Genomic DNA, 129635 nt, shown 5'->3' with positions numbered 1-129635 from the left:
AGAGAGGGAGAGAGAGAGAGCGAGAGAGAGAGAGAGAGAGAGAGAGAGAGAGAGAGAGGGAGAGAGAGAGAGAGAGAGAGAGAGAGAGAGAGAGAGAGGGGAGGGGGGGGGGAGAAAACGTGTGTTGCGTAATGTGCACCTGTGTGTTTTTGTGCGTCCACGGCACTCTCTCCCCCACATGCTAACAACTGGTGTGTGTTTCCTGCATGATAACGAGGAGTTGCAGCGTCTTACATGTAGGGATGTTGTTTTGTCCTGACCAGCGAGCGAGCTAATGAGAGGTGACAGAGCGCACTGCTTGTAAAGTTCTTGGAGTGGCGCTGTGCTTTGATGAGTCCATTAGCGGCGTATTAGTCGAGTGCTGACCGGGCCGAGGCCGCGCTCTCCCTACGAGCCGGGAGCAGCGATGTCGCCGCGAGCGTGCAGCCAGGGCTCAGTGTGGATCTCCTCTGTTTCCTGCTTGATGCACACTCAGCCCCAAATGACCTCTTATGGGTACGTGCTATCACAGTAGGGGCCCTGCTTGATGCACACTCAGCCCCAAATGACCTCTTATGGGTACGTGCTATCACAGTAGGGGCATGTAATTGGGGGGGAAAAGCAACATATACTTTGACACTTTCAACATTTCAAATCCAAACCACAGACGCCGGACGAGGACGCCGCCGTGTTTTCTCAGTTTCTCTCCGGACGGTGTTTGTCGGTTGTTTTCAAACCCAGAAGTTCGTTTAATTTCCAAGTGTTTTTCAGTGGATGTTGTTTGTTTTTTTTGCCGCCATCTCTGTCTACAGAAATGATTCAGTGTTCAGCACAGCACCGTCTGACTGCTGCATGCTGCACGAAGCACCCTACAAAGAAGTGTCTCTATGGCAACATACCCGCCATCTCAAACGCTATCCGAGAACGAAGGGTTCGATTTGCGGGTCGTCGCCGGAGGAGCAAGGAAGAACTTGCAAGCGACACGCTGCTTTGGTCGCCCAAACGTGGAAAGACACGTGTGGGGAAGGCCCGCAAGAAATTACGTCTATCAGCTTGTCGACGACACAGGATGTCCGTCTGAGGGTCTTCCAGCTGCTCTGCAGGATAGAGACGGGTGGCGTGAGAGGGTCAGATCCATCCGAGGATGCTCGACCTGATGATGATGATGATGATGATGATGATCAGTATGGCGTCCGTCCTGTACACAGAAACATCTCGTTGATCAACTGCGTTGTGAAGTTTTGGCAGAATTGAGATTCCACCTAAGCCCCGAAGGTTTTGCTGCCCCCCGTCACCTTGAGGCGTTTGATGTACTGGCAACCACAACTAGGACCGTGTTCGGTCTCAGAGTAGGCCTGATGCTCACTCTCTGTGCCTAATTCCTCGCCGGCTCTGACGTTGAAAATGTTCCAAAATTTTTTTACAATAAACCATGTAAATAAACTAAAAACTGTTGAGTTTCATGTAGGAGGTTCATTGAAGGTTATTTTCATCAGCCCCATGTTATCATACACACCGATAAGCCAAAACATTAAGACCACCTGAGGTCACTGCCATCGGGGAACACCGTTACCATGAAGGGCTGTACCTGGTCAGCATGTTTAGGTAGGTGGTACGTGTCAGACTAACATCCACATGAATGCCAGGACCCAAGGTTTCCCAGCAGAACATCGCCCGGAGCACCACACTGCCTCCACCGGCTTGCCGTCTTCCCATAGTGCACCCTGGTGCCACCTCTTCCCCAGGTAAACGAGGCACACCCAGCCGGTCGTCCACATGATGTAAAAGAAAACATGATTCATCAGACCAGGCCACCTTCTTCCACTGCTCCATGGTCCAGTTCTGATGCTCATTGTGGGCCCTTTCGGCGGTGGACTATGGGGTCATCATGGGCACTCTGACCGGTCTGCAGCTATGCGGCCCCATACACAGCAAGCTGAGATGCGCTGTGTTCCTACACCTGTCTATCATAGCCAGCATTCACCTTTTCAGCAAATTGAGCTACAGTAGCTCTTCTGTGGGATCGGACCAGACGGGCTAGCCTTCGCTCCCCACGCGCATCAGTGAGTTTTGGGCGTCCATGACCTTGTCTCCGGTTCACCGGTTGTCCTTCCTTGGACCAGGTATTGAGCACTGCGTACCGGGAACACCCCACAAGACCTGCCAGTTTGGAGATGATCTGACCCAGTCGTCCAGCCATCACAATTTGGCCCTTGTCAGTTGCTCAGATCCTTACTCTTGCCCATTTTTCCTGCTTCAAAACACATCAACTTGAAGAACTGACTGTTCACTTGCTGCCTAATACATCCCACCCCTTGACAGGTGCCATTGTAATGAGATAATCAATGTTATTCACTTACCTGTCAGTAGTTTTAAGGTTTTGGCTGATTGGCGGACATGCCCTCAGTAGATCTCACGTGAGAGATTACCCTATAAAACCAGCAAGCACTGGTCAGCATTTAAACAGACATGACGATGCTCTGGAAAATTAGAGGTAATCATACGACTGTGAGTTAGCCCATGTTCAAACCGCCGCACATCACAAGTTCATATATTTTTAGCACTGGTGAACACAGAGCGTCAAAACTTGAACCAGGCCGAGCTGTACCGTGTAAAGCTTTGTAAATGTCACAGGGACTCCCCCCCCCCCCCGCATGAAACCAGTCTCGCTTTCTCTCAGGAGACAACGGAGGAAAGTCGTTTTTCCTTGCAGCTTTTCGTATCCGCTCTCGTCTCTGACACGCGAAGGCAGCGCTCAAGTGGCGATACGATCCTCTGCTTGTACACAGCTGGGAAACAGCAGCATGCAGACACCGTCTAAGATGATCCGTCCTCGTGGGGGACATGCTTCTCTATCTGGTTTGTCTCCTCTAGTAGTGCGTATGCACACAGGCAACAGCTCAAGTTCAACTTTATCATCATGTGTATTTGAATACAATGACATTCTTGTGCTCTTGCTGTCTGTGCCTTAACACAATGGACACAAGGAAACACACCCCCCCCCAAAAAAAACAACACTACAGACCTACATAGACTATGTACACATGAGTTTGTACTGTAGTACACGATAACACAACAATGTAAGGTGCATATGGGTGTGTCAGCTGCAGCAACCTGACTGCCTGTGGAAAGGAAGTATTACTGGGAGGGGTGGTGTGTGATTTGATGCTCCAGTAACGTGTGTTTTTCAGATGGGAAGAGAGAGAACAGAACATGAGTGGTGTGGCTGGTGTCCTTAGTGATGTTCTGGGCTTTCCTTTTGCAGCGAGTGGTGTAAATATTATGACGTTGTGGTAGTTTCATGCCAGCGATTTTTGCTGCTGTCTTTACAGTCTTTTGAAGCAGTCTGTAGTCCTGAGCGGTCAGGTTGCCAAACCACGCCGTGATACAGCCTGTCAAGACACTCGCCATGGTACTGCCCATAAAAGTTCAGAAGAGTTTTGGTACTCACAGCAAAACTCTTGAGACGCCTCGGAAAATACAGTCTCTGCCGTAGCTTGTTGAGGATGCAGTTGGTGTCGAGAGACCACGTGAGGGTGTCTGCGATGTGTAAACCGAGACATCCGCAACTTCATCAGATGGAAATAGGAATGTGATTGGTTCATCTGACAGACACCCTCACGTGGTCTCTCGACACCAACTGCATCCTCAAGAAGGCACGGCAGAGGCCGTATTTTCCGAGGCGTCTCAAGACATGAACTTTTATGGCAGTACCATGGAGAGGGTCTTGACAGGCTGTATCACAGCGTGGTTTGGCAACCTGACCGCTCAGGACCGCAGACTGCTGCTAAGGACTGTAAAGGACAGCTCGACCCAGGTGAGCGGGGTCCATCCACCGACTCACCAGAAACAGGCTGACAGACAGCCCGTCGGCCTGTTGACTGAAGAGCAACCCATCCCAGCTTCTGTTTGTGTGGCGCGACGGAAAGCAGTCAGGGGGCAGTCCAGTAAGACATAGTATTTGCACCGCACCTCGATGACTTCAGGAGAACTGAAGAACCAGAAGTCACACGGCATCCGGTTAAACCGAGACAGCAATTCTTGTCGGAGCACCAAACGCTTCCTCTCCACCTCGAGATGCTTCCCAGAGACGACTAGAAAGCACTGCCACATTACGCAAACATTCAAACAGGGCCGGAGACGAGACAATGGATAAAGGGCAATGGACATGCTGCGATAACGTTTCACGTCTACTTAATGCACCGCCTGACCCGACGATTTTGCATAATTGTGCCTTACATAATCTGCAAAGTGCAGATAAACACCCATTTAAAAAAAAGAGAGAAAAAAAGAAGAGCTGCAACAAACACATTAGGTAGGGCTCATTCTCCACTGCAATTTTCTCCTCTATTTCTCCAACTCTACAACTCTAAAGATCGCTGGCTCATATACGGACGAGATACCCCCCCCCCCGCCATCTATCCACCCCCCCCACCACCCCCCTCTGCGTGAAGACCCGGGCTTTTCCAGGCAGCTCAGAGCGGATGGACTCTCTTAAGTAGATGCGACAAGAGAACATCTCCAAATGAATTAGTCCCTTTATAATACCCCCCCCCACTCACCCACCCACCCACCCAGCCACCCTCCTCCTCCTCCTCCTCCTCTCTTCCCACCCCCCCTCTCCCTCCCTCCCCCCTCTCATTCGCTCCCCTCTGACTACACGGTACACACTCTACCCCCGCCGCTAACCTCACGCACGGACGCTCGGACGCTGCAGCGTTTTTTTTGTTTTTTTTTGTTTTGCTTCTTTTTTTCCTCCCCCCCTTCCTCTTCTTCTTCTTCTTCTTCTTCTCCTTCTTCCTCTTCTTCTTCTTCTCCGAGACCGTCCCCGGCAAAGCGCGAGGCGGGAGAAGATAATGTCCGTGTCCCGACGAGCATCGCGTGGGTCGGCCATCTCTGCTGGCTGCTGATACGCTCCGGAGTGTCGTTGCAGACGCGGGTACTATGGCACCTCTCGCTCAGCTCCTTGGGGAGTGTTTTCCCTGTCAGTCCTTCAGCGCTGGAAATGGCGTTGTGATGCCGAGCAAGGAAGACGCAGCGGAGGCGGATGCCAGGGAGTAAAAGAAATATATGATCACCTGTGCTTTTCTTTGGGTTGGATTTGTAGTAGCGGTGGACAATACCATGGTGAATTACCAGAAATACATTACTGGTTATGCAGCTGGCTCTGGGGGTGACCGCCTCCAACAAAGAACACTGTCTTCCTCCCAGGAAACGTATGTGGTGAGTATTGAATCTTAGTGCGGATGGTGATGGTGGTGGTGATGGGGATGATGATGATGATGATGATGTGATGCAGGTTGAGGGAGAGAGGGAGAGGGAGTGCAAGCCAAGCTGTCTGCCTCCCACATTTTCACAAAATGTAAAAGAGAAAGGGTCATAGAGACAGATAGCAAACTACAGTGATGTGCATTGTTCCTGTGTGCTGTCAAATCGGCTCCCGCTGCAGCCCGCCTGCACCATATCGCAACCACAACACCTTACTGTACAGTCCATATTGTCGGCTGGAGGCAACTCCGCATGCGTGTGCGTGTGTTGTGCAAATATGCACACGCGAGTGTGGGACCACACGCGCCGGGGGTGTCACAAGGTCCGCTGCATTATTTTCTTGTATGACTTTTGTAAAGTTCAAAGGTGTGGGGTGATGTCATACATTATCATGGCTTTTTTTTCCCCTTTTTTTTCTTTCTTTTGGGGCCTCCAACTTCACATGCTTTGGTGTAGGATAAAGTCAACTGCTAATTTCCACCGTAAATTTCACAATGAGATCGATGTCATGAATCATGTATTGAAACCATTGCATCCTTTGCTGTCATGAAAGCAATGAATAAAAGTGTATAGCATGAAATATGGTCCTCTCCTGTTTTCATTTCTCACCCAACTGGAAAGCGCTTCGGCCTCTCCATGTCTATTAAACAATTATTTTACTTCTACTTTACTCTCGCCATGTGTGTTTGTGTCCGTGTCCACCTGGTCTTTGCGGTGTGCTTGTTGATCTGTGTGTACGTTAACGCAGTGGCCACGTCACTCACCCCTCTCCTCCTGTGGCCTTTCCATTTGTTTACCTTGAAAGGACCCATCTTTCATTCGAAGACTGCCCCCGGAGCTGCAGTGTGTGTGTGTGTGACATTCTGGCCCTAATTAGCGCTGGATTACCATCTTGTTTGATAGTGGGAAACGGCTAATGAACAGTCAGCTGCCTCCGTGGCTTTCAAGTGTCTCTCACAAAGCCGAGGTGAGCTGCCCAGCGTGGATCCCTTTTCACCCCCGCCACGCCGTGGCTCCAGCGTGCGAGGGGCTTTACGATCACAAAGCAAAACCTGAATCGGAGCTTGATCCGAGCAAAGACAAAACACTGTTGAGGTCCTCTGCTAAAAATCTCTGATTTTTGCATTGTTCTGAGATAGATTATAGATTATTATTATTATTATTACTATAGGTACTCAGACACAGCCTGAGCTGAAGATGAGGCATGATAATCCACAAATAAATATGTATATATGACACAAGTATGCTGATGCACAACAGGAGGCCCCATCATTAGAATCATACCCATGCACTATAAGTTATGTCCTTCAATGCCATCCGCCGCATCCCATCTATTCTTCCATCATTGTTGTGCGGTGATCCGAATAATTAAAGGCGTGTGACCCTCATCCACCATTATCACACAACGGTTGATTAAGATGTATGATGTCACCCACCAATGCCAAGCTGCCGCTGTAAGCTGAGCAGGGGTCAGAGGCTCCACTGATCATATGCAGCTCTTTGTCTGTCCACCCCGTCGGCTAATCATACTCCTTAGTCATGCCCTTATTAGCCTAATTGTCCCCCGGGGAAAGGAGCAGGGATTTCAGTGAGACAGAATAGTCTTGCTGGGTTTCATTAATCTGCATTTTCAGGAACGAGATAAAGATCAAGGTAGCTGTTTGAGCGAGTGCTAGCCTTGCTTGCTGAATTGTATTTTCCCATGCCTCGGTGGGTAGCATCAGCTCCGGCTATTGTGCAAACTGAAATGGACACGTTCCCCCGATCAGCCATGAGGGAAAATAGACTTTTTGTTTTTTCTTTTAACTTGGGTTTACGTGAAAGAGTCTTGTTTCGTTTCATAGTACTTGTTTTATGAATCCATCTTATCGTCATCTCGTCTTACATTCACCTTAATGTCTTTTATATGAATGAGACATGGATGAAACCAGGCTGCTTGTTTCTACAGTGTCCTCAGAGCCAACGTTGATCACATGAGCAATAGCGCTGGATTCACACCGTAAGCTAAAACGAGAGAAATAGCTGCTTGCTACCCAATACACGGCTAACCTAGCCTTAACTGGTGCGCAAAGCAGCCGAAAAATCTTGATGCACACGGATGTGATGCCTTTGGTGCATGCACTCCATATTTACAGACACACACAAGATGATCTGATAATCCTCGCGCTGCAGAGTTAACGCTCATTTAACGCCACACACCGCGTCTTGAGGTAATATGCTACTATGTCACGCGGCGGCCATAGAGGACGTTAGGCTTATAATATTACGAGTCTGTCGCTCCACGTCACCAGCAGCAGCATCCATTACCCTTCCTGAACTAGCTGTCACAGGGTTGAGGATGCGAGATTAGAAATGTGGAGGATTTTAGTTTGGGGACGTCTGTCTTCGGCAACGCTTCGTTGGGTTAGGCAGGCCTGCAACACCTGGGGGATATTCAGCAGTTTGCTGAGCCGCCCCCTCTGAGTGCATATTGGTTTGATACAGCTTGATCTGAAACACTGACAAGAGAAATATTACCTTTTGTCATTACTGCAAATGGGACTTGGGACAACGGGAAACTTTCCACTTGCTCTCTGAACGGTAACCTGTATAAAAATGTGATGACCTGCAAACGTTCCCACTTTTTCTAAAGGAAAAAATAGTTATTTAGATACTTTGCTATCACAAAATATTGTTAAAAATATCTGTGCAATAGAAGAGTTATAGTGTCGGTTCACTCATATGAAAGCCGGTGCTCGTCTGAAACAGACCAGTTCAGGTGCGGCGGTAAGTTTTAATGCTTCATATGTTGGAAACCACTGAATATCATGCATCCTGTTTTCATGAATACATTAATATCATGCATCCTGTTTTCATAAATACATTAATATCATGCATCCTGTTTTCATAGATACATTAATATCATGCATCCTGTTTTCATAAATACATTAATATCATGCATCCTGTTTTCATAAATACATTAAGCACCAACGATGGTTTCAGATAAGGGCGTCGGCCAAGGAGGGAGGGAGTGAAGTTATATTTTGTACACGGCATGAACGTTATATAACATAAATACTGTACTAATGGAAACCACAATTCTTTACATTTTATGAAACACAATTTACATTCATACATACAAGTTGTATTTATGAAAAACCTGACCTATCCCTCTGCCAAAAGACGCTGAGATCCCTGTGAAAGTGTCTTATCATGCGGCCATTTTATACAAGTGGGTTTGATTTGGCTCACTTAATTGCAGTAATCATCCAGATCAATACTGCCCATTAGTAATGTAGTCTGTACTCAGTACTGTAACTGCAATATGCATCACTCTATACGCCCACCACATAACCTAGTGGTTTGATGCTTTCGCAAAACACATAAATGCAACCAAGTGGTCCAATCAACATGAAATGAAATGAGAAAAGGCTTTATTACAGCTGACCTTCCAGATCAACCTTTGTAAAATGAAGCTACGTGAAGATATTAAAGTACGCCATGGTGTCCTCTTTAGATAACTGGCCACTGGTTTTTTTAACATTCATTTCCAGACCTTCTCCGGTCCACAGATTCAGTTCCACCAAGGTTTACTTTCCGCTCCATTGAGCTCTACTCTCCAGTCGGATTACGTGGCCCGGACCCCCGTGTATACCACGCTTCTTGGCCCCGGCCCCACCAGTGAACCTCTAAGCAGGATCTTCGTTAAGTCCTGTCTATTTTTCTGAAATTCTACGAGACATATACACCGAGCAGAGCTACTTCTCTAATTTAGGATTAAATCTTGAGAACAGATGTTGCTTTTTGCCTGCAGTCTTAAAAACGCATCCCCCCCTTGCACACAGCCAAAGATTAGCATTAACCTTGCTTAATGAACTTTACACTCTGTTGCAGGCCTTGAGGGGGTAATGAGACATGTTTGTGCGTTTCTAAAATGTTCCTCCTCATTTTGAAGCCTCTACCTCATCTCGGACCAAAAAAAACAAACAAACAAACCAACCAACTAAAGAAAAGCAAACAGATACTGTGGTTACAGGGTTAGGTAACAATTAGACATTAAGGCTCGGCGGAGGTAGACTCGAACGGGCGCTTCTGAACAGCTGTTGAGGTGCGCTACAGCCAGACATGCAGGGGGATATAGTCAGGCTTTGCATCACTGCACACACATGCATTGGACTTCAGCACCAGCCAGACTGCACTGGACTGTTTCGGTGCAAGAATGATGTTTGTAGGGGTTAATCATATCACTCATCTGTGTGTGTGTGTGTGTGTGTGTGTGTGTGTTAACATGTGTACATATGTGTGATTGTGTGTGTGTTAAGTCTGTTTATGCCTGCATCTGTAGGGTCTTTAATTGTGTTGTGCGTCCGGGTGTGTGCACAGAGCAGGACGGCAGCCAGGGATGAAGCATAACATTGCATACCGGCCTGCCGATTAAGCAGCGGCCATTGTTGCTTGAGCTAATAGTTTAGCTGATAGCTAATATAACATTGACTATAGATTATTGCAACCGTTCTTTTCACTCTTGCACGTCTCTCTCTCTCTCTCTCTCTCTCTCTCTCTGAATGATGTCTTTATCCTTCTCTTGCTCCTGTGTGAATGATGTCTTTCCCTGTCTCCTCTCTGTCACCGAAATGCCCGGTGGTGGATGAGCCTGTCAGAAAACTTGGTGGCTCAGTGGTTTTTGTGTTCCTCTGAGGTCTTTGTGAGGTCACAGAAAGTTGAATCGGTTCATCGGTACACAGCATTCTCCCACTAAACGGTGTGTCCAGATGAACTGATTCAACTTCCTGTGATTTTTTCCTTGCCTGGATTATTGAGCATGCGTCAAGACTCTGTGAGGTTGTCGGTTCCATTCCAGCCTCACACGTTCTCAACTTTTCTATATTCTATATTCCATAGGGGGGCACGGTGGCGCAGTGGTTATTGCGGTCGCCTCACAGCAAGAAGGTTCTGGGTTCGAGCCCCGGGGTAGTCCAACCTTGGGGGGTTGTCCCGGGTCGTTCTGTGTGTGGAGTTTGCATGTTCTCCCCGTGTCTGTGTGGGTTTCCTCCGGGTGCTCCGGTTTCCTCCCACAGTCCAAAGACATGTAGGTCAGGTGAATCGGCCGTGCTAAATTGCCCCTAGGTATGAATGAGTGTGTGTGTCGGCCCTGTGATGGCCTGGCAGCCTGTCCAGGGTGTCTCCCTGCCTGCCGTCCAATGACTGCTGGGATAGGCTCCAGCATCCCCGCGACCCTGAGAGCAGGATAAGCGGTTCGGATAATGGATGGATAGATAGATGGATGGGTGGATGGATTTAATCCATATTCTATACCCGATGACTCCACTAAGTATGTTGAGAGAAAGGCAATCGGGAATTCCATAAAGGACTGTAATTGATTTGTGTGTGTCTCTTGTTATCTCTTTGTAAATGTATTAGGTGTTTGCGTGACCTTTTCTGCGTACTAGATTACCCAGCATTCAATGTCCCAGGCCATCATCGGGCTTGGCATTAATAATCTACCTTATTGTCTTGAGGTGGATTTACCTTAATTCATGGAGGCCGCTGTGTGTCCGAGACTTCAGTGCAATCATCACATGTGGGTCAAGAGGCAGCTGAAAATAATTTGCATCATTCATTTCAGCCGGCAGGAGTGCCTGGCAGCAGGTCTCACAGCAAGACAACAATCCAGATATTCTGGCGAGCCGGCTGTAATTCACAGAAAGGACGTTGTTTTTTAGATGCTCCCCTCTGATCGTCTGAATTTTCTGACCCTCCTGTTGTGCTCACTGGGGATTTCGTACCTCTATACCACCAAGTTATGCTAAACCAAACCAATTATAATTTTTGAAAAAATCATTTAAAATGACTATTTCACCCATCAGTGGTAGATCTTAGTCTTTACACAGTCTCTACACTTTGTTCTGACACAGGTTACGATGCTGTCCGCTAACATCCATAAAGAAGGAAATACAAGGTCACACATATGGGCTTGTACAGTGGCATAAGGAATCCATCCATCCGTCCATCCATCCATTATCCCAACCGCTTATCCTGCTCTCAGGGTCGCAGCAGTCATTGGTCGGCAGGCAGGGAGACACCCTGGACAGGCCACCAGGCCATTACAGGGCACCAGACCATAACGGGGCACCGCCAGACCATAACGGGGCACCACCAGGCCATCACAAGGCACCGCCACGCCATCACAGGGCACCACCAGGCTATGACGGGGCACCGCCAGGCCATAACGGGGCACCGCCAGACAATAACGGGGCACCACCAGGCCATCACAAGGCACCGCCACGCCATCACAGGGCACCACCAGGCCATGATGGGGCACTGCCAGGCCATGACGGGGCACCGCCAGGCCATGACGGGGCACCGCCAGACCATGATGGGGCACCGCCAGGCAATCACAGGGCACCAGAAGACAGGAAGATTTAGCTTAGAGGTCGTTTGCATTCATAGTTTACTCTCCGTTTTACAAATGAGTCACTTAACTGCGGAGTTGAGTGGACCTTTGACTTTCACATGTTCCACAATATACTGTGAGGCTCCATGTGAAGATGCTGTATACATATGAATTAAACTCCACCCATGTGGAGATGCTGTATACATATGAATTAAACTCCACCCATGTGGAGATGCTGTATATGAATTAAACTCCACCCATGTGGAGATGCTGCATATGAATTAAACTCCACCCATGTGGAGATGCTGCATATGAATTAAACTCCACCCATGTGGAGATGCTGTATATGAATTAAACTCCACCCATGTGGAGATGCTGCATATGAATTAAACTCCACCCATGTGGAGATGCTGTATATGAATTAAAATCCACCCATGTGGAGATGCTGCATATGAATTAAACTCCACCCATGTGGAGATGCTGTATATGAATTAAAATCCACCCATGTGCAAGAAGGCAAAGAGTGTAAAGAGAGTTTCTATCATCTGACAAACCTCAAGGAAGGGAAATAACCCTACGTCGGATCGTGCTATCTATCTCACGTCATCTGTCAGGGCCTCAAGAGGCTGGCGGTACATTGTTCTCTTTGTGGACTTGTGCGTTTCGGGTAAAATGCATTTCAGAATCAAGACATCACCACGCACACACCCCCAGCGACGGTTCACACCGTTGTTTACCAGAACACTCTGGAGATGATGGGATGTGCCTCTTACCGAACTCTTTCCCGTGCGTTTTCAACCAGTACACACTTTACTCATGGCGGCCCGTAGTGTCTGTGGCGTGAATGCAGAGACAACGTGGAAAGCGATGGTGTTTTTCCTCCATCACGGCCAACGTGATCTCACAGAAATACGCGAAATGACCGCGACCCTTAACACTCGCATTACGTGGTGGCGGCACGTAATTTTAACACAAATTACATGCCAGCGCCACGCAAACGGTGCCAATGGAAAGTCCATTAGGGTCCTTTGTCGTGCTGGACACACATATTGCCTGATTCAACAACATCATGTTGCATTTATTATAGTGCCTTACTTACGATTTTTTGTTCTCTAAAAACACTGAATTGTGTGTGATGTAACTCATTTTGATGTAATGAGGTTAGGGTTAGGGTTTTACAATAAATTCAGTCAAATGACAATAAAAATAACAATAAAATAAAATTTTGTCAACTAGACGATATTAAACACCGCTCATTGCATGATGTTGTTGAATCAGGGAATTTGTGTGTCCAGCACGACGAAGGATCCTGACTGACTTTCCATCGGCATCGTTTCCGCGGTGCCGGCACCTCAGTTTAACACATTATGTGCCGTGGTCATGCCATGTATTTCCATGTGAGATCAGGTTGTCGTGGCTTATCTGGTTTTTGCACAGAATTTCCCACACAGAACCTCTGGAGCCCAGCACAGCCTGCCGCTTGTTTACTGTCCCGTGTCCCTCTGCAAGGGCTAGGACGGGGACAGAGTTGTCCTCATTGACTACTGTGTAAAGCCTCAGTAGGTGTAAAAGTACTGAGGATAAACAGTATTGTTTATCCTCGAGAAATGTTATGATAGCTTCACCAGGGGGACGTAGTGCGTGGGAGGATCACGCTATTTCCCCCAGTTCCCCCTCCTCTCCGAACAGGCGCCCCGACAGACCAGAGGAGGCGCTAGTGCAGCGACCAGGACACATACCCACATCCGGCTTCCCACCCGCAGACACGGTCAATTATGTCTGTAGGAACGCCCAACCAAGCCGGAGGTAACACGGGGATTCGAACCAGCGATCCCCGTGTTGGTAGGCAACGGAATAGACCGCTAGGCAACACAGATGCCCCAAGATGCAGTACAACCTTAACTCTGCAGTAAAGATATATGTCCCTCCAGTTAGTGTATGAAGGATTATTGCTGATGCATGAAGCTGCATTAGTTCAGCTCAGTTCAGTACAGTACAGTACAGCTCGGTTCAGGTCAAACAGTCCCACTCAGATTTAACAATCCCAATGCAAACAGCGCACACCAAACACAATTATGTAGCCTCAGGAAATACAAAGAGGATCAGCGGGTGGTGGAAATATGAGAAGACGGCGTGTTTGTGGTCAACAGGACTACGACGGGGCTGCTAAGTGTGTTATTGGGGATGGGGCAGAGCATTTCCAGATGGCATGGGTGATGGGTCAGCCAAGTGCGGCCTCTTCCCTACATGTCCCGTTAACCAAACTACAGTATGAGTGGTGTGGCCTGGAGAAATCGCTCATCCAAACTGCACGGGCCCTCTGCGTTTTAGCACCAACGCCTCCCGAGACAGAAACAGGCTCCATTCCAGGGCGTCTGTGACATTAAATCCAATTATACATAGTTTCTTGAAATGCCATTTTATCCAGCAGAAAGTTTTAGTGTAGGAGTGTGTGACCACATTGTTGTTTTACATTCATCGAGGGCTTCTTCTTTCTTTTGGTATCCTTGTCGTTTTACTCACCTGTGGCACTTAGTTCCTACGGCACTGTGCCGCTGCTCTTTGCAGCCACACCGGTACCAGCTCATCCTGATGTGATGTCTCTTTTGTCTTGCTCTCCTCACGCTGACCCCAGGATACACCCCAGCCCGACCGCCGGCTCCATCACAGCAGCCTCCTCAGTGAGCACCATTCAGGGCAAACCATCACTCCGCCGCATCAAGGGCCGCATCCACAGGAGCAAGAGTCTGGACAGCATCGATCTCCTCGACTCCAATGTAAGTAAAAGGATGAATGTTTCCGCACGGCGTTCGCTGTATTGCAACTGCCTAACCGGTGCCATCGCCGCAATAGAAAGAATGTGTAGGACTTGGCAAACCAACAATGCAGATGCGGCATTCATACTGAATCTGAGATGAATTTAGAAAAAAAACTGCAGGAAACTGCACCTGATAAAGTCTGTTCTGAGGATACAATAATATCTATGTTCTGTTTTCAATGAAAATTTATCAAAGAAAAAATGGCATGGCTGATCAAGCTCTGTATCCACCAGTATGAGCACAGTATGGGCAAAAAAAAAAAAAGGAAATAATTTGTTGACGTCATGCAACTTTTACACTGCTGTGTATTTCATTTGTAAAAAAAAATCAAAATGAAATCATCATTGTAAAGGGTAAAAAGACAGATATCTTGAAGACCCTGCTTTCTGCCAGTTCTCCGTAAATGTGGGGAAATTGAATCGCCAACATGTAAAAATGAGCCAGGCGAAGCCGTCCCTACAATCTGTCTTATTCATGTTTTTAGATGAATGCTGTGAGTGGTACGCCGAGGACGCCGCTAGAATAGCTTTTAAACCTGCTGTGCTGTTTGAGATGCCGAGCGCCCATGTTCATCGTTGCAAACACGGTGGAAATGCACATAGGCTGTCCCCCCCAGACACACTTTGAGTTACTTTGAAATGCAAAACGACTAAGACAAGTTGCATACTGATGGCCAAACTATGATCTGACTATGAGCTGAGCACTTCCCATCTCAGCAAAGCTACTTCGACCGCAAAATCACTGACACCCATCCATCCATCCATCCATCTGTTATTCGAACTGCTTAACCTGCTCTCGGGGTCGCGGGGATGCTGGAGCCTATCCCAGCAGTCACTGGGTGGCGGGCGGGGAGACGCCCTGGACAGGCCGCCAGGCCATCACAAAGGGCCGATTCTTGAATTTTTTGATTTAAGCGTTCGCAAAAGTGCATCCGTCAGCGGGGCTAAGAATTTCAAATGGTTTTTAGGTGCATCTACAAATTATAAACAACCACCCGAATAACACCTAAAACAAGCCTTTTGGGGTATTTTGGGTGACTTGAACATTATTTGAAACTACCCCGTGGGATTTATTTCCAATTGCCATGCAAAAGAAGGCTCGCTACGCTGCTGGAGTAGTGCCGTATCTGTGGTCTCCCCCCAGCCTGTCTAAACAGGGTGACTTACCACAACCATCTCATGTGGCTTCATGGCCTGCCGCTCACATGAGGGACCAAACTACAGTTTCACTGAGGACCGAGGGCGCGGCTAAGGGGGCCCAGCGGCCTTTCCCCATCGCATATTTCTTTCGAACAGACCGTGTGTGCACAAGAGGGAAAGTTGCTGACTTGCTCAAAACCCAAATGCAGCTGATGGGAGTAACGGCCCGCCTTACAGTGAGTGATGAGACTGCAGGATGTTGAGCCGAGGAGCCGCTTGCAATGCATCCCGCTGAACCCTCACAAAACCCGAGGCACAACACTGCTGCAGAGCCGTTTCCGCGCCCGTGCTCTCATAACAAGCCTCCCCTAATGCGATAGTTTGTCACGCCGTGTTTCAGATGGGCGAGCTTACTCATCATCTGAGCTTCACAACAATCATAGCCCATCGCTGTCAGGATTGATAATCAATAGCAGTTAAGAGTTTGCTTGTATTGATCCCCCCTTTTGATTGCTATTCTCTCTCGATAGCCGGGGGAGGACTTTGGCTCGGGGCCCACACCTACTGTCAGTTGCGTTGGCAGCCGCCATACTTTAACACGGAAAACTTGAATCTGATTTTAGTGCCGAGGCTGCAGAAAGCACGACGGAAATGAATAGAACGACGACGGCGCTAAACGCGTTATTCCCCCGGGCGCTCAACGCCGCTTCCCCTCTCGGGAGCCCTTGTTGCTTTCTGGTCTTCCATCAGCGGCAGCGCCTCCGCCCGTCGTTGACAACTTCTCATTTCTCGCCGCTCTATAAGGTTGCATTAGACCGCCATCTATCTTACTCTCCATCTCATTCTCTTCGGTGTTTACACCGCGGCTAGCTTGCACCGCCTCTCTGCAACCTTTCTGGCTTGTTGCAGAAAAGATGGTAAACGGAGTTCTGCCCGGGCCCGGGGTGATGGTCCTGTGTGTGGCAGGTCTGCGTGTGGTTGTCTTGAGAGATCCCCGTTACGATGATGCAGATTACATGAAGTATAAGCTCACTATAAAGTGGTGAAACGGCACCCGTGCCTCCGTGGCGTGCTGAGCGGTACGGGGTAGCCGGCGCGGGTGTCTAGCAGGGGTCGGCTTGTTCCGAAACGGTTTCGTGTCGCCCAGATTGGGAGAGAGGTGTGTCTTCTTAATGCAGCATATTTCCTGCTCTCTCAGCTGTTACCGGGGGACGCTTAAGGAATGTTTGCTGCAAAGGTTATTACCAGATGAGCTGTGGAGGAGTCAGGCCCGTGTCGGGAGGAACTGAGTCAACTGGGCCAAGCGGAGACGCACAATTGAATTAATTACCCCTTAACAAAGTGGGCTCAGTCAGTTAAAGTCTTAATCTGTTATTAGATCTGCTTGCCTCAATCCGCTCCTAAAATCACCCCCCCCCCCGATCCGGCTGCAGTCTGCTTATGTACAGAGACACCCCCTTCACCCCACCCCAATAAAATAGAAAAAAGAAAAAAAACCCGGTGTAAGCATTTTATTCTCTGCTCAGTCTTCCGAAAGTGCTGCAGCTGCATTAAGGGAGCGCGCGACTGCAGCTGAATTAACCAATCTGCATATTCGGGGCCGGTTGAAGGGAAATTGCTCCTATTCTGTGACGGCACGGGGAAGAAGGGAAGCGACAGTCGAGGACTACTGGGCCTAATTAAGTGAGACATACCAGAAAGGCCGAGGGAGGGAGGAGTGGAGCACAGGCACTAGAACGGGGAACCAGAGATACATCATGGCCGATACTGTAGGAGGTCTTTTCGGACGGGGAGGAGGGCGCGGCGATCAGAGAGGCGGTGGAATTTCTCAGGGTTGAAAAGGTGTATGAGAGCCGAGCGAGGAGGAGGAGGAGTGGGGGGGGGGGTCTTTCTGCCCTCGGCGGTGACCGCTGGAGCACGGCTCCTGCGCTAGAGGAGGGGGGCGTCGAGGATGAGCTCCCCGGCATGTGACTGTGAAGGAGGGCTGGCTCGGCATGACGCTCGGCTCCGCGCGATGCCGTGCGAGGCACAGAGCATGCTGGGAGGCTGCATATGCGACCCCACGGGCCGTGCGGGAAGAGATAGCAGATGTTGGGTCTGTTACTGAAGGCTGGGACTGAGGCGTGAGGCCTGTGTGTGTCGCTCCGGATGAGGCATGGCACACCACCGTGTGCATGTCAGCTCTGCTCGCACAGTCGATGCTATTTTGCACAATGTGTGCACACACTCACTATACTACATCCCTAACACTTGCGATTCAAAACTATCGTGCGATTGATTTAGCGGTTATGTGCCGTCTACAACGGTAAGCGTGTCGTCTTACATGTCATATAAAAGCGAGTGTTCAATTTCTGCTTAACTTTAAAGGTTTTCTAGAGACAGCGGGCAGTACAAGATGGGGAGAAGGTGATCCGGGACCCTTAACTGTTTATTTGTCCACAGTGTGTGTGTTGCTATTTCCTTCTCAAATGATCTGAAGGGAGGAAGCCCTCAGCCGCATCAAGCCCAAGGACTTCACTGACTTTCCCACAGGATGTACTGTAGCAGGGGACCTGCACAGGACAGCGAGCGCCGTCCCGGGCTACGGAGGGGAGGAAATGGCGCTCCAGACCACCAACGCACGTTCTCCATTACCGGCGACGGCCTTCGCCCGTCTAATACACACACGGCACCGCCCCCCCCCCCATCACGACCCCATCTTATCATTCTTTAAAGGAGGGCCGATGCTATTTTCCCCGTTTGGACGCTTGGGGTCAAGTGAAGGACGCCCACGGCCATGACGTAATGTTTGTGTGAGTCAAGACGGTGGGCCGCGTTGAGCGAGTCGAGCATGAGGAACGAGACGCTCGGGATGGTTAGCCGCAGATGACGCTGGCCGTCGCCGTGCTGAGTCCTCGGAGCTGCGGACGCTCCACTGGAGCACGTAAGCCCCTTTAATGATGCGAACGGGTTTAAAAAAAGATGACCTTTCCCTGAAGAACACACGCGGTTGTTGTCAGTCCGTTGCATTAAAAAGCGAGAGCCGGCCGAGAGCACGGTGAATTAGTGAATCAGCAGACGTGAAGTTGCCTCTCCTCTCGCCGCCGCCGCCGTGGCGTGACGCGGCGGCGGCGGTGACGTGTAAATCCTGGTCATCACTCCCGGATTCATCCATGACCCGTGTCGTTCAACAGAGGCGATGTGCATTAATCTCTCAGTTGTAGCGGGTTCATAGAAATTCAAGCACAGGTGATGCTTTGTCGAGTCACCAGTCTAAATCAAGCGGCGTGACCCCGCAGTCAAACTAAATTTGTGCTAAATCACATCCCGTTGCACACGTTGTGTCATTAGATATGCCACAACACAATATAGCCTACTGCCGCTCGTTGTCCGACAAGAGGGCTAACGTCGTATTTCATCGTCAGACAAAATCCACATCATCATAAGGCTGCAGTGAAGGAATGAGCAGAGACAAATGTTGCATAAAGGCCTCGTTTTCCACACGGCATCGACACTTCCAGGTTGTGCGACTGGATCTGAGAATGAACGAGGGAGTGAGAAAAAGACAGAGAGATAAAGGGACAGAAATGTGTGTGTGTGTGTGTGTGTGTGTGTGTGTGTGTGTGTGTGTGTGTGTGTGTGTGTGTGTGTGTGTGTGTGTGTGTCGGACAGCCTGCTGTGTTGCTGGACATGTAGGGTTTGTGCTGATGCCGAGAGAGGCACCATATGCCGTTCAGACTCGGGAGCATCCCATCACGGCAGACCCATGAGTGAACAGCCCCCCCCCCTCTCTCTCCTGCTCTTGGGTCCCCCCCCCCGCTCTTGGGTCCCCCCCCCCGTCTCCATCCCAAGTGTGCATCATCGGCCAACACAAATAACGTGACGTGGAGCCGCTTCCCTGCGCTTGTTGTGGACGGACGCCGGCGTGATCAGCGTTACATGACGATGGGCTCGTGCAGTGCAGGATGCAGTCGTGGTCAGTGTGCTGGATAATGTTCAGCGGAAATCCTGCAGAGGGCAGAGTTTTACTACCAACATGTGCACGATGCACACAAAAACATCCATGGTGGTCCAGCTGATGCAATAGGGGAAGGTGGAGGTGGAGGTTGCTGCTGGGATATCATACTTGGCTGCATGTTTTCCTGGCACACGCACATATGTAAGTGTTCAATATGGCGCGAAACATGTTTCATCAGCGGTTTTCTACCCATACTGAACGGTGGGGGTCACCGGGGGGGGGGGGGGTACCGAAGATCAACGAGATGTTGACACAAAACGGTCGGACCACAATTACCCACGGCAAGTTAACCATCCCGTTCTGAACGACCATGGCAACTGGACCGTTCTTCTTCGGGAGATTTATCGATGAGCGAGCCGCCGCGGTCGGGGGATAAGCAAAAAATTCATTTCCAGTTGAATTGCGAAGCCGTGTGGATTTATAGTTTTGTCCTGCATCTCTCCGCAGTGCGGTAAATTACCCTTGGGTGATTTCTCTCCATTTTTCTTTCTCTTTCCGTTATCAAAGCTCCCCCCACCCGCTCCCAACCCCACATCTACACATAAATACATATACCTAAACACACACACACACACAGAAGGAAGGGAGCCCCCTAACCCCTTGCCATCGGGCCCCGTTTTGCTCTCCTCTCCTCCCCCAGTTGGGCGTTTCTCATCCATCCATCCATCCATCCATCCATCCATCCATCCATCCATCCATCCATTATCCAAACCGCTTCTCCTGCTCTCAGGGTCGCGGGGATGCTGGAGCCTATCCCAGCAGTCATTGGGCGGCAGGCGGGAGACACCCTGGATAGGCCGCCAGCCCATCACAGGGCCGTTACATATGTGTGTGTGCGTGTGTGTGTGTGTGTGTGTGTGTGTGTGTAAACAACCCTACTGCTTACATACCCAGACTTGCCATGAAATTTCCAAACAAGGCGTCTCTCAGCCCTTCTCACATTCAAACACGTGCCGTACAAACCCAATCAAAGGCTTATTTGAGGGGAAACGGGAAAGTAAAAGCACCTTGAGAGAGTCTTCTTGTGCAGCCTCGTAGTGATTCCCCATGGATTCCTACACAAGAAGGGCCTTTAAGTCTTAATGGGCTAATTAACACGGTGAACCCGTCCTCCGTCAGTGCACTTCACGCCGTCAGTGAAATTACAGACACGACCATCGCGTTTCTGCACATGTTAATGTTTTCATCCCCCCGGGAGGGTGAAAGCACCATCTTGGTTGTCAGCGCTTCGGTCTATGATCTGGGTACGTGTTCAAAAGCAAAATAAATCGGCGCACCGTTCTGCTGCTGGACATTTTTCTCCAACCCCCCCCGGCTCGGCCACGTCTACGTATCCTGTGGGAACTGCTGATGCCGGTGGTCTCTACACTTTGTCTGTCATCACGTGGTGTGGCGGCTGGAGATGGTGCGACAGTCATTTCGTGTTTACCCGACACGTCCGAGCTGTCAGTAGGAAAAAAACCCCCAAAAATAAAAGAGGTAGGAATTACTACGTACTCTCCGAGCATGAGCTAGTTAGTTCAGAGACATCGATTTCATAAAGCTGATTCATATCTGAAGCCTCCTCTTGGAAGATACATTACATTTGCCCAGATAGCAAAACTGCTGTGGCCCGGAGCCGTCCCACACCCGGCTTTCATCTCCCTTTCGTCCGGCCCACATACCGCGTGGAGTGATGGCACTTGGGCGGCCCGCTCCTGTTTGCCAGATCTGGGCCAGAACCAAGCCATAGCAATGCCGCATGTGCCACATATTTGCCAAAGGTGGCCCATATTTGTTTTGTGATATTTGGGCCATAGTCACCATTTACCACACGGGCCCCTTCAGGGTCACATCCAGATCACATGTTGCCCAGAGCACCGCATCTTTGCCAAAAAAGGCCCACATGTGATTTGGCATATTTGGGCCATATTTGCTGTTATACATGTGGGCCACTTCAGGCTCACATCCATTTTGTCAGGGCCAGAAGGCCGTCAGTGCCGCATCATTGCCTGAAGTGGCCCACATCCAGATGCTGTCTGGGTGTGATCAGTGGTTCAAATCCCCACATTACGTCCGGCTTGGTCGGGCGTCCCTACGGACACAACTGGCCGTGTCTGCGGGTGGGAAGCCGGATGTGGGGGTGTGTCCTAGTTGCTGCGCTAGCGCCTCCTCTGGTCGGTCGGGGCGCCTGTTTGGGGGTGGAGGGGGAACTGGGGGGGAATAGCGTGATCCTCCCACGCGCTATGTCCCCCCTGGCGAAGCTCCTCACTGTCCGGTGGAAAAAAGAGGCTGGCAACTCCACGTGTATGGGAGGAGGCACGTGGTAGTGTGCAGCCCTCCCCGGATCGGCAGAGGGGGTGGCGCAGCGACCGGGACAGCTTGGAAGAGTGGGGTAATTGGGAAAGTATAATTGGGGAGGAGAAAAAAAGAAAAGAGTGTGTGGGCATGTTGTTCACAAGTGACATTCACAACAACCGCAAATCATGTGCGCCCTGATGTAAAACGACACCATAAACAAGCTGGTAGAAACGCAAAACCACATCCCTCGCAACAAATATGGAACGAGTGAAAAACTGTGACGTCTGTATTATTCCATCTGGGCTACAAGCACATCAGCAGGCACAAAATAAATCCTCCTCAAAATCAATAGCTTAATTGCTTTATAGTTGGCCGCCATATACGCGAGCTGACAACACAAAAGCCCGAGGAGCAAAACCTGCCGTATTGATAAAGGCGAAAACTGTTCTCTCACATCAAATACACAAACTGCACATTTTGCATCTGAACTAGAAGCTCGAGACTTACCAGAGCCGTACAGGGTATTAAATACACGATCATCAGCGAAAACCCACCTCCTCCACATACTGGCATCCTACTGGATAAACCACTAAGGCCGTAGCCTAAATGTGTCGCCTCCATACATTGCATTTTACTATATCTGCAACCTATTTCACCGTACCAGGTGTGTCATGCTCGCCGGCTCACACAACCCCTTCTTCTCTTGCAGCTCTTAATGCACTAAAGCTGCACGATGTAATCATGCAGCGATAGGTGAGACGCTCCCGGGGATCAACATGATGTTTTCCCACTGGTAGCATTTGTGCTACGAACTCTCTCAGTTAGTAGCACAAGGAGATGAGGTCAGAGAACGACCTTTGTTTCTCTGATGCAAACCCAGATAGCAAAATTGCTGTGGCCCGGAGCCGTCCCACACCCGGCTTTCATCTTCCTGCGTGGAGTGATAGCACTTGGGCGGCCCGCTCCTGTTTGCCAGATCTGGGCCAGAACCAAGCCATAGCAATGCCGCATGTGCCACATATTTGCCAAAGGTGGCCCATATTTGTTTTGTGATATTTGGGCCATATTCACCATTTACCACACGGGCCCCTTCAGGGTCACATCCAGATTACATGTTGCCGAGAGCACCGCATCTTTGCCAAAAAAGGCCCACATTTGATTTGGCATATTTGGGCCATATTTGCTATTATACATGTGGGCCACTTCAGGTTCACATCCATTTTGTCAGGGCCAGAAGAGGCCCATCAGTGCCTGAAGTGGCCCACATCCGTTTGCTATCTGGGAATGCTTATGAGCTGCCACATAAACGTTCATTTACCACTGTAACACAATGGTTGAGAATTTTCGTGAATTTATATTTATTTTCTTCTTCTGAACTATACCCTGGTCAGTGGAAGATGCTTACAAGTTGTACTAGGGGGGTGGTGCGGCCGTGTATGGTGGATGGTGATAGAAACCGTCCGCTAAGCGTATTATCAAAATTAGGATTTTCTTACACTGACTTTGGTCACGATATCTTTAAGAAGTCGGATGAAACGTTTCCCTTCTGATCTAGTTTAGCATTGTGATGGGACTAAGGGATGTGCTTTTTTAACGTTATACACATTTTATTTTGAATTATATATTAATGTCTTTTATGAGCCTATACACAAAAGAAAAACATGTTTCAATGACGTGCATGCTCTTTTGATTAAACACTTGTTATTTTATTTCTTATTATCAATTTTGCCACGTCAGGTTAGTCACACGGTGTGTCAATGTGCTGATTTGTCACTTCTCCCTGCAAATCAGCAGTAACCATGTCGCCATTAAGGCGTTTCGATTAAAGTCGTGGATCAGAAAAACTGAAGGGAAACGCCCCGATTTTCAAAACAAACCCTAAATATTGCAAAAAAAGGTTTTACGCTTACCTAAAGTTGACAATTTGATTTTAAAGTAGTTGCACACAGGCTACCGTATGGTTGAGGACATAGTGAGCCAATCTGGTGCATTAGCAAAACCCACTTGGGATGCCCCCCCCCCCCCCGCTTTTTCTCCCCAATTGTACCTGTCCAATCACCCCACTCTTCCGAGCCGTCCCGGTCGCTGCTGCACCCCCTTCGCCGATCCGGGGAGGGCTGCAGACTACCACACGCCTCCTCTGATACATGTGGAGTCGCCAGCTGCTTCTTTTCATCTGACAGTGAGGAGTTTCGCCAGGGGGACGTAGCACGTGGGAGGCTCACGCTACCCCCACCCCCCACAGGCACCCTGACCGACCAGAGGAGGCGCTAGTGCAGCGAGGACACATACCCACATACACAGTCAATTGTGTCTGTAGGGACGTGCCGGAGATAACATGGGGATTCAAACCGGTGATCCTCATGGTGGTAGGCAACGGAATAGACCGCCACGCCACCCGGGTGCCTGGATGTCTTCCTTTTTGACATAGTGTAAAGGCCAGGTCGACATGTCTCTGTGTAAGTGCGTGTAAACGTCTCTGCGCAGCATGGCTGAGACGGGCTTTCTGCGAGACGGTGGCTCCAGAGGCCTGTAGCACCACAGCCGCGCCCGTCCCCAAAACCTCAGCAGCCCAACCACCACGTAGGGTGGGCTACATGTACAACCGGCGCTGACTGGTCAAAGCAGGGGAGGCTACGTGCTAGCGTAGCGTCACACAAAACCAGAGTAGCAGGGACAAGATGACATAATATACACACAGACACAACACAGAACATGACAAAACAAGAAGTGAACTTCCTGCTGGGGTTTTCATGAGAGTTTTTGTGTTCTCATTTTTTGCCGTTTCGTTTGTTTTCCTCGTTTCGGTTTTTAGATTTCTTCAGCTACCCCTGCGTAATTCCCTTCCGTGAATGTGATACTGTACCTTTAGGGCTCATGGGGGCATTTCGCCCAGGTATAGGCAAACAAGTATGCACGCATCATTTCCACCTATCCCACAGGCTTGCAAATGCACTTACAGTTAAGCATAAATCCAGTTTTAGTGTCGCCGTGCCCTGCGCACACAAAGTATTTATTCACGTAAGGCCAAGTAATATAAACACTCGCTGATTCGCATTTTATTTTCTTGACTTTTCAAGGTCTAATCCAGTTAAATGGCCCATACCACTTTGCAGTTCTCACAAAACACCGCTCCCTCTCCATGGCCGTGCCAGAGGAACCGACACTGCAGTCGGGCTGCAAATGCAAGGTGTACTTTTTGTTTGCAGCAGGAGCTGTCGCTGTCTCCTCTCTCTCCCACATCCTCTATCTTCCTCTCGAGCAACCCTTTGTAGTGGCCTCCTCCTCCCTCTCTCCTCCTGTCTGCTCATTTTTCTTTTCTAAGAACTGCATTATGGGCCGCTTCATTACAATCACAAGGTTGCCGTGTTTGTTCAATAGCCAAGATATTATTCGAGAGACTTGTCAAGGACGGTGACCATGCTGTGCCGCTCAGGGGAGGGGGCGAGTGGGATGAGCAAAGGTGTTCATCATAGGCTGCAGGGGTTACTTTGGTAGAAGGACAAGCAAACCAAAATGCAACGAGAAAATGCATTACCTTGCATTTAGAAGAGTCATCACCCCACTTGCACTGTGCGACCAGGTTTATTTTGAACTCGCCTTCCCTACAAAAATCATCGCATATGTGACCATTTCGGTTGCAATGTGGAGCTCTGTGTAGGTGGGAATAGCAGGTTCATTCTACTGGGCTTTCACACCTGTGCTCGGGGCACCCGTCAGGGGACGTCACAGAGATCATAGGAGCTCAGGCGACTGCACAGTGACTGCTCCATTGTGGATTTATCCTGATTTAATTCAGTTGGCCAAAGTAATGTCTATAGGTGGCAAAATAAAAAGCAGTAGGTGCTTGAAAATTTGTGCTCTAGCGGTCTCATCACATGCTATTTTATTCTAATATTGCAGCCGGACGGATGCTTTTATCTTCATCTGCTGCAGTGCTGCATTTAATGTCTGTCATGTAATATGATATCTATGGTCATAAAAGCTCGAAGATAGCCACAACTACCTCTGCTTAGTAGGCTGTCTTTCATGCCTTTACAGTTCGAAGGTGACTCACCCGCTGTCAAGGGGCATTGCACTGCAAAAGACATCCTGCTGTGAATTTCTAATTTGGTTTTGCATTCAGCTACAGTGTTCATGCTACTGGGTTGGGATCCTGACTCTCGGTGTGAATATGCTGAAGGTGGGTGGCATCATTTTGCTGCACGGCATGTGAAACTGTGCTGTCGTAATATTAACAGAAGGTGTTTCAAGGACTTCCACAGAGAACATCAACACAGCACAAGCTCGCATCAAAATGAATCAGATTGCATACTGATTTTAAAACGTGCACGTTCATATATTTCCTGGGAAAGGCTTCTGATGATTATAGCTCATCTTATCTGCATCCCCTGGCCCTTTTTAATGCCACACTGCATGATGGTAACATTGTTTCACTAACACCCATCACAAACACTCAATGACATAACGTCCTCTGTTCATTGCCTAGGCTCTGAATATCATAATTTCCACTGGAGACTGTTAAGCAAGACAGAAATGTGACAGAGGTGCCAGTTTAAGGCCAACGCTCCACAGTGGGTGCATACTGTATCTTGCCCAATGGTTTGCCACATCTGGGATTTGCGGCGTTTTCTGTGATTTATGTCTGCTACATAACCTAGTGTTCATACCGTGTTGTTCCCCAGCAAGCTGTCTATGACTACACTTGTTTATCGCATTCTTGTGACCTTGGCCAACTCACCCTCTTCCATTCTAGATGCCCCCACCCCCCTTTCTTTTGATCCTCCAATGGAATCTGCAGTGGGTCTCCTTACGTCAGCAACATTGCAGGACCTCTGTGCTCCTCCAGCATTATATTCAGCCCCCATCTCCTTCGGCGCTCATTAGCGCACAAGCTAGAGGTATAAACGGACACAAGAATCACAAAGTGACAAAAGGCATAACAGAAGGTGCTGCATGGAATTAAGAACTTCTACAATCTTGCACACAAAAAAAACAAAACAGAGTGCTTAGAAAAGTGAATCTTATGAGTCAAGTTTGGTGCAGTGCACAATTTCCATTCTACTGTGTATTGATTCCATCTGTACACCCCATGGGAGGGTGTATTGAACACCGTGACTGTAGGGTGGATTTTAGTTTTATCCTTTGCATGTTAAATGGCTTTGTATCTGCGAAATGTCATTACTCTAAATGTGGACTACGCAAGTCTTCCCTTGATCAGATTAATGTATGATTTTTGGTGATATAGGAAGAGCTTTCTTCTATCCTTTTTTTTTTGCATCGCCGACACAACTTATGAACTGAACATCTTACAAAAATGTATCAGACAATCTTCCAAATGAAAGCAATCACCACATTGCCCCCCCCCCACCAAAAGAAAGGTTATGTGGAAAATAAGATGCTTAAATAAATAACTTTTTGCTTATTTTTTCACCACTTCTTACAGTGACATTTAAGTGATAAATATCTGGGGCATACAACACAGGATAACACATACACACATGAACACATACACAATGATTCACAAGGGACAAACCAACTTTGTCTGATGTTCATTACATTTGGTCCAATGAATGTCTGGTAGCTTGACTCTTGTTTTTGCATTTTGGTTCAGCTACATATGCAATTTAAATTTGCTTTTTTTTTAAGAGTTCTGAGCTCTGAGTACCACCTTACCCTACTATTTAATTTTCAAATCCTATAATGACAGGTAGGCATACTTTGAGAAGTACTCTTTTCAGATATTTTTTTTTTTTTTTGGGGAGTTTTCATCAGAGTATATTGCCACAAAAAAAAACAAAACAACAACAATTGGACCTGATCGTAGCTGTTAGATGGACATGCTTGTTAAAAGTACCAAGAGTTTAAAATGTGTCTGGTAAGGTCACATGCAGCAAAGCCAACATTGCTTTCTCTGCACAAAAGCCTGTTACTGCAGTCAATATGCAAGTAGCCTGTAGTATGGATTTATGCTAAAGGGAGATGATGGCAATTTAGGGAGGGGGGGCTGTGTATTTCTTTTTTTAGGTCAGCCCAAGATCAGCTTTAAACCCAAAGAAAATAAAATGTGAACTTTATTTTGTAATTAGTCTCTGGTGCTTTTCCCCAGTTTAAATTTTTTCTATCCCTTTATCAGCTATCTCCACCAATCTGGGCTTCAGATATCTCTATCAGTTTGGGCTTTATGCTATTTATCACGACAACATGAGCTTTTAACTTGACTTAAATAACAAATTTTAAGCCCACACCAATTTTTTTTAGGTCTGTATGATTCTCATACAAGTCTTTTTTTGACGTTTTGTGGATTCCAATCTTTCCTTTCTGATCAACCAATTAGGTAGATCAACCAGACACCAGAAAGCTGTGAGGTGATTTGTTCACATGGCATAAAACAACACTCAACAGCAACCTCTGCGCCTCTGGCGTCGCGTCGTTAGCCCATTAAAAAGCAGTCTACACGTAACCGTCGTGAATAACATTTGCATACGCAAGTCGGTGCTTCAAAATGCGGATTCACCTGTATTGCTTACATCTGCAATGCAATTTGGAATAAGTGATGGTAATTGACTTGAAGTCGTCGATTTTATATATATGTATATATATATATATACATATATACACACACACACACATATATATATATATACACACACACACACACACACACACATATATATATATATACACATATATATGTCTACTATGACTGTCGGTGTTTTTTCCATCCTCGAGTCGATGCTCGCTTGCTTTTTACAGTGATGCACTTGCTGCAGCTGCGGCTGCAGCGGCGGCAGCGGCGGCAGCGGCAGCGGCGGCGGCGCGGCTGTGGACGGCGTCTTAAGTCTACCCACGGACTAAACGCAATGGTCTATTCCAAGCGGACCTGTCACTGTCACCGCGGCTGGGAAGGGGAGCGGAGTCAGCGAGCAGAGGGAGGGAGGGAGGACGGCATCCAGTGCCCTGCCATCGCAGTGCAACTGCTTTGGAGCAGCGAGGGCGACCCTATTCACTCCTCTTCGCGTAACAGCTTTCGGACACACGCTGCGTGGACCATCGCGTTGTGAAGGTGAATGGGTTTCTTGATTCTTACGCGAGTGTTTGAGATAAACCCTCGTTTCCAGCCAAACGAGTCCGACTTGTCGTCGCCCGCGCCTCTGCGGGCACGGGCGCGCATATCGCCGAGCACTCGGGCGGCGTAGCTACGCTTCGGCTCAGCTCGCCCACTGCGCCGTATGCTAAGGGGGCTAGCGGTCTAGCCGAGATGCGCTCACTTCAAGCCGACGTTTCTCTCGCTCTGTATTGATTGATCCCACGTTTCCGCCACTCTACTTTGTTCACACGACTGCGTGCATGGTGGCCTTGATTGCGAGCCCACGTAATCCATAAAGCGCGCTGCAGCAAAGCTGTCGCCGAGCGTACAGGTTGTTTCGAGTCGAGCGGGCGCCGTGAGATAGCGTTAGCTTAGAGAGCAGCTAGCCTTAGCCTTAGCCGCTGGTACAAAATGTCGGCCGGTCCGGGTTTTATTTGACCAAGGAGGTCTCGCTTGTTGGGTAGCAGACGTGCGGTTTTAAAGTGTTGAGACAACACGGGCGAAGGAGTTCGTGGCGACAACAAGGTCAGTTGCCAGAGTCACGATATCGTTAATCAGTCGGCAGGAAGGTCATCGTTTGTCTTCAACTGCTTTGGTAGATTTTCCAGGGGAAGCTATTCAGCTAGGTGTCCGCCAGCTAATATTAGCTGGTCAGCTAACGTCGGTCTTGTGGCGGTGAACTAGTTACCTTCCTATCCGCCGCCTGTCTTGTTAGTCGCCCGACTGTCTCTGCGCACCGCCTCGCCAGCTAGCTGGGCGTTGGGGTTGCCCGTCACCTACGGCGGGTTTCTTTTGCTAATTTGTGACAGCTTGATTGGTTGTTCCTCTGCAGTGCCGGTAATTGAACGGTAAATGTTAGACTGAGCGCAAACGGTGACCTGTTGAATGTAGGTATACATGCAACGTCACTTGCCTGTCTGTCCCTAAAGTTTGATTCGTCAGGAACAGTTCTGCCCAGCGAACATTTTGGCAGTCTAGCAGAGGTGACATGTTTTAAAAGAAACAACGGTACCTCGGGAGCGGTTGAATGGATCGGTAGCTGTTCTTGACGGCTTGTCTAGGAGACCATGCATATGACCAGATACGTTCTACTTGTTTTCTTGAGCTGCATTCCGAAAGGTATGAGCTAATTTGGTTTTCTTGTTGGTTCATCTACATGACACATACCGTTGCCTGCTTCGTTTAAATGAGTGTTGTTCAGAATTGTTAACTAGCTCAGACTTGTTTAATGATGAAATAAAATGAAATTCTCTGGCACTGAGTATTGTGCTTAACTACTGCCAATTTCATTATTGTTGCACAGTACTCCAAAGGCCACAGCCGTGGTTCTAGGCCAAACAGTGTGATGTAATTCATTTTAAGTTTTACTGCTATAATTGTGGTCGAGTAATTAAATCAAATAAATTTTATTTGTATAGCCCAATATCACAAATTACAAATTTGCCTCAGTGGGCTTAACAGCAACGCAACATCCTGTCTAAGGACAGGATGTTGCGTTGCTTGCCATTGCCTTTACCTGAAGTTGCTTTAAGCAGCAGATTGAGTCTAAATTAGGGCTGCATGATATTGAAAAAAAAAACACATTGCGATATTTTTTCCCCTGCAATATATATTACGTCCTGGCCGTGGAATAACAGACCAACTCTTTACCCTTGTGGAAGTGCTGAGGGGGACCTGGGAGTTTGACCAGCCAGTCTACATGTATTTTGTGGACTTGGAGAAGGCTTACGACCGTGTACCCCGGGGCACTCTGTGGGGGGTACTGCGGGAGTATAGGGTACCAGGGCAGTTGCTACAAGCCATCCGGTCCTTGTATAACAAAAGTGAGAGCTGTGTCCGCATTCTCGGCACAAAGTCAAACACGTTTTCGGTGGGTATCGGACTCCGCCAAGGTTGTCCCATGTATCCGATTCTGTTTGTGATATTCATGGACAGGATCTCAAGATGCAGCCAAGGTGAGGAGTGTGTCTGTTTTGGGAAGCTCAGAATTGCATCTCTGTTCTTCGCAGATGATGTGGTTTTGTTGGCTTCATCAGAACGCGACCTCCAGCGTGCACTGGGGCGGTTTGCCGCTGAGTGTGAAATGGCCGGGATGAGAGTCAGCACCTCTAAGTCTGAGGCCATGGTTCTGTACAGGAAAATGGTGGATTGCTCACTCCGGGTTGGGGATGAGTTGTTGCCTCAAGTGAAGGAGTTCCAAGTATCTCGGGGTCTTGACGATGATGATAGGATGAAGCGGGAGATTGACAGGCAGATTGGTGCAGCATCAGCAGTAGTGTGGACGTTGTACCGGACCATGTTGGTGAAGAGGGAGCTGAGCCAGAAGGCAAAGCTCTCAATTTACCAGTCAATCTTCATTCCAACCCTCATCTATGGTCATGAGCTTTGGGTAGTGACCGAAAGGGTGAGATTGCAGATACAAGTGGCTGAATGAGTTTCCTCCGTAGGGTGTCTGGGCTCGGCCTTAGAGATGGGGTGAGGAGCTCGGCCATCCGGAGGGAGCTCAGAGTAGAGCCGCTGCTCCTTCGCGTCGAAAGGAGCCAGTTGAGGTGGTTCGGGCATCTGATTAGAATGCGTCCTGGGCGCCGTCCTTTGGAGGTTTTCCGGGCACGGCTAACTGGGAGGAGACCCCAGCATAGACCCAGAACTCGGCTGGAGGGACTACATGTCCAATCTGGCCTGGGAACGCCTTGGGATCCCCCAGGAGGAGCTGGAGGGTGTTGCTGGGGAGAGGACTATCAGGAGTGCCCTACTTAACTTGCTGCCACCGTGACCCTACCCCGAAGAAGCGGCTGAAGATGAATGAATGAATGAAAAAACACACGCTCTATTTGGATGGGCAACATGATCCAGAAAGGGTCGCTGCGGGTGCAGGTCTTTGTTCCAACCAAGCAGTTACACACCTGAGTCTACAAATCAAGGTCCTTATCAAAAACGTCTTCTTCTTTCGACTTGTTCCCTGTTTCCCAGGGGTTGGGATAGTGGATTTGGTGGTTTCCATCAGTACCCTGTGAAGGCACTGCACAGCACCGATGGCGGTCTTGTCAGTCCGCATAATGATTTGACAAAATTTTATGTCGGATGCCCTTCCTGACACAACCACTAACCCTATGGATGGGGGGCACAGGTAAAGCGCTGGATGCCATCCCAGTATTCATGGAGTCCTTAGCAAAGACTATTGGTTGACTAATAGAATCAGGTGTGTAACTGCTTGATTGGAACAAAGACCTGCACCCACACCAGCCCCTTCTGGATCATGTTGCCCATCCCTGTTAGAAAGTAAAAAAAAAAAAAGCTGAATTGTAGAGATTTTGGTTTTTGTTGAAGAGTACTGTGTAAATATGTGGCCATGCTATCTGAAAACTCTGGTGAGCACACAGCAGGCAGACACAACACTACAACAGCACTACTGCACTCTAAAACCCATTAGCCAGTTCTTTGCGCTGTGCCGGCTTTTCAATACGTCGGCGAGCTTGTACCCATGCTGCAACGAATACCTGCGTGGCCAATAGAAACAAGGCAGCCAGCCAGGCACGGAAGGCAAAATGAAGGAAAAGATAATATTGTGTGTGTCAGAATTCCCTGAATTGTACAACCCAAGTTTACGCTTGTAATGAGACAAAATGGCGAACTCCGCCTATTTTGCGCTGTCCTCCTGTGAGTTCGCCGAACACCAAGTCAGATGCGTACTGAACCCAGTGGTGAGCGCAGCTCATCGTGTTGTCTGAAAGGGCTAATAGAAGGATCAACAGCAGACAAACACGCATGGTACAGGTTGGAAATGAATGCTCCAAAATACGCACGGTCTAAAATTCACAATATGTAGTCTGCACTTCACCAAAATAATGAATGAAAGAAGAAAAAAAACCCACATCTGGTCTTTAAAGATAATGGGAAATGTAAAAAATCCATACAACAGATGCTGCTTTTCTTTTTACAACCAAATCTTCCGGTGTTTTTCTCCTATTCCTCGCTCATTTTGAGTTTGTGGTTGATGACTAGTGGGGCCCGCTTTGGTTGTTTGATAAACTGATCAGAAATGATTGTGATTGGTGGTTCGCTGTACATGCAGTCTGCATGTCACTCACTAGCAACAAATTTCGTGTATCCAAAGACCCTTAAATCAAAGTAAATTGTGTTATATCAGACAGATTTCTCTTGTAGGTTATTCATGGACAATGAGAACCGTGCGAGTTTCCCTTTTCTGTCAAGCAGCAAAAAGTTGTAGCATGAGGTGTTTGAGTAAATGTGCCTTACTTCACATCGCATATCCTGCAATGTGAATATTGTGCATGCGCACATCACAATGACGATGCTGAAACGATATATCGTGCAGCCCTACCTACAATAGATTCAATGGATAATTGCAAATCAAAGGGTTTTTTTGTATATTCTAAGCAATTAATTCAATGTATGTACATGTTGTATATACAAGGTGAATGTACATGCCAGTTTTTGGAGGATTGAAGTGGTAGTAAAAAGCTGTTCAAGGGTAGCTGTACCTGTTGACCTGTATATCAGTTCAGTCATTTGAACAAGAGACATGGAAATCATGGTGATTTGTAATGCCTGGTGCACAACTAGAGGATTTTCAAATCTTACACCGAACGACTTTTCAAGTGATTTCACTGTTGCAGACAAATTTACAATGTCGGAACAAAATCATGATTTTTGCTAAGTTGTGGTGCGTGCCTGTCATCTCGATCGTTTGGTGTAAGGTGGTCATAGCTCATAGAACTCAGTCCAAGTTGTTTTATGTCAGTCTTTTTCTCGCCTTGAAGTTACGATAAAATCAAACATGTTTAATATCATTGTAAGTCTATAGTCTTGTCTCACGCAAATAGTGAAGTTCAGTGATGCAGACATTGTCAGCCTCCAAATGGTGTGCTCTTTCTAGCACCAAACAAAAAGCAGCAAACTGGGTAGATAGTAAACACAACATGGTGGGGACTTGGGGAAGGCGACACCAGTCTCGGTTCTCTTGGACTATAGAAAAGGGTCAGAAACTGGTAGAGTTGTGTCATGAACAAGAGTGCTTCATACAGCGGAGAAGGAAAAACCTTCTGTTACTGCTCCATTGTTCAACAGTTTTTTTCCCTGTAAATTTCCACCAGGAGCAGGATGGGAAATATTCTCAAAAGAAATCTAGTTATAGTCTTGCAAATAGTTACCCTTCAAGAGTCCCAGTGTTTGCAAAATCTTAGTTTGTTGTCTAAAAACTCAGTGACTTATGACACATTTTCTTTAGATATGAGTGTCAGACTTTAATCTTTTCAAAGTCTTTTCAAAGTCTTCTAGTGTAAGGTAGGCATAACTGATTTTAAATATGTGGAAGACCATAGACATGACAGATTTAACCAATTTTTTTATTTAATCGTAAGAACATACAAACCAGACAATTCAGTCAAGACACAGGACCTCACACTTGGCGTTTATACTAAACGATTTCAGAGTGGTGCGGCACGGTGGCATAGTGGTTAGCGTGGTCGCCTCACAGCAAGAAGGTCCTGGGTTCGAACCCCGGGGTTGTCCAACTTTGGGGGTCATCCTAGGTCGTCCTGTGTGGAGTTTGCATGTTCTGCCCATGTCTGCTTGTGTTTCCTCTGGGGCCTCCAGTTTCCTCCCACAGTCCAAACACATATGGGTCAGGTGAATCCGCCATACTAAAATTGTCCCTAGATGTGAATGTGTCGGCCCTGTGATGGACTGGCGGCCTGTCCAGGGTGTCTCCCCGCTTGCCGCCCAGTGACTGCTGGGATAGGCTCCAGCATCCTGCGACCCTGTGTAGGATAAACAGTTTAGATAATAGATGGATTCCAGGGACTTAGGCCCTCACAGAAACTCGCGTGATCAAACATGACTTCAGAGAAAAACAAACATGGACCCAGACTGCCGTTGTCACCTGGTTGCACTTGTATGTGTGTGTGTGTTTGTGTGTGTGTGTGCGCGCATTCGTGCTGTTGGAAGCCATGTTTCTGCTCTACACAAAGTACACAACATCGGGTCGGTGACTCCTCCCAATCAGCTCGCTCTCATTGGCTATCGCAGATTTCTGCTCAGTATTCCATAGCTGTTCCTTTCACACTGCAGGATTTCAAATCGGAGAGACTCCGATCCAGTCAGTAAAATTAAGATTGTGTTTGTAAACTCCTCACACTATAGGATCATTTGGGCAGATAATCAATTCAGATCAGCCTCGAATCGGGAATGCCCCCGGAATTCTTGGGCAGGCCATATCGGACTCAAAAAATCGACCCAATTATCCTCTAGTGTGGGGCCAGCATAAGGAGGAATAGTGCTGATATTTAGTATAGCCAAGCCAATGTTCTACTGTACCTATGTGGTTCTGTTTATCAGGAGTGGGATGGCGTTGTATCCAGCAAAATTCCTCAAGATATTCCAGGTTTGGTCAGTTGAAGTCAACACTGTGCCACCTACAAGCAGATGGATAGGTAAACTTCCAACCAAATGGGCAATGGAAGTGATATGTCAGTGCCAAGGGCTGTGCCTAGAAGTACCCCACTGTTGAAAGGACAGGCATTAGGGAATTCAGTGCTTTAGTCTGCATTTCATATTCTTCTAAACGATTCTGAGAAATGGTTGGAAAACGGATTTGCTTTAAGGGACACAATGACATTTCTGACATCTTTGGGTTCTGTCTCACGTTAGCATATTACATATGCACTTGGTATTACTGTGTCCTATCGCACTGGTAAATGTATTTGTGTTGTCCTTCAGCATCCTGCGTATCCTCCTTCACACAATGCACCATGCATCTTTATAATGTGGTTAAGGAATGACTCCCTGATGGCTTAACGTTGGCTAAAATACCTGCACCATCGAAATTTCTGTTGAGGACAAAAAAGTAGCCGTTTGCAAAACAGGGCAATTGAAATATCAAGAGGGGCTACATGACACATTGCTAAAGAACTTTTTCAGTGTATGACACACAATATAAACTATAGCAACTGTCTCCCAAAGAAAGCCAATCTTTCCTTATGTGAAACTTGCATATGAATAGTTTTTAGATATACATTGCTTGTTTATGAATATGGATAGGCTTTTTAATGGCACAAAATAAGTCAGCCCTTCATTTCCCTGCAGCAAGTAAAGTCTTGAAACAACTTTAAAACTATGAAATTTAAGTTCATGTTGTTAGGGTATCAGGACTCTGTTAAACGCCATCTTTGCATTGTAGTTATGATTTCAAGTGCTACAATAGTCCTCTCAGCCTTGTATAAATCAAGTTTCTCATAAATCCCTATATATGAGCAAGGAATGGAATAGTCAGGATGAAAAGGACCGCCACGCCTCTAATGGATCACAATTTAACGTAAACCTCCTCTTCTGGTATCCCTTGGCCACTGCTTCGTGTTACCTCTTTTGTCTTGTCTTTAATCGGTGAGAGAAAGCAGGGTGCAGGGATACGGCGCAGCTTATCAGCACATTCCTGCTCTCCATGTGTGCTCTGTGTGGGGCACGCTGATAACTTTCACTACGCTGATTGAGTTCAGGAGCTGATTTCCTGGCACATGTGCTTTGGGACAGACTATCAGGCTCTGGTTATCATCGTTGACCCCAGCTGTGGGGACCCGAAAATAGATCCTACTCGCACTTGGCATGATTCATTGGTCAGTGTATTAGAATTGGTCTGTGTAATCCCACAGTTTGAGAAGCTTTTATGAGAGGCAAGTTGTATTTATTTTTAAAACCAAGTTGAAAATAAAAACGATATATAGATATCTCGCTGATTGAACATAAGGGAAGATCTCTGCCTAGAGGATTTATGACTTAATTCTAGTGGTTATAAAGGTTTATTAACCATATATGCATTTTCCTTTCATTGCTTTCTTCATCCTCATGTGTTTGCTTTCGTCATCTTTCATGTTCAGTAGTTAACAGAATCAATTAGATGGGTGTCCGGGTGGCGTGGCAGTCTATTCCGTTGCTTACCAATACGGGACTCGCTGGTTCAAATCCCCGTGTTACCCCCGGCTTGGTCGGGTGTCCCTACAGACACAATTGGCCGTGTCTGCAGGTGGGAAGCCGGCTGTGGGTGTGTGTCCTGGTCGCTGCGCTAGCGCCTCCTCTGGTTGGTCGGGGTGCCTGTTCTGGGGGGAATGGCGTGATCCTCCCACGCGCTGCGTCCCCCTAGCGAAACTCCTCACTGTCAGGTGAAAAGTAGCAGCTGGCGACTCCATATGTATCGGAGGAGGCATGTGGTAGTCTGCAGCCCTCCCTGGATTGGCAGAGGGGGTGGAGCAATGACCGGGACTCTGAAAAATAGCCATTGAAGGATATCTGTTCAAATATTGCAGCTGGTTCATCCATAACAGTGATTTAATCAGTCTGCCTCACCCTAGAACTTTAATGGCAATCATTATACAGGCGCTATTAAACATTGGTGCTATCCTGTGATCTTTATTTTCTCCTTTAAGAAATGATAAACACTAACTGCTTTTCAGATGTATTGACAGACCTAAGAATCATCTGTTCTCTTGCCTTACATTCTAAAGGATCTAATTTCCCTTCAGAATTTTAGGTATTTTGTAAAGATAAAAGAATGGATTTTCCATCTTTTTGTAATAGAATAATCCTATTTTCCCTTTTTTTTTTTTACCTTTTCTCGCTATTCTTGTTTTCCCTATACATTTTTGATATTCTGTGTAATCAGTCATTGCTCCTGTCTAGAGTGACTAACAGTGTGTGAAACAGTAGAATAACCTTCAGTTCCTAAATGGCTAACATTGCAAGCAATCAATAAAACCTGCTAAGTTCAGGGCCTTGTGATCCTGACAATGTTCCACTGAACATAAAATGTTTGCAATAATGTAGTAGAGGGTAAAAATACATGCTCATGGGGTTAACTCTGTGTTTGAAAATGAAAAAATTGTTAATGGTTCATATTTCCAGAACTGTATTTTCTTGTATCGAATTGAGTATTGCGGAGGCGGTCCAAGCGGCGGTTCCGCATGCCTCTTCTAAATGATGTGTAAATGATTAATTTTGAGGCTGGAGAGCGGAAGGTATGTGTGGTATCTGTCAGCACTAATAGGTTATACCATCAGGGATGTAAATTTAACTCTTCCCCTCACCAGTGGTCTGTAGATCTCTGAAGGCTTGTCGAACTTAATCGTCAGGCTGAAGAGCTTTGGGATGTGACGAACTTTGGCATTTGGTGTTCATTTACATCCATAATCTACAATAGGGAGTTGTTCCTTGTCCGATGTGAGGGTCTGAGGACAGGATGCTGTGTTGCTGTAAAGCCCCTTGAGGCAAATTTGTAATTTGTGATATTGGGCTATACAAATAAAATTGACTTGACTTGACAATGACTGTAAATGGATGCAAGTTACCTATATAAATGAACTATATTTTGAAATGGGATAGTTTTTAGGCTGGAGCACATATCTTTGCAAGTTCTGGCATTTCACAATACTAAGATATTGGAGTGTTTCTTTTTGTCTGATTGAGCTCAGGATATCCTCATTTCTTTATGTTGTGGGGGTTTTGTTACATAAATTGGTTATTGTTCTTTACAAAACATGTTCCTCATTCTGTAGTTATGGGAAGACCAATGATCAGACTTTTTTTTCCCACCCCTGACCAAAGTAAGTCTTCAGTTTATTTTGAAATTAAATTAAGGGTATCATTGCTCCCTGAACATACATTCAAAACACTCACTGTACACCTGTCGTGAGATGGCCTCTGCAGCGAAAATGCTTAAATGAATCGAGAACGGGTGCAGCAGTAGGGGGAAGCAGTTTGGTTGTGCTTTTTTTTTTTTTTGGCCCTGTATAAAAGGCTCCCATGAAAGTACTGAACAAGATGCATATGGGTGGAAGGCCCAGCATTGCATCTTGTAGGGGGCCCAAAAGTTCCAGCAGCACCTCTAGCAATAAGAGAGCCAGCCTTTATTCACCACCGAACTTGTATAATAATGTTCGTCAAAAAAATAATTCACCGGAAGTTTTTTTGCCATGCCCTCTTTAACATTATGACCCCAAAAATTTGTATTTGCCGTTTTTGAGAATTTGCTGCGCACTACACAGAGTGTTGGTAAACACAGATCACTTTGTTTTTTGGACAGTGGTTTAGTATTTGGAGACTGTACCCACATTGTCTTGGAGGTTTCAGACAGACGGACATAAAGCGAAAGCTGAAGTCATCAATAGGCTACAACCTAGTCAAAATTGTATGTGACTCTGCGGTCCATTATAAATGTAGGCCTACCATCTTTTGTAAACCAAAGAATGCCCTGAACAGTTAGGAGGTAAATATGTGAACCATTACACCCTACAATACTATGAAAGATAGTATTGCCATACTCGGATGTATTGGTATTTTCTTACACTCATAGTGTCTATGTTTCAAGCATTCCCTGTTGGCGATAAGGAGAGCTTTCAGTATGTGATGCAACACCGGAGTGTTATTTAGGCGCCCTCAGGTTAAACTCACATATTTGTATGACTTTAAGGGATTGTTCCTGCTGATGCAACATAAATAGCTGGTGGGGGAGAAATTATTATTATTATTGATCAGGAAAAAAACAAATGTAAATGCATGTAATTTTCTGGCTTGTCATCTCATCTGGATGCTGCTTAATTGATTATGAGATGAGTACATGTTTGGTATCAGTCTTAACAATGGTATGGACTTGAGTTGTCATTTGATTAATCTTCTATTTGTTATTAGGGGTGGGACGATTTCATAAATCTCACGGTTCGATATGTCTCACAATTCAGGGCTCACGATTTCGATTCCATGCGATACAGTGGATACCTTGGTAAGCAAGAGACAAAACACCATTGCGGTTCTCCATTTTCCATTTATTTTAAGAATTAGGCCCAACGTTTTGGCATTATTCACTGCACTCGTTCAGAATTCTGTGCTGTGTTTCGTCATACATTTTTTTTCATGTGACGTGGCGCCTTGACGGTAAAGTGTAGCGGGGCTCCAATATTTACATGTCATGTAAATACATTATCATGTACTACATGACATGTAAATACATTATTTACAACACATGATAATTTAGGCAACATGATAATTTAGGCGAAATTTGAAATATCAGTAGTAATATTAAAGCTGCCGCCTAAATGATCTATCCATTCATTATCCGAACCGCTTATCCTGCTCTCAGGATCGCGGGGATGCTGGAGCCTATCCCAGTAGTCATTGGGAGGCAGGCGGGGAGGCACCCTGGACAGGCCACCAGGCCATCAAAAGGAGCATTCTCATTATTTTCCTAAAACAAATTGATAGATTTATATCAATTAAAGATTTGATATCAATTATAGATTGATAGATTTGACACTTCCAAATCCTAAGTGCATACTTATATGCAAATAGAAACTGTGGGCCACAGACTCACAAGAAAAAACACACACAAACAATAAAAGGTGTAATTACCTGGTAATACCCGCTGTTGCTAATGGAATATTCCAGCTACTAGCCTGTTTGGCTAGCGCTCAAACATTTGTTTGCTATACAATATGAAGCTTTCTGACTCGAAGGTAAATTGTAGCATTGACCACACTATGCCGTCCTACCATCAGTTTGTTTTATTTCTTGATTAAGCTGCCTGCCTAGTTTCATTGAGATGAAATGTTGAATACAGTGAGCTGTTTAAAATACAATTCAAACATGATTGCGTGCTTTTAGTTGCAGTCCTTCGCATTGGAGGTTCCTATTGATGCCCTGCACAACGCTCAGAGATTGGACTCGTGAATATTGTTTTTGTAGCTCGTACATTTTTAAACTTTAGGTCAATTTTGTGTCAGGTTGGGTTCATTGTTAGGCAAGTTTATGATAAAAAATTCTCAACTCTGTTTCCAATATGAAAAAAAAAAAGTTTAATGCCTGCATAATGTCGTTGTGGTTAGTTGTCAGTGTTTGTAGTCAGTGATGCTTTACACCGTGTTGGGATGTGGGATCCTAATGTATGCATGTAATGCAGCACACCTGGAGAGGAGGGGCTGTAATTGTAGTGTCCCACGTGCGGTGCAACTTAATGGATTCTGCTCTTGCTCTCCACGGAGCTGCGAGGGTTAAGTCCAGTACAGCAGTTTACACTGCGGATAGATGTTCACTAGCACAGAGGAGTTCCTGTGCTGTAGCGGAACTGCAGATCCCACACAGATTGCTGCCAAGCTAGAGGGAATTTGCTTCGATCTCGTGAGCTTGTAGGTTGAGAGAGAGGGCGAGAGAGACGAGAGAGTAGGGTGAAATGGTGAGAAAGATGTCGGGAGAAAGCACAGAGCCATGTAGGGCACAGGGACTTTCACAGTGTAGCTGTGCACTAGCTTTTCTCTGACTGGGGTGTGTGTGTTTTTTTTATAACCTTACACCTGAGCTTCTAGTTTGAGAGGAAAGGAAGGCGGGGCAGCTCCCACCCATCTAATTGGTGCCGTCATGTGCCGATGCTGCTGATGTGCATTTGCAGGACCTTGCAGGATATCTTTAGAAGTGCCTGGCAGTGGAACAGAGGATTTTTTAAAAAAATTTGTCTCCTCTGTGACTACCAGAATGAACTGCTGTAAGTATATATGAATCCCCTATTTAAAACTATCTTGCATCTTTACCCAGCCCTCAGAAATCCTTCTGCTACATAGCAGGCAAATGAAAGGAATGTGGTAGAAGTTTATTCTGCTCTAGCCTTTTAAGGAGCTTGTGTGTTTGGTGTCTTCCTCAGCTTAATATAGTTTATGATTAGGGTAATTTATGTTAAAATCTCTTTTCTTTTTTTGTACCCCCCTCCCTATTAGAGCGCTGCAGTGCTGTGGTTATAACACTGTTTTATGTGCAGAATGTCACTGACTCTCTGGGGACCTCCTCCTACTCCCTAATGCTACAGCATTGGCTCTCATCAGCGTTTGAACACCTTTCTGAGGGGGAGTTTTAGCACTTGTCAGCATGCTGGTGCATCGTTTTCCATTTCTGAAGTGATCAATCATCTTATTCTGCTTGTTTTCCGCTTGGCTCCCTGTAGCCAAGGTGGAGTGGGATGCTGTAGTTCTCTGCCTCTGGTTGCAGCACAACTCACACAGTCCTGAGTGAGCATTTGGTTGAACCAAACAATGTTTTTAGCAGCGAAGTGTGACAGCCTTGATCCCATGTCATCTATGCTTCGTGACAATCTAAAGATTTGGGTTGCCTAGATTGCTTAATGTCCAGAACCCAGGAGAGAGATTTAATTTCTTGCCCTGTCTGAGACACGGAAAGGACCCATTTACGATTTACTGCTGCTCTTGCAATGTTGTTACTCACCTGTAGCGGACCTGTACACCCTCATTTTGGGTACAGGATATAATGTTGGTTACCAATATAAAGGCATACTAGAGTGTAATAGAGCAACAGAGAACATTTATAACCACAAAATCCAGTACTACAGCTATGCAAAACAAATATCTTTTTATCAGATGAACAATTCTAGTTCTCCCTAAAGGAGAGAATGCAGCAAAGGAGAGCATGTTTTTCCCCCTAATGATACCAAATTAAAGCAGTTATAAATAAATACAGTTAAACCTGCAGTGCGAAAGTTTTGTCTCCCCCTTCTGGCAGAGTGATTTCTTCTCTTCTTTCAGCGCTCTGCGAGGAAAAGCTACACCAAAGGAAATCAGTGTTGGTCCTCGCTGTCGATCGCTTTCTTTTTTTACTTTAATCCTTCCTCTAAATGCCGAGTTTCTTTTTTCTCTGGAGCACCAGGAACTTTTCTTGGACGCTTCTTAGGTTTTTCCGCCTTTGTAAACCCAGGAGCTTTCTGGCAGGAATTAATGCTTCCGTCACGCGGAAGTTCAGCTCTGATGATTGCTTTTCTCTCCCCCCCCCCCCCCCCGCCCCCCAATTTCCCCCCAGTTGTATCTGGCCAATTACCCCGCTCTTTTTGAGCCGTCCTGCTCGCTGCTCCACCCTCTCTCTGCCGATCGGGGGGGGCGCCCCGACCGACCAGAGGAGGCGCTAGTGCAGCGACCAGGACAAAATACCCACATCCGACCCGCAGACACAGCCAATTGTGTCTGTAGGGACGCCCAACCAAGCTGGAGGTAACACGGGGATTCAACCCGGCGATCCTGTGTCTGGCAAAGCAATCATTGCTGGTTGACGTAAAACACATCACTATACATCACCTCTGGTGCGCCACCGCGAGAATGTCGTCACAGACACCAGATTTAAAACTGGTTCACTGCGAAATACAGATTTAGCTGGTGGTGATGGGCTTCATCATCATCGCGTGAACTCATTTGGTGAGGTCTTGAATGTCACGGACATTCATTTATATGTAAAAGTCCTTCACTCTGTTGTTAAAATAAAGGATCAGACTGCTACCATGAATGGGTGTCTATTTCAAGTTTAGAGCTCAGAATGGATGTCGGAAGTGTACAACTAATATCAGTACAAAGTATTCAAGTGTGTATCCCTTCTTAAATTCCTTTGGAAAAACCCCAAGTCAGGATGTCTTCCTCTGGCATCTGCAAAAACACAGTTATGAATGTGTTGGAGATTAGTGTTAAAAAAGAATAATCAAAATATTTGTTGTCCCAATAAAGGATTTGCAACTCAATCCTCCGTCACCTTTCGCTGAGAGCATATTGAACCATACAACTGAAAGCTGCTAAAAAGGGAATTCATTTTCCCTTTTTTTATTACATCATATGTAACAATGGATTAATGGCGTATGTTAGAACATGAGGTTATTTTGGTGTGCTCAAGTGTTGATGCTGCAAATTTTCCTTAGCTCTCTCTGTTGCGGTATCACAACAGCAGAATTATTGAAAGCTATTTTTAGCTTCTCTGTCCCGTGGCAGTCGAAATTGAATAGGCATCGGCCTCATCTCTTCAGCATGTTCCAGCATACAATCTACCCTGATAATCACAGAAGTAAATATTAAGCACCCTTTCCATATTGCCTCAGTGCTTCATTAAGAAGAAACTGTTTATTTTTTCCGGCTGAACAGCAGGTTGGGCAGAGCCTTGTTAAGATATTTCAAAAAAATGAGTCTTTGCGGGTGTTGTGATGGTTCAGTTTATATTAAGATTTTATCTTTTGGGCGAGCTCAAGACACCCCCACCATTGAACATTATTTCAGCAGATGTATGAACGTGAATTGAATCTGCACCTCTCTGGCTAGGGCTGTTCACCTTCCTTTTGTTGGTTGCTTTCTGTTTTTATGAGCCAGTGAAGAGACAGGAGAGTGCAGAAGGAGAGACCGATGTCAGAGAATAGCATGACTCATGAGTCGACCCATGTTTATTGTTAATGCCGTTTCATCCAGCCAAGTTTGATTTTGGGAATTGAAAAGAACCTTCAGAAACTTTCCCGTGGACATACATGCCGGAGGTGGACAGCAATTCCCACTATTTGTCCAATGTTTTGATTATTTCTCTGTTTTTCTTCAATTTTTGATGTTTCACTGACTTAGTACAAAAGATGCAAGGAGTAGAGGTGACGAAGGTGTATGAGTTTAAATACTTGGGGTCGACTGTCCAAAGTAACGGTGGATGTAGAAGAGAGGTGAAGAAGAGAGTGCAGGCAGGGTGGAGTGGGTGGAGAGTGTCAGGAGTGATTTATGACAGAAGGTACCAGAAAGAGTTAAAGGGAAGGTTTACAAGATGGTTGTGAGACCAGCCTATGGTGTATGGTTTGGAGACAGTGGCACTGATGAAAAGACAGGAAGTGGAGCTGGAGGTGGCAGAGTTGAAGATGCTAAGATTTTCATTGGGGGTGACAAAGAAGGACAGAATTAGGGACGAGAATATTAGAGGGACAGCTCAGGTTGGACAGTTTGGAGACAAAGCAAGAGAGGCAAGATTGAGATGGTTTGGACATCTGTGGAGGGGAGATGCTGGGTATATCGGGAGAAGGATGCTGAATATGGAGCTGCCAGGGAAGAGGAAAAGAGGAAGGACAAAGAGGAGGTTTATGGATGTGGTGAGAGAGGACATGCAGGTGGCTGGTGTGACAGAGGGAGATGCAGAGGACAGAAAGAGATGGAAACGGATGATCCGCTGTGGTGACCCCTAACGGGATCAGCCAAACGTTGTAGTAGTAGTACAAAATGTAGAATTTCCATCTCTGAATTCCTGATAACCTTAAGTCTTGGTTGAATTTGAGTTTGAAACCCCAAAACATGCGTTGTCGGGTGGAAATAAACAGCTTGAAAAACTGTTGATAGAATAATCTCTCACCAACATAGCTTGGTAAACTACTATAAAGAACAGCTTAGCTGCAATAGACCCATAGCTTTTCCAAACACTATTTTGTTCTGTGGTTGTGCATCTTCCCCTCATTGCGTTGGATTTTGACCACCGCTTTCCTTTCATATTCCAGCACTCAGCTGGGCGTTCCATCTGTGTGGTAGAACAAGACCCAAAGTTGCTTGGTTGTAATCCCCGAGCGTGACCGACCCCTCCCCCCCCCCCCGCATGGTGTGCCTCAGTGGTGTAGCGGCTGCCAGCCCTGGCTCTGGCCCTGCGTAGTGGAGCTTCCTTTGGCAAAGGTTGTTTTGTCGCCTTATAGAGTATAAACAGTACCTCATCAACTGCGAAATCCCAACACCTCTAGCTGTAAACAGTGTAAAGGAGCATTACAGAGCCAGCAGGGTACAATTTTGATGACAAAATATTTGTTTTGCTTCTCTTACATCTAGATAATTGTGGGATTGTGCCTCTGGATGAGTCAATCCCCGTCCAGATTAGCTTCGTTTTAGAAAAGCCATCGGCAGTTTAGTGAATACATTTTGTTATCCTCCTTAGTATTGCTTATGCATATATGCTGTTGCTCTAAAGGGGTGATGATTGGCGTTTTTTTTTTTTTTTTTTTTTTTACTAAACTGTATATATACTGACTACATTTAGACCTAGAATCAATCATAAACATCTAAATTGTAAAAAGGTTTGGAGTAACTTGATTTAGCTGATCAGCTGGTTTAACTAATCACCTTACACAGTTGAGAGGAACTTCAGACACGGCACGGAAATGTCAGGCCCCTTGGAAACACGCTAAATTGCTCTCCCGCCGTTACCAGAGAAGGAAGCTTTGTAGGAGGAAAAAAAGGAGAATTACATTCCTTCGAGATAGAATCTGTGGGGTTTTTTTTTTTTTACTTTAAGAATATCTGAGACCTATAGCTTCAGCTGCAATGAAGGCCCTTTTGTTAACGGCCTCTCAGGTCTGCAGTAAACCCTCTATAAATTCTAGCCAAATGTAGGTGAGTTTTTTTTTTTCATGTGCATTTCTAGCTGGTGATCAGCAATGACACACAAGCAGAAACCCTTCCACCCTTAGAGCAAATTCAAATTTGTGCCTTGTTATCAGCAACCTAGTTGGTATTCTGTAATCAGTCTTTTTCAGCTCGACTGCACTGTATTCATTAAGAGGCCAGAAGGAGTTTGCTTGATTAAACTTCTGTTCACCTTTCCTTTTTGTTCTGCCACCATAAGCTTCTTGAGGGGGTTTCTTACCATTGCTGCCCAGGGCCAAGAACCCCTTGGGGCCACTTGTGGAAGGTTTTTCAGGCAACCATATTCCCAGACGCTCGCTATCATTTGGTACCTGCCTGACAGGCCTCCACAGACACACTGTAGGGAGGCTGTGTTGTAGGAAGCCTGGGTGATAAAATGGTAAACACGATGGCTGTGAAACTAAAGATGAGACAATTACATGATGACTTGCTTGGGTGCTTGTAGAGCCTGGGCTATGGCTGATATAAAATGTAGACTATGTTGTCATTATGGGATACTTAACATAGGTACATAATTTGCCATACATCATCTCTGTAAAGGTGGGACAGTGGTTAGGAAAACCGCGTACTATTACAGGCTCTGTGGTGCTGGGGGCTGATCAGGATTTGTGGCATGCTAAGTACCATGTTCATCTTAATGCTGCTTCAGTGTGCTAAGCAATGGTCTTAGCACTGGAACTGATGCCAATAATGAAGGATTCATCCCCATCTCATATTTCATCATACAGTAATGTGTTGCAACATGAGCTCGTTTGGCCTACTGTGGTGCGGTCCCTTCTGCTTTAGGTGTGTGCAAATGCCGGAATTGTCAAAAGAAATTACTGGGAAAAGCATTGTCATGTAGCTCAGAAGGAGAACGCGTGATGGCTTGTGTTGGTGTATAGTGCGAGTCATCTCACTGGTTAAGGTCACCTTTCCTAGACCCCCACATCAATTCCGATGACAAATGGGGCTTCATTGTATTGGGTGCCACAGTGAGTTTTAATAAACACCACAGACTGGACCTGCAAGTGTTTTGTACAGTTGACATATGACTACCGCACCTTGAAACTGCAAGTAGAGGTGAATCTGACTAACCAGAGCTCTGTAGGGCAGAGAAGACTGTGTAGACCTACCAGCTGAAGGAGAGGATTTATGCCCTGTTTTCTGTGGTTCCCGTTTTGTTTAATTGGAAGTCACAGTCCCTCAGCCAGGCCTCACTGTATTTAATCTAGCTGGGTTTGTGTTAATGCACCTATTATATAGTGTACAGCAATGTTGGGACCGCTTTATAAGAGGATGATCCAAGCACCTCCTTTCTCGAACAAATGTGTTGGAAGTTTAAGTTTCATTCAGATTCCTCATACTCCGTGTGTGTGTGTGGGGTGGGGGGTTAATTGACGCTTTAGTGCCATGTGTATTACATGGCTCTGTAGTAGCTTCTACAGTGTACTGGTGCTAAAACCCAGCAGCAGATCATACAATCGTTATTTCTGTAAAAATAAAGCTGAGTATACACTGTCATTTAAAATCTTCACCTATTTTGAGAATGTAGAAATATTACACAAATAATGACAATTTTTTTATGACCATTTTGTCACTCCATTAGTGCATTCACCTTAGAGGATTGGGCAAATGCTGAATGATTAAAACTGAGGTCACCCTGGAGATTCCTGACACGTCACTGACATCAGGACATCTGGTGTTGGTGTTGGTTTACAAAATTTGTTGTTGCCACTTTAAGAATGGGAAGCTTACTCCATACGGAAGCCGTAATCTTATATAGCCTGAACTGCCTTTACTATAACTTAAGCACAGTTCTTTTTGTTATAGAGTCATGCTATAGTTTTTAACAGTTGGGCGTACCTTTGAGATATGTTTTGCTTACCCACTCATCCAGAATGACCTGCTGATTTTGCACGACTTGCTGTAACATCTTGCTCAAGGACACTTGGACAGGTTAAATGGCTTTTATGCATGGAACCTCGGACTCTTCAGCCACAGGGCGGTCACTCCAGCCACTAGACCATCTTGGTTGCTGTGGTTAACTAGAAGCCCCTTGTAAAATGAAAGCTCCCTCACACTGTGCTCTTCAGCTGCAAAAAAGGGTTTCTATTAAACCACGTTTCGACCTCAGTAGTGCTCATCTTAGTGCCATTTTCGTTAGGTGTGTAAGAAGACCATGGATCAGTCAAAATCAGTCGGGTTACTAAGGTGTAAAAAACCTCTACTGTTTAGCTAGAAACTGTTAACACTGTGCATCTAACATTTTCCTCTCTCTTTTTGTCTTTCAGAGCGCAGCAATGGAGGAGACTGTCATATGGGAACAGCACACAGTAACACTACACAGGGTGGGAGTCTTTGTTCTTTACCTCCATCTGTTTTGAAACCGCCCTCTATGCAAATATCACTCTGCACTTCAAATCATCCAACCCACAGACACACGCTTATACATATTGCCTCCCTCCTGCTTAGCAAAGAATTGTTCACGACCACAACTGTAGGTATTGTGTTTATAAAGTGTTGGACAGAAGTGTGATTATGTCTTCCAGGTTTGAGGTTGTAGACGACCAACACAATACACTGTCATGGAATAGAGATGCTGAATACTATCTGGTTTTTAATCCAAGGATACAAGCAAAGTCCAGATAACCTGCTGTAGCTGCCATCATTCTACATTTATGAAGTTTGGGGTTTAAAAGTTATCATCTCTAACCATTTTGCTATCTGTTGACATAGTACAGAGTTATTAGGTCAACAAAAACTAAAAAATTGTTTTTTAGATTTTGTGCAATGGTGAGCTGAAAAATCTTTAGAAATGTATACAAATGAGAAGTGGGCATATACGCTTGACAGCATGTTTTTCCTCGCTAACCTCACCTGATGTGTTTATTTATACCTTTTCACTCTATCGCGCCACATAAAACTCAGCAAATATAAAGCATTTCATTTTCAGTAACATGCAGTCGAACCCACTTAAAGAGGTAATTGACCCATTTAAACGTAACAAACCCTAGACCATTTAGTTAGTTTGCTGATATCTACAAGTTAAAAACCATTTAAAGGTTGAAAACATGACAGGCTGGTCTTGATACTCTGTGATGTAAACATAGCAGGATAAACACATCTGCAGCTGATAACATAAAACATTGATCTGTGTGATTTTAGGTGTGCCAGCCAAGCAACAACCTCCAGGGCTGAAAAATGAAGCCACTGTGGGAAGTGCCAAAAACTGCAGTTCCTCAAATGACCACTAGAGGCTGGCTTTAAAAGCGAGTCAATCCCCATAGACCCCTATGTTAAAATGCCCAACTTTACAGCAGAAATAAACATGTTTACAGCCTGGTACATCAAACGCTTTGGTCTCTATAGCCTATTATCTCATTCATGACAACTGTATGAAGGGTACATTTTATATAATCCACCTGTTTAAATTATAGTAAGGTTAAAGTTATGCATAATTAAGGGTGTGGCTGCTTTGAGTGACAGGTGGGTCAGGACCTGGGCACGATGCGTATCCATGGCACTGTGTACATTTAAATAGCCGTGAACTTGTTTTTTGGTGTTGTCTGGTTGATAATCTATCCATCTATTCCATTCCATTATCCAAACCACTTATCCTGCTCTCAGGGTCGCGGGAATGCTGGAGCCTATTCCAGCAGTCATTGGGCGGCAGGCAGCGAGACACCCTGGACAGGCTGCCAGGCCATCGCAGGGCTAAAACAGAAAATGTTTGAAAAAAAAATAAAGTGCATGATGTTCAAGGCACTAGATAACAATCTGAGTGGAATTCTTTTTTAATCAAAAATAAATAACGTCAAGGTGTCCGGATAGCGTAGCAGTCTATTTCGTTGCCTACCAACACGGAGATCGCCAGATCGAATCCCTGTGTTACCTTCAGCTTGGTTGGGCGTCCCTACAGATACAGTTGACTGTGTCTGCGGGTGGGAAACTGGACGTGGGTATGTGTCCTGGTGGCTGCACGTTTGCCTCCTCTGGTCGGTCGGGGTGCCTGCTCTGGGGGGAGGGGGAACTGAGGGGAATAGCGTGATCCTCCCACGCGCTACGTCCCCCTGGTGAAACTCCTCACTGTCAGGTGAAAAGAAGCGGCTGGTGACTCAACATGTATCAGAGGAGGCATGTGGTAGTCTGCAGCAACAACTGGGACAGCTTGGAAGAGAGGGGTAATTGGCCGGGTACAACTGGGGAGAAAAAAGGGGGGGTTGCGGTGAGGACAGTAAGGAGCTCAACCCCGTGGTAGGCATCACATGACCGTGTTATTGTGTTCATGCCGTTATCTCACAGCCCTACTGTCAATGCTGATTCTTAGGCACACCTACATCCAACAGACCCATTATTAATGTTATTAGCTGCAGCTATGTTTATCCTGCTATGCTAACATCAGAGTACCAAGACCAGCCTTTTAACCTTTAGATGGTTTTTAACCTGTAAATGTCAGCAAACTCATTAAAATGTTAGTAGGTTTCATTACTTTTAAGTTAATCTCTGATAAATGGAATAACCCCACAGCTTGAAGTTTTTTTTAAAGTCCCGATAATAACCTGTATATTTTTAAACCAGTTCGACCATAGATAAGTCGAGGTTGGATTCGTTGAGAACCCTCTCAACTAGATCACTCCCGTCAGTTCAATGCTGTGTTTGAAGCGGCTTACGTGGAAAAAGTGGCTCATTGAGGAGAAATCGGCATTGACGCACAACATCACGCATCTTTTTTTTTTTAGTTTAAAAAAAATAACTACAGTGTTTCCCACAGGTCTGAAATATACTTGTGGTGGTAGGCGGCGGAAAGGGCTGGCATCACCTGCCAGCACAAAAATGTTCTACTACATGTGACAAACAACAAATATGTGTGACTTTTAACACAATATTTTGATTGATAGAATATTTCTATTGATTTCACACAAGGTATTTCACAGATCCAAGACCCCCAACCCTCCCGTCCATCTATCTACATGAGAAGAGTAAGACAGTTAGAAAAAGAAAAAAAACACGAATCGAAAACTCTTTAGTGTGTACAAAGATGGCACTGTTTGTCAGAGCACTTCATCTTTCTAGGTTTTTCGGAGCGTTCTCAATGCCTGTGCATATGGGAACACCTCTGGTGCTGGTCCATTTATCAATATTCACAGACATGCAGCCAGGTGCTCCCCTTTCAGTCTGTTTCTCAGGTCAGTTTTGCCCTGAAAAAACAATAAAAAACAGACACCGCTTTAAATTAACTGTACAGAAATTAGATGTAAATATATTTAGTGCTGAAAGAGATAAAATTCACTTACCGTGCTGCGTAAATGCATGAAAAATTAGTAGACTAACCTTAACTAAAGCTAGTCTGTCTCTAAATGCCATAGCCCAAAGAGAAAACAAATTATAATCTTATATTTAGCAAGGGCATGGGGGCGTTTAGGAGGGATGGCAGTGGAGTTTTTAACTAGATTGTTTAACACAATCTTGGAAAGTGAGAGGATACCTGGGGAGTAGAGAAGACGCATACTGGTACTGATTTTCAAGAATATGGGTGATGTGCAGAGATGTAGCAACTACAGAGGTATAAAGTTGATCAGCCACAGCATGAAGATATGGGAAAGAGTAATAGAAGCTAGGCTAAGAGGAGAGGTGATGATTAGCGAGCAGCAGTATGGTTTCATGCCACGAAAGAGCAGCACAGATGTGATGTTTGCCTTGAGGATGTTAATGGAGAAGTATCGAGAAGGCCAGAAGGAGTTACTTGTGTGTTTGGAGAAAGCATATGACGGTGCTGAGAAAAGAGGTGTGGTATTGTATGATGAAGTCTGGAGTGGCAGAGAAGTATGTAAGAGTGGTGCAGGATATGTATGAGGGAAATGTGACAGTGGTGAGCTGTGCAGTAGGAATGATGGACGAGTTCAAGGTGGAGGTGGGATTACATCAAGGATCAGCTCTGAGCCCTTTCTTGTTTCGAATGGTGATGGACAGATTGACAGACGAGATCAGGCAGGAGTCTGCGTGGACTATGATGTTGAAGAATGACATTGTGATCTGTAGCGAGAGTAGGGTGCAGGTTGAGGAGAGGCTGGAGAGGTGGAGGTATGCACTGGAGAGAAGAGGAATGAAAGTCAGTAGGAGCAAGACAGAATACATATGTATGAACGAGAGGGAAGACAGCGGAATGGTGAGGATGCAAGCAAAAGAGGTGGTAGAGATGGATGAGTTTGAATACTTGGGGCCAACTGTTCAAAGTAACTTTGAGTTCAGAAGAGAGGTGAAGAAGAGAGTGCAGGCAGGGTGGAGTGGGTGGAGAAGAGTGTCAGGAGTGATTTGCAACAGAAGGGTACCAGCAAAAGTTAAAGGGAAGGTTTACAAGATGGTTGTGAGACCAGTTATGTTGTATGGTTTGGAGATGGTGGCACTGATGAAAAGACAGGAGGTGGAGCTGGAGGTGGTAGAGTTGAAGATGCTAAGCTTTTCATTGGGACTGACGAAGAAGGACAGGATTAGGAATGAGTATATTGGAGGGACAGCACAGGTTGGACTGTTTGGAGACAAAGCAAGAGAGGCAAGATTGAGATGGTTTGGACATATACAGAGGAGAGATACTAGGTATATTGGGAGAAGGATGCTGAATATGGAGCTGCCAAGCAAGAGGAAGGCCAAAAAGGAGGTTTACGGATGTGGTGAGGGAGGACATGCAGGTGGCTGGCATGACAGAGGAAGATGCAGAGGACAGTAACTGATGGAAACGGATGATCCGCTGAGGTGACCTCTAATGGGAGCAGCTGAAAGTAGTAGTAGTAGTAGATTTAGCAAGGACAACTTTGCTACATGTTGCTCAATGGTCAAGTTACGTGTGCTAAATACACTCTTGAGTCTTGTAGCTACGAACGCAGCATAGTTGCTGCTTTCTTTCATCGAATTCGAAGCTACTACCAAAGTCAAAGTGCAATTACACAACAAGGAGAAAAGGAGTTGATTTGACTGGTCCATGCTTGTAAAATATCCACCATGTCCACGTCTTCTTACGTAATACCAGAGAACGTCTCTCTATGTCTCTGCAGAGCATGTGCGAACAGGTGTGGGAGGGGTAGAGCGAGGGGAGATTGTCCATTAGTTAATCGATCACCGATGGCGTCATTCTATCGGATGGATAAAAAAAATGAAAAATGCTAAAATGGGTCGGCCAATATACTTTGGCGGCTGTAAATATACCTGGGCGGCCCGCCCAAGTAAAGTCTGTGGAGAAACACTGCAGTACATTTAAGTAAACCATAATAAAATAACGTTTAATCAAAAAAAATTTTTTTTTTAATTATTGTAAAAAAAAAAACACTTGACATTTTTTACTTTCAAACAGCTTTCAGCAGCTTCTGTTAAGTCGAGGCACTGTTAGGTTGGCTATTTTTTTTTTCTTCCCTGGTGGGATCAACTTAAGCGAGTTCGACTGTATATATAAAGAAGCATGTTCAGTGGTGAGAAAGAATGCACCGTGTACTTATTTCTGTTTCCTTGTGCACAGGCACCAGGATTTGGCTTCGGCATAGCCATCTCAGGAGGTCGGGATAACCCCCATTTTCAGAGTGGCGAGACCTCTATTGTCATCTCAGATGTTCTAAAGGGAGGCCCTGCTGAAGGCTTACTGCAGTGAGATTTTGTTCCGTAACCATGAGCCGTTTCACATTTGCTTATAACCAGTATTACATTTCCATGCACACTCCAAACAGGCACCAACTTGTCACATCTGTACTCTGTGTCACCTCTCCAGGGAAAATGACAGAGTGGTGATGGTCAACGCTGTCTCCATGGACAATGTGGAGCACGCATACGCAGTCCAGCAGCTTCGCAAAAGTGGGAAAAATGCAAAAATTGTGAGTCTCATGAAAAGTGCCAACTGCTACACCTTTCAGTCAGTTTAGAAAACGTCATACTGTTTGGTTACTTTAATGACCCTTTTGGAGCTACTGTGCATGGACAGCGGGGCTGTTTTGAAGGGTGGGGTAAGGTGGGGTAGGCATGCAGGCGTGGTAGAACATGCATGTAGTTGCCAGGATCATATTAACTTCTGACTTCTATCATTTGACTTGTTTGACAAAGATGAAACCAGTGGCAAGTGCCATTGATTCACCTAAACTGATACAACACCCTGTCAGACTGATCTCACGTCTCATTTTCCCCCCTATTAGACAATCAGACGGAAGCGGAAGGTGCACGTCCCCATGGGCCGTCATGGGGAAAGGGAAACCATGTCGGAGCATGACGAGGAGGAAGACAGCTACGACGAGGAGATCTATGAGACACGGAGTGCGCGCAGCGGCACTTACAGTGGCGTGGGTGGGGCTATGGGCAGGCGCAGTGGCCGGAGCAGCGGACGAAGGGACCGGGAGCGAGAGCGCAGTGTCTCAAGGGAGAGGAGCCTTTCCCCACGCTCGGACCGCCGCTCACACAACCTGCCTCCACGCCCTGCCAAAGTCACCCTTGTCAAGTCCCGGAAAAATGAAGGTGAGCCTCACAAAGTCGGGGAAAAGTGGAGCATTTCGGGAAACAATAGTTGTTATCCTTTTTTACCAGCCACAATGGCTTGCAAAACTCCTGAAGCTCAGTAGCCATTTTCATTATTATTCAAAACCCCTCGCTTTTAGAAGAGCATGTAGAACCTTTGTTGGTTACCTGCCAGTGTGCCTGGTTAAATAAAAAAATACTAACAAGCCAAAGCCACATCCTAAGTAAATTCAAGTAAATCCAAGCAAAAGAGCAATTAATCTTCTTAAATCACTGATCACTACTCTGATCTCACTCCTGTGACAGCAGCAGCCAGGCGACTGCGAGTGTCACACTGAGCTCTGTGCTAACATTCGTTCTGTTGCTGTCATCCACTATGCAAGCAGAATATGGCCTGCGCCTGGCCAGCCACATCTTTGTGAAGGACATTTCCCCTGAGAGCCTGGCCGCCAGGGATGGCAACATCCAGGAAGGAGATGTAGTGCTAAAGGTGAGCAAGATGAAAAGTAGGCGAGGAAAAGAGGGGGAGATGTTTGAAGAGAGACAGAATATTTGAATCCAACCACAAATCACATTTAGCCTATTGCCTTTGACGGGACACCCTCTTAATGTTAAAATCACTAGAATAAGAAAATCAGAATCAGAAATGGAACTTGAGTGATGTTTAAATGGTTCTTTTAAGTTTCCTTGCCTTTCATTTTCTTTTTATTGTTAACATAGTTGAGAAAGACCACGAGAAAACAAAATTAGAGGGCTCTGTAATGGGAGGCACATCCATGACAGGAAAAAAGAGCTGCACTGGACTAGTATTTATTCTACACCAGCCCTTCTGTTCCTTAGTGGTTAGGATGTCCCTGAACCAAAGGGCCACGGTTCCCTATATAGCTTCACTGGTCAATGTATCTTTAACACTGGAATGACCAAGGCGGTCATTTTGACCCTTTTGGATTTTCAAAGTTTAATAACTTTGTGGGGGGGAAGGATACAGACCTGCCACTCACTGAATGCTCCTAAAATTGTCTATATTTGCATTAAAATGAGTTTTAGATCAATTGCACACAAAAAAGTTGTAAGATCTACCTAAAACGACCGTGACCGGTCAAAATGACCACGTGTAATTTATGCATCATGATGCGCGTCATGTCACTATGTATGACGTGTGTTGGTCACATCATTTCCTTCGCGAAGTTCACTGCTTTGTCCTAGAAACACACTAGCGTTCTCCGGTGCAGAGTAATAGTCTAAACTTGATTTTTGATTATTTCCAACATGTCTGGGTGCAGCCGCCGTTTCAGTCGCACCATGACTACCACCGAGGCATGGCAGTATTTATAGGCATTGGACAGCGCCGATTTTAAATTGTTTGAAAAATAGTATTAATGTTGTTAAAATGTTGATTTTGGTGTCAGTCGTTTCTTAACAGACATACTAACATGTGTAATGCATTAATATCTATATTGGGTATTTATCTTGACAGAATATAGCGTTTAAAAGCCAGCGGTCATTTTGACCACCCATGGTCGTTCTAGGTAGGTGTGAAATCCCGGTCGTTCTGGAGTTAAGCAAGGCATTGAACTCCTCCTTCCTCCACACAGAGTATTACACTAGGCTTTCCAAATAAGAGTAATGATAGCTTTTCTTAAACAGATGGCAAAAAGAGAATTTCCCCCTTAGCTAATAAAGTACATCAAATCAGATTCAGGGCGGCATGGTGGTGCAGTGGTTAGCGTGGTCGCCTCACAGCAAGAAGGTCCTGGGTTCGAGCCCTGGGGTAGCTCAACCTTGGGGGTCGTCCCGGTTCGTCCTCTGTGTGGAGTTTGCATGTTCTCCCTGTGTCTGTGTGGGTTTCCTCCGGGTGCTCTGGTTTCCTCCCACAGTCCAAAGACATACAAGGACATGTAGGTCAGGTGAATTGGCCATACTAAATTGCCCCCAGGTATGAATGAGAGCGAGTGTGTTGGCCCTGTGATGGCCTGGCGGCCTGTCCAGGGTGTCTCCCTGCCTGCCACCCAATGACTGCTGGAATAGGCTCCAGCATCCCCACGACCCTGAGAGCAGGATAAGTGGTTTGGATAATGGATGGATGGAAATTAAATTCAATTAATCTATTTAGTGTTGTGCTCTTCTCAACGGTGTGCCTTGGTGTGTAGGAACTCCTACTACGGGATCTAGCTGGTTTGGTTTGGATGTAGCTCACTATCAGGTAGCTTGGTTATAGCGATGTTTAATGACTTAGTTCCTTTCTATTGTTATGTCGGCCCAAGTGGCCAACAAGTCTAGGCTATTTTTTTTATTCTTGGACTATTTCAAAATCAAAAGCATTCTAATTCATTCCAGTTAGCATTGTTTTAATCTCTCCTGTTGCCTTTGCTCTCACGTCTTATCTTTTCAGCAAATGTGCATGGCAGAAATAACCCATTCTTTATTATCTGTGTGAGGTTCTGGAAGTTTAAATGGGTTGAATGAATGAAATGTTAGCAGTTTGGAACTTTTTCTTTCCGCTATAATTTCTGCTTTAAGTCAGCAAATTTCAGTCCCGTAAAATTTCCTCGACATGGTTTAATGACGCACAAGTTATAATTATTTAAACGCCTTGCAGGTTATCCTAGACCTAGTGTATATACTGTGTGTGTACTAGGGATGCACTGATACCACTTTTGCTCTATGAATTCAGTTACAAATCTTAAAGTATCAGCCGATACAAAGTACTGATCCATTACTTTTGATAAACAGTACAGACTTAGATCATTAGTTTTGGGTCAATGGGCAAAATTATTGAGATGGAGTCAGTTTTGTTTCCCCACCATCAAAGAAAAGCATGCTTCCATGTGCTAAAAATACAGTAAATCAAGCCATTTTGCTTTTATTTCTGATATATTGTTCATGGCTTTTGTATCGGATTTTAGTCCTGGGTGAAGTCTCCGGTACGGATACTCCATTTTATCCCGGTTATCAGCCCAATGTCTGATACCAGTATCGGTATCAGATATTTGGCTTCATACAACGCTCTCAAAAGCCCTCTAAATTGAGTTCAAATATAAAGGCATAGGTATTATCATGTTACAGTTTGGAGCTTGAAAATCTTAAGCCTGTGCACAGACAATTTCTATTCTTTCAGATTTTCGCTTTACTGTAGCACTTATCAGTAACATATAGGTGAACATTTCTTGGCTGTAGGCAATAATTGAGCGTGAGCACTATTTTTTTATTTTCTGCTAGTTATTTCATTCAGTTTTATGACACAAATTCCATCATTTTACAGAAATATCCTTTTATCATCTAACAAATAGCTAATAGGTTCTTTCTCTGACTGTTTCAGATCAACGGCACAGTGACGGAGAACCTTTCCCTGATAGATGCCAAGAAGCTGATAGAGAGGTCAAAGGGCAAGCTAAAAATGGTGGTCCAGAGGGATGACAGGGCAACCCTGCTGAACATACCCGACCTCGATGACAGCATTCCCTCAGCCAACGCTTCTGACAGAGACGGTGAGGGGGGGGGGGCACTGAGGTTTTGACTTGAGCTGAAATGTTGGACAAGGAACCCTTTTCTCTGAGGCTTCAGTGCCCAAGCTTTCATGTCAGTCTTCAGTAGCTGACGTCTCCTATTCTATCAGACATTTCAGATATCCATTCTCTGGCGTCTGACCATTCCAATCGATCACACGACAGACATCGAAGCAGCCGTTCCCGTTCACCGGACAGACGGTCAGAACCCTCGGACCACTCCAGGCACTCCCCCCCACAGATCAGCAATGGCAGGTAAGGACCAAAAACGTTTTATACAGTAACTTGCAGTGAGAATGAATTTAAATAACCTAAACTGCAAGCAACTACTTGCAGGAAGTGCAAAGGTCAGAGATTATTGATGTCGAGCACATTATAACACTCAACAGAAGTGTCGGTAGTTGGAAACCCCAGTATCAAATCTTTCAAAAGATGTATGAGATGTCCCAAGCAGACAAAATAACTGTGCCATTTAGTCATTATATACATTATATAGTCATTATACACATCATATACACGCACACCAAAATTCTGAATTTTTGCCTCATTAAGATGCTATTTGGAAGGAGACATGACCACGTGAATGTTTTTTTTTTGGGGGGGGATTTACCATGGTCTATTATGACAGCTAAATACTTTAATCACATTATTGATCTCATTGTTTGTGTGACACTTTCCATCACTAGCCACCATCAAGCAACTGACAATTGGACAGACAGCACTGACCTCATGTTGGAAGTTGTAATTTACACAGAAAAACCGTGAAACAAAAATAGTTCTCTGCCTTTTTATAGGTGAGCCTGAAACTGATATTTACCCCATGGTTAATGTGCTGTCAAAAATGTTTATGGTGGCAACAGAAATTCTGGCCGTGGCTTTAAAAACAAGTGGGGCACTTACACATAAATGGGTACATTAAGCGCTTGCTGGGGAAGAGACGTTTGATGTTAAACATCCTTACTTGGATTATGCGCTGTTGAATTTAAGGTGGGATTTTAAAGTAAAAGGTTTGTTTTTGTGTTATTTAAAATAAGGAACTCAGTCAGGGTGTTAGATGCAAGCAGTGGATGTTTTGGTGTGTAGACCTTTGTCGTGATAAGTTTGGACCTTGTGCATTGCATTTTATACTGCCCTTGTGGTAAGACCAGATACCATACACACCTTTCTGAAGAGGTTTTGGCCCATCTGCTTGTGGTAGTATCTTCAAGTGCTTCACTGATTCTTCCTTCACAGAACACAGTTTCCTGTGGCATTATGTCCAGTGCTCAATACTGCCCCTTTTTGTTCCTTTTATACACCTGGCAGTTGGAGAAAACCGTAAGTTTGGCACCATTGTTAGAAGTTATATATGTATTAATAGTAGGTAGTAATTGTAATTGTAGTAGTATATTTCAGTAGATGTAAGTAGTTGTGTAGATGGATAGATATCCTCTCACATACTGTTAAGACATGATGTAAAATCTCAATATTGTTAAGTTCTTGGATAATGGCTGCAAACCTGTATCCATTATTTCAGTTAAGAAATAAGCTCTTGGCTACTTAGAGTTGGGTGGTTGGGTCATCATCATCATCAGTTCCGTAACCTTTTTTGAGGTTGTAGGAGCAAAGCTGATGCCTCAACAGTTTGAGCCATCATTGTGTTCCAGTAGGGGGAGTACCTGGTGGTCCCTATCGCCTCTCCAGGTATGGACGGCCGTTGGTTCATGGAGGAACTCATCCGCCCTTTGACAGGTTTTGTTTTTAGTCCTGCTGGGTGTCCACACACCCTCCTCACAACAACCCAAGGGTTGAAGTGGGAGTGCCGGTTTAGTCGCCGACGACCCGACGGTTGCAGTTTAACGTCGTACCCAGGACTAACCAGGGTGGTTGGGTAGGGGTTGTAATAATCCAAGGACTTTTTGATTAATGGACTTTTCTGTTGATTTTTTTGTGATCTCTTTGCGTTTGACATGTGAGATTGAGAATTCATGTCAGAGAAAGCTGTCGTTTATCTAACAGCTGACGACTATAACAAAATATTGTCATTGTGACTCGGTTTGGCATTAATTATTAAGAGACGGGGCTTGTTTTGACTCGGGGATCACAGAGTGGCTGTCACACAAAACACAGCTAGTGCAAGTGTCAGATGATCTGTGTGTGTGTGTGTGTGTGTGTGTGTGTGTGTGTGTGTGTGTGTGTGTGTGTGTGTGTGTGTGTAACATTGTTTTGGGTGTGCAAACCACATATTTGGGACAAGGACAGTGTGCCTCAGAAAATAGGCAAACAAAAGTTCCCATCATCTACTGATATCACCGCTCGCCCCTTATGTGTTGTGCAGCGATTACAGCGATTGTTTTATATCCACATGTAGTTCTGTCTGTCTGCCCTCTAGTGCCTGTTTTGGGAGAATTGTCTATTTTGGGTTGAATTGTGAAATTCTAGAATGGTCAAGTTAAGATTCAGAGTGAAAAATCTTTTTCTGACTTAGCAACGGCGTGTTGAACATGTTGAAGGGTTCAGATCTCTGATGGATGGAGTCCCCAGAGTCTGGAGTTACTGACTGCATTTACATGCACCGTTAAGATTAGGCCATGTAATTGGACTGCTGTTGTTGTCCCAGTATACAAAAACCGGGGTAGAATGGATTTATCGACGGAAGTATGTCCGACCCCAGTACGGTAGGCGGCGATATGCCCCCTTTCAGCTGGTTGCGACTGCGGGAACTAAGGCTCATGCGCAGAACGCCTAGGCTGGTTCGGGGCCAATTGAAGCATATACGTGCCAGAGTAAATCAATCCCCAACCGCATTATCTAGGTGTGTTAGTCTGACTTCGAGAAATTCGTTTTGGTACAATTTCAGTCGGACTAACACGTTTAGATGTATTTTAAAAGTTCAGTTTTAGTCAGACTAACACAATAAATCGACTGTTTTTCAACATGATGTAAACGTACTGACTGACAGGAAGGAGAGGTTGACACAAGTTATGGTGTGTCTTGGGCCTGATCGAACTCTCTTTGACTTTTTTCTGGTTTCATTAAGCAGTTATTGGTACTACCCAGGCATTACCTTGATAGTACCTTGGTAGTATCTCGGAGAAGGCACTACCAACTTCTATAAGGTCTAGTGCCCTCCCCTGGATGGGTTTAATAAGATGTTATTGACAGGCCTAAGTGCCAGTTCCCCACTATAGCTTCATTGAATCACAACAGGCTTCAGCTCTATCAGAATGCCGTAATTTTTTTTCTCCATATTTGTAATTATTTCACTCATAATTGCCTCGGGAGACCTTTTGTTACTGTGTATAAGTCTGCTTGACCTCAGCATGCAGAATTGGCAATGGAGTCAAACCTTTCCTGGTCTTTATCCAGGGCCCCGTGTTAAAATTTACCTGGGGGACAGAATCCACGCTGCCGCTGTAGATAAGCTACTCTAAAAATAGACTACAAAAGAAAGGAGAGGCAGGGCAGTGACCTTCAAGACCATGGGACCGCCTCAGACTCAAGCTGTTCTCTTCTTCCCTTGTTTGTTTTTTTTCCCTGGCTAAAGCATGTCTGTCCACCGCAATCAGGAAAGGTTCGACAAGTTGACATCAAGGTTACGCGCTGAGCTGCATACGGCCCTGTACAGAATCTGTGGCATACATCTGCAGAACATGTTTATAATATCACCAGTCACTTTTTTAAAGATAAACTTAAATGAGTCATATTTTGTCTAGTCACAGAAGTCGGGATGATGAAAGGATCTCCAAGACGGCTTCGACGCCATCGAAGATAGCAGAGGACATTCCTCTGCCCAAGCCCATTGACTCCGCTGTCGCCAGAGAGGAGAAACAGCTTCCACCACTCCCAGGTCAGGGCTGCGGCTGTTAAACTCAACGTGTCCACATGAGAGACGATGAAAGTGAGAGAGGGAGGGAGAGGTCGTCATTATTGTCAATGTGCATTTGTCCTGTATTCATACTTACGAGTCCTCTTGCTGTGACGCACCCAGGAATCCAGCATGTCCTGTTTACCTGTCTGTCTAGATAATTGGGTAGGAAATAGTTTTGTAATGATGAAATGAAAACTTGTATGAACCAGTCATTTGTTCCTTTTCTAAAAACATAGTTTCCAAAAAAGAAAAAAGCCACATTGTGGAGCTTGCCCAGAGCCAAGAGGAAATAAAGGGTATGAGCTGATCGAGTCTGACGTTCCTCCCCAGCCTGCAGCACCACGCTGCCTGTCTGTTTGACCTCTCAGCTCAGAACTCTGTGTGCGCGTGCACGCATGCCAGCTCAGAAATTCCTATGCAGGGTATTTTTTATTTATTTAGAGCGCAGTATTCACATCGGCGTATGTGTCTTTTGTGTGTCTGCGGTGATATAACTCGCTGTGTTTGGGGCTGTGTTTGCATTCTTGTAACATGTAAGCGTGCAATTTCGTACGTCCGTAGCGACGAGACTTTGTGTACGTTTGTGTCGTTTAGAGCCCAAGCCAGTGTACGCCCAGCCTGGGCAGCCAGACGTCGACCTGCCAGTCAGCCCTGCGGATGCCCCCGTGCCCAGTGCCGCTCACGACGACAGCATCCTACGGTAAATCCCTCTCGAAAGGCTCATGAGAATCAATTATATTATCTGAGTAAGTTTGCACATGCAGGGGTATTAACCTGGTAGGTTACATAGCTCAGAATGAACAAAATAAGCAGACAACTGCAACAAAAATCAAGAGTGGGTCACTTCTGAATATTATTATGCACGTAGTACCTGCATGAGCCTGATGGGCTGCACCAACACGAGGCTATGAAAGGAAATTTGAACTGATATAGTATATTCAAAATATGTGAACAGAAACTGAAATACGGATGCTTTTAAAGTGCACAGAGGTCCCTCCATGACCTGCAGGAGTGCTCCTCTGATCAGCTCTCGTTGTACTTGATCCAATGGGAAGGTAACTACGAGGGGAAAATTCAACCTGCAGTTCATTGTGACAGCACAGATCCCAACAGCAGCTGACAGTTTTTGCAACGGTCCCTTGCACGTACTGCCTTCGGTTCTCTGTATTCAAGCAAAAGGCAGCTGGGTAGTTTCGATTCACTGTCTTCATATACATTTGTAACAAACGCCAATTCGCCAGTTAACTGAATAGTGAAAGGTGAATATAACCGATGAGTGTGCTGATGAAGCCTTTTACACAGATGAGCGTTTTAGTGTTATTGTGTTGTAGTGTTACTATTTTCCACATTTGATGCTAGGGCTGGGCAGTATATCTTGTTATGCCCATTTGGATCGATTCAGATGTATGTATATTTTAAACAAGTTTACTGTTTCTACAGATTTTCTTTTTTTATTGTACTTTGTTTACGCTGTACTGCATTTAAAAAAAAACGTCAATGAACACAAAACCTGGCTTGTATTAGCTGGAAGTTTTCATAACCAGTTTTTGGAAAAACCTCGTACCTTAAAATAATGTCATACCACCAAGAAGGAGACAAATGTGATGTGATATTTTGGGCATTTCGCCAAATGCACTCAGACCGAGCATGAAATTGGTGAAGTTCAAGAAGGGAGAAAGCGTGGGGCTCCGGCTGGCCGGGGGGAACGACGTGGGCATCTTTGTCGCTGGAGTCCTGGAAGACAGTCCTGCTGCTAAGGAGGGTCTGGAGGAGGGTGACCAAATTCTCAGGGTGAGACGTTCATCAAAACTGCAAAACATATGGTTAGCTGCAAACTCACCCAAACTCTCTTTTGTGTAGTTATCCTGGCATTCACATGCAAGTCCAAATTTGCAGAGAGGAAACTTAACGTATGACGGTGTCCTCCAAGGGAATTTTGCTTTTTTATATATATATATATATATATATATATTAGTACGGTTTCTGACAGTGTCTGAAATCAGTATGGGATACGCCCCCCCCCCCCCAAGCTTTCCCGCTCTGTTTTATTTGTGGTCTGAAACTCCCGTTATTCAAAGATTCCCGTGCGTCTAGGTTGGTCTCTTAGCAATGGGCCCCCCAAGAATGCCCACTAAAACAGTTTTCTCAACTGTGTTTGTCCCATTTCCTCCCAGCCACATATTTCCTGCATGTACCTCCTCCTTTTTGTCCAGTATAATGTGGAATAGCTCCAACCTTCACAACTCAAGGCATATCATCACCGATACAAATGTAGAGCACAGGAGCAGCTGTTTAAAATTTATCCGAGTTGAGATTCAAACTTTGTATTTGTTTAGTGTCTAATAGTCTGTTTCAGATCATTTGAACACACACAGGCTTAAAATGGCATTAAAGGGTGTTTTTTTTTTTTTTTTTTTTACAAAAACATCACAACGCTAAAGCGACCAACCACCATTGCAATATTAGTGACCTCTTTTATTACAAATTTCAGGTAAATAATGTAGATTTTGCAAACATAATTCGAGAAGAGGCGGTGCTGTTTCTCTTAGACCTTCCCAAAGGTGAAGAGGTCACTATTCTGGCCCAGAAGAAGAAGGATGGTGAGTGGAATTGAGTGTATGAGACATTTTGTTCTTTAGGGTTTTCTGTCACTCTGGGTCTGATCAGCGACTCTTGTCTTGTTCAGTGTACCGGCGGATAGTCGAGTCTGATGTGGGTGACTCCTTCTACATACGGACACACTTCGAATACGAGAAGGAATCGCCGTACGGATTGAGCTTTAACAAAGGCGAGGTGTTCCGCGTTGTTGACACCCTCTACAATGGCAAGCTGGGCTCATGGCTGGCTATCCGCATTGGCAAGAACCACCAGGAAGTGGAGAGGGGTATCATCCCTAACAAGAACAGGTGACAGCAACACCATGGTCATGCTATCTGTCATTTGACTTGATAATCCGCCGTGTGCTGAGCTGTGCTTTAGTTTAATAATTGCTTATAGTTGTATCTGTTCTCCATGTCCTTTGCAAACAGAGCGGAGCAGCTCTCTAGTGTGCAGTACACTCTTCCTAAAACGGCAGGCGGTGACAGGGCTGACTTTTGGAGGTTCCGTGGCCTACGCAGCTCCAAGAGGAATCTGAGGAAGAGTAGAGAGGACCTTTCAGCCCAGCCAGTCCAGACAAAGTTCCCAGCGTACGAGAGGGTGGTGCTAAGAGAAGGTAAAAAAAAAAACCTTAACGTCGGTTCTTAGCCAAATGCATATTGCATCTGAAGTCCGTCATGGTTATTTATCATTTGTCTCATTTGGTACAGCTGGTTTCCTAAGGCCAGTTGTTATATTTGGGCCTATTGCTGATGTTGCACGAGAAAAACTCTCCAGAGAAGAGCCAGATCTTTTCGAGCTTGCAAGTACGTTTTCACATATGTAATGCAAATACCTCCCCATTTTTGATTTCACTTTCTCACATTTGACTAACCGTTTACATTTTTTCATCCATCTTGTTAACCACATTAACCAGAAAGTGAACCCAGAGATGCAGGAACAGACCAGCGTAGTTCAGGAATCATTCGTCTTCACACCATCAAACAGATCATCGACAGAGTAAGTGTGCCCCTTTCAGAAGGCACTGAACACCATAACCATGCATTTTTGGAAGTTTCTGTGTAATTCTTTTCCTTTCCTCTTCTTTCTCCAATAAAGGACAAACATGCTGTACTGGACATCACCCCCAATGCAGTGGACAGGTTAAACTATGCTCAGTGGTACCCCATTGTTGTGTTTCTCAACCCGGACAACAAGCAGGGTGTGAAGAACATGAGGACTCGACTGTGTCCCGAGTCCAGGAAGAGTGCCCGGAAGCTCTATGAACGAGCCATCAAACTGAGGAAGAACAATCACCACCTGTTCACTAGTGAGTGTGCTCAGAACCAGGCTGCGAGGATTTGGGGATGGTTTCCCTTCGAGCTCTTTTTTTTTCCCCCTTCTTTTTATTAGGGAACGAGCAAAAATTAGCAATAAGTAATTTGATTGTAATTCTGAATTTGTTTCCTAGCCACCATCAACATGAATAACATGAACGACGGGTGGTATGGCGCTCTCAAAGAAACCATCCAGCAGCAACAGAACCAGCTGGTCTGGGTGTCAGAGGGCAAGGTCAGAAATTAAGCCCATCTAGACTTTGATCACAGAAAAATGTGTAACGCTGATGTGTTGGTCCGAGCGAATGAGATACAAGCTGTTAAACTCCCTGCTCTTTGTCCTGTCAGGCGGATGGAGCCCCTGAGGATGACTTGGATATCCATGACGACCGTCTGTCTTACCTCTCAGCCCCTGGCAGTGAATACTCCATGTACAGCACGGACAGCCGGCACACCTCTGACTATGAAGACACAGACACAGAGGGCGGGGCATACACCGACCAGGAGCTGGATGAGACACTGAATGACGAAGTGGGCCTACCCACTGAGCCTGCCATTACACGCTCCTCTGAGCCTGTACGAGAGGATCCGCCTGTCATCCAGGATGCACCTGGTTACCCTGGCTATCAGCATCCCGTGCAACCTGATCCAGCCAATCGTATTGACCCTGCTGGATTCAAGATGGCTGCTCCACAGCAGGTAATGTCCACAGCCAGCAATGGCCAGGCAAGCCTCTAGAATCTGGCCCAACAGCAGAGAGGGTTTCACAGCTGGACTTAAATGACAGTATAAAAACAAACTCTGGTCAATGTCATGTTCTCTTGAACATTCACTGTCTCAGTTTGAATAAGAAACCTGCTGCAGAAGCTACCACTGTGTTATCTGTTTTAACCAAATGTTGGCCAATGCGATCTTTGGCTGGTATAATGTTTCTCTATAAAAGAAAGAGAGTTGTGGTGATGGGGTGTGCTTTAGTTTTAGTATGCCCTTGGAAGCCTGTGTCATAAATGTCTCTTAACAATACTTCACAGCAAGACGAAGTTGTTCTGGCCATGCCCTCGCTGCCCTTGGTGGTGGCAGCTTCCCCTGCCGTTGAGCAGCCCATACAGCTAGAGGGTATGCACCCAGAGGAGCCACCCGCTACAGCCGCAGCTCCTCAGGCTGACTCACTTAACAGCCCCAGCCCTGCCCCCGATCTAATTCAGCCCCCTGCACCACACCAACCCCACCCGTCTGGGCTACCTGGTCCAGAACCAAAGGTACCCATCGCTGCCTACACCAGCCCTTCGGACTGGGCCTGGGTCCCCCCAGCCTGCCTTTTTAACTGCCTGTCCTTTCGCACACGCTTTCCACACGCTCTCTGCATGACTCGCCCACGCTTGGTGACTCACTGAGCCCACTGTGTGCCTCTGGCCATCAGAGAAAATGTGTGACAGGCTGGTCCACATGGAGCACAGTGGGCTGGGAAACGTGGAGACTGGTGCATCTGTCTTCGACCTGGACGAAGACATCCACAACCAGTCTTAACTAGCCTATTACTTCCTTTGCATGGCTCTATTGTTTTTGGATTTTTTTTTTTTTTTGGGGTTTCTTTTAGCCTTAACTCTCGTAGGTAAACAGTAGTTGTGTTTGCAGTGGCATTCTAGTGGTAAATGCACCGTCTGTTGTAGTGCCAGTAGTTGAAGTGGTTGGATTCAATGCAAACTGAATGTTGGTCGCATGATGGAAACTAACCTGCAGACAGTATTCTTAGTATTTATCTCTGTCAAGCAAACTTCCCTGTGGTGGAAAATACACAAACTTGCTTAAGCACTGAATTACTCCTTCCTTAGTAGTGGTACTGGCCTGTCTTGATGTCACCAAATCAAGCTTCCTCCACAGGAAGCACTGTAACTAGATTTGCTGTCTACAGGCTACACATCATTTGTTTGAAACGAGGCCTTTCAAAAATGTACCAACTCCTTGCCAATGTGCCAAACAGGAAACTGAAATTTGGGAATAAGTGGATGAATCCTTTTCAGCATTTATGAAAGGCATCTTATCAAACAGGCATTCAGAACTGGTTTTAAATAATGAACAGGTCTGCTTGTGTACTTGCACTTTGACTTGATGTTTGCTTAATCTGTTGTTAGTGTAACTTAAAATCTAATGATTTGGATATGTAAAGTTCTGTGTGTTGACCTCTCTTGTATCAAGCATATTTTGGTCCCCCTGGTTGTTCTAACAGGCCCTTTTTTACTCTGACTGCTTTCTTTCCTACAGTATGACAATTTTTAAAAGCTTTAACTGCTGTTTTGACCAGAGGTGATGGATGTATTATTTCCTGCTCTTTCCCCACAGATGTACAAGAAAGATCTGTACAGTATGGAGGAGCCTGTGCGTGTAAACCATGGTCTGAAGCCTTCCGTGAGCTACACTCACCAGCTGCCGTACCAGGACAAACAGCCATACCGTGAATACGACCACCCGCCTTATGGATACGATGGAGGTGGCTACACAGAACCAAAGCCTCACAATTTTGACTCTCACCTGCACTACGACAACCGTGTGCCTCACTACAGTGAACAGTGGTCCCCCTATGACCAACAGACCTCGTCCCAGCCCACGGGCTTACAGCCGGGCCACCAGCAATCCATGGGCTACAACCCCCGGCCACCTTACGAGGATGGGCCTGGAAGGGACTACAGCCCCCCTCAGCCACGCTATGAGGACGGCCCCCCAGTTGGTTATGATGGCAGGCCACGCCATAGCAAACCTGGGCCCATGCGTTATGATGAGCCCCCACCCCCACCCCCAGTGGGTTACAATGCCCGCTCCCCATATGAAGCAGAATCGCACAGCTTTCCCATAAACTCGCCCCGATCCCCAGACCCACCAAAGCAGTATTATGGGGACTCTGCTCTGAGGCCTGCCTACAACCCCGGACCTCCCAACCGGGCTTACAAGCCAGGAATGCATGAGCCCATGATGAACTCTGAACCCACCATGCCCCCCCTTAAACTTGAGACCCTGCCTTCCCCCGGTGAACCTGGCATCACCGCAGGCCCCAAGCCCTTTCCTGCTCCACCGCGAGAAGACCTCGAGGAAGACCCTGCCATGAAGCCTCAGTCAGTTCTAAACAGAGTCAAAATGTTTGAGAACAAGCGCTCCGTGTCTGTGGACAGGGCAAAGGATGGAGGGGATGCATCAGTGCTCAGGGTGAGTTTTGTTAAGTGTGTACAACCAATTTAACAAGGTCACCTTGTCAAATGCAGAGTGATTTCCTGCCACTGTGTTTGATGAGTGTAAGTGTAGTCACATGGTTGGGCTTACTGACTAAAGTCATCACCATATAATGAACAGGAAAGAAATGCTGTGCATCAGCTGTGCCAGTATTCCTGTGGAGAAAGTGGTGTCATGGACTGCTTGGATTTTTCGCCTTGCCGCTCTAGTGAAAGTTCAAACTTTAATTCCATTTACTGTTGACCTTTCACAGTCGCCCAGTCAGATTACAGTTTTGTGTGACAGACAGGAAATCAACAGCTCTGGCTTAAACATGGATGAGAAGCTAAGTGTTCAGTGTAATGCTAAGTGTCTCTGAGTTTCCTGAGCTATATTACATTCATTTGAAATCCTACCACAGCCGAGGATAGAAAAACATTTCATGGCAACATTTTAGACAGAATGACCAGATTCAGTCTCCTATTTTATTGTTTAAAGCAAAGCTAACCACGACTAGCAACTTAGGCTACCAAGTATACTCTTTGAGCTAATGTTTAGCGGTCAGCGTTAACTACTGTGCCCAATCAAGCAGCAAGCGCAGACAGTAAGTGGACTGCATCTTATACAGCACTTTTCTAGCTGCAACAGCCACTCAAAGTACTTTACAGTCAATTAATGCCTCACATTCATCCACACACACTCACACCGATGGCAAGGTACAAGGTAACAACCAGCTCATCCGGACCAGTTAGGTGTCTTGGTCAAGGACACTTTGACATTTTTACAAGGAGGAGCAGAGGATTGAACCGGCGGCAACCCTCCAGTTACTAGACGACATGCTCTACCTCTAAGCCACTCTCCCGCCAAACTCAGACTGCTCGTGTGTTGATGGCTTAATCTGCTGTCCTGTGAGACTGTAGTAATAAAAATGCCATTCATTATTTTGCCATAAATAATGTGAAAATCTGTCTGTAATAAACTAATTTTTTTATAATTTTGATCATTTTAAATGGCTTTTATCGTATGTACCCTTTTGATTCTTAATTTTAGCATGGCACTTCAAAACTAGATATAAAACTTGACCCATGCTCCCTTGGAATGACCTAATCTTGCTCACTGTGTGCATTTTCGGGGATTTTAGATGTCCAACACGTCATCAGATATTTTATGTTACTGACTAATTCTTACGGAGAAAATTTGTTAGTAATCGCTAATGGTGACTTGTATTGCTGCTCCAGCCTGCAGATGCTCCTAAACCTGTTACTGGACCTGGCCCTGTTCCCAAAGCTAACTCCCTCAGCAACCTAGAACAAGAAAAGTCCACTTACAGGTATGTAGCCATTATTACACAAAAACAGACTGAAAAATTAATGGATTAAGGACAGTGGTTAAGATGTTTCACTGCAGAAAAGTGTCAGTAATCATCCGTCATCGTCCCAGCTCTATCTAGTGGATAGCAAACAGTCATTGTGAATTCCATGCTGCAAGCGCCACTGTATTAATGGAACATTAAAAAGTACACAGCCTATTTTACAGTTTCTCTGTCCTCTTGAAACCCTCATGTCCGTGTTTCCTTTGGGTCTTACTACAGAGCCCCTGAGCCACAGAAGCCCCAGTCTAAACCCATTGACGATGTGGTGCGTTCCAACCACTATGACCCAGATGAGGACGAGGAATATTACAGGAAGCAGCTGTCCTACTTTGACCGACGGAGCTTTGACAGCAAGGCCATGGGCCAACCCAGCCTGGGTATCAACCGCTTCCATGAACTACCCAAACCAGCTCAACTGTCTTACCCTTACAACAGGTGCCTGCACCTCACCCCATTATTTTTAGCTTATGTGAAACCACTCTACCGGATTAAGATCAGTGCTCAGACTTTTTTGTCAGGCCAGTCTTGAAGCGTATAGCCCTTTTGTTGAAATGTGTCATTTGTGTGTGTGTGTGTGTGTGTGTGGGTGTGTGTGTGTTCCTGCATCAGGGTTGAGTCTCTGGAGAAGGTTAGTCCAGTGGAGAAGAGGTATGAACCTTTGGCCCAGATCAGCCCATCCTCTCAGTACGGGCCGCCACCACCTGCAATCCCGCCCAGCACCTTGCCCAAACTCAGCCCAAATGAGGGTAAGCACATGTTGAATTTTTTTTCTGCATGGCTCCTATGTCCTGTCCTCACACTTCTTTAATTCCATGTGAACATCCCAGGCACACAGGTCTAGTTCTTACTTCTGGTGTGTGGCCAATGCGGATTTGCTTCATTCTGTACATACAGAAAGCCACACATACAGAAAGTCAGTTTATTTAAGAGAATCAGATGAGTAGTTAAATGTAAAAAACAGTGAACAGTGCTGTTGACTGTAAGTAAATTCTCAAAATCTCATGTGTTTCCAGTGAATTCCATTCCTGAACCTTTGAGCTCACCCAACCCCAAACCTGAGGTGGCAGCTCTGAGGCCTGTCAGCAGGGAGGACTCCACACAGGGGGGATATTTGCCACCACGGGGCCTCCCTGAGAAACCTCCAATCAATGGCACTGACAACACCCCCAAAGCCCCTGGTGCTCCCACTGCTACCAATTACAACCGTTATGTCCCTAAGCCTTACACCACCTCAGCACGGCCCTTCGAGCGGAAGTTCGAGAGCCCAAAGTTCAACCATAACCTACTGCCCAATGACACGCAAATAAAGACAGAGCTCATCGTAAAGCCCGGTGTAGTGGGCAACAGCGGCGGCAGCAAGCCTCAGCTCTCTCCACAGCCTCCAGACCAGGACAGCGGCCTGGACACCTTCACACGGACGATGGACAACAGGCCCAAGTACCAGCACAACAATGTCAATGCCATCCCAAAGGCCATCCCTGTCAGGTGAGTGAGCAACATTGCCAAACTGGCCCTCGCTGGGTTTTCCAACCTGCAGACCGACAAAGACTCAGAGCAGGTTGTAGCAGTGACTCCTATCCACACAGGGCTTTGACTGATGAAGCTGTCGCTTTGCCTCTCTCCCTCAGCCCCAGTGCACTGGATGATGATGATGAGGATGAAGGGCACACGGTGGTGGCAACGGCCCGGGGGATCTTCAACTGTAACGGAGGAGTCCTGAGCTCCATTGAGACGGGTGTCAGTATCATCATCCCCCAGGGGGCCATCCCAGAGAGTGTGGAGCAGGAGATTTACTTCAAGGTGTGCAGGGACAACAGCATCCTGCCCCCACTGGACAAGGAGAAAGGTTGGTTGCTTGCTCCTGACCTCAATTTAAAACTCTGGCCATGGCTGGCAGAGGTTGAATATGAGACATTTCTTTCTTCCCTGAATTCAAGAAAGGATTAGGCAAACAGTATTTACCAGTACATTATTTTATATGATTTAACTGCAGTTATACCACCCTATCTGAATGAGCACATGAGGATAGTGTGTGTGACATTTCATATACGCCGCTCACTTATTACAGTGGACTTTGTTTGAACTCGGCTCGTGCCGCATTCAAAAAATGAATCCCGAAGAACAGCAAATATACGTGTCATAAGGCTACCAGGTAAATAATAATAAAAAAAAGTTTTTAAAAATGAGTTTGTGTTCTTCTTTTGTGTATATTCTTTGTCTAAGTACTTGTTGTGTCCATGTAGGAGAGACGCTGCTGAGCCCTCTGGTGATGTGTGGCCCTCATGGACTCAAGTTCCTGAAGCCGGTGGAGCTTCGCTTACCTCACTGTGCGTCTATGACCCCTGATGGTTGGTCTTTTGCTCTAAAATCCTCCGACTCCTCGTCGGGTACGCTGTCCTCTCTCTGTCCTTTCAGGGGTCTTTGGGCTGACTTGGGAGACGGTTTCATGCTATAGTGACCATAATGTCGGTCAGGAGTAGCCTTTGTTATCTGTCCTGCTTTAATGATCTCTCGCCACCTTGTTTTCCAAATCCCAGTTATTTCAACCACATACAGTTGTCACTGGGAGGTTACAACTTCCACAGGCATTTGATGCACAGTTGGCACGGATGGGCCTAGGTTATTCAGGTCTCATGAATTACAAACCTGTGTACCAATTCCAAACCAGTGTAAACAAACTATCCACTGTTAAAACGAGCAAAATCGTGGCAATGGAAACATGTTGCGTTTTTGACATATTTCCATTGGCATGTTTAGTTTGACATGTCAAGTTCATTGAAGGACTTTTAGTGGTCATTGTCATACAGGGTGATTCAGACACGTGCATTTGATTTTTTTCTTTAGTCTTGACATGCAGCGCTCTTTTAAGCAGCTGACTTCCATCCATCCATCCATGATCCAAACCGCTTATCCTGCTCTCAGGGTCGCGGCCCCGTGACCCTGAGAGCAGGATAAGCGGTTTGGATAGCTGACTTATGCTGTAGAAATGTGACTCAACAAGGCTCCCGTTTCTCATCTTGCCTGTATTGTGGTTGAGGGATTTTTCTTTGCTTGAGACTGAAATGCTGTGACTTAAATGCAGTGGGAAAGATTCTTTGATGGATGCACATTAATAACTGATATTAATCACCACTACTGAAGACTAATTACTGTTGGATGTGCATTGCCACAGTTGTCCAGTTGATGTTCATGTTGACTGATAATAAATCACACATGATGATCCCCATCTGTTTTGGGCAGCACCAACCTTTGTGGCGTCGTTCAAGGAAATGGGCAATGCTGTCCTGCAACTGAAGTGTCTGTCTTTTACCGCAGGTGATCCCAAGACCTGGCAGAACAAATCTCTCCCAGGGGACCCAAACTACCTGGTGGGTGCAAACTGTGTGTCTGTGCTCATTGACCACTTCTGAAGAGGGCAACAGCTGGCCTGTTACTGGGTGCGAGTATCAGAGGATGTTGCTTTGTTCCCCCCACCCCATTCCCATGCTGCGGGGTGTGCACCGCTCCAAGAAGTATGAGCACGATATCCTTGTTTATTGTGCCCTAAAACAATTAAACGATAAACACACAAGTGGGGAGGAGGAGTACGGCATCCCCGGGGCCGCGTGTCCGTGGTCCCCATCCCCACCCCACCCCCATCCCATTCATTTCGGTGCTTTCAAGGCTTGCAAAAATAAAGATTAAAAACAATAAAAAATTCTGTCAAAAAAAAATAAATGGAACTGTTGTTCGAATGCATGACCAGTGCCAGAGACTGAATAATCTCATTTTGACATTTTAAGCCAATTTTCTTAAGAAAAGAAGAAGAAGAAAAAAAAAAAGAAAAAGAAAAGAAGTCAAAGCAGTGCAAGGTGAAAGAATTTGGGGGAGTTTTGTTAAATAACTGCAATAGGATTTTCACACTGTCAGGCACTCGCAAGTAGAAAAAGTAGCGCGTGCAAAACTTGTCCTCTTCGTGAGGTTTCTCGGTCATGTGCGTCGCTCCTGAAGGATCTCCAAAGGACTTCGGAAACGTCGAGCCTGACGCGAGAGTTACGAAGACCTCGGCATCGTAAAGATTTTAGGAAGAAAAAAAAAACGTAGATATTAAAATACACTGTATGGAGAAGGAAGGTTAAGTATTAGCATCAGATGCCCGTTTGTTCCGGATGGGTTGACTCACTCTCGTCTGTCTAGAACGTATCTTTTGTAGCAATGTTTTAACGTAGATAAGTATCCTGACTTGATTTTCCAAACCCCTGCTGTCTAGAGATCTATGCATGTGCTATGACTCAGGTTCAGACGCCTGCTACTAAGTTCTACACATGAAATATCCCATCCTACACTGCAAGCAGTGATGCCTTATCTGCATATTAACTTTTCAGTGGAATTTTAGAAAAATACAGTTCTTTCAGTTTTACGGCAGTCAAAAGTTTGCGGGGGGAGGAAGAGTTGTCTGCGTTTTCTCATCGGTGAACTTGGATTTAGCACACAAGAATAATAATAATAATAGAGGCTGACAAAAAAAAAAAGTATGCTTTCTTTTACCGCTATGCATATGAGGTCTGAGGAAAAACAAAAACACTAGACAATGTTTAAATTGTGGCTGTACATATTGCTCGCATATGGCCTTGGTCCTCTGTAAATTAACTTTTGTACATCTTTATTATTTTGTATAAAAGAGTTAAAAAAAATGTTTGTTTAAAAAGACGAGGCGGTTAACATTGGTTATGTTTGTATTCTGGTTATACCCCTGAGCCTTGGAACTGACACAAGCAGCAAGTCCAGTTTTTCTACCAACATATATATACACTACTTAAGGCATTTTTATCGGTCAAAAAACTTTTTATTCTTATTTACAAGATAGAAAAAGTGCTTGGTTTAAATAATTTTAAAAGATGTGAACTTGAGGGGTCTGTGTTGAAGAGTGGCCCCTTCATTTATTTGTGATACTGGATGCTGTATTGTGTGCCCTGAAATGTATTTTTGTACTAATAGACGATTTATTATGGCACATCAGTACTATTTTCTTTTGATATAACACTGCTTCAACCCGACACTAGTTACTTTTCCTGTGTGGCTGACATTCTCTTAATTTATTTTGTTTATGTTCATCTTTTTTGTTTCCTTTGCGACACATTTCTAAGTATACCACTGTATTAATAAATTCATTTTTAAAGTAACTGCTGATCGGTGTGCATTTTTTTTCTGATGACTGCACGTTGTCCAGCTGATCCCACTGATTTTTTTTCTAAGTCTTCTTGAGAAAAATTAAGATTTTTAAAGACTTGATTCTAGATCTCAGGGCGGCACGGTGGCGCAGTGGTTAGCGTGGTCGTCTCACAGCAAGAAGGTCCTGGGTTCGAGCCCCGGGGTAGTCCAACCTTGGGGTCGTCCCCTGTGTGTAGTTTGCATGTTCTCCCCGTGTCTGTGTGGGTTTCCTCCCACAGTCCAAAGACATGTAGGTCAGGTGAATCGGCCGTACTGAATTGTCCCTAGGTATGAATGTGTGTGTGTGTGTGTGTGTGGGTGTTGGCCCTGTGATGGCCTGTCCAGGGTGTCTCCCCGCCTGCCGCCCAATGACTGCTGGGATAAGCTCCAGCATCCCCGCGACCCTGAGAGCAGGATAAGCGGTTCAGGTGATGGGTGGATTCTAGATGTGATGAGTTGTCGAGTTGGTTAATTTTATGCGACAAGTTCGTTTCCGCCACTTGCCAGGTGGCTTCCCTATACGAGTTGTCAGGTTAACGAGCAGTTTTATAATTAAATCTGAATTTGCGCCTCGTATTGACGACAAACTACAGGGAAGTCAACGTGGCCTTTAATCCTTGTCAGTTTTTGGTTTTTTTTGTCCAGAAACTGTTGGGATGAAAGGTCGCAGGGGTGTAGTGGTTGAGTTGACCTACCGAGTCAACACAAACCAAAGTTTACGTAATTATCGTATGTTGTGTAAGAACGCAGAAGTGCAGCCAAACGTGATGTCAGATTCTCTCCATCACGGCCGTACAGGTTGCATTGAGGTTACGTACCGTTCCCCCCCCCCCCCCAAAAAAATCCCTCCACCAGGAATTGGAAATTTGACTTTCGTCTCAAAACACAGCTAATATCTGCAGCACTAGTGAACTACAGGTCAGCTCACTTCGTTATCCAAGTCCTTCATCCCATTATCTGTCCTTACGCAGCGGGGTGGTCTTAAAGGGGACTAAAGGATCAGATGAATCCATTCAGGTTACGTAATACGGCAACACATAAAGCAGGTTTCATCGTGTGCTGATGAGAAGGGCCGACGATAAAGTAAGAACAGACGGGCGGCACGTGACAAAACGCTCAAATGTGAAGTGTTCAACGCCGGATCGTCCCATAATCACACAATCGGTACATCGGGACCGTTTGGTTTCTCACCTTTATTTCACTTACAAAACGTTGTTAGTGGATTTGCTTACGGGATAAAAAGCACATGTACACAATTATTTTACGTAGGGATCCATTTTAAAACAAGTTCACTGAAAGTACAATGAGAAGTACCTGTATATGAAAATGCTATTTGTACAACAAAACAAAAAAAGCACAGTAATTGTGTTATCATTAACTCCTGTCTTATTAAAACATGATCCGAGTGTGTCTTGATGCATGCTCAACAATCCAGGTAAGAACATCAAAGAAAGTTGAATCATTTCATCAGGATACAAGGTTTACTGACGGATACGTTTTATCCCTCATCTGAGTTGACCTCTTCAGTCGGAACTGACTGCAGGTATCCAGAGAACACCTGTCGCCAACTCGCAATGCTGTGAGATGGCGACCCTAAACCCCTAATCCTCTGTGAACAGTACACATGATCATCCATCCATTATCCGAACCGCTTATCCTGCTCTCAGGGTCACGGGGCTGCGGGAACCTATCCCAGCAGTCAATGGGTGGCAGGCGGGGAGACACTCTGGACAGGTGACCAGGCCATCACAGGGCCAGTACGGCTGATTCACCTGACCTACATTTCTTTGGACTGTGGGAGGAAACCCACACAGACGCGGGGGAGAACATGCAAACTCCACACAGAGGACGAACCGGCACGACCCCCAAGGTTGGACTACCCTGAGACTCGAACCCAGGACGTTCTCGCTGTGAGGGGACCGCGCTAACCACTGTGCCGCCTACACATGATCAGTGTGTATGAATATGAATGTAGCATATGAAACTGGTTGCTGGTTTCGGCTGTTTGGCACTGTCCTGTACTGTTGGGGATACCTGCGGTCAGTTTAGACTGAGGTGGTCACTTAGCTGAGTGATGAAACGTATGTGTCAACAAACGTTGTGTCCAGATGAACCTTCTTTGACAATCTGAGTGTCGCGACGGTCGCCTGTCCCTGAGATTAGTGGCTAATGTTCATAGTTACATGGTGCTGAGCAAGCTGGTCCGACATTCAGTATACGTACTTCTAGCTTTTCTGTAGTTTCACATTGTCTGAGCATCCCGGGCTTCCTTTTAGAGTTTTATGTCCCCTGAGGTCACTGCGGCGTAGATCTGCTTCGTTAGCGGGACGTACGTTTTCCGCTCCAGGTCCAGGAAATACAAAGGATCTTTTATGAGGCCTGGATCGAATCCTTCTTCCACCAGCTTCATTTTCTTCATCTTGAAAGTCCCTGTCATCTCAAGGCAGTTCTAGAAGACCAAGATCGTACATTATAAAGCACCAGTAGACTTTTTAGTTCAAAAACGTAAAAAAAACCCAAAACAGGTTGGTATGGGCCCAGGGTAAACAGACTACATTTATACAGTGCTTTTCTAGTCTACCGACCGCTCAAACCACTTCACAGTGTACGCCTCACATTCACCCATTCACACACACATTCACACCCCGATGGCGGCGGCAAGGCACCAACCTGCTCATCAGGAGCAGTTACGGGTTCAGTGTCTTGCTCAAGGACACTTCAGCGCGCTCTCTGGAGGAGACGGGGATCTAACCAACGACCCTCTGCTTACTAGACGACCCGCTCTACCTCCTGAGCCGTGCCGCCCCTGGGATGGTGGTACCAATTGCATTACCATCCCTAACTACTACCAGTACTAATTAATTCAACAAAAACAGAGATTTTACCGAAATAACAATTACCTTAGTTTTCCATTTCCAAACTGTTGCTAAAAGGCACATCTTGAATATTTATGGTCTGGTTTGGTCTGGTCGCCCAGTGCAATATAAAGCTTCTCCCAGACAAGACAACCCCACCTTCTCGAGGTTCAGACTGTTTTCACTCGCGGCGCTCTGACTATGGGCGAATCACCGGCGCCCTATGAAGTAACCGGCACACCGCTACCTTGCGGGACATGGCTTTTTAGCCAAAGGCCCAGGGTGGGGCAACCCCGAACAGAAACCCCTGGAAGAGTAACCCCCGTAGACTCATTATCATGGCCCACTGGCATGTGGACACGCCCTGATAATGAGTCAAGGTTACCCCCGTTATGGGTTAAATAACGAAGCTACAGGGATGCAGGGTACTGGATGTGACATTTCGGCAGAAGAGCCAATCAGTGACCAACGGTGAAACTCACAAGACGCTGAGCGGAAGAACCCTTTTGTGGTCAACGGTCAAGGTCGCCAACTCGGTCGAATCCGATACTGCTCACGGCCACAGTTGTAGCGAAACATGGACGTGTTGTAGTAAGTCTCATCTTACTAAAATTACTTACTAAAAAGATTAACATCCATCCGAGGATACTCGATCTGATGATGATGAGGAATATTTTTGCCCCAAAGGTGGTTTGTTACACGTGAAAAGTAGCCACTGATGAGAGCCAACATAAGGTTATACAATATAAAGACAGCTTCCTACTGAAAACACTAAAGTCTGTGGTTATGTTAAGGAGGTGAAGGTTGTTCTTTTTTTTCTCCACCTTTTCTCCCAGTCTAATTTTATGGCCAATCACCCCACTCTTCCGAGCCATCCCGTTCGCTGCTCCTCCCCCTCTGCCGATCCGGGGAGGGCTGCAGACTACCACATGCCTCCTCCGATACATGTGGACTCGCCCGCCACTTCTTTTTACCTGACAGTGAGGAGTTTTGCCAGGGGGATGTAGCGCATGGGAGGATCCCGCTAGTCCCCCCAGTTCCCCCTCCCCTCCGAACAGGTGCCCCGACCGACCAGAGGGGGCGCTAGTGCAGTGACCAGGACACATACCCACATTTCCCACCTGCAGGGACGCTTGTCCAAGCCGGAGGTAACACGGGCATTCGAACCGGTGATCCCCATGTTGGTAGGCAACAGAATAGACCGCTACACCACCCAGACGCCCCCATGAAGGTCGTTCTTGACAAAATTTCTGACCTTCACCTCTTAACCCAACTACATACTGACCCGTCATTATGCATGCTCAATAACCCAGGTAAGGAACTCACAGGAAGTAGGGTCGGCTCATCTGGACCAGTTCATCTCTCGATAAACGGTGTGTCCAGATGAACTGATCCCACTTCCTGTGACACACACTGACCTGTTTCCATAAAAAGGGACATCCAGGTGGAATTGTGTATTGAATGTTGTGTATGGTATTGCTACTGAATTTTGAGGGGTCATTTTATTTTATTATTTTTTTTATTTATTTTGTAATTATTTCTTTTTCTGTCCTGTCTTTGCAAAAAAACAAAGAAGCTGTTTAGATCTTGCCATTTTTCTTTGCAAAACTACAAAATGGACCAACAAATTACTAAAGCACTACCTTGGGAATAATGACGTATCCCACCCATTTTGTACCCCTGTTGTAATGTTAGCAGTCAGGGGCCACACCAAACATGTGTCCAAGCCACCTCTGGAGCAAAAGATTTCCAATACGTATTCTTAAGTCGTCTGGAAAAAGAAAACTGTCAAGTCATCATTTACTCGCTTGAAGATGAATGTTGCATAAATACACCCAAAGCATTAATAAATAACTGTTTTATGGTCAGGAGACCTTTGCAGGCATTTTTTTCCTTACTCCACTGAAAAGTAAGAGGAGAAAATCAAATATTACTCGCAAGACTTCAAAAATGCACGGTGTCAGCAAGCTTTTGAAGGGCAGTGCATACACACACACACACACACGTACAAATACATACATCCTGTACACACATACATAGACCAACTTCCCACAGACAGATAATGCATCAAGTTTTGAACTCACCTGAATCCTTAAAAAGCGGGGTCTTGCGTAGGCCGGAAGGTAGTTTGCGACTTGCTTGAAGGTCTCGGAACAGTCGAATTCTTTGCCTTCTTGCAGAATGAGAGCCGCCATGCCGATCCTGCCCTCGTGTCCTTCAGAGAACATTTGATTTTAGACGCAGCAGAAATACCCATGTTTGCACTGATTTTTGTTCGCCGAATAGCGAAATACTGCAAAGGGCTGCTTTTGGGATTGTCAGCGTCACGGTTACAATACAGTTACCTTCCACTTTCACGCCGTACACATTTGCCTCCAGGATGTCGTGCACCGTTGTCAGAGTGTCTGCCACCTCCGACGTGGCAACGTTCTCGCCCTTCCACCTGCACTCAAGCAACAAACATGGAAAAGAAAACAAACGGGAGCAGACAAAAATAGGTGAAGGTACATTTTCACAGGTCAGAAAGACGGAGACAAATGAATCGCAACTTGCCTGAAAGTGTCTCCGACTCTATCCTGAAAGTAAATAAAGTTCTCGTGGTCGATCCGGAGCAGGTCCCCGGAGTTGAAGTACAGGTCACCTTTCTTAAGGACATCGCGAAGCCTCTTCTTCTCCGTCTGCTCTTGGTTGCCGGCGTAGCCAATAAAGGGAGATATTTTGGTAATCTTTCCCACCAGAAGGCCGGTCTCACCTAAGCAAAACAAAATCGCTTTTGACATGCCATGACTCCGTTTCATTTCACACGATGGAGTAATACAAATGTACTACATCAAAATTTTCCGAAATGCCGCGTGTTCAATTCCCAGAAGTCCCCCCCCCCCCCAATTTCATGTACTCACCTCTGTCTGCTTTGACGCACAGACCCCGTGAATTCCTGACGGGTTCCTCTTTTTCTATGTCAAACTTGATCAACGTGTACGGGAAAAACCTCTGGGAGACAACGAATGACAATGACATTTAAATAGGTCATTTTACAGCCGTGACAGTATACCTGAGCATTTTATCTTCTTAAGAGACCGGCCGCGGGCTTATACCGCATTAAAAAATGAAAAGAAGTGTTCAACCACTTACCCTGTGGAGAAAATTGACCCGTCCGACCACACCTATCTTGGAAGTGTAATTAATGAAGCCAATATTTCCCTCGGTGGCAGCATACAGTTCTCGGACTTTAATGTCGCCAAATCGATCCAGAAACTCAGTCCAGACGTCCAGTCGGACTCCGTTGCCGATGGCAATCCTTACTCTGTGGTCCTTTTCATTGTCTTTCTGAAAAGCACCCGGTGGGATTTATTGAGATCATCTCCGATTCAGCAGACACACAGCGGTGTTGGCTTTTAATCTCGCTATTACAATGGCTTCTACTGCCTTAGGGCCAACAAAGACTGAACAAAATAGAAAGGCAAGAATGCAAGCTATGAATAAAGCAGTATAGACAAACAAATCTTGAAATTCAGCCTGAGACATGTATGACTGATGTCAGCCATTCTAGCCACATTGTGAAGGGAGCCTGAGCACAGGTCGGACTGGTTTGCATGTACCTTGGGTGTGTTGCAGAGGTAGCGCAATGTTTCGCCTATGTACTGCATCACTGTTACATTGTACTTTCTGCAGTCCTCCCAGAACTGAGAGGCTGAGAATTTTCTCCTCAGAACAACGGTTATACCTACAATTTAAATCAAATGACATGTTAACATAGCAGATATGGGACAAAATTCAATGCTAGCAGAGATCAGTGCTCAAAGCGTCTAGGCTCGGTGTGTGCTCGGTGTAACGAGTTCTTAAATGAGGTCCTCCCTTATGCCCCTCTCGTTACCCCTCTCAATCGCCCCGGCCAGGCCGATGAGGAAGCCGGCGCTGTGGTAGAGCGGGAGATTGATGTAGAAGATGTCGTCTGATGTGACCCCCGAGACTGCCTGGATGAAGGATGCTGCCCACACCCTTTCGTGAGTGATGAGCGCTGCTTTCGGTAAACCTTTAAGAGGAGGAGAATTAAGAGTCTTTTTAAATGTTGTACATTTTACTGACATTAAAGGATACTCCCCCCCCCCCCTGACCTGGGTCCATTATTTTCGTAGTTTTCGCCATTGTGTAATGATTTCATAAACTAGCTTCACCTACCTAGTTGGGGAGCGGTGTCGCCTAGAATCTGTTGGTGTAGTACATGGCTGGAGCAAATACACTATTGGGACTTCTACTCTTGGACCTGGTTTTTACACCTCTGCCAAGGAATAAGCTTGAATAAGTCAACGGCCAGTTAACCCAGGGTGGCATGGTGGCCCAGTGGTTAGCACTGTTGCCTCACAGCAAGAAGGTCCTGGGTTCGAACCCCAGGCCGTCCCAGGTCCTTTCTGTGTGGAGTTTGCATGTTCTCCCCGTGTCTGCGTGGGTTTCCCCGCGGGTGCTCCGGTTTCCTCCCACCATCAAAAAGACACACATGTTAGGGTTAATACTCCTGCCTGTGCCCCTGAGCAAGGCAATGGAAAGAAGAACTGGAGTTGGTCCCTGGGCACTGCAGCTGCCCACTGCTCCTATACAACAGGGTGGGTTAAATGCAGAAAATCTTTATGGTAATCTACACTGACAAAATAAAGTGGCTTTCTTTTTCAACGACCTAAACCACATATTGGCGCGTGAAAGGGAAAACAAAAGTGAAAAAGTTTTTACTCAAAACATCCAATCTGATCGATCACACCACTGAATGATTTCCTACTTCAATTTGCAGGAGTGACCAGCCTATATGTACCGATAACAGCAGTAACCACTGACTAACGACCTGCCCTCATAGGAGGTGGTAGATAATGGGAAATCATGTAAACAATCTAACCGCGTTGCCCTGCAACATGCTGTAAAGCTGTCCAACAGCCATCCCGGGGCCAAGATCTCCACAATGAAGCCGGTGAGTAAAACAATATAACCGATATGCACAATGGCAAAAACCAGGAAAACAAGACCCAGGTTGTAAAACACCAGAATTATCCTTTACTCACACTGATAATCCAAGTAATTGATAAGAGTGCACTGATTAACTGGGTGGCAACTAGTGCTCTGATGCTTTACTGTGCTCAGAGACAAAAGACAAATGATAGGCAGATAATGAGAATGCACATTCCTGGAAACTGACCTTATCTTACGTATGCGTTAACTGATTAACCAGAGCCGAGTCAGGGTGGGCAATACAAAGTTGAAACCTCTCTCAAGTTATACGCTAGCGAGTAAAAACTGTGCTACCTGTTGTGCCTGAGGTGTAGATATAGAGAGCAGTGCTCTTAACATTGATGTTGGCCCTGAGATCACGGGACAGAGGCTCATCGGAGGCTTGGGAGATTTTGTCAGACAACGTGTTGATCCCCTCGGTGCTGCATTCTTCTGACAGGATGTACACAGAGATGCCCTGTTCTCTTAACTTCGGCAAAACCTCTTCCACAGCGTCCTGCAGCTCTGCAAGGAAACACATGACCTCAATTAATGTTCTCCACTGAGCTTTGCTGCGTGTAGTGGTCTAGGGCAGGGCAGGGCAGGGCAGGGCAGGGCAGGGCAGTTATTCTTTAATAGGTATTATATCGGTGGGGCCGGCCGGAGGAATAAGCAAACCAAGGCGGGCACACAGGGCCATACTGTAAGTCACGTGAGTAACAAAGTGGTGCCGGGACACCGGGGTGGGGCGAGCCAAACTCTGCCGAGGCCCCCAGAAATGCTCGGGTCGGCCCCGTGTCTCAGGATGACATTCAGCTATTGTTATATTGTGACCCACAATTTTGTCGTCCAAATTAGTGATCCGAATCTATACCTAACATTTCCTCACAAAATGAGTGACATATCGGAGTGAGTACTATTCTAGAAAATAGTTTTTGGTTTGATATCATCCTTTACATTACCACACAGTTCAACGTTATTAACCTCAGTTACATTCTTAAATATGGTATTTTGTTAATATACAGTGCCAGTTAAAAGTTGGGCCGCGCCTACTCATGGTAGGGTCTTAATTTCACTGAATTTCATTTAAGTACCAAATGAAACAACTTGTTGTTGAGATTTGGGAGGGGGGGCATTTCAAAAATCTATATATATATTTAAATGTAAAATTGTTTTGGGAAGAAATTCAGACACAGGCAATGATTTCAAAGATTTTGAAAACCCCACATTCACATTGTCCAAACTTTTCACGGGTGCTGTACACGAGCTACATGAAAACCTAATATTTCCCATATGCCGGCCTGTATCATAGTTCATAACTACCCCCCACCCCCACCCCACCCCCGTAATATCTGTCCATGGATCCCAGAAACTGTATGCAGTCCTCCAAGTGAACCGATTCAACTTTTCTGGGATTTCCCCGCCTGGATTACCGAGCATTACCGAGCTGCTCGTGAGGCCGCAGATTACGCAGCAGCAGCAGCAGCAGCGGAGCTCCGGGTTTCCTGCGCGCCCCTGCGGCCGCGGCCCGCCGTGCGCAACAAGGGAAGGCGCTCAGACAGCCACTGCGCCAAACCCAAGCGCGCTCCTCGCTATGTAATGCGTGCCGGGCACGGAGAGGCCGTTACGCAACGACGCCCGGCTTTCCAAGTTATGGAAACTTGGGAAGCCGTGCGCTAGGAAAGTTTGCGCGGCGTCCCCCCCCCCCTTTACCTGCAGACACGATCAGGGTCCTGGCTCCGCAGCAGGAGAAACAGTGCAGGAGAGACTTGGATCTGATGTTGAAGTTGAGCAGCGCCGCGGCGCAGCCCAGCTTGGCCAGGCCCAGCCATGTCCACACGAAGCAGGGCTCGTTCCCGGAGAACAGGGCCACCTTGTCCCCCTCCCGCACGCCGGCGTGGCTCCGCAGAGCCCTGGCCACCCGGGTGCTGCGCCTGTCCACCTCCGCGTAAGAGTAGGCTTGGCCCTCGTAGTGCAGGAACGTCTTGTCGGGGTGTCTCTCGACCGCGTCCAAGAAGCAGTCCAGGATGCTGTAGAACGGCTTCCTCTTCTTGTACCAAGTCAGCCTGGCGCCCAGCAGGACGCTCCTCAGCGTGTACACGCAGTCCTCTCCCAGATAGGGGAATCGCGTTTTCAGCAGAAAGGGCAGAAGCGCCAGTCCGGCTAAAATGGTAAACCACACGTACATGTTGTGCAGCAAAGCACGGCGGCGTGGCTCATCGGAGAGATCGACGCGTTTCAGCAAAGGGAAAAAAAAGTGCGACCGCTGAAATTAAGTGTGCCAAAGTTCACGGGCTAAACCCGGGGTAACCCGCAGAGACGGCAGGCGATTGGCGTCTTCCCCCGTCTCCTCGCGCATCCGTGTGGTTGCCAGACGCGGCGTCGCGGACACCACCGCCGCGGTTCGTCTCCCTCTCAGCCACTTCCGAGCGTCGCGCTCATTATTGTTTGTATCGTTTTCTCCGATGGCCACTTCCGGTCAGACCGATTTTGACGACGAGCGATCTAAAATAAAACAATAAGAGATGCGATGATACGTATTGACCGGGGGAATTTTGAACAAAAAAATAAAAAATAAAATCCCCCGTGTCCACATTCACGAATGAAAGGATTTTTTTTAGCTTTCTGAAGTTGTACGCCGGACATGGCAACCCCAGTTTATCTAAACTTGCCTGGTGAACTGGACGTTAGATAACTACCCGCTTCTGATTCCGAGGACAGACCATAGCCAGAGTCAGGCTGCACTTGGCGTCTTTAACCTACTTGGCTGAAAACGGGGCATTGACAGGGGTTAAAAATCAGTTGTTTTGCTATGTCGGATGGGTCAAATCAGATAGCGCCCGTCTCCCCCGCAGTTACGAGAGCAGATTCAGGGCGCATTAAAAACAAAGCCTCACTCGGAGAAGACGTACAAAGCATCACAACAACGAGCAGGGCTCTTTTAGAGGATCTTTAACTGTGGGGAAAATGTTAAAAAAAATCACCTCCAAACCAACTTTGCGAAAACACTTTAATGTCGTTTTAGGGCAAAACAATCCAATAGAAACCCTACCAGATCATTTAAGGCGTCGCTGCAATAAAGCATAAAATAAAGCAGAGAGAGAGACAGAGAGAGAGAGAGAGAGAGAGAGAGAGAGAGAGAGAGAGAGAGAGAGAGAGAGAGTACTTCAGTTATTTTTTGTTAAAGCAAACCCGCACCTGTACAATTATCAGTCAGTTCATCATCGACTTAACCTTACGACAAATGAGTAAACAGATGAATCACAGGGTCATGCAACCGTGTCACTCATTGATCGATGAAGGATAACGTGTCCCTTCTTTTCTTTCGCAAGGTGTGACAGACGGCTGGTAGTGTGTGGCTCACCCCCCCCCCCCGCCCGCCCCCCCGCAAATCGGACCACCACCCCCCGCAAATCGGACTGGGAGGCTTTCCATGGCCAGGTTGAACTGTTAGCCCGGGCAAGCGCTGGGTCGGATAAACAGAAAGCCCTCCAGCTTGGTCCTTGTTTGAGGGAAGACGCGCTGTCTTGTCTGCTTGTTGGATCCCAGCGAGAGGGCTGATGGCAGCGAGCGGGGCGACATTTTGGGCAGCGCTCTCGGGCGGAGCTCCTGCGATCGGAGCTGCATTGGCCGACTAACACGTGCAGATGAGCCGCTGCGCACTCGGGCTGATGACCCCGAGAGTTTGACGAGACGGGCATACGCACGTTCCCCAGCGCGCTCTGCAGCCGACCTGCGCGTCCATACCCAGCTGGTTCATCCACGCTCCCTGCGTGCAGCTCTGGAGCGCGGCCCTGCGGAGGGAGGCCGCACTGCCCTCGCAGCGCGTGCTCTCGTGCGAAGCTGGACCGCCCAGTTAACGTCCAAAAGTCCTCCAATAAACACAAAAGGCTTGACTTTTCTTGTATTTTACTTAAGTCTTCTTTCCTCTTTTGTTTGTTTTTTTTGCTTTTGTTTTGTAAAACGGAAACATTACAGAAATAAGAAAATAAATCGGTATACAAACATCAACATACGTAGTCATATTGACAGTAAGTATAATACACATAACTGCATAAACGCACAATTCCTACCAAAATATGGAGCAGAATGTACTGTATAAAAACACAGCTCAACTACAAATCCAAAAATCATCAGTGAACAAACCACTTGTGTAACAGCTAACTAGCAGAGCCAAGGCCGGATTACAGTAGCATGGGGCCCCGGGGGCTGTGAGGTTTTCAAGGCCTCATCAACAATCACTTAAGACTGCAGTTTTATTTTATGATACAATGAGAGTTTTGATGATGGCTATAATGTCTAAGTGAGTAAAGGCAAATAATAGCACAGTCTGGTAAATTCAGACGATTACTTCACTTTACTGTAATGCAGCAGTTAAAACCAGGAAACGACAACACGTGTGCCATATCCCCAAATCCAAGGCAATATATCCAGTCTCAGATCACAATATCTGATACACCTGTTAACACATTGCCAGCTGCTGGTATGACAGAGAGAAGCAGCCGACTTCTCCCTCTACTAATTCCACTATCCTTCCTCTCATAGCAGTTCACACACACACACACACACACACACACATACACATGAACGCAAGCCCTTTGCTTTGCCTAGTAAGTTCAAGTGCCGTACAGTCTAAATGGCCACAATGAAATGTCCAATGTCCAAAAACAAACTCATACAACACTGGCAAGTGAAGCCTGCAGGCATCCTTCTGTCCAGTGTTCCTCCACTCAAAAGTAGTGCAAGCGTAAGAATATTGCACGAATCAATCAATAACAACCGCAGGTATTAAAGTCTGTTCTTACCCTTAAAACGACTTCCTCCTGGCTTTACGCGTGGCAAAGTCTTTGATTAGAGCGGTGCAGTCCAGGGCTCGAACAATGTCACTTTCCAATGACATCAGTGTTAAGTGGCTGAGTCTTTCTTGTCTCACTGTACAGCGCAGTCTGTTCTTGGCATGTCCACGTTTTGAAAAGGAGTGCCCTCCAGAGGCATTGGTTACAGGGAGAGTTAAATACATCCTGAAGGCTATTATATATCCATGTTTGGAAAAACTGATGACAGGTTCCTCTCCCTTATTAATTGAAGCAAGGCCCGTGCATTTGTAATTTCTTCGTTTCTGATGAATTCTTTGAGCCGCTCTATTTCATCGACAGAGTCCTCCTGTAAATCTGCCTGGTGTTTCATCTGAAGCAGTGTAGCTGCTGGACGAAGTTCTTGAGATGAGATGATGTGAATTTCATTTAGAAATCCAAAGCTGCTATTCAGTGCATTATAGGATCCATACCTCCGGTCTAGTTCTGCCACAAGTTTATCAGTGATCACAGTGAAAACGTTCACTGCAAAGTTTTGTCGGCCGGTCATTGTCATTCCAGCATCTGGCTCAGATGATTCATCTGGTGGTTTTTTAACGCCGTCTTCCTCTGAACTGTGTCGGCCTTGTAAGTCTCTGTGACACTAAATTACTGTACTAAATTATAGTGCAGTATGTTATGTACTCCCGTAGGATTTTTGTGCCAAAATTGCAGAGAGGAGATCCTTGATCGACATAGTGAGCTTCATCTCTGGATGGATTTCATATTCTACAGAAGTAGTGGCTCTCTTCTGTCGAGTTTTCTTCTTTAATGACTCATCCATATAGCGATCAAAGACAACTCGACCCTCATGATAGCCAGCCATCATTGTTTTGATGCGTTTGTTAAATGCGTCCTGAAGGTCTGACAGCTTCCGCATGGTTGGTGTCTTTTTCATGCTCTGAAGCACACCCATGGCATCAACTATTAGAACTTTGATAGGGACACCTGGAGGATCTTCTTGCATTGGATCAGGCTTTGGGACAGCTTCAAGGAGCTCTGCCTCGGCATCTTCAATTGCATGCATGAGACTAGCTTTGTACAAGGTTCCATCCACAGCACACAGAGAGCAGGGAACCATTGACATTTCATAGTCTCCAATTGTCTCCTCAAGTTTGGGAACTAGACTTGGTCGACTGCCTTGGATGATGAGAAATCTTCCAAGCAGTTCACGTTCCTCACGCAACTTGATGACCTTGTCTCCAACACGTGCCTTTGTTTTCTCCATCCAGTTTGAAAAGGTCTTCAACTTGAATTTCTTAATTTTGTCCCACACTGAGAGTATTGACGTAGTGATCAAACGTTCAGAAACAAAGTCCTCAAAGCGCTTCTGACCCTTTTCCGCAAACTGGAGAATATCATGCTTTGCCGCATCTGTCACAAGCGCTGATGAAACAAGACTCTTCAATGGTGTTTTTTCTTTGAATGGATTGCCTCCACAGTGCAACTCAATCAAGTCGCGTAGCTTCAGTGCATTTGTTCTTGCCCAGATGCACAATTCTGGTGTATATGTATAGGTAACACCTGGAAAAATGTACTTCAAGTGGAAGTTTAGTTGTACCATCCACCAGGACAGAAGGACTGCAGATAAACTACAGCAGAAATTCAATTTTTTAGGTTCGCCTAAACAAAACTTACAATTTGAGTGTGAATAACATCAGTAATACCATTTACCAGCAGGCCACAGACATTTGGATCTGTTCTACAACTTCTCAACTGCATCTCCGCCAAATTTGGTGTTATACAACTGAAGCATAACAATTCTACCTTATTGGTAACACTTTATAATTACTTTATAGTTATTTTTACCCTAAAAAAGTAATGTAGTAAAGTGATGCTTCACCAATGCATGAGACTGGTGATTTAATACATGACATTACATTACAGCCATTTAGCCGACGCTTTTATCCAAAGCGACTTACAATAAGTGCATTTAACGTAGGAAATCAGGAGAACTACTAGTCATCAGAGGTCATAAGTGCATCTTCTCTCTAAACAAGCGTCTAAGAGCAAAACCAGCACAAAAGTAAAAGCACAAGAAAGAGGTTTTTTTTTAAATGAGTGAATACAATAAGTGCTAAGAGCAAGTAACAGGGTAGTAGTTCTTGAAGTTCTTAATACATGAATTAATACAGGATGTATCATGAATTTTTATTGCTCACATTAACAAATGATCGAGTAGGCCCATCAGAGATCCAAATGTGTGTGGACAAGAACTGAAAAAGTGAAAATAGCATAATATGGGACCTTTAACCACCACAAAGCAGTGTTATTTTTGGCAGCTATTTTTGATTTAGTCATAGTCTTAGTCTTTAGACGAAAATGCATATTAGTTTTACTCACATCTAGTCATTTTTATCCTTCTTAGTTTTAGTCTAGTTTTCGTCGATGGAAATGCAGAACATTTTAGTCTCGTTTTAGTCACATTTAATAGTCCATCTTATAGCCACATTAAACTCCTTCCCTTCCCTTCTTCTCAGGCCCAGGGACCCCCTCTGTTGTGTCTACAACTGCATAATAGTCTAGTTTGCAGTATTTAAGTTGTCTATTAGATGTCCCTCCAAGGATCGGTCTATAGGATGTGACGTACTGAGGAAGGGATGAGTTATCAAAGCCTTATAAGGGCTTTGGATTTATACAAGATATGCAAAATTGAGTATGCCATGCTATGCCCTGCTGTTTTTAAGTAAAGCCTCTACCAGTTGATTCTATCACATCGTTCTGCCTCCTGATTACGTACCAACACAACACCCTGCTTTATATTTGATGTTTTCTCTCTTTAAACCAATTCAACTAGGCTAATACAGGTATTGGAAATTGGATGCAAGTTGACAGGTTATATCAAGTATGCTGGAATTTCAACAGATGTAATGTACTGAGTGGCTGTTGCAACTCTTACAGCAACATTTCACTGTTAACTTGTATTTAATATTCTTACCTTAGCTGGATATCTAGCCTAGGTTATGGGAGATATCTGTCCTCGAATGCTTAGTGCCCATACAGATCACACTGTAGGCTACGTTAAGGTTGACAGGCTAGTCTTCCAGTACTGAGTGCTTGAACTTGAGCCACCATATGACATTTGCTAGGGCGTCACTTGCATGTCTGGGCATCTGCACGCAGGGAGCGGAGGATGGAACGGGCGACATTCAACCAATGATAAAGATGCACCGCACTGCCTAGGTGCAAGTTTCGAAAAAATAATTCATTCAATTTGTTATTGTCCGTTAGCCCACCACTAACATTTGAGCCTCGTCTCATCTCGTCTCATCAATGAAAGTATTATATATATATTTTCCTAAACTGAAGGGCAGGGTGGACTACCTGACCCTTCTGACTGCTGCAGGGGATTATTCTGCCCTTTTTCACAGCAGGTCTTACTAATACTGAACATGACCTGTTTTACCAGTCCAGTCTTTCAGGTGGACGGGAGACTCCCCCTGATCTGGTCACAGTCACATTAGGGTCGGGCTGGATCTGGTCGCGCTGGTCTGGTTCTGGAAGAGCAGTAAGCTGAGCTCGGTTTCTTCTCAGTGTTACCAGCCCCGTCTCTACTTTGTATGATCTTGGAGTTGAAGCCGGTGCTTGTACTGTTCCAGTGGTCTTTGCTGTTCTGATCCAGACTCTCTTCAAGTATCGGCAACTCCTTTGCTCTGTGTCTTGCTCCATAAGGTTTCTTTTGGTTCTCTGTCATCCTCATGTCTTTCCTTTTGAAAGCTTGGAGGTCTGGCCATTTTGTTCCGAGTGTTCGAGGAGGGACTGGAACTGTAGACCTCAATCTTCTCCCCATCAGCAGTTCTGCTGGTGAGACTCCATGAGCTAACGGGGTTGTTCTGTAAGCCAAGAGAGCTTTCTGGTGATCTTGATTCCTGCTCAGTATCTGTTTTACTGTTCTCACCGCTCTCTCCGCCTCACCATTGCTTTGTGGATATCTGGGGCTACTAGTGATATGCGCAAGTGTTTCGTGATTGTTACGGCCCTAGTGCCGTGTGTTGCGTATGATTACTCTCTTGTATACAAACCTAGGGTTTATTTTTATGGGAGGGGGTCTTACGGCCCTAGTGCCGTGTCTGTAATTTTTCCTCTCCAGGTAATGCCCTGCCCCCTGTGGAGCGGCTGGTTGAGCCCAGGTGATTCCAATCCTCATCAGCTGGGTATATACCTTGGAGAGAGACACCCAACAGGGCCAGTGTTGGTGGCAGCCAGAGTGAGAGACGGCCAGTGGGCCATTGTTGGTAGCCAGAGAGAGAGCTGGCCAGTGGGCCATTGTTGGTAGCCAGAGAGAGAGACGGCCAGTGGGCCATTGTTGGTAGCCAGAGAGAGAGACGGCCAGTGGGCCATTGTTGGCAGCCAGAGAGAGAGCTGGCCAGTGGGCCATTGTTGGTAGCCAGAGAGAGAGACGGCCAGTGGGCCATTGTTGGTAGCCAGAGAGAGAGACGGCCAGTGGGCCATTGTTGGTAGCCAGAGAGAGAGACGGCCAGTGGGCCATTGTTGGTAGCCATGGAGAGAGCTGGCCAGTGGGCCATTGTTGGCAGCCAGCGTGAGACGGAGACGGAGGCGGACAGTGGCCCATTGTTGTCAACCAGAGAGCGAGCTCTTGTGTCAGTACTCTATGCTGCTTGAGAAGGAGGGTGAAACCTTTGTTAGTGTTCTTGTTATTTTGTTTCTTTCTTTTTGGTCTGATCTGAGTTTGTTTCGTTAGTTAAGAGCCAGCTTCTTTAGTTGCCCTTTTTATTATATATATTGACTTGGGGTTCATTTATGTTAATAAATGTGTTTTTACACCTGGTCCCGCCTCTCACCTTTCCCATTCCCCCGGGACACTTTTATTTCCTTTGTTACGTCCCCTCCTCCCCTGGACCTTTAACGGGGAACGTAACAATGATGAAGTGCAGGGTCTGTCAGAGTTTCTTGGTTGAGAAGGTACAAACCGATCCATTGTAGATCACATTAATGTAAGAATGGCCGTGTACTTAGGCTAATAATGCGTACCTATTAGGCTAAAACGGCATGCAATTATTTCCAGTGTTTTATTGGCGCTACACATAGAGGGTTTAGCATAGGACAGCTAGCTGGTGCTCGGCTTTCAGGGTGAGCACATTGCACGAGGAGGATTCATGGGTATCATCAATGTTGTCATTTTTTAACATATAGGAAGATTAATCTTTGCTTATTATAGGTTGTATTTATGTTAATATGTATTCGGACATTTTTGGAAGAAAAAAGTTTGGGATCAAATAATATGGCGGACCCCCTGCAGTAACTCTGAGGACCCCCTAAGGGTCGCAGACCCCCTGTTGAAGAGCTCTGCTCTAGACCATACCTCCTGAAGCATTTAGCGCTTTGATTTGGACATTTATAAATGTGTATTAAAAATAATCTCTCTAAACATCTGCACTGATACGCCTATAGTATTTTTCTGTTTTTTGACTTCAGTCATTTGGTTTCCGTTAGAAATAAAAACTCACTAAAACCACCAAGAACAAATTATGAACCAAATTTACTTAATTGGTTTCAATGTCATACATTAACAGAAGATGCTGTAAACATATCTTTGGTTTCATCTACACATTATATGGCATTTACATTGGACTTTCTGCAGTCACCCATCAGGTTGGACCCAGAAAAGTTTCTTTTCAAAGCAGTGATGAGATTAACCATCAATATTGGTTGTAATCGAAGGTTTTGAAAGGTATCTTTTTTTTAGTAATTTGTTTCCAGTATTCTTGCTGAATGTTAAAATTGTGCTTTAACCATGTTCAGATTTTGCTGGTGAAGTTGGCCTCTTATAAGAACGATCACCAGGTTAGTATTGTGTGTTCAATTTGGTGCAGTTATCTTGTCAGATGGACAGTGCAATCAATAAAATACAAAAACCAAACGGGTTGAAAAAGGGTAGCATTTATTCTTTATGCACAGCATAAGGTTTGCTTTAAATAAAAGAATTCAGTATACAAAGAATAAATAAAAGAACAATGTAACAATGGGAGGGGAAGTTTTAAAAATGCTACATGCAAAACCAATCATCATAGCACTCACACTCGTGGTCATGATCAGCCAATCACTGACAAAGAAAAGTCACTTATTCATGGAGTGTTGTTCATCAGTTTCCACATCACTTTTGGGAATGTAACTGAGACAGTGCTTTGAAAATGTGTGCAAATAAATAGTAAGGGAAACTGCCGGGTCGTTGCCAGTGATTACATATCCCTGGTGTAACTGATGTTACCGTTCATGAGCAACCATGGAAAAAAGATGTTCTGTTCAAGTGGACCAGAGCCTTTAACGGCAAACCCCACCCTGAAAAAAACAAGACAGCCGAATAAGAGAAAACTGAATAATCACAACTCCAAGTTTGTCGTCTCGACAACGAATGAGAAACTGCCATTACGAAGACGAGTATTTTTACATGCTAGTGGATGGTTGATGCTTCACATAAAAAAAATAAAGGTTCTCGTGTCTCTGGAGGAGCCACCCTCTGTAAAACTAAACTGTCTGCAAAGTTGGTCTGTATACTATAATCCATGTAGAAACTCAAGAGGTCATAGTGAGTTTCACAACAGTGTCCCAGGTTAAGTCTCGAGTCTTTGGTTTAAAAGTTCGAGAAATATTTTAAAGTTACTAACAGAACAATTTGTTCAAAACAGACGAAATCTGTTGTGGCTTGTTTGTGGTTTAAGGAATGGTATATTTATCAATCTAAGCGCTCCAAAATAATTTGGACAGGAGTCAACCTTTGTTATGGCTTTATCCACATTCACGTCAGATGCAAAAGACAACAAAGAAGCTGAAAGGAAAACTGCCTGTATCAATTGGTAGGGACATTTCAGACGGACATTTTTACCCAACATTTGAACACAGTTAGACACAATTAGCCAGTTCTATCACAAAAGCCAGCTGATTTAAAGTTGGGTTGATGACCAAGACCCAAGTTAACATGACATATCCCTGCACATATTCTCTGAATTTGAATAATTTGGAGTAATTTGGAGCCAAATGGAGTCACATCTGAAATACAACAGATAGAGGACTTACATTCAAAGGGGCTGGAAAAGGCCCAACTGTGTTGAGTGATGTTTATGGGTTTGTTGCATTTAGAAGTCACTGCACAGCAGGAACCTGTAGGGCTATATACTAAAAATTACTACTTAAATGAAGACTAGGGTATCTTAATGTATTGCTTTGAAACAGAGTATTATGAAGTTCATAGTATGAACAAAAGATAACTACAGTGTTGAATGGATTTCATCCAATTATGCTGAATATCCCCTAAAATTCAAGTTGAAATTGGGCAGTTTACACTTATTGCCACTGTATTATATCACATTCAGAACTGAAATTGAAAGGTCGGGGGAAAAAAACAAACAATGAAAAAAGAAAAAAAGTAATTGACCAAATATTTAAGGAATTCCTTGCAGATGTCTTTTCAGCTCTGATCCAAATTAAAGTTTTCTAGATGATGGCCATGATATGTGCATGATACTCCATTTACACTGGCTGTCTCTATCAAAAAATTCAAATGTGGATACTCATTAAAAGGAAACTACAGAGGCAGTTCATCCAGAATATGTAAAGTCCAAATGTTTTTGAAAGGAAATGTAAAGGCACTGTATGTTTGGCTGATGGGAGACTAATGTAAATACAAGGCACATTTTCATTTCATCTCATCTCAGATTCCTCCTTACTGACATCATCATTGTTGAACAAAAGGACTGTTAAAGCCACTGTCTTGTTGGCACTGCCTCAGCTCTACAAAAACAGATTGTGAACCAACTCTGTTCTGCATCCCCTCAGAGCAAGGTGCGTGTTCTCTGTGCCTAGTTCTCTTTGTGGTAGCGAAGGTCAAGGTCTTGGTATGGGTTGGCACCATGGGAATCTCATTATAAGCGGTCACATCAGAGGTGTCCTGGGTGAGACTCATGAACTCTCCCAGGTCACGGGGTGATGCAGCATATGGAGAAAATGGCCTAACAGGTTCAACTCTCCTTTCAGAGTCAGGGATCATGCAGGCCACATTTGAGCTTTGGCTGACCTCACTGCTGCCAGCCTGTCCCTCATCTCTAACAGCAGGCTCCTGGACAAGTAAGGCTTTGCTAAGAGAGTCTGAATTGAGGATATGATCTGCTTTATTGGAGTCAACTCCCTGCAGGTAGCCCACCCTGCTTTTACACCTTACAGACATATATGCCAAGTCCACCTGGGGAGTGGCAGCCATCTGATGAGGGGGTTTATAGGAGAAGAGGGGTGCAGGAGCAGAGCCCGGGGTTTTCAGCCTTGCTTCCTTCGATGCTTCCTCCTCCCCAGACATACACATATCCTGGTGGGCAGCTTTATTCAAAGGCTTTTTCTTCACCCCTGTGGGCATTTGAGGATCTGGGCGAAAGTAGCTCTTCTCCCTACAGGTCCACTCATCTGACCTCTCTGGCGTCTGAATTACTGTGAAGACGTGCTTAGGAAGACCGGCTTTCCTTCCTGAAGTGCTGCAGCTGACAGAAACAGCTGTTGATGAACCTGTCAATACAGAGCATCGTTCCAGACCACTTGAAAAACAAAATTAACACTTTAAAATAAAAAATCCCCTTTCCTACGGCACTAGTTTTGCATGACAGAACTCACTTGGTAAGCTGTGATTCTTTCCAGATCTCCTTTTGACAGGTGCCTCCAAAACTTTGGCCATTGCTTCCATCTTACCAGCAGCATTCATTATTTTGTTCTCAGCCCTGAGGAGGACAGCAAGATGAGTACACTCAGTCTTGATAGCCTTAATGGAAAAAAACACAAGCGTGTTAGGGACAATGCTAGCTGTTTGCCTTGTGGTATCTACTCCATCCTCTTGTAACTCCCGTAGACAGGTCAAATAATACCGACGCAATTTCCTGGCAGTGTCCCGTCTCTCTCTTTGCATCTCATCACAGATCATCTCCCCTGCCCGCTCCCTACTCTCCTGGAGGTAGCGTAGCATGTCTCCTGCCATGCAAACACAAAAGACAAAAAAGGGCAACAGAACAGCTAAATTAGGTTGGAATAGGCGAAGGAGACCTTGAGCAATTCAACAGCAAAAGAAGAACTCACAATTTAACAACACTTTAGGTAATGGCTCCTATGTGATGTGTGATATTTATAGCTTAATATTTACTTTTATATCACATTAACTAATGCACAGGGACTGCCATAACTGCCTTTTACATCAGCGCCTATGTTTCTATTAATCAAATGTTATGGGAAAGGAGGAAGGAGAGCTGGTATGTTGGCACCAGCTGTCCTGCAAGGTCAGAGGTATTGTTTAATTAGACCCATGACACCATCAAAAGACTCCAGAGGATTTTCTGGCATCTCACAGACACCATTTTTAATCCAAAAAGCTTCTATAGTCTGTTAGAATGGTAGAATTACCAACCTCTAATCTTTTCTACAGCTGTCAAGTACTGCTGCTTCATCTCTTCAAGGCCATTCTGCAGACTTTGTTGGCAATTAGAACTTCTGGTAGGAAGATGAATTAATTTGTTAACATGATTTTATCACTATTTAGTACATGTGATACATACTGTCATCTAATTAAAAATCAAAACTCTTATCAATGAGACAATAATTGATCTCATCTACAGCACATATGTACATGTGTTCTTATGGCAGTAGAGCATAGTGGGCCATAGATTTGGGCTTTAAAAGCTACACCGTGACAAAAGAAAATCTTACAGACCCCATTGATTCACTGGATCTCTTGACTTCCTCCAGCTGCAATAGGTGGTCTTCCTTTATCTTACGTAAACTGCCCTTGTGCTCGTCTGCAGGAAATGATAAGTTAAAAACATTAAATTGGGGGTGTGAAAGAAAACTAACATGAAACATTAAAAGAGTAATCATTTGTTCAAAGTGTTCCTGATTAATTGTGTATTTAATTCTCTATGGCTTTTGGTCAACTCTACTTTAAAAGGAAGTCGTGTTATGGTGTACCAGGCTCTGTCTGAACACTCCAGAGAGGAGTTGGGAATGTCTCGTTATGGGGGATGGGAAGTTGTTTTCTTCTCTTCCCATCTTCTGTTCAACTCTTACAATGGCGTGTTATGTGGTGCAAGAAGCTGTCATGAGATAAATCATATAGGGAGCTCTCAGGAGCCCACAATTCTGCTTAAACCTGTAGTGCAGAAGTTTTGTCTCCCCATTCTGGCAGTGAGAGTAATTACTTCTCTTCTTTCAGCACTCTCCAACAAGGGAAAGCTGTGCCATTGGTTATCCATGTTTGTCCTCACTTTGATGGCTTTTTTTTTGCCATTAATCCTTCCTCTGAACGCCAAGTTTCATTTTTTTTCTGGCGCATCAGAAACTTTTCTTGGAGGCTTCTTAGGTTTTTCTGCCACAGCTTCCAAGACTAGAAGCCTTCTGGCCCTGAAGCTCTGAAGGCAAGCCAGAGGCATACAAACACTTCCTTCATATGGAAGTTCAGCTCTTTTTCAATGGTTTTACGGTGTTTAATGGATTTAAGAGTTTCTACATATTGGTTGAATATAGGACTGAAGACAAAGAAGTTAGGTTTTTGGGCAGAAAATTTGCTGGTGTGTATTTGATATTTACCAAAAATAGAAATCGATTGATAATGTACAAGGCACTGACATCATTAAGGCTATTCCTAGTTACTCCGAACAAGACACGCTCTTTTTCAATGTTGAAGTTAGTGATTTTCCTGTGTATTAAGTTACTTATATCAGTCCAGAGGTTTCTGCTACATGCACATTCCCAGAAAGGATGAATTAAAGTTTCATCCTTGTTTCTGCAAAAGCTACAGCTAGTTTCAATATCAATATTATATCTAGATAAGTATGTCTTAACAGGTCTTTGTTCTTTAAGAATAATGTTGTGTCCTCAGCTAATTGATGATAATAGTTTTGTCAGCAATGGATATACCTAAAATACCACTGTTTTTAATGTGAATTAATAGAATTTGCATAGCGAGCAAGATGTACCATGTGATAATTTGATGGAGCAATTGCTATTTTTGTAAAGGGTTCTAATTGCATTTGAGAAGGTGCTACCAAAACCAAAGAGATCCAAGGCTCTAAAAATGAAGTCATGTCTGGTGTTCGGAAGTTCAGCTCTAGCAAAGCAATCATTGCTGGTTGACATAAAACGCATGACTGCGCATCACCTCTAGTGTGCCAGCGCGGGAACGTTGCCACAGACACCAGATTTAAAACTCCGGCATACTGCGAAATACAGATAGATTTACCTGGTGGTGATAACCTTAATCATCAGCGTGAACTCATTTGGCAAGGGCTTAAATAGCACGGACATTCATTTATATGTTAAAGTCCCACACTCTACTGCTTAACTCAGTGTCTTGTAATCCTATCTGTGCCCCCCCCCCCTTAACTGGAGATGACCAGATATTTAGCCAACCTATGGTATAATGTATAGGAAATGTATATTAATTGGCTGAATTTGACCAATGCGCAAGTCTTTCTTTGTTTATAAAAAAGGTCTATAAGGAAAAGATTTTCTTTGTGCATTTGAGAATATAGGGAGAATAGAGGGAGGGTAGCACATGAGTGATTCTTCTTGTACTCGCAGTATTGTATACAACTTATCTTCATCATTAACCATCAGTGTTTTGTGTAATCAAGCCTGAGTCTTGAGTGTTTGCAGGCAATTTCCACGACATTTTAAGATGTTCCGCCGCGATCTTAACCTGCTGACCTTTTCTTGACAAGGTGACCAGTCCACGATCGAGATAGTTCCTAGGAGGCCAAGTAAAAACAGGGTTTTTTCAAGACACCTGGGGTCATCCTTTCAGGGAATGGGATGGCAGTAAGTGATCTAAATTTTTGAAAACGATTTAGTGGGTTATAGCAAATTAATGGACGCATGATTATTTGTGTGGAAATTGCATTTGGTTACGCTTCCAAATTCTAAAAGTGGGTTTAGCTTTAAAACACCCATTGATGGTTGTTGAGGTTTTGTTGTGTGTGATGACGTCGTGGATGCTCTGAGCTTAGAGGGGGAAATTTGCCAATAGGGAGAGAGTTTTTTCTCTGGCCTGGGTCTGTCTAGTTTGTTTGTGTAAAAGTCCTCCTCCTTTTTCCTTCTCACTAGAGCACCTGTCTGTGTCTCTGTGGGATACACAGAGTAGTTGTGTATTTGTGTCTGTGAAGAAACAGAGAGGGGAAGAACATAGCAGCTGTCACATAAGAAACAGAGAAAGCAAAATAAAAGAAAAAGAAAAAAGAAAGCAAAAAAAAAAAGACAAAAAAGAGAAAGGGAATCCTTTGGAAGGGATTTGCCTAAAGGAAAGAAGGCTCTCAGGGAGGGCGTGGCCCTTGCCTTTTCAAAAGGGAAAGGAAGGACCTTTCACCTAGGGAAACAGGGCTCTCAGGGAGGGCGTGGCCCTTGACTTTTCAAAAGGGAAAGGAAGGACCTTTCACGTAGGGAAAGAAAGCTCTCAAAGAGGGCGTGGCCCTTGCCTATATAAATCAAGTCATCTATCCATCCATCTATCCAAGCCGCTTATCCCAACTGGGGTCGTAGGGATGCTAGAGCCTATCCCAGCAGTCATACTGGGCGGCAGGCGGGGAGACACCCTGGACAGACCGCCAGTCCATCACAGATAAGTCAAGTCAAGTCAATTTTATTTGTATAGCCCAATATCACAAATTACAAATTTGCCTCAAGGTGCTTTACAGTAACACAACATCCTGTCCTTAGAAAAAAGGGAGAGGAAGGAACTCTTGCCTAAATAAGATCCCTTTTGGATGTAATTCCAATAAAAGTGCTAGCTGACGGGGTACACTTTTCTCTGTACAGAGATGAGGTACAAGACCTCATACTACAATCTTTCTCTTGGCGTTCTTTCATCCATGCAGAAATATCAGCAAGGCATGACGATATCCGCGCTGAGACTGTGAGGTCATCTGGCGGGAATGATAGGAAGAGCTGGGTATCGTCAGCATAGCAATGGTATTAGAAACCATGGGAGCGGATGATTGCACCAAGTGTGGTGGTGTATACTGAGAAAAGAAGGGACACTGACCCATCTTTTATTGCAGCTTTTCCCCTGAATCACAATGTTGATATACACTCAACAGATTTAATGATTTCTATATCTCTGAATGTTTGCATTTGAACCGATTGAATGCTTACTTGGGGAAGCATGCTCGTAATCGCATTTCCCTATAAAACTGTGAAAACTGGGAATTGAGCCTTAAAAAAAAGTAATTTCAAATCACATTTATAATATTTGAAAATTTGCATAATGTATTGAATTGGTATTAAAATTCTATTGTAATATCAAATTGGGTGGCACCTAGCCATACACATTTACAGTGAATAATTTATTTCCACACTCAACTCAAGCCACTTTGAGGAAACATTTATCTACCTTGGAGGCATTGCAGGGCAGCCTTGTTCTCTTTGACAGTTTGTTGGAGCTTTCGGCAGGCCTTCTCCAGGTGTCTCTGGAGGTCCTGGTTCTTTTTCTGCAGCCTGCTTATTGTGCCAGCACACTGTTTTCCACAGCGGGCCTCCTCTCTCTTTTGGGACACATAGCCTACCAAAAAGTATCGTATTTTCATCAAATTATGTTTTTGCAGGGATTTAAGCTTGTCATTAGGAGTAAAGTGTAAAGTTTTCACAGTACCATAACTAATGAGGGGGCCATAAGCGAAACAACAATGAAACACATATTACATACTTTGCATTTTGACAATTTCTCTCTCGTGTTGTTCTTGCGTTTCTTTCAACACACAGCAGAGCTTCTCTTCACTCATCTGTAGGGGTATAAATTCACAGTGATCAAGAGAAGACGCAAAAATGAAGCCACTTAACACACATACAGTAACATTTCAACATAGCAGTACTCAACTGGCGGTGTAATATTTTTATATTCAGGTGATTCAGTAATAATGGAGACAGGTCTACCTGGGCCAATTATTAACAGATGACAACATTAGACTTGAGAGACCACGACTCACTTTCTTCCATTCCTTTTTGGCCTGGTACACTGCTTTAGTGAGCACATCTTTGCATGATGACCGAATGATATGTGCTATCTCTGCAGTGGTCCCATTCAGCGTCATAGCCCCTTCAGTGTTTTGTTTCTCAGTGTTGGCGTCCCCAAGGAGTTGTGCCTGAAGCTCTTCCAGCCCAGCCTGAAGCTCTACCAGAAATTCCTCCCTGATCTGCTTTCTCTGGTCCTGCTCCTTCTTAGCCTGCTGAGCGCTCCACTCCTCTTCTCTAGCCCTCAGAGCCTGCTGCCGCTCAGTCTCCATTTGCAGGCACAGTTCCTTCTTCTTGAGTTCTGACTCCTCTCGGGTCTGCTGCAGAGCCTGCTGCAGCTTTCTGTCCTTCTCTTGTAGCTTGGCATGGCACTCCTGCTCGCTGCGGACCTGGATGGCGGAGAGCTCCTGCTGTTTGTCTCTGTTCCAGGTTGCCCTTGCTCCAGCCAACTCAGCCCTAAGCAGGGCAGCCTGCTGTCCCCTCACTTGCTCCAGCTGGTTCTGTAGAGATGCCACCTGTTTCTGGAGCTCGTCCATCCTCTGGGCTTCAACCCATTGCTCCACCAGTGGGTCTCTGTGCCTCTTATGCCACTTCTCTTCTGCCAGCCTTAGGGCCTGGGACACCTTTTACAATCGGAGTGATGAAAAAGACTTGAACATTTAAAAAGTAAATAAATAAGAAAAACAAGAAAAGAGAATGCAGCTTCCCATGACCATTTAGAAAAATAAATGTTTGATATACCTGTTGTTGTACATTGTTCTCTTGCAGCTCTTTCCACTTTTCCTCCTCTCTTTGGAGATTGGCCTTGTACTCTGGTAAAGAGGTTAAATCCTCAACCCAGCGGCTGTAGGCCCTGGTTACTGCTCCTTCCACCTGTAACAGTCCCAGATTTAGTGACTGTCAGTCTGCATATTAGACATGAGGACAAGAGGACTAATGAACCAGTGCAAGAATGAGGAGAAAATATCATAATAGTTCAATAGATAGAGCTTGGCGCAAACTAAAAAAGTGTAAGGTCTGGTTTCTACTAGAGTAGCATACGCTAAGGTGGTGGTGGTGGGCAGTATGGTGGCCCAGTGGTTAGCATTGTGGCCTCACAGCAAGAAGGTCCTGGGTTCAAACCTCAGGCCGTCCCACGTCCTTTTTGTGTGGAGTTTGCATGTTCTCCCCATGTCTGCATGGGTTTTCTCCCACCATAAAAAAAGCATGTTAGGGTTAATACTCCGGCCTGTGCCCCTGACCAAGGCAATGGAAAAAAGAACTGGGAGTTGGTCCACGGGCGCTGCAGCTGCCCACTGCTCCTATACAATAGGATGGATTAAATGCAAAGAATAAATTTCACTGTAACCTGTGCAATGACGAAATAAAGTTGCTATCTTCTTTCTTTTTCTGGCTTTTCTAAGATGTACTGTATGTACCGTAACATGCTTTTATTTTTTATAAGTCCATTATAATTCTGTTTATCCTCTTTCAGTGTTGTATTGTGTAAATTGTGTAAACACAACATCCATTGCACGTTGTCCGTCTAGGGAGAGAGATCCCTCCTCTGTTGCTCTCCCTGAGGTTTCTTCCTATTTTTTCTCCCTGTTAAAGATTTTTTTTAGGGAGTTGTTCTTTATCTGATGAGAGGGTCTAAGGACAGGATGTTGTGTTGCTGTAAAGCCCACTGAGGCAAATTTGTAATTTGTGATATTGGGCTATACAAATAAAATTGACTTGACTTGACATGACTTTGTGTTAACTATTGTAACAAGAGGCTCATCTCACCTGTTTGGTCATGTCCTCTAGGTGTTTCTCCTGAAGCTCACTTTGAATCTGTTTCCTGGTCTCTTCTACTGCCCTGGCTTTAGCTCTGTGAGCTTCCAGCTGCAGCCTCTCTTTCTGGGAAGTGAGCCTGGACTCCAGCTCCTCAAGTGTAACTGTCACACAGTTGGCCTTACTCTCATCGGTCTGAGAGGATTCCTCAGCAGTGTCTATGTCAGCCATTTTCCTAGCCTCCTCCAACCTCTGAGTCCAGGTCCTCTCCATCTGCCCAGAAGCAATTATACATTAGAGTCTGATATGTGACAGTACATGTCCATTAGGTGGCAGTATTAATGCATTAATGATGGTTTGGCAGCCTGTTCAGGGTGTCTCCCCGCCTGCCGCCCAATGACTGCTGGGATAGGCTCCAGCATCCCTGCAACCCTGAGAGCAGGATAAGCGGTTTGGATAATGGATGGATGGATAGATGGATGAATTTAACAAAAGAAGTTGAACCCAATATATAGTCATTTATACCTTTTCCAGTTCCTCCTTACAGGTGGCCTTGACTAAGGCAACCTGAAATTTGACCTGTTGCTGGATTTCAATGTCCTTTTCTTTGGACCAAAGAACTTTGAGCTGGTTCACTGAGGCCTGATGCTGCATCTCAAGCGCCGTCCTCAGCTTCTCCATGGCTGCACTGCTTTCTTCTCTCATCTTCATCTGGGAATGAAAAATTATCCATCAAATTCATTTCTGTCTACATGTTATATTTGTTTTACACAGGGAAATATTAATCTTGTGATAACCTCTGTAAAAATTGAAATTTTCCTAAACACAACAACAACAACAACTGAGTTTTGTATAGCACCTTTCAAGGAGCCCAAGGATGCTTTACACTAGCTAAGAACACACACAAAAAAAACCCCGACCAAAAAGTGTTCCAGATATAACAATCAAAACCTTGATAATAACAATAAAATAACTATTAAGAGCTTGTTGTCTAATCACTCCAAGTTTTGACACAAGTAATCTCTAAAATTGTAAGAAACACCAAAATAAGCAGCTGGTATATGTCAACAAAAGGACACCAAGTGAAATCTCTAAATGAGTGACCACATCCCTTAAATAACAACCAAATATCTTTAGGAGTTTTCTTTATCAGAACTGATCATTGCATGGTCAGTTTATGAAAACAATGTTAACTCTGTTCCAAGCCTTTCCAAAAATGTTACTCTCATTTTAGATCAATTTGGGGTTTCAAGGATGTTTGTTATACCTCATTTTCTTTCATTAAAGCTTCTTCTTTCTCTCCTCTATGAAGGCGCTCATCTAGCATGTCTTTCTCCTTGCAGACCGCTATGTAACACTCTTGTACAGCTACCATTTTATCACTGGCCTCCGACAGCTGGGTTCTGTATAGAAAAGAAGTACTGCAAATGAACTGCAAAAAAATCCAAAGGATTACAATTTACAGGGACAGATAATGGTGACTAACTCTAGCTGTTGGATCTGCTGCTGGTGCTGGGCAGCCAGCTGATCAATCTGAGCATCGCGTTCCAGAGTGAGCTCAGTTCTGACCCGTTTCACAACGTCATCCCTGTACTGCTGCTGAATCCTCTCATACCTAAGCACAGAGACAGAAACTCAACACTACACCAAATCATGGAGACGGAGTCATTTGGTTCATTTCCATCTTGTTGCAGGATCATTTTGGTGTGTTTTGCAGTTAAAGGATAGCACTATTAAGATTTATGGACACATGTACTCCAACTGAAATTTAAATTGTTAATTGCTGTTGGGGTTGACGCAAAAATATAGCAAAATGCTGACTTTTTATTGTATTTACATCTGGGTGGCTGTGGAGGCAATTTTCCAGCTTTGGGTGTTGCTGTAATTTACCATTCCCCGTGCAACTACAGTGTAGTTGCACAAACAATGAGGGAATGGTAAATTTAACATACCCCCTTCAAATTGTAATCCCATCTTTTCTTCCTCCATGCCTTACCGTTCAGCTGCCTCCTGCTTCTCTTGGTCCAACTCCTGGATCATCTCCCTCATCTTGGTGCACAGATCTTTGTTGGCAGACCTCAACTTCTCCTGACTCTGCCTCAGCTCTTTGTTGTTCTCCTCCAGCACCTGGAAGTATAAAAGAAATACAGTCCTGTACAGAAACACAATCATATAACATAGGCTGATTTGATTCAGTGATAGTTGGTGATCAAACCTCCAGCTGCGCCTCCAAGTGTTGCTTATCTTCCTGTAGTCTTGTTAATTCCTTTTGAGACACTCCAGTCATTTCTTGAGTACAATCCAGGCTGGTCCCTTTAATCTACAGCAAAGTAATTTTATTTATGATCATCATGATTATCTGCATCAGCACGAGTATTAGTTATTTGTGCTACTTGTGATGTTTTAGTTTTGTTGTCTTTGTATCATTCTGTTGGTTGAGTTTCCATTTTCAAATTCATTCATATTTCTGTCATTGTGGTTATTTTTCAGTCAAGGCGAAATGATTTTAAAAATCTGTTAGGGTTTCATTAATGTCTTTAACACCAAAAGTCTGGTATTTTTCTGGGTTTCAAATCCTGGGATGGTTTCTAAGACCCCCTTTCAGACCACCAAGTCAGTGACCCCCCCCCCCTTTACACACAGCCCGCAAATTTCGTAGTTTTAGTTATGTTAGGACCCGTCCTACCCTATGATCATTCCTTTGAAATCCCTTGCCCATTTATGTTGTTCTTGACAAAATGGTAGCTGGACTTTATTTTTACAATTTGTTGCTATTTTCCAAATGTTGCAAGTGTTTGCACAACATGCAGTTTCTTTTTGCTGTTGTTATTACACTGGCTCTACACTACAGGAACAATGTGGCTGCATAGGATGCAATATTTGGCTGCTAGATTGTGAAACCGTTGTCTGAACATATGCAGTTCAGGAACACAGATGTGCACTTCCACTGGTTAAGTGATTAAATGTGATGGATAAAACACAACCCAGAATGCATTTCCTTCTTTTTCAGTCATTTTTCAGCATCTTATCATTAACGCAAGCAAATAATAAGCCCAAAATAACTGTTTGTACATTGGTATCTCCACCAATGTACCATTTCACACATTGTCAAATTATTCTGCATTACATTCAACTTGGGAAGGTGATATTTCCATGTCAGAGGTTCAGACCCCTGAATTCAAAACATTTCAGTGCAGCAGTTTAAAGAAACCAAAAGGGACCATGGATAGTTGCAGAAAAGATGTCTGTGTGGCAAATTTAGTGCTAGCATTAGCTACTGGAGTCAAATTGAGCTGATTGGCAAGCACACAGAGCAGCTGAAAAAGCCCACTCAACATTTAGTAATCAATTACTATACTATGTTTTTAATAAATGAAAGATTAATGCTATAAGTACACTGTTTACATTTCCCAGGTAATACCACCCATTTTCTGTGACAACAGACAACTCTCAGGGTTTTGGAATCTAAGGAAAAGATTTTTGAAATCTTCACTTCCCAGGTTAAATGGAATGTAGCATTTGGATCCTGGTCACGTTGTTGTGCATGTTGTATTCCTCACGTCAGAGGGGAAATGTGCCTTGTCCAGCTGGGTCCTTAGCTCTTCTGCACGCGTCTGAGAGAGCTGGAGCTCCTCCTGCAGCTGGTTGATCTTCTGCCTCTTCCCTCGCAGACTGGCCAGACAGCGCTGCATCTCAGCTTTTAGCTCTTGCAGCGCCTCCTCCTTAGGCAGCTTGGGGTCTGCCAGGTCAGCCAGCACAGTACTGACACGCACAGATACACAGACAGAATAAAAAAACATGTTTACAAATCAGAGTCATGTTAATCCCTATGACTGACAAACAAGAATTATTCTTGTTAGTATTGTAGCAGAAATATATAAAGCGTTTACAAGTTTAATGGTACATAGTGGCAGTCATAGTACAAAGACAAAGGACCTCAGCAATGTGAAGAGACATACAGCTCTATCTTGGTGCTGGCACAGAGCCTGTGGAGGTGCAAACACAAAAAAAGCTGATTGGCAATAATTTTGTGGCCCAAAAGGAACCCACCTGTGCCAAGATGGGTGTGGCGATGCAGCTGGGGTTGTGTTAATGTAGATCTGCTAACGTAGTATGATTTTAGTGTCCATTTTGGCTTGCAATTGCACTTATGCCTCCACTAGCTCAGACCATGTATAATGTGCAACAAGCTATTTCTGTGCAGCAGTCTAGTCGAGGACTCAAACATCTATCCAAATGTGTTTTAATAGATGTTAGCCTATGCATATCACTTCACTGAAATAAATCAATAAACCAACAGCAATAATTAACTGAATGCAAAATTCTTAATAAGTTGATCAGAAAACAACATCAATATGTGGTTTTCGAATGACGTGAATCAAAAAAATTTGCCCTCATCACGACAGAAAATTTAACCAAACTTGACAAAGTGAAAGTCTGTCTGATCCAGATAGATGTATTCACTCATGCAAACTGTCTGTGCTCGAGCCTGACGTCTGGTCAGGAATCCCATGGGTCATGGGACTCCTGTGGGAAAGGAGTCAATTCTACTGTCAGTACAGTGAGCAGAATGGGATGAGAGATTCCCCCCCCCCCCTTACCACTCATCCCGTGTTAAAGTTCTCTTGCCATGTCCCCAGTGGAGCTGTCCAACCTTATGGTAGGAATGACAAGCTCCACTTGTCTTCTGGATCTCATCACATCCAATCTTGTTAAGGACTGTCTCCCAGCTATCTCCTCACTCATCACAGAAATCATTAACTCCTCCTTCAGCTCTGGTTCAGTCTCCCATACACTTAAACTAGCTGCTGTCATCCCCATCCTCAAAAAACCTGGACTCAACCCTAACATCATGAGCAATTTCTGGCCCATCTCCAATCTCCCTTTTCTGTCACCTCCCAACTCAATTCAGTTCAACTTATTGACATTAAAAACAATGTGCAGGCACATGTTAAAAATTAAATAAGGGCTGCGGCTTCGCCAAACAGTGCAAGACAGACACAAACAAACAAACACAGAAAACACAGTATAAGATATACACCAAAAGCTAAAAATAAGTTAAAAAAGAACAAGAGTACAAAATATTTAAAAATATCCACAGACATTCAGTGGGTAGCCAGGTTCACGTGGACAACAGCTTGGGGAAAGAAGCTGTTTTTGAGCCTGGTAGTGCGGGCTCTGAGGCTCCTGTAGCGCCTCCCAGAGCGCAGGGGTGAGAACAGTCCATGGTTGGGGTGGGTGGGATCTCTGCTGATGCTGAGACCCCTTCGAAGGCAGCATTTGTGATAAATGTCTTTTATGGCTGGGAGCTGGGTACCAGTGATATGCTGGGCCGCCTTGACAACCCCCTGCAGAGCTTTCTGGTCTACTGATGTGCAGGTGCCGTACCACACTGAGATGCAGCTGGTCAGGATGCTCTCTATGGTGCAGTGGTAGAAGTTAGTGAGAATTTTGGGGGATAGACGGGTGCTCCTCAGCCTCCTCAGGAAATGCAGGTGTTGGGCCTTTTTCACAAGGGCCTGGGTGTTTGATGTCCAGGAAAGTTCCTTGCTGATATGGACTCCAAGGAATTTAAAGCTGGAGACACGCTCCACTTCCACCCCACTGATGTGTATGAGGGAGTGGCTGCAGTTTCTAGACCTCCTGAAGTCCACAATGAGCTCCTTTGTCTTCTGCACATTGGGGACAAGATTGTTGATAGTGCACCAAGATGTGAGGTGCTGAATCTTGTCCCTGTAGGCTGTCTCGTCATTGGTGATGATACAGCCAATGACTGTGGTGTCATCTGCAAACTTAACTATTACATTTGAAGGGTGAGTTGGCAGGCAGTCGTGGGTAAAGAGGGAGAAAAGGAGGAGCCTCAGAATACAGCCTTGAGGGGCACCTGTGTTGAGGGTCAGGGTGGAGGAGGTGTGGTCACCTAACCTAACAGACAGGTCTGCTGGTCAGGAAGTCCAGGGTCCAGTTACAGAGGGAGGGGTTGAGGCCAAGGGAGAGGAATTTGGTGGTTAGTTTGGAGCTTACCTCATCTCCAATGAACTGTTCAAACCATTTCAATCTGACTTCCGCTCACAGCACAGTACAGAAACAGCCCTCATTAAAGTCACCAACGACCTCCTCCTCTCCTCAGACTCTGGCCACCTCAGCATTCTCATACTCCTCGACCTAATTGCAGCTTTTGACACCATGACACGCCTTGCCCTCACAATAGTGAATGACACTGATCATCCCTTCAATTCATATTTCCCACTACTGCCATCACACTGCAGATGATAATAATAACAACAATAACAATAATAATAATAATGGATTACATTTATATAACACGTTATCTAGACACCCAAAGCTCTTCACAGAGAAGGGAGAAACTCACCTCAACCACTACCAACGTGTAGCACCTACCAGGGTGATGCACGGCAGCCATTTTGTGCCAGAACACTCACCACACATCAGCTTGAGGTGGAAAGGGAGGAATTATTGACCGCATAACACGGGGGGGATAATTAGGTGGCCAGATGGAGAGCCAGGTTGGGAATTTTGCCAGGACACTGGGGAAGCCCCTACACTTTGCGATAAGTGCCATGGGACCTTTAATAACCACAGTGAGTCAGGATCTCAGTTTTAACGTCTCATCAGAAGGACGGCATCTTCTACAGCACAGTGTCCCATCACTGCAATGGGTCATTGTTTTTGTTTTTTTGTTTACAAATACAGGACTCTGAAATGGAGAAGAGCTCACTTTGGCAGAAGTTGTGTCCCTTCTGCCATAGCAGCACTAAAAAGATGCCTCGCTGACCTAACATAGATCCATTTATCTACGAGTGTGAGTGAATGTTATGTGTTTATGAATGTTATGTGTTTATGTATCTGTATGTACATCTGTATGTTGCAGTGTGATTATCTGTATGTTTTTGTGCATGTACTGGCTACTACTACTACTTTCGGTTGCTCCCTTTAGAGGTCACCACAGCGGATCATCCGTTTCCATTTCTACCTGTTCTCTGCATCTTCCTCTGTCACACCAGCCACCTGCATGTCCTACCTCACCACATCCATAAACCTCCTCTTTGGCCTTCCTCTTTTCCTCTTCCTTGGCAGCTCCATATTCAGCATCCTTCTCCCAATATACCCAGCATCTCTCCTCCACACGTCCAAGCCATCTCAATCTTGCCTCTCTTGCTTGGTCTCCAAACCGTCCAACCTGATTGGTCCCTCTAATATAATCATTCCTAATCCTGTCCTTCTTCATCACTTCCAATGCAATCCTAGCATCTTCAACTCTGCCAACTCCAGCTCCGCCTCCTGTCTTTTCATCAGTGCCATTGTCTTCAAACCATACAACATAGCTAATCTCACAACCATCTTGTAAATATGAAAACAAATTTCCTGCAGGACAATAAAGACTATCTATCTATCTGTCTGTCTGTCTGTCTGTCTGTCTGTCTACCAATCACACCATTCTTCTCTCCCTCCTTGAATCCTTCATCAATATCACCAGTACTTCCCTCTCTTGGCTAAAGTCATATCCAGCATTTCCAAACCCATCAGAGATACTGTCCACCGAAAAATGTGAGCAATTCACTACATTCTTCAACAACAACATTATTGCCATTAGACAGAACATTGGTGCCTCAAGATCCAGTAATGAACCTACCCTCCAGTTCTCCAGAAATATCACTGGCACCATGTCTCACTTTGACCCTCTATATCTTAAAAGTCTACACAATATTGTTAGGCAGCTCAGGTCCTCCACCTGCTGCTTGGATCCTCTCCCTACCACATTTTTTAAAAATGTTTTTAATTTCTTAGTACATCATGTTTTAGAAAGTATTAACTACTCTCTTCAGGCAGGTATATTTCCTGCAGCACTTAAGACAGCTGTCATTAAACCACTTTTGAAGAAGAGCAGTCTTGATGCGACAGCCATTGCCAACTACAGGCCCATCTCCAACTTACCATTCCTCAGCAAAATACTTGAAAAAACAGTTCATTCTCAAGTTAATAACTATTTAATATCGAACAACCTTCTAGCCATTTATCAATCAGGTTTTCGATCTCACCAAAGCACAGAAACGGCACTTATCAAAGTTGTGAACGATCTGCATATGAACACAGATTCTAATAAATTGTCTGTTCTTGTGCTCCTGGATCTCAGTGCCACTTTCGATACTGTTGATCATGATATTTTGCTAGAGAGATTAGAAAAATGGGACGGCATTTCTGGCTCAGTTCTCAACTGGTTTAGAAAAGGACAGGCAGTTCTTTGTGTCTATTGGACATGTTTCCTCGGACAAAGTGGGTATAATGTATGGGGTACCCCAAGGTTTGATTCTTGGACCACTACTATTCAATCTCTATATGCTCCCACTCGCACATGTTATACAGAAACACTAAATAAATTACCATAATTATGCAGATGATTCACAACTGTACATATCCCTATCTTCTCATGACCTAGATCCCATACATTCCCACTTTTATTTATTTTACTAACTCAGTTTTAAACTTGTCTGTACTTTTATAAAATTTATCTGTACTTTTTTTTGTGAGGGGAGGAGATTTTATTGTTATATTGTGTGAAGCACTTTGTGTTACATTTGTTTGTATGAAAAGTGCTATACAAATAAAGTCTGATTGATTGATTGATTGATTGATATCTCACAAACAGACAACAGTTCATCAGCATCAATGACTGCACTTCCTTCACCGCTCCTCTGTCCCAAGGCTAGAGTTGGGTACCATTCACATTCGTACCAATACCAGTACCAGGAATTCGGTACCGGTGCCCAACAGTACCTTTTGTTTTCAGTACTTTATTCTCTGTAATGGCAAAAATTTAATTTCAGTTGTAAAAAAAGAAAACAAGTAAACAAGCATGAAACAGTTCAGACCCACGGTGCACCCGCCAAGTGTGGAGTTGATTGGATGAATGGTTGTTGAGAAAGTCGAAGACAGTCAGACAGATAAAGACTCCTTCCATTTTAGTAAAGATTATAATTATTCTGAGGAATTTTTAAGACTAAAGAGCACGTGTACTCAGCGTCCCTCTCAGGTCATCCATGGGTGAGTGACCACAATTTGCGACACATAGCCCACGGTGCCGCCGCCATGGGAAACGTAGATCAGCTTTGCATTTCGCATCATAAATATTGCAGCGAGCGTTGTCTGCATCAAGTTTGGAAAAGTGTGACCATTTTCGGTTTGCCATTGTCCTGACTGTATTTGACTTGAACATGCTGTAGGTTTAGGGGAGGGGTAACATAGTCTTGCTCTCTCTCTTTCTAACGTATATGCTCTCACCCAGATGTGCACTTGCAACAGGCAGTAAAACTAGGAGGGATTTTTTTGAAAGGCTCATAAGGAATCTTATCAATATTTAATTCATAATACAACCCACTCTCAAGGAACCAAAATTGGCACCGATTGATCTAATGTGAATAGGTACTCGGTAGTACCGACATAATTCTGTTGGTACCTTAAATAAATAGAGTTTGGTACCCAACCGTCCCCCCAAGGGTTCAGTGCTTGGTCCTCTGCTCCCCCTTGGTAACATTATACATTGTCATGGTCTCCACTTCCACGCCGATGATGTCCAGCTCTACATATCTACTAAATCCATCACCACTACAATTTACTCCAGTCTGACTAACTGCCTCACGCAAATTAAATCATGGCTGCAAGACAACTTCCTCAAACTAGATTGTGATAAATCTGATATGATCATCGGCCCCAAATCCCTTACCAAAACCACTCACAACTTCTGCCTCACCATTGATAACTCTACTCTGTCTCCCTCCCCATACATTCGCAACCTCAGAATCATTTTCAACAGAAACCTCTACTTTGAACACCTTGTCAATCAAATCACCAGAACTGCCTTTTTCCACTAAAAAAACCAAAGCTCGTCTCCATCCATCACTCTCCTTCTCTGCTGCCAAAACCTTGATCCATGCCTTCATCACATCCAGAATTGACTACTGCAACAGCATTCTCTATGGCTCATCATCCAAAGTCCTAAACAAACTCCAGTACATCAAGAACTCTGCTGCTATTTACATCTACTTTTAAAACTGACCCATATCCAACTCCTTTGCTTACACCATAACTCTTTGGTTTGCACATAAATAATTGACATATGTAGGCCTACATAAGAGTTTATTCATCGATGCAGAGTAAACAACTTTTTGTGTACATCACATTATTCTAAAGGAAATATGAGTGAGAGTGGCACATTTTGAATAACGTGCGATTTGTAATGACCTGAAATAATCCATCCGTGGGGTTATATGAGAGTTGCATTGGCAGATATCAGATACCTACCCAATTTATTTCCACATATGATTGTTGTCAAATTCAGAGTTAAAAATATTCCATGATTATTACATATGCTTTTTTCCTGGTTACACAGTCATAATACATTTCTGATCTGTGCCACATTAGCATAAATTAATAATGAAATAAGAATTGGGTCAGTTGTGCCAGGTGGATTAAACGTAGCGATATATATATATATATATATATATATATATATATATATATATATATATATATATATGCGATGAGTCAATTTGTAACAGTCACTTGTGTTTGATTTTGACATTCAATGTAAAGATGACCATAATACTACTAACATGGCATACCTGTGAAGCCTGCCGTTCTTCCGGTTTGTCTTCTTGATTCCTAAATCCATATAGGATTCAGACAGCTGGTTGTCCCAATCTGCGTTAAGGTCTAAAGCTATGACACCATGTTTCACGGCGGATTCATAGAGTGTGATCTGCCCCTTCAAATCGGCCAGATCCTCCTGAAAGACAAAATTAAACACAAACATTGAAAAAGGTTGGTCAGAAGTTAGGCAGCTCAACAATATCACTGAGAAGATGGCCTGGTCCTGTGAATGCAAAAAACAAAAAACAAAAACACAAACCTGCAAGACTTTGTTTGTGTTTTCGCTCAAAGCCTTGGCAGACAGCGCTTGCTCTAGTTTGATTTGCATTTGAGCCATCTCCTGCACTGAACCTTAAATGAACAGTAGAGGGAAAGAAAGAAAACAGTCAGCAGGTTTGATGAAAAACTAGTGTATGCACATATGAAAGTTGTCATTTCTGTACTGTAGTGTGAGATTTTTGTTTCATTTGAACACAGGCGTTGCCTCAAGTCAAGTAGCGTGGGTGCACAACCTGTCTGGAGCAGCTTGGCACACTGTTGTTGACTGTCCTCCAGACGCTGAGCAAGGATGTTGATGACTTTCGCTTTCTCCATCTGCTCCTCCTCTCTCTGGTGCTCCAGCTGTTTCACCTGTTCCCTCAACCTCTGGCTAAGCTCAGTCTGGGAGCAACAAAAGTAACACCACACCTTCTAAATACAAACTTAGTGGCCTGAGGCAACGTTGAACATGGCAAAATACTGGTTCCATGAAAATGCATAGTAGTCTTTTTCATCCAAATCTTCTTCTTCATCCACCCACACATGCAGGACATGACTGTGCGATTACTGACCTGCTCCTTCAGAGCCTGACAGCTGGAATCAAGCTTTTGCTCTAGTGCCAACAGTACAAGCTCATGCTGCTCTTTCATAATGGAGAGGTCTCGGTCATGTTGCTCCCGTGCTCTGGACAAAGTGTCAGAGCGACACAGCTCCATCATCTGCTGCTTCATGCTGTCTACAGCAGCATCTGCTATCCTCTGTTTCTTTATGTTCTACACACACACGCGCGCGCGCGCGCGCGCGCGCGCACACACACACACACACACACACACACACACACACACACACACAAGTCATGAATCTGCTAAATAATTTCTTTTAAACCACAGCACCTTTCAATTCCCAACGTGCACACATTTCAAATATGAGTAGTCCCAGTTGGAACAGAATGTTTGACCCTGGCATTCCTATGCTCTACCTGCGGAGTAGCAGGACTATCTGTAGGTAATGCTTCTTGACTCCGTTTTGGTTTAGACATCTTACAAGTAAAAGTAACGGTGTCCTCGATGGCAAAACCCACCTCATGGTCTCGTTCAGTCAGTGCATGTACTTGCTGCTCCATTGACTTTACTTTGTTTTGCATCTGAAACTCCCGCTCCTTGGCCTCTTCAACCAACTGGTTGCATTCTTTAAGACTGACTGCCAAGCCATCCTTTTCATCTATTAAACAAATATAAATGGCATATACTGAATCAGTCTGCATTATGTCCACAAAACAATCTGCTACAAGTTTAAAAAAAAAAAAGAGGATTGCCATGACATTTTAAATGGGCCTTGGTAAGGCAGACCATATTTATCCTAACATCAGTGTAAAAATTGAAGACTGAGCACTGATGTTCTGAAGATGGTCTTAAAATTAGAAAATGGTTTAAAGTCTCAGAAGCTTTCAGGAATGTTAGAAGTTAATTCATAGTTTTCAATCATAACTCTTAGGGTTTGGTTTTCAGTGCTTGATAACATACAACAGCTTTTAACTGCAGTCAAAAATAACTAGCCATAATATCTATTAATATTTAATAACAGTGGTAAATGTATCTTGATGAGGGATGCACAGAAATCTTAGCCATGTTTTGATGATAACCAAAATGAGGACTTTCATCTTTCGTCTGCGAGTGTAATAATGCCAAAATTTAGAACACATATGTATTTGGTTCTATATCATATTTATAGAATTTTACGCGATAGCGCCATTAAAAGTAATTGTTTTGTTTTTTTTACTTTACAGCGCTTTGCTTTTTGCATCACACTGTGCTGTGTATTTCTTGTTTGTGAATGTATACACGATGACGTGATGGTCTAACATTCATAAAAGTGCAAGCTAGGGCACTCAACACTGCTGCATTTTAGTAGGCATCAACTACTCCCAAAAAGTAGTCGAATAGTCGATCATTCATTCATTATTATCCAAACTGCTTATCCTTACTCAGGGCTGTGGGGATGCTGGAGCCTATCCCAGCAGTCAATGGGCAGCAGGTGGGGAGACACCCCGGACAAGCTGCCGGTCCATCACAGGACACACACACACACACACACACACACACACACACACACACACACACACTAGGGACAATTTAGTATGGCCGAGTCACCTGAACTACATGTCTTTGGACTGTGGGAGGAAACCGGAGCCCCCGGAGGAAACCAACGCAGACACGGGGAGAACATGCAAACTCCACACAGAGGACGACCAGGGACAACCGCCAAGGTTGGATTACCCCAGGGCTCGAACTCAGGACCTTTTTGCTGTGAGGCGACTGTGCTAACCACTGTGCCGCCCGAACAGTCGATTAATCGTGGGGGATATATTTTTTCACCCAATAACAATGGTCAATTCTCATCAAAAAGATCTCCGATACAACCAATCAAGGGTTAACTAACGTAGGTGAGACCAACCTGGGGGTAGACGACATAGAGTCCTTGACTGTTTACAAATGAGCGGCAATCTGATTGGACTAAACCTCAAGTAAGCCTGTCTGAGCTGGAGATACTGTTTGACTGCAGTAACAACGCAACTGGTTTCTTGCAGGTGTTTCAGTTAAACTAGCAACCATGTTCTGGTGACTCTCAGCCGAGTGCATCCATGGTTGTCATGGTGACGGCAGCTGTTGAAAAGCCTAAAAGACTTACCTTAAATTGAACGTTCAATACAGTATATATTCGTCTGGTCCTTTTTGTCCTACATTATGTAAATTAAACGGTGTCGCCAACAAGAAGCGTTCACATTTCTTGAAGTTACTTTTAATGTGGGGGAAAACAGATTAGCAGATCAGCTAGCGTCTAATGAGGAATTTGACATTGTAACGTTACAGATTAAATGACTCGATGTAGGTCACTTTCTGATTGAGGATAATGGTATAAAATACAGCTGCACTGCCAGCTGCGGTTTGTCTCCCACATAAGAAAGGTTACAAGAGGAACGAGTCTTGCTGAGCACAATTTGACCTAGGTAAATGTTTAAACACAGATGAGTGTGTATTTAGAATTGATTAAAGTAACATTAAAGGCTTTCAGGAGGACACTGTGTTCTGTTCGTGTTTTCAACAGCTGCCATCACTAAAGTTAGCAGTTAACACAGTCACGTGTTAAACTGAATCACAGGGGCAGCGAGAGTCTTGCCTTCTCCATATGCCCCAAATTCTGTTTATTTAACATGGCATAATGTAGAAAATGATTCTTCCAACAAATCTATGCTGGAATCACAGCGCCCCAGCTGCATATCTGCTGTAATACATTGCCACTGCTGTATTTCTGCAGTGTTAAAACCACAGATGAACAATTAGTCTACAACTCTGCACAGTGTCGACTAGCAGTTTTGATAGTCGACTACTCTGTGAAACCCCTAGTGAAAACCGTATAAGGCTGTTTTACAAACTGTAATAAGGACAACAAAGCAAGCGTTGGCAACAGCTGTTCAGCTGAAATATAAATAAGGGGTGAGTAGCCCCCCCCAAAAAAAATCTCTACAAAAAATTCAATTTCAAGATGAATTGCATTTAATTGATAGCGTTGTATAGATTTTGATAAACAGAAATGTCAGTATTGACCGAAATGTTTTTATATTACTTTTTGTCTTTGTTTTGTTTTTTCTTCATCCCTAATGATATGTTGTTTCAGCGTCGTCATCACAATGTGCACGTGTGCAATAGTCAGTTCGCAGGATGCGTGATGTCAAGTAAGACAAATCAACTCAAACACCTCATGATACAACCTTTTGCTGCTTGATACAAAGGGAAAACTCGCACTGTTCTCGTTTTCTATGCCTAATCTACGAGAGAAGTCTGTCTAACGTAACTTGCTCGGAAATAATGGTAACATGTGACCGGGTGCGGGTCACTAAATCAGAGAAAACAATTTGTTCGGGTAGGTGGCAGGTGGGGTGGATGATGCGTACATGCAGATTCAGATAGACGTCAGAGCCGCTCCGCGCATCACTATTCCTGGTTGTCGCTCCGCTTCATCTGCCTGGCTCCATCTACTCCTCTTCCCGTACTAATGGCGAGAAAAGGCACTGCGCACTTTTCACAATTTCCCAACACTCCCGTACAAAATGTGTGGACACTGGAATACTGTAAGTACCTGGGAGTGTATATATAGACAATAAACTGGACTGGGCTAAGAACACTGATGCCCTCTACAAGAAGGGACAGAGCCGTCTCTACTTTTTGAGGAGGCTGAGGTCCTTCAACATCTGCCAGACAATGCTCAGGATGTGGTATGAGTCTGGTGGCCAGTGCTCTCCTGTTTGCTGTTGTGTGTTGGGGCAGCAGGTTGAGGGTAGCGGATGCAAACAGGCTCAATAAATTGATCTGCAAGGCCAGTGACATTGTGGGGTTGGAACTGGATTATCTGGCAGCAATTTCTGAGAGGAGGATGCTGCTGAAATTACGTGCCATCATGGACAATATCTCCCACCCACTCCATGACATGCTGGTTGGGCACAGGAGTACTTTTAGTAAGAGACTTATTCTGCCGAAAAGCACCACAGAGCGCCACAGGAGGTCATTCCTGCCTGTGGCCATCAAACTTTACAACTCCTCCCTCAGACTCAGACCATCAGACAGAGTTAAGTGGTCATTGGATTGGCCCTGTCGAGTTTTGTTTGTGCTGCTTGTTGTGTGCTGCGGTAGTGCAGTATAGATAGGGTGTTATGTGCACTATGCTTGTTGATATATTTTGTTCTTATTTCTATTTCTTATTTATCTTTTATTTCTGTTTGTTTCTGTTTCTATTTTCTTATCTTGTATCTTGTTAGTTTTTACTTATTAGAGCGTGAGTGTCTGTAATAGAACTCAATTTCCCCTCGGGGGTAAATAAAGTATTCTGAAAATCACCCCAATCATACTAGAACGATTATCCATCCATTATCCAAACCACTTATCCAGCTCTCAGGGTCACGGGGATGCTGAAGCCTATCCCAGCAGTCATTGGGCGGCAGGTGGGGAGACATGCTGGACAGGCCATCACAGGGCTGACACCGTCACCCTCACCCTCACTCTCTCTCACACTCTCTCACACACACACACACACACACACACACACACACACACATACCTAGGGACAATTTAGTATGGCCAATTCACCTGACCTGCATGTCTTTGGACTGTGGGAGGAATCCGAATGATTATTTCTTTCCAAATAGAATTATTCAAGTCCTCTGGCGAAAATACCTGTATTTTTTCATATCACAGTATATATCACAAAAAAAAAAGAAAAATATCGCAATGTGAGTTTTTTTCCAGTATCGTGCAGCCCTAATCCCTAAACTCTATTATGTTATCATAGACTTAAATGTACTAAAGTAACACTACAAAGCAGTAGAGTAATTTCCTGTACCTTTAACCACTGCAAACTGATGCTCGAGGTATCTCATGTTGCGCCTTGAATCCTCCAGTTTTTGTTCTAAATCTTCAATTTCCCTCTTTTGGGCCTTATTTAAAATCTGCAGCTGAGCAAGCTGCTGGCTATCAGCAGTATCTGAAACATAGCAAATAAATATAGCATCAACAACATATACCCTGCATCAATGAAATTCTTATTTAACTATAGAATACCTTCTCATTTACAACAATGGCCCTAAAATTGTCAGGGGCAATTAAACCACTCCTACAGTGTGCAATAGGCAGTGTCCCCATTTGTGATTCTTGCAATCAAATTGAACGATTTTGCGGTAATAACTTCCAGAATTATACAGCAAGTTTTGCAATGTTTTTTTCCCCACTGATTGTGATTTATAGTGTTTATTCATATTCACAAAATTGAAAGATGTGTTGTGGGAGACTTTAATGTGTGTTCTTGTGTGAAGGTAAAAACAATTGTATCTTTACCTCCACTTTCATGCAAATGAGGATATTGCTTCACTTACTGTTTAGAACTCATTCAAGACAGCAAAAGTATATTGTCACCATCAGTTCACTAACACGCATCCCACTCGTGGGTGAACTGATGGTGCCCACTAGTACCATGGAGCAGGCAGTAAGGTGCACATATAATAGAGCACCCAAGTTAACGGAAATGTAAAGTGCACTTGAGACTTGCAATTTCATGCAGATAATTTTCAAAAAAGGAAAATATGCAGGGAGATGGTATGTAGCACCGTGAAAAAATGTGATAGCTTATTAGTTTTGCATTAAATTCAGCAACTGCAGAATCATGAAAGGGAGTGAATATAGCAGCTCCACTGGAGTTGTTGAAAGATCAATCCTAATCTCATTGGCACTTCAACAGGAGAGACATTTTTACCCAGATTGGGCATATTAGCCAGAAGGTCAAGGGAATCAAACCAGTCTCTAGACTTTTCTAGTAAATGGTTAAAGCAGCGAGCTTAGTTTGGGTTAACCACTAGGCTACAGCAATTTTCATGTCACTGTAGCCTGTTTTCACATCATAGTAGTCCATTAATGTTAGTGCTAAAACAAAATCAAAATTAAGACTCACTTTGTGCAATGTCAAGGAATTCTTTCTGCAGATGGTCAAAGTGAGCCTCTTGGTGATGGCCCTGTGAGCTGAATGTCTTGGGTTGGCAGGCAGATTGGAGAGGGATATAGCTGGCCTTATAATGATCTACTCTTCTTTGCTCTGGATATTCAAAATTCTAAGTAGGACAAAACATTACATGAGACATTCAGAAGTAGAGGAGTAAAGGAATAAAGCCACTGAGTCCCCCCTCGATCAAACTACTTAGCCTTTATGTTACCCAATGGTTGGTTAGTACAAAGCTTGGAAAAACCTAAAACTCCACTCACTTGGAAATGTCTTTTAGCATTTTTGAGTTCTTCATAGGATTCCTGGTCCTCTGGTCCTCGCTCTCTGTCATAATCCACAGGGCTTTTAGTTACACGTGTGTATGGTTCAGGCTCATAGGCTTCTGTCGAGAAATCATTGGTCTCTCTAGATGTTTCTGGAACTGCACTCGTGTAAGTGTTGCCCCTTTGGTTGAATTGACAATCCTGAAGTTGTTGGTTCCATACATGAATTGGATGCTGGCTTTGAGGGTGACAGCTGTGACCACCGATCTGAAGAGCTTCACCTCGATAAAGGTAGCCACCATGATCAGAGTCTTGTTTGTAGTCAACTCCAACATTCTTCAGAAAGACAAATGACAGGAAAAGTAATAAACTTCTTGAAGGTCTAAAAATATTCTGATAAAAAGGAGGCCGACTCGTTACCTCTTTGTGGGAGGTTGTGACTGGACGACTAGACCATTCAGATTGTTGAGCCTGTGGGCTGAGCAGCCAGTGCAGAAAAGCATTGTGTTAACAGTCTTATTATGGTATATAAAATAAATATGAATTACATACTGTGCTAAAAATTTTGAAAATGTCAATGCCGCAGCAATAGCATCAAAATATGTACGTCACCTATTGTTTTTTCCATTGCTGCAGGTGGCATAATCAAGCTCTGGGGAGGAGGAGTCGCAGCTGTCTTCCAGCATGTCATCAGGAAGGTCTGTGAGCAGTTTGTGTAACTGCAGAAAAACAGCAAATGAAAATGACTCACCACATGTTACTTGGCAACCAAGTTATTCAGCAACACAATAAAACAATGTAAAACAAAACTATGCAAAGAATCATTCAAGCAAAACCCAGAGACAGAATCTCTCAATTTACATTTAAGGAGTTCTAAGTCATTCAGCAAAAATCCTGATTATTTTTTTTTTACCCAAAGGTCCATCCCTCATTACGAAATATAAATTTGCATCTGTAGTAAATAAGACTGTCATGTTCATTATCAGAATGAAGCTATGGACACAGACAACTTTGTCTTGATGGTGGGAAAGCTTACATCTTGATTACACAATACACCGAGTCCAGCTCTCCTTAGTGTCAGCGGCAGACTGAACAGGCTTGCCTAACAACCAAGTCATTCAATGAGGAACAAGCAGAACCAGCTGGACTTACTTCCCAAAAGAGCTGCTGAATACTCCTCGCATCCTCCACTGTGTCTGTGAGCAAAGAGCCTATATCCCACTCAGACATTTAAAGACTGAAAAGGCACCTTTGCTTCGGGGGCGCCAGTGCCTCAGCAGGTTGTCTAGTAACTGGTGGGTTGCCGGTTCGATCCTCGGCTCCTCCTTGCAAAAATGTCGAGGTGTCCTTGAACAAGACACTTAACCCCTAACTATTCCCGATGAACTGGCTGGTGGCTTGCATGGCTGACACCACCGTCGGTGTATGAGGGTGTGGGTGAATATGAGGCATTCATTGATGGTTAAGCGCTTTGAGTGGCTGTTATAGCTAGAAAAGCGCTATATAAATGCAATCCATTTACTTCAACTGCCAAGCCACATGACAACCTCCTTGTCTAATAATGTGCACAGAGTACCCACTGTGTGAAACATTCAAAACATGCATGGCTTGTAGTATTTGTCTGTAGTATGTTTTGCTTAAAAAAATATGCCATTGTTTAGGCAATATATAGGATGGTTAAATGGAGCAGAAACATTCCAATTACTGATAACAGACATTTTCCACCTGACCGATTTGTGTGTACTACATAGCCCACACAAAATCATTTACAGCTCACAATGAATACCATTTTTCCAAAGTATCACCCCTGCTGAGAATTGCAGTCCATCCACAATGGATTGAGAGTTGTCTACATGCTTGCTCTAGTAAAACAAAATGTAAGTCCAGCTTAGAAATGGGTGATCTTCTGTATAAGGAGAAAGTTAAAAAGAAAAAAAAAACCCAGGACAGAGCTAGTTTCAGCATGACATACCCGAGAGGAGGGCCTTCCCACGAACCAATAGTAGCTTAGGTTCACAGTACACCAGATTGTTGAGGCATGAGTATTACAAGTATGCTAGTTCAGCACTGGGTCAGACAATGGCTTTCAAATGCAAACATCGTCGGCTGAATCACCTTCCCACGTTTGCCATACTGAGTCACTCACTCACCTTCGATTTCTCTCATACATGGATTATTTTAAAGAGTAATATCACTTCCCAGTGTCAGTTGTGCTCCAGCCCTTTCTCATAAAAAAATGCTTAGAATTAGGACATTTTGGGGAGGGGGAGTTAGCGCAGATCAGAAATGGGGGCGTGGCTAACTCTGATCAGTGGGGGCAGTAACATGCCATTTTTCTTTTCTCAATGGGGACGCATCTGGACAAAAGTACTTGGAGATGTAAGCATCCTGGACTGCACACCTATGGCAGAGCTCAGGATCGCAATGTTGGCAGGTTTATTATACGAAATGAAGATATCATCATCATATTAACTTATTTTTAGCTTTTGGTCTTCATGCGTGTATATCTTATACTGTGTTTGTCTGTGTCTGTCTTGCACTGTTTGGTGAAGCCACAGCCCTCATTTCATTTTTAACATGTGCCTGCACATTGTTTTTAATGACAATAAAATTGAATTGAATTGAATTGAATATTCACACAGAAATGGTGAAGTTTCATCCAAGACTAAAGTCTTTCATTGGACTGAAGCTGTAGGCCTGCTGCACCTAACATTTCTTTGCAACTTTCCCAGGCTGACATTGTAAGTCTAAGCCCACTTTCTGCAGTGACTGGTCAAGTGTGCCTAGGTGTGAAAATGGGCAGGATTTTAAGTGACCTGCAAATTCTATTCTGTCCATTCTTTACAAAACCTATTTACACTACCATATCGATTGTTCACTGATCACTTTGAAGAGCTTAGAGGAAAACGTTGTTCATCTGTATCCACGTTGAGATCTGATTAAGACAGACAAAGAAAATAAACATCTACTAAACCCTCTCACATGCATTCATTATTTTATTGGAAACACACAATTAAAAGCTTGCCATCAATATTAGTTTAAGTCCACCCAGAATTCAAATTAATGTTTTGTGATACAGATGATATAAATCTGCTCTGTACATATATGGTCTTATCATTTTTTTCTTTAAAAAAAAACAAAAACAAATCATGACTGTAGGAAGGAAGAAATTTGCATTTTATATCTTTTGTTCTCATGAGGGTGTCAGCTAGCTCAGACTGTATTGATGTGTGGATTTGTTTATCAATCTACGTAGATAGATAATAGCAAATAACCACATTTTTTATTTTTTTTGGATTTCCCCCCCCTTTTTTTCTCTCCAATTGTATCCGACCAATTACCCCACTCTTCCAAGCCATTCCGGTCACTGCTCCACTCCCTCTGCCGATCCGGGGAGGGCTGTGGACTACCACATGCCTCCTCTGATACATGTGGAGTCGCCAGCCGCTTCTTTTCACCTGACAGTGAGGAGTTTCGCCAGGGACGTAGCACATGGGAGGATCACGCCATTCCCCCCAGTTTCCCCTCCCCCCTGAACAGGTGCCCCAACCGACCAGAGGAGGCGCTAGTGCAGCGACCAGGGCACATACCCACATCCGGTTTCCCACCCGCAGACATGGCCAATTATGTCTGTAGGGATGCCCGACCAAGCCGGAGGTAACATGGGGATTCAAACAGGCAATCCCTGTGTTGGTAGGCAACGGGATAGACCGCCATGCCAACCGGATGCCCGCCAATAACCACATTATATTATGAGGTCAGTTTTTTCCCCCCAAGGTCAGCCCCTCAGAGCAGAGCCACTTGCCTAGAACACAGCCAACAAAGTGGCTTCTGCTCTCAGCTGATTTTGAAGCCTGGTGCCATACAACAATCCTTAACAGTGGACAAGTAAGTATTTAATGTGTGTTTTTATAGCCAACATTAAGTTTCACACATCAAAACCTCTGGATCACCGAACACGATAGTGATTTATTGTTGTTTAGTGAGGCTAATATTAATAGCTTTTAGAGCAACTAGCCAAAATGTGTAGCTATTACCAAGTTTAAGCTAGCTGCATTTATCACCTGGGGCAGGCGAGAAACGGCATGTTTGGTTTGTGGCTGTTTTTGAAACCAGGGGATTTCCCTACAAATGCCTGTGGCTGCACAAGTAAGATTTTTGAATATGTGATTTTAATATCTAATATTACTGAACTGATTAACAATGGTGCAAGAAATTGTTTTCTTTTTTTTTTTAAAGATTATCTTTTTGGCATTTTCCACCTTTATTGGATAGTGACAGTCAAGAGAGACAAGAAAGGCATGGGAGATGACATGCAGCAACGGACCCGGGCCGGGTACAAACCCAGGCTGCTGCAGTAAGGACTCAGCCTTATACGTGGTATGTGCTCTACCAAATGAGCCACCGGGATGCCCCCAAGACATTGCATTTGAAGTCACAAGTAAGACTGAAGTCTTGGCACTCAAGTCCCAAGTCAAGACTGACAAGTCCCAAGTCCTAAACTTTGAGTTTAAGTCCTACACAAGTCATAATGCATTCATCAAATTTAATGCCATAAACATTTTTACAACATAATAATTAATATACTATTTTTTGTCAATCATGGATACTTTTTAAAAGTTGCATTAGTTCAAAGGGGATCTGTAATTATGGAAATGAAGAGTTGATTGGCTGCACACTTTAAAAGCAGTTCACCACTGGTTTGGGGAAGGTATCAAGTCTTTCAAGTCAAAAGGCTCAAGTCCAAGTGAAGTCGTTAGTCATTGGTGTTAAAATCAAAGTCAGATTGCAAGTCTTGTTCAGCTTTGTCAAGCCAAGTCTTCAGTCATCAAATATGTGACAAGTCTGACTTGAGTCCAAGTCACGTGACTTGAATCCACACCTCTGCTGATTAATATCACCATAAAAAGTAGCAATAACTAAAGTTGAAAAAGTTTTGGGTGCGGTTGCTGTCTGAGGGGTATACAAACTTAATAGCAAATTCCATAATTGGTCCTTCCAGAAGTTGAATGTTGTTATTTCTCAGAATTCACCATGCTAAGTTCCAGAGAATAAGTATTAAATAATAAAAAGTGTGCCATCTATTGCTTCATAAGCAACATCATTCATAGCTGTATAACCAGGGAAGTTGACAGAGCGTCTCCCAAGAACATGGTTTTCAACTGTCACTCAAACATACAATGGGCATGGCTACTCAGCGATATCAGGTCGAGATGTCATTTCAGCGTTGTCTTCTTTTTAAAAATATAAACAGTAACAGTAATTTCGACACTTTGATTTAACCATTTCTTACAGTGAAAGTGAGATTACAAATTTCAGTTGGACTTTAAATGTCACAATCACTGCAGACTGTCTGCGATCAGCAAGGGTCACAATGCCTAAACCCCATAAATTATCATTAGCCACTTAGCATTTCTCTTTTCATTTGTTACCTCAACTTCCAGGCTTTATGAATCTCAGCCGTTTTCATATCATCGCCCTTTGCAATGTATTTATTGTGGAAGTTCCTTCTGCAATAACATCAAAAATGATACATGGTGCAGTCCTATATGCCAGTAAACAGACACAATGGCTTTAGCATATACCCAGCTACTGCAATTATTTATATGAAAGTAGACAGAACAACTCTTGTACGTCTCCTTTTGACAAACAAAAATATGGTGCGTTACCACCACCAACTGATCTCTTGTAGGAATGTCTACTTCTGATTTATAATCCCACATCCCTATATGCTAAACCCCTTTGTTACTAATCTTGGTGATCTGTCAGGTAGTCTTAAGCGGGCTGCTAGGAATCTTGGGGTAATATTCGATGCCAACCTCAGTAATCAAATCAAACATGTTGTTCAGTCATGCTTTCTCCAGCTCAAGCTAATATCTAAAATTAGGTCATTTTTATCAATGGCGATCTGCAAAAAGTTTTGCATGCTTTTATCTATTCTCGGCTTGACTATTGTAATGCACTTGATTCTGGTATCAGCAAGGGCTCCCTCCACTGTCTGCAGTTGGTATAAAACAAGGACAAAGAGGCATGACCATATCACTCCTGTGCTTGCCTTCCTACACTGGCTCCCTGTTATATTTCGAATAGGTTTTAAAAAAATGTATTGCTCGCTTTTAAGGCTTTAAATGGTCTCACTCCTACATACATACAAATAATTCCTGTTGGCACTGCCCAGTCATCCTCAGTGTTACTGCAGAGCATCATGATGTATGGTGTTCCTACTTGCAATACTGTAAGAGAGTTATGAGCCAGCTAACCTGATCCGTGAATGCTGTCGCAGATGGATGTACTGTTGCAACCAGAGCAATCGACATTGTTGTAACTTGCAATCAATCACCATGTGTTATTGCTCCAAGCTCCAAGACAGCTCCGCCCAGTTCAGTATGAAATGGGCTGACCCAGTCAGAAGAATAGCAACAGAGTGGGTCAGAGGAACCTCAGGAGACCCGGAAGCTCAGCGACTGGTGAGCTACTACAGAAGTCAGCTATTAACGGTTTGATCTGCTGACACAGCTACTGTATACAGTTAACGCAGTTTAATACAATTCCCATCGCTCTATACACAGACCTAATGGTTGGTTTGTATTATAAACATCACACTTTCTGCATCTGGTTAACTTTCGCATATAGTTTTGAAAAAGAGAACACAAATTAAGAAATATATATGTAATAAATCAAACGGTTGAGCAAAAATACGGGTGCCTTAAACATGTTATTGTCTACTCTGATTTGACCTGATCGCAATGAAGACAAAGATGTAAAGAAGTTTACGTCACTGTTAAAACATTAAGAATGAAAACAGGCCCAACGTGTCATTAAAATACCAAAAGCATCTGCAAGGACAAAGTACTGATCACAAAGATGCTGGTGTTTTTAACGCTGGAGTGGCAGCGGAGCCAGTATTTACAGTATCCAAGGGTATAGGCCTTATTCGACAGTCAGCTTCCAACAGCACAAAGCTGTCCACCTTAATTCAAAAGTTTAACATTTCCTAAATAACTTTACTGAATAGTTTAATTGGTCGTTGTTTATGAATAGCTGTATTCATTAAACAACACATAGGCAACAACAAGTACTTGTGACAAAGTCAGAGTGTGCCACAGGCAGATCCTATCAACAAGCCACACTGTTGCATGCGAATGTTAGTACCTCTTGCTCTCTTGCATAGTCTTCCTGGTCATATTCATCCTCGTCCTGCTGGGTTTGGAGAGCAGCGCCATCGAAGTCGATTGACATATTTTGAGGCGTCCCCGCCGACGTGGGCTGAGAAAGGGTCATGCAAAACAAACGTGTGTGAGACGTGTGACCCCGCAACCAGGGGTTATGGTGAATGCACTCGATTTCTAAAAACAAAAACAACGGACGATTAACCAAGCAAGCGGTACCTAGCAAAGTAGTTTTCCGTTTTCCCTTTGATTTCAACCAACATAGAACAAATGTAGAGTTTACCTGTCGGAAAATTTGAAATTCTCCCGTATTGTGAGGATGTAGCAGGGATGAAAGTGTTTACCACAGCTAGCATCTGCTTAGCGTTCTGATGTTGTGACCGGCGGCTAAGTTAGCTAACGTTGCGGACACCGCCTCGGTAACAAGGCAACCAGCTGATAACGGGAAACAAAAGGCACGCCATGCTTCCAAACAAAGTGAGTCAGGGCGGTAAGATTGAACTTGAATTACACAGTGACCAGTTAACTATTTCTACGTCAATCTCCTTTGCCGGTGAGTCAGTTTAAACACTTGGTAAGCTAAATGCTAGCGAGCTAGCTTGTTGTCGGGGAAGTGGAGAC

The 129635-nt window shown here is 44.7% G+C and overlaps 3 protein-coding genes across 3 annotated transcripts; 1 reads left to right on the top strand and 2 right to left on the bottom strand.

Annotated features, from left to right (window-relative positions):
* Nucleotides 1-28746: 28746 nt before the first annotated feature.
* tjp1b (tight junction protein 1b) lies at nucleotides 28747-75858 on the top strand. Its single transcript, XM_056281224.1, has 28 exons — nucleotides 28747-28921; nucleotides 48462-48518; nucleotides 53678-53802; nucleotides 53924-54026; nucleotides 54342-54657; nucleotides 55041-55147; nucleotides 57977-58145; nucleotides 58274-58418; nucleotides 61859-61992; nucleotides 62608-62713; nucleotides 63654-63804; nucleotides 64505-64613; nucleotides 64700-64919; nucleotides 65043-65227; nucleotides 65322-65417; nucleotides 65528-65610; nucleotides 65710-65920; nucleotides 66062-66162; nucleotides 66276-66626; nucleotides 66959-67186; nucleotides 68268-69125; nucleotides 70367-70458; nucleotides 70720-70935; nucleotides 71110-71246; nucleotides 71514-71985; nucleotides 72129-72346; nucleotides 72744-72887; nucleotides 73816-75858. The coding sequence occupies exons 2-28, from the start codon at nucleotides 48471-48473 to the stop codon at nucleotides 73908-73910; spliced, it is 5220 nt and encodes a 1739-aa protein (XP_056137199.1). The 5' UTR covers nucleotides 28747-28921; nucleotides 48462-48470; the 3' UTR covers nucleotides 73911-75858.
* A 1012-nt stretch (nucleotides 75859-76870) lies between these two features.
* zgc:101540 (hsFATP2a_ACSVL_like domain-containing protein) lies at nucleotides 76871-85925 on the bottom strand. The gene is made up of 10 exons (XM_056281425.1): nucleotides 85233-85925; nucleotides 83835-84044; nucleotides 82420-82578; nucleotides 82145-82269; nucleotides 81678-81872; nucleotides 81446-81536; nucleotides 81099-81297; nucleotides 80891-80988; nucleotides 80630-80760; nucleotides 76871-78139 (listed from the first exon to the last, which is right to left on the bottom strand). The coding sequence occupies exons 1-10, from the start codon at nucleotides 85705-85707 to the stop codon at nucleotides 77963-77965; spliced, it is 1860 nt and encodes a 619-aa protein (XP_056137400.1). The 5' UTR covers nucleotides 85708-85925; the 3' UTR covers nucleotides 76871-77962.
* A 10140-nt stretch (nucleotides 85926-96065) lies between these two features.
* Nucleotides 96066-129084, bottom strand: cep152 (centrosomal protein 152). Its single transcript, XM_056282458.1, has 27 exons — nucleotides 128998-129084; nucleotides 122458-122564; nucleotides 122266-122323; nucleotides 121843-122181; nucleotides 121535-121691; nucleotides 120434-120574; nucleotides 116121-116260; nucleotides 115612-115812; nucleotides 115294-115441; nucleotides 115041-115132; nucleotides 114754-114917; nucleotides 107648-107875; nucleotides 106329-106419; nucleotides 106110-106240; nucleotides 105600-105728; nucleotides 105381-105516; nucleotides 104639-104824; nucleotides 104126-104386; nucleotides 103100-103231; nucleotides 102334-102981; nucleotides 102054-102129; nucleotides 101742-101909; nucleotides 98073-98157; nucleotides 97770-97849; nucleotides 97183-97339; nucleotides 96989-97092; nucleotides 96066-96883 (listed from the first exon to the last, which is right to left on the bottom strand). The coding sequence occupies exons 1-27, from the start codon at nucleotides 129082-129084 to the stop codon at nucleotides 96066-96068; spliced, it is 5064 nt and encodes a 1687-aa protein (XP_056138433.1).
* Nucleotides 129085-129635: the final 551 nt, after the last annotated feature.

The sequence above is a fragment of the Lampris incognitus genome, chromosome 6 (genome assembly GCF_029633865.1).
Source record: "Lampris incognitus isolate fLamInc1 chromosome 6, fLamInc1.hap2, whole genome shotgun sequence".
Taxonomy (NCBI): Eukaryota; Metazoa; Chordata; class Actinopteri; order Lampriformes; family Lampridae; genus Lampris; species Lampris incognitus.
This window is presented reverse-complemented; position numbering and strand designations above follow the sequence as displayed.

Coding starts and splice junctions, on each gene's coding strand:
- tjp1b (XM_056281224.1), top strand. CDS start 48,471: ATGGAGGAGACTGTCATATGGGAACAGCACACAGTAACACTACACAGG. Junction 54,658..55,040: donor CAAGTCCCGGAAAAATGAAG/GTGAGCCTCACA, acceptor CCACTATGCAAG/CAGAATATGGCCTGCGCCTG. Junction 69,126..70,366: donor GGGATGCATCAGTGCTCAGG/GTGAGTTTTGTT, acceptor TTGCTGCTCCAG/CCTGCAGATGCTCCTAAACC.
- zgc:101540 (XM_056281425.1), bottom strand. CDS start 85,707: ATGTACGTGTGGTTTACCATTTTAGCCGGACTGGCGCTTCTGCCCTTT. Junction 84,045..85,232: donor GACCCTGATCGTGTCTGCAG/GTAAAGGGGGGG, acceptor GTTTCCTTGCAG/AGCTGCAGGACGCTGTGGAA. Junction 81,298..81,445: donor GTGCGTCAAAGCAGACAGAG/GTGAGTACATGA, acceptor TGTTTTGCTTAG/GTGAGACCGGCCTTCTGGTG.
- cep152 (XM_056282458.1), bottom strand. CDS start 129,084: ATGTCAATCGACTTCGATGGCGCTGCTCTCCAAACCCAGCAGGACGAG. Junction 107,876..114,753: donor AAGAACGGCAGGCTTCACAG/GTATGCCATGTT, acceptor TGTGCGTGTCAG/TACTGTGCTGGCTGACCTGG. Junction 104,387..104,638: donor GTAAGGAGGAACTGGAAAAG/GTATAAATGACT, acceptor GCTTCTGGGCAG/ATGGAGAGGACCTGGACTCA.